The sequence below is a fragment of the Bufo bufo genome, chromosome 1 (genome assembly GCF_905171765.1).
Source record: "Bufo bufo chromosome 1, aBufBuf1.1, whole genome shotgun sequence".
NCBI classification, from domain to species: Eukaryota; Metazoa; Chordata; class Amphibia; order Anura; family Bufonidae; genus Bufo; species Bufo bufo.
The window spans coordinates 593,435,992-593,580,170 of NC_053389.1; the positions used below are offsets into that span (position 1 = coordinate 593,435,992).

Consider the following 144,179-nt stretch of genomic DNA (forward strand, 5'->3'; position numbering starts at 1 on the left):
CTGTTTCCTTATGGTAGCTTTCTGGGTTTGCGTTGCAACCCTTTTTGGCTCACTCAGGGATCCGTAGCTCCTTCTCCTCAGCTGTTCCTTGTCCAGCACTCCCAACCTCCTTATATTCCCCTCTCACACTTCTCTGGTTGCCAGATATAGAGCTTCCTGCCTGGACTTCTATTCTGACCCCCTGGAGCTGTGTTGCTGCGTTCTCTGGTAGTTGCTCCAGAACGTTACCCTCCGGATCCCTGTTGGACCTTTGTGGTCTGCTGTGGTCGCCCACCTGGGTGTATGTGTTTGTCTGTATTGTCTGTCCTCTCCCTGGTGTTTCCCTCTTAGTGTCAGTGGTGCGGACTAGCGATCCCACCGGCCCGTTCACTATCTAGGGCTCATTCTAGGGAAAGCCAGGGTTTAGGCACGTGATCGCCGCACGGGTGAGGAACCCGTCTAGGGACGTCAGGGCAGTCAGGTGCCAGCCGCAAGGTGAGTCAGGGGTCACCACCTTTCCCTCTCCCTTGGGCAGGGCTTTCCCTTTTCCCTCCCTGTGCGTGACGCCGGTCATTACACATGCATGGACTGGCAGTTCCTACACAAGTGCAATTTGTCACAGATCTCACAAATTTTATGGCTCCAGTTGGAGTGAACAGACTCGGTTGTCTCTAGAGCTATTATGTTCACACTGCATTTCACTAGCTGACTGTTGTTGCAAAATACCCATGAATAAGAAGGTGCAATATTAGAAGGTTTATGAGATGATGCTACCAGGGGGTGGTCCCTAATGTCAGACATAGTGCTGCACCTTTTTAGGCAGGTTGTCATACTCACACTACAAATGCTCCACAGATGTCCTCTGCAGGATATGAAAATTTACACAGGTGATCAATCTGCATCATGAGTGTGTCTGGGCACCATAAGACTTTCAAGTCCTTGACACAGGCCTATGGAAACTAGAGGTCCTGATCAGACAGCAATTCTCCAAAGACTTCATCACACATGACCTTGGCATCTGGAATATTTCTTTGCAATAGCACTAGAGATGTCCTCCACTTTGTTATCTACTGATTGACTCTCCCTGGTTAAATCCAGAGCAGAGCAGAGCAAGCTAATCCGAACAATCCTTACATCATGGGAAAAGAATAAACAACCCCATCTAGTGGGCTGGAGGTTACAGCATGTTTACTCCATTCTGGACTTTTATATGTGAATGCTGGAAAAGCAGGTTAGATAAAAAGAGAAATTCTTCTGGTACTTGGAAACACACTTCACAGATTGTGTGAGTATATTGCCCACATCCCACTGTGAAAGTGTGAATTTGCAACCTGTTCAAAAAGGTGCACAATATAGCCTGCCATTTACGGTCCGCCCTATTGGTTGCATTGCTTTAGAAGAAGTATTTCACCTCATGCCTGGATGCTGAAGTACAAGTCTGCTAGTGAAGAGTGAGAAAGGAGGAAGACAACTTTAAGAGCCACTCTGGCCTCTGAACTACCTGTGCAGCTGTGTAACCTTTAAAGGGAGTCTTTCACGTAAAATCATCATTATAGAACACTAACATCAGGATCTCATTATATTCCCCATATTAGAATGCTACCTTCCATATTGCTGTCCATCGCCGATTTTCTCAGAAAAGCACTTTTATTCAATATGTTATTTAGCTTCTGAAGGTGCCCAAGGGCGGCGTTCATGCGGCCGTTGCCCAGGCCCCTCGTCGCTTTTCATACGAAACCCCTCCCCTTTCACCTCTCTGGCCGTCCTAGGTTCTTCTGATTATGTCCTCCTCTTAGTGAGAAATCCAGCGCCAGCGCCGTTCAACAGATTCACTGCGCCTGTGCACTTCATTCCCCATTATGAGCAGAGGCACAAGGCCAGCTAGATCGGGATGTAGGGCTGGCACATGCGCATTATATGCTCTTGTGCGCAGGTGCGGCGAATCTGTTGAACGGCACTGGCACTGTATTTCTCACTAAGAAGAGGACATGGGAAGTGCATTTTGTGTACTAACTGCCAGTCCATGCATGCTAAAAGAACTGTCCTGATATGTTGGCATTTGAATTCTTCAATATAGAACTGTTCTGCCACACAAGTGCCCCATCATTGCTTCCTGCACTGCTACAATGCAAAATTTTGGCATGATGAACCCTGTTTTGTGCCTCAAAACCTTCAATATCAAGGGTTACTAAACTGTCATCAAGCAGGTAGAGTGTGTTCCGAAGGGAAGAAAGGTATGCCCTTCCCATCACTGCATGGCCTAGGGGAGCAACAGAGTGAGTGAGTACTACTGTACAACCACCATTATTGCTACTGTTCCTCCTTTCTTCTCCTGCAGCACACTACAGATGAAATGGTGCAAAAGCTTGCCACCACTGGACTCTGGAGCAGTGGAAACATGCTCTTTGGAAATTTGAATCACGCTTCTCTGTCTGGTGATGTGATAGATGGATCTGGGTTTAATGAATGCCAGGACAACGTTACCTGTGCCAACTCTAAAGTTTGGTCGAGGAGGGAGAATGCTATGGGTTTGTTTTTTCTGGGATAGGCCCCGTAGTTCACGGGATGGAAAACTTAATTCTTCAGTATACCAGTATATTTTGGACAATTGTATGCTTCCAACTTTGTGGGAATAGTTTGGTGAAGGTCCTTTTCTGCTCCAGCATGACTGTGCCCCAGGGCACAAAGCAAGGTCTATAGAAACATGGTTGGGTGAGTTTGGAAGAACTTGACTGGCACGCACATATTCCTAAACTCAACCCCATCAAACACCTTTGGGATGAACGAGAATGGAGATTGTGAGCCAGGTCCTCTCGTCCAACATCAGTGTCTGACCTCATAAATCTTCTTCTGCCCACAAACCGTCCAAAATCTTGGAGAAAACCTTCCCAGAAGACTGGAAGTGTTTAGCTGCAAAAGGGGGACCAACTTCTTATTAATGCCTATAGATTTAGAATGGGATGTCATAAAAGCTCCTGTAAGTGTAATATGTAGGTGACTATGCCTAATATATTAGTCAATGCCCCATGTCCCCAGACAGAAATAGCCTTCAACATTGTCTAGTAATTGTAAAAAAATAGGCTTGTGGAAATGATTACTGGGACTCCTACGGGGAAGTCCAGAGGACATCCCTATTCTGCTGATGGACAGTTAATGAGCATTCCCAAACAGTGACCTACCGTACATTAACATGTTCCATGCCTGCAGCTCTGTTTGACCATAGAAACATTTTGTGAGTCAGTAACCTCGCCTTTGACCCTTCACAAAGTGAAGTCACCAGTGGGTACCTCAGCAGCACTAAGTACATGACTGTCCTTCTATCTGGAGAATTCTTGCTAAGGAGAATATGCTGGAAGCACAGTAACTCATATGCCAAGACCATAGACTGGAAAGGTGACTAAACACACACCATTCACATCTAAAAAGTCAGAATGAGAGAATCGTTTGGTGTTTACTAGAATAATCCAGGCTAAGAGAATCCACGATACCCAGATTAGAACCAGGTTCCTTCATTATTCCAGCTGAGAGCTATTTCCATTCACATTCTGCTACTTTTTATTAAAACCGACATTAGAAAATAAACTCAGCCTGCGCAGTAAAGTTGCTCGCTTCATGCTGCTTTGAACCATGCATGTGTCTGTAAACTATCTTTCACTAAATTAGTGGAACTTTTCTGGTGGGATCGAAATCTGTATTCTGGACTTCTTTGTGTTGCCTGAGAAATCGGCACAAATTTGTCTCAGATGCACAGCTTCATGTGTCACAGCGTACATGAGGAATGTCCCATGTCGTACACGTCCAATATTCTGTATACTTCCAAATGACGCCAATATATTAGGCTTTACCGTATACTGCCTGACACTTTTTGCTGGTAGTGTCAGAGCAATGTCCAAAAGTGTCACCACGGTTTATAGTACATGAGCCGCTCTGCATCACTGCATGTGACCTGTATAATATTTTTAAAAGATTGAGTTGACGACAGCCTTTCCTAGTTATAAATATATTTCCCGTATACTGGCATAGGTAGCTGACATATTAATGGCAATATACTGAGGGAGGTGATTCATTTGGGGAGGTGGTGGTCTCCTTTGCATTACATCTGCTGCTTTTGTTAACTTGTGTTGTAAGATCATTTCCCTCTACCCCCTCTCCCTTCACAGACAGACCTCACTTACATGGGGTATCTAAAAATACTGAGATGTTACAAGCAGTTGGAGCATGGTCCATGAAAACCAATCACAAGTGCCGCTATCCATAGCACCCAATCCAGACCCTGCTCATTATCGCACTGGGGATTAGAAAATACTCATCTTAGTTGTATATGGTCATGGCTAAGGCATTCCTGGGAGTCCATGCCTCTGACGTTTGGGGGAGGGAAGTTGCTAGGGGGCTAAAGAGGGAGGGGGGATCAGTTTTCTTTAAAACCATCTCCATCCAGAACTCCACACTTTCAAACAAGTTGCTAAATCCCTCTGCTCTCAGCTGTCAGCTGTCTCTCCTGCTCTTTCTTCCTGTTTGCTGGGACATCTCCATCTCTTGGGTCAGCTTCTCTACAACATTATTTTACATTTGTCATCTTTATCGCAGTTCTGCTTTACTTATCTGTGCACCTCTGCTTTCCACAAAGAAAGGATTCCCTGAAAGGAAACAGAAGACAGGAAGGAGTGGAAAAGGTGGAAGCCTTTTGCATGGTGATAACTCTCACAGGCCTCCCAGCTCTGCCCTACTACTGAGAAGGCGTGAAAGGGTTAACCAGAACTTGCCAAGAAACATCTCACTGTTTCCAACAAGAGGACGAATAATAAGGGAACTAATTTGATTGTTGAGCTCGGTTTCAGCATTTTGAACTTGATTTCACAGTGTGGGTTTGGATCCAGCAATTTTTTACACCCTCTCTTTTTCTCCACCCTTGTTGATCCCCATATAAAAAAGCACAAAGCTCCAAATAAAAAGTCATCATGAGCACTAACGATTACTACGACCAACATCAGCTGCACCAGGGTGAGGAAGCAGAGGAGATGCCAGCTACAGAGAAAGACCTTGCAGAAGATGCCCCCTGGAAGAAGATCCAGCAGAACACCTTCACAAGGTGGTGCAATGAACATCTCAAATGTATGAACAAGCGCATAGGGGACCTTCAGAAAGACCTGACTGATGGCCTCAAGCTCATTGCCCTCCTAGAGGTACTGAGTCAGAAGAAAATGTACAGAAAGTACCACTCTAGACCAAACTTCAGGCAGATGAAGCTGGAGAATGTCTCTGTGGCACTGGAATTCCTGGACAGAGAACATATCAAGCTGGTGTCCATAGGTAAGGATGTGTAGTCATTCACTGATCCTTTACTAACACATTTTGACTCTTGATAACCATTTATTAGAGAAAATGAAATAGCAAGCAGCTTAGAAAAATGTGGGATGCATGTTTCACAGTGTCAGTGTTAGGTTATAATATTGAGATGTTGTAAGGAGGGCTCCAAAATTTTCTATCCAGTATGAGGAATTCTCCTCTTGTGTGTCATATGGATACTTTGGGGGAGATTTATCAAACTGGTGTAAAGCAGAACTGGCTTAGTTGCCCTTAGCAACCAATCAGATTCGACCTTTCATTTTCACAGCTCTGATTGGTTGCTATGGGCAACTAAGCCAGTTCTGCTTTACACCAGTTTGATAAATCTGTGCCTTTATTTATAACATGGTGGGCACCAATTTTCATAAACTAGGAGGCATCAATGTCACAGACTCTGCAGGGGAAGATTAGTAATGGTGTACCGCGTCAGGGTACGCCACCTGGAATTTGTGGGCTAACATGCACCAAATCCATTAAAGGGTATATTCGCATGTGGCATACTTGTTACAGTAATTCCTGAGATTGTTGAATGGGGTTTGCAGAAATCCATATGCTTGCCACAATAAAAATGAATGGAACTGACTTTCAATGCAACAAATTTGCTGTGTGTGAATATGCCATAACATTCCCATAAGTTGACATTATTTCATCAATTTCAATTTAATATAGTTTCCTAAAGGTTCTGTATCACAATGAAGCATGGGTTTCGTCAGCTAGCTTAGTCAGCTCATGGAGGCGTGTGGTAGCTAGCAGAAATCAACTGCAAGGGTTGTGTGTGATTACAGGAACGCCTGCAAGATCACACTCCAAAAGTCAGAGGTTCCTCGTGTAAAGTGGCTGATAACACAGGACAATAACTAGACCGTTATTAGCATGTATTACATAAAAAAAAAATTTATGATGTTGAGTTTTGCTATCAATGCCTATATAAAAATGCCTCAGAGTTTTTGAAATATCTATTCAGTCCCTTCTAAGGCTCTGATCACATCACTCTGACTTATATACCAGAATAACCTCCTGACATTTACCTCTGGCAGAGGTCTGTATTCTGCTGCTCAGGTTTACAGAAGTCACCTATCAGGTCTAATTGTAAGAATACATTTTTACTGTTTACCGTTGTAGCATAGTTTATACTTACAGTGTATAGATGGATACCACCAAGGTTGATACCAAAAAGACATTCTTTTGACCTTCTTTAGGGTAATAGAACCCTATTGTGTACGTCAGGAGCTTTTTCCGTCATACGCACTAGTAGAGGCCAATAACAAGTCCTATACGGGCCTTAGTGGCCTCTGCTTCTGTGAAAGCTGGGTGACAACCAATATGGCAACCTTTCCAACTTGTCTAGGGGATATCACCGATACACTTGAGAACTGTAGAAAAATGGGCGACAACTCTTTTGGGAGCTGTGATGGTGGCCTTGTTTGTGGTCACTGGGTTGAATAGATTAACAGAAGAGAACAACCCAAGCAGTTATGCCCATTGGGGGGGGGGGTTTTCTCTACTACAAAGAGCATGTGGACTACCTTTTTGAATCGAGATTCTTGATGGCTGGTACCACTTATAATGGACTGTAATGGACCTTCCAGTTTAATACTCTCTAGTGGAAGGTCCAGAGTTACACTTTGTTACAAAAATGATCCTATATTTCTATGTTGTAATGATTTGTACGTAGGATCTGTATACATGGGAATGGCCTACAATGACTAATTACATAAATAAGCCTTAATAAGACTCGACTAGGTGTCTTCACATGACATCACCATCTAAATCCAGCCAAAATACTGTTACTGCTTAAGCACAAATCCATTGTGTGACCTTCTTTAGTGAGTATACAATTATCAGGTGTACAGTGGGATATTTATGACAAAATCACTAATAAAATCCAGTTTATGGAGTATGTCATCTATCCGCCATCATAGGTATTGAACATCTTGCTGATTACCGACATACTGCGTAAATATTACACTGTTTAGGATTATAACCATGGTACTCTGTGATACAATGTAAATACCCGAAGGCATGTATTCAATGTGCAGAATTCTAAAGTAATGATGCCAGCAGACTCTTTAGCCGTGTGGCTGCAGGTATTATGTACGTTTCATAGATAATCCACCTGATAATAATGTGTATATATATATAGCGGTAACATAGTCCGTAGCGCTTTACTATTGAGAAAGTAAGAAATGAGCAAAATTAATCAAGATAAACAATGACAGAAAAGAAGAAAGGTCTTTGCCCATAAGAGCTTTAGTAGATGCTAGAAGCAAACTTCCAGCAGATGTGGTTGGAAGATCAACAGTAAGAGAATAGAAACTTGTCTGAATATATATATATTTCTATCCTAAGATAAAACATAATAGAAATGATATAAGGGCAGACTAGATGGGCTTATTCTGATATAATTTTTCTATGTTTCTATATGGAACTGCAGGTTGTGGACTACTGTAAGACAAAAACATGTCCAACAACAGCTGGACATTGGGTCACCAGGAATCCAATCCAGCCAGGGTTACATGGAGACTTAAAATACCTGCCTGGAAAGGTTTAATTGTCCGAAAATGCACATGTTGAGCAACTGCAATTTCTCTGAAGTCTCAAGTGACTTTAAAGGGGTTGTGCAGTTAGGCCTCTTGCACACGAACGTATGTATTTTGCGGTCCGCAAAAAAACGATCCCCCAAAAATACGGATGACATCCGTGTGCATTCCGTATTTTGCAGAACGGGACAGCTGGCCCCTAATAAAACAGTACTATCCTTGGCCGTTTGCGTGACGGAAATACGGAAACGGAATGCACACGGAGTTTCTTTCGTTTTTTTTTGCGGACCCATTGAAATGAATTGTTCCGTATACGGTTCACAAAAAAAACGGAACGGACATGGAAAGAAAATACGTTCATGTGCAAGAGGCCTTAATAAAACTCATTTTGATACAGGATGCCATATCAAGGAATAAAAGAGGAGGGTTTTCTATTGAGGATTCTCAACTCTTGGTCAGAGTGGAGAGCAGATACAAAGAGTATCTCTTGCTCAGGAGGACCTGTCCTGTATTACACAGAGAACCCATTGATATGAATCAGCACTATGTAATTTTTAATTCCTCCGGTGGTGGCGCTGCAGGGAAACTGAACACTTATGTCCAGGTTTTCAGTGCTGATTGTTAGTGATCATAAGTAGGAAGGCACTTTGTGATCCGCTTGTTGTCAAGGGACTCTACTAACTAGTAGAGATTGTGCAAAGTGGAGAACACCTTTAGGATATGGCTACAGGGGAACACTGTCGGGGGGCATCTCGGTGTAGCTGTGATCCCATAGAAATGAATGAGGTCGTAGAGTAAGTCCCACATGTGCCATGACTGCAGAGGTTTGGATTTTTTTGTGATTCAGCGGTCACCCTCGCGGCACACATGCCCCATTCATTTCTATGGGATCACTGCTGCATTGCGGTCAGTGTCATCATGTAGCCATACCCTTAAAGAGGTTATCCCATGAATAATGTAAAAAATTAAAATCAGACATCAGATAGTGCATAACAGTCTCTTTATAACAAAGCTAGAACCAGCGCTGTACCTCACATGGAACCATAGATATCCTCATTCATTGCTCTGCTAGATATATATCAAGCCGACAGATCAAGGGGAGGGTCTTTTCTGCTGCAGCTAAGGGGGTGTGTCTCAGCTCTCCCTATCACAGCTCAGGAGGCAGTTGAAGGATGAAACTGAGCATGTTCGGCCATCTCGCAGAACAGGTCAAAGAAATAAGAAAAAGAACAAACATCAGGTGGTGCTATACAGATAGATTTCATTGAATAACTCAGTGCCTTTACAAAAATTTTAATTACATGCAATTACAAAAGTATTCAGATCCAGGAGCTGGTTTTAAACCTGTAGAATATTTTTCGTGGGACAACCCCTTTAAAACTTCCTTCACACATTTTTGTGTTAATTTTTGGGGTTTGTAAAACAGACCATGCAATTCCTGTGTTTTTTAGGTCACACCTTTGATAAGTGCATTTTTCAGAGCCATTTTTCCCTATAGAAATGTCTATCTCAAAATGCCAGAAACAAAGAAAAAGCCATAACCACAGCATGCCAAGCAAAGAAAAACGCTACAAAAAAGAACAACAAATTGTAACAATTTCCTATTGACTTATATCTGGCTGCAGTGTGTTTTGCCAAAAAATGTGGTAAAACTCCTGCAGTGAGGTTAGTGAGATGGCCCCCTTAAATTAAATAGGCTGTAGCAACAGGCATATCCCAAGGATAGCAGAGGCTACTAATGCCATACAACCCCTTTAAATCATTGTGTAACACCATCCTAAGGCCTCTTGCACACAAACGTGTGCGCCTCGTGGCCATGCTGCGGCCCGCAAAAATGCCCAAAACCCACCGTGGGGCAGCCGCAGCGGATCGCGAACCCATTCACTTTAATGGGTCCGTGATCCGACTGTTCCGCAAAAAGATAGGACATGTTCTATCTTTTTGCGGAACGGAAGTACGGGACAAAACCCCACGGAAGTAGTGCTTCCGTAGAGTTCCGTGCTTCCGTTACGCACCATTCCGCATCTCCGGATTTGCGGACCCATTGAAGTGAATGGGTCTGCATCCGTGATGCGGAATGCACACGGAACGGTGCCCATGTATTGCAGATCCGGTCCGCAATACGGCCACGGAGCACACACGTTCGTGTGCAATAAGCCTAAAGGATAGTAAATAAAGGATGAAATAAAGTGCACTCGGCCAAATTGACACCACAATACACCACAACGTGTGATACGTAGTTCAGTGGTACATGAAATCATAGCCTATTAATTTGTGACCAGTTACAGCAAAAAAAGAGGATCAGCTAGTAAGCATTCACTTTACCTTTAGATTCATTAGATTTGATTGGAATTAAATGGGGTTTTCCGGGAGTAGAATACTGAAGATGTATCCTCAGGATAGGTCATCAGTATCTGATTGGTGGGAGTCTGATTCCCTGCACTCCCGCCGATCAACTATTACAAGAGGCCAATGATGTAATGTGCATCGGTCACATGGCCTATGTGCAGCTCAGTCCCATTTAAGTAATTGGGCCTGGGCTGTAATACCAATTGTGAGGAGGCCACGACTGTCCCCGAAGTGCCGCTGTCTCTTCAAACAGCTGATCTGTGGGGGTGCTGGGAGCCAGACCCCCAACTAATCAAATATCGATGACCTAGTAAACAAAGGGTGTCATTTATTAAGCTAAAATACACCGATATTAGGCATATTTCAGGCGCAGATTGCGTCACAACAGGTAGTTGCACCGCAATCTGCGAATTCTCCCCGCTCATGCCAGGTCTAAAAAAGTGGGCGTGGCGTGGGCGGAGAAGGGGACAGCTAGGACGCTGTCTTACATTTAGAACTGGTGGAGGACCTGCCGAAGTTATGAAGAGGCCGAACCACCGCCAGTTTAGGGGTTTATTAAGACTGCCGTCTAAAACTCTGCCCTTAATAAACGTGCCCCAAAATATGTACTTCTTTTTCAGTTCATTTTTGATTAACTGGATATTTTATTTCCTAACGTATTAGTGTACGACCACACAGCACGATCCTGAGCCGGTCGGGCTGCGGACAAAAACTGTGCGGCCAATTAGCCTGCAGCTGCCTTTCATTTAACTGATGAAGACGCAGTGTATAGGTGGTCTTTATTGTTAATGGCCGCACGGTATTGAAGTTGCAGCATGGCCATTAACAATGAAGACCAAGAATATAGCACGGTCTTCATTAGGCCTCTTGCACACGAACGGGCCACAATGCACTAACACCCACCGTGGGGCAGCCGCAGCGGATCGTGGACCCATTCACTCTAATGGGTCCGCGATCCGGCCGTTCCACAAAAAGATAGGACATGTTTTATCTTTTTGCGGAACAGAAGTACGGGACGAAACCCCGCGGAAGCACTCCGTAGTGCTTCCGTAGGGTTCCGTTCCGTGCTTCCGTTCCGCACCATTCCGCATCTTTGGATTTGCGGACCCATTCAAGTGAATTCGGTCTGCATCCGTGATGCGGAATGCACACGGAACGGTGCCCGTGTATTGCGGATCCACAAATGCAGTCCGCAATATGGCCACGGAGCACACACGTGGCGCACAGTTAAATGGAAGGCAGCTGCAAGCTAATTGGGCCACTTGATTCTTGACTGCAGCACGACCACAACCCGACCGGATCACGAACGTGCCATGTGGTCGTACCCTTAATTCAGTTTTATGCTACTCCCTTCTTCAGAGATATTTGCTGGCAGTCAAGAGACAGAAATGTTGGCAGCTCCTTTCATTATCAGTGGGGGGTGAGGAGAGGAGGATGAGGATGAATACTTCAGCATGCATCTCCTTTCAGTTTTTACACACACCTAGAACTCCTTATAAATGTACCGCTCCATCTGTCTTTATTTGGTGGCGCATTCTTATTAAATGTTGTCTGATGTGAAACACGCACCGCTCTATCCAAAATCTGTAACCTGGTGTCTCAACAGTTAAATGAATTTTTCTTCAAAGTCTTCAGGAGGTTTTTCCTTCTCCATAATATACAGATGTTATGGCAACAAATGAGAAAGTTTACACATTCAGCAACAAAATGTCAATGTTAATCTTCCTTGCAGTGGCGTACATAGAGAAGTAAGGGCCCCATAGCAAGGATCTAACCAGGCCCCCCACACAGGACAGAAGGCTTTCTGCCTAAACCCCTTTCAATGACCCTTGGGCCATTTTTTCACTGCTTCATTTGATAAAAGTTGTTCCTTTAGAGCAGAGATGCTCATCCTGCGGCCCTCCAGCTGTTGCAAAACTACAACTCCCACAATGCCCTGCTGTAGGCAGATACCTGTAGGCTGTTCGGGCATGCTGGGAGTTGTAGTTTTGCAATTGCTGGAGGGCCGCAGTTTGAGGATGCCTGCTTTAGAGGGTAGAGTCCTGACCAAGTTTTCACCTCCAGTAGAGGAGGAGATAATCCCAACTAAGACTGGGCCCCCTCTTGCCCTGGGCCCCATAGCAGTCACATGGTAGTTATGCCCCTGCTTCCTTATGACACTGGGGAGTGAGGTTCAGGTACTGAATGAGGGCGTATTCACATGGCAGTGTCGTTTTTTTATGGATTTTCGTGCGGTTTTTGCGGAGTTTCTATACCAGATTTGCACCAAAATTGACTCGTGTTACATGTGGGTTTTGTTGCGGATTTTGACTCAGATTTACACCAGATCTCACACTCTGCATTGCAAACGGAAAATCCACACAAACAATGGGCATGCTGCGCAGAAAATGTCCACATCATCTACTGGAGATTTTAAAAATCTCCTCTAAGTAACTACTTACTGTATTACGTGGAGGATTTTCTGCACGAAAATCCACATGGAAAATCTGCCCGTGGGCATGTGGCCTGAGGCAGCTTTTCTATTTTCATGGACCTCCTCCTAAATGAATGAACATACTGGTGGTACTTCTGAAAACGAGTCCTACTCTTACACAGGGAGATACAGCACCAACATATCGCTTGCTCAGTACAGCAGCCCTTCCCCCGGCGGGGATCACCACCACAGGCACACATGCACACTGGGGAGCGTGCCACATAAAAGCATGTGTAACGTATGTTACTTGCTTCTCCACAAACACCAGTTGTTGAAGGATTCCTTAAATTCCACCCACTTAGTTCTCTTCTACTGGAAGAATTCCACACACCCAGTACTTCACCCGCTGCTGCCAACATACGTTTTTGATATATAAATGGAGAATGCTTAAGGCTGGGTTCACACCTGAGCGTATTCGATAAGCGCTTTTTACAGGCGTTTTTATCGGGCGTTTTTGAGGCGTATTTTGGGGCGCTTTTGTATTTTGGAAACGCGCGTAGTACGCGCGTTTGTGTGATTAACCACAGAGGCATCCAATGAAAAACTGCCACAATACGCGCGACAATACGCCCCAAAGAAGCTCCTGCACTTCTTGGGGCGTAGGGCGTTTTAAAGCGCGTTCGTACACGCTGTAAAACGCTCAGGTGAGAACCATGCCCATAGGGAAACATTGGTTTTTGCCTGTTGAGCGTTTTACAGCGCGTAGGAACGCGCTGTAAAATGCTCAGGTGTGAACCTAGCCTAACAATTATGCCAATGAAGCTGACCATGCGTGGCAGGATGTGTGACAAGAGGATCAGTATAGGAATCAGTATTTAGAAAGTGTTATAGATGGAATTTCCCAGCCATGAGGTATCAGCCTGTATACAGTACGGCCACCTTAAATAGGTATCCCATCAGAATCTGGTCAGTGGAGGCCCATCGCCCCGATCAGCTGTTTCACAGTAGCCCCACAGTCAAAAGTTGGAGTCAGAACTAAACAGCTCCATCTGTTGTATAGTGGAGGGAGCTGGTAACTGCAGGGCTGCTTCCATTAAAGTGAACGGCCGTAGCTCTGCAGTTACCATCTCCATCCACTGGACCGAGCCGTGTAGCTAATTAGCGGGGGTACAGGGTGACCAGATCGTGATGGCCTCAAAATTAAAATCCTAGACAACGCCTTTAAGTTTTTTAGTTGGCTCACAGGCAACATTTATCACTGCTGGGAGTCTGACCGCTGATACCTCCAGAATGTCCGAATGGAGAAGTGGTCATGTATGCATGTTACAGCGTCATTCAGTGTTTAGGGGATTGACGGAGGTAGCCAAGGCCATGCATGGGGCAAGAGTTCACATGGGAGACCATCGCTCCATTCAAATGGCAGACACGCGACTCATGTTCTCATGATCAATGGAGGTCCCATGGGTTGGACTCCCAGCGACCATGCACTTATAGCCTATCTTGTGGATTGCTGATACATGTTGTTCGTTAAGATCTCCATACACCTCCCCACGGTGACACACTGTCAGTACCACAACCTCAAAAGGATTTTCAATGTAAACACGTGCAAGGAACGACTGGTCTACGTCTACGTTCGGTTGGAACACACATAACCATTTATCACCATGTGAGCAGAATATTGTAAAGATGATCCTCATTGGGATTACTGGCAATAACGGGCAATGTAAATGAATTCTAGAAATGTTGGATGTTGTCAGCGTGATTCCTCTGTAGGCATGGAGCGGGGAGAGATAAGCCCTTCCTGTGCCCCTATCCCCCACCGTGAGGAGATGTGACAGGTGTGTGTGACACAGAGCAGGGCTGCCACTACTGATATAGCTGACATTTTGTGTGAGAACGGAATGAGCAGGACAAAGGATTATAGAAACCCGGATTCATTTCTAGTAGATTACATTTTAGAAGGCTAATTTCACACATGTGTTTTGCATTCCGGTTTGGAGATCCGGTTTGGAGAACGTGATTTGTCCCCAAATCACGTTCCGTGGCTCCATTCAAGTCAATGAGTCTGCAAATAAAACCTAACACATATGGAAATGCATCCGTATGTCTTCCATATCCGTTCTGTTTTTGCGGAACCATCTATTGAAAATTTTATGCCCAGCCCAATTTTTTCTATGTAATTACTGTATACTGTATATGCCATACGGAAAAACGGAACAGAAACGGAAACACAACAGAAACAAAAAACAGAACAACGGATCCGTGAAAACGGTCCTCAAAACACTGAAAAAGCCATACGGTCGTGTGAACAAGCTTTAAAGGGACACTGACAGGCCCAAAAAGCATATTTAGGTATATATATGACAGTACAGGTCTTATAAAGTGTATTCGAATCATCTAAGTATCCCCCCTGTCCACCTTATAACTACAGTAAAATAAAGTTTTATAACCTGCTTGAATCGTCTTCAATCTGCCCAAGGGGCAGCGTTTCATCTCAACTTGCGCCCAGCCAGCCTCGCCCCAACTGCCGTTTGAAGCGCCGCCCAGCTCATCAATATTCACTTCGCTGGGCGGCTACTCTGAAGCGCTGCTCTGAACTGTGCCCGGCGCATGCGCATAAAGCAGAGGCTGCATCGGCCTCTGAGAATCAGACTGTGCGCAGGCGCGATGCGATCCCGGCCAGTGAGGGTGCCGGGCGCATGCGCTGAAGATGGCCGGGGACACTAGTAGCCGCCCAGCGAAGTGAATATTGATGAGCTGGGCGGCGCTTCAAACGGCAGTTGTGGCGAGGCTGGCTGGGCGCAAGTTAAGATGAAACGCCGCCCCTTGGGCAGATTGAAGACGATTCAAGCAGGTTATAAAACTTCATTTTACTGTATTTATAAGGTGGACAGGGGGGATACTTAGATGATTCTAATACACTTTATAAGACCTGTACTGTCATATATAGACCTAAATATGCTTTTTGGGCCTGTCAGTGTCCCTTTAAGTCAATGGTGACAGATTCATTCTTTTCAGTAAATGAAAAAAAAAAACAGATCCAGCACCTATTGACTTACAATGATTTTAATGCCGGATCTGGTTTGTTCAGTTGCTATTTAATACAACCGGACCCGGACTAAACGGATGCCTCCGGATGTATTACATGAAATGATCCTGAATAAAAAACGCTGATGTGAAAGTAGCCTAACTTTAACCTAATCTTCCAGCCCAACACTACATGCAGAGGCGGCTCTAGACTTTGTGAGGCCTTAGGCGAAACTCGAACATGAGGCCCCCACAAAGATTGTTGGGATGCTCGTGATCTCCTGTACGGCGCCCCGCCTCAATCCTCAAGAAATAAGCTGTGTCAACCACCGCACGGAGCGGTGGTGTGGTCAACACTCCCCCGTCCATGTATCTCTATGGAGGACTCGGAGATACACAAGTGTTGTTTCTGCGGCTCTCCCATAGATACATGGAGAGGGAGTGTTGACCACCGCTTTGGGCACAAGGAGATCCGGAGTACCATACAGGAGATCGTGGGGGATCCCAACGGCCAGACCCCCCTGATCAGACACTTGTCTTCTATCCTTTGGATAGGGGATTTATTTTCCTATCCCGGAGTACCCCTTTAATATGCAGTGACATCACAGTAAAGGGTTAATATGCACAGTGACAACACAGTACAGGGCTTATATTCACAGTGCATATTAACACTTTGCATTAACCCTGGCCCAGTTCTCTAAATCGACCCTCCCCCCACACACCGCATTGTGCTGTACTTGCTATACAGCAGCACATACCGGTCACATCCAGGGCCTCCAGGTGACGTCTCCTCCGGTGTAGATCTTCTCTGTCATCATCTTCTCCATTCGGTCCCGGACACTTCTCTCAGCCGCCTCGTCTCTGCAGAGTGTGACACACGGACATCTTAGCTTCCTCACATTTCTATCATCATCCCCCAACCTGGAGCCCCCACAGTGTTATCCTGCTGCTCGCTGTGCCCCCAAATACTATCCTGAAGAAATATTAGTGCCCCCCATAGTAATAGTACTCCTCATAGTCCCACCAATAGTAATTCCCTTCTAGAATGCTCTCATTAGTAATACTGTCCCCCACATTGCCCCATTAAGTAAATTGCCCCCCACACTGCCCACATTAAGTGATTTGCCCCCCACACAGCCCCCATTAAGTGATTTGCCCCCCACACAGCCCCCATTAAGTAATTTGTCACCCCACACTGCCCCCATTAAGTAATTTGTCCCCCCACACAGCCCACATTAAGTAATTTGCCCCCCACACAGCCCCCATTAAGTAATTTGTCCCCCCACACTGCCCCCATTAAGTAATTTGTCCCCCCACACTGCCCCCATTAAGTAATTTGTCCCCCCACACTGCCTCACAAATTTGCCCACACACTGCTTCATATTATGAAATTTCCCCCCCCCACCTTGTACTTGTCCGCTGATCTGCTAGGCTGCTGCGCGGGCATGAGTTCAACTTCAGTCACTTGACAGCGCAACCCCATACTGTGGCGCGTAATCCTGCGAGACCTGTGACCTCCCGCCGGTCTCGCGAGATTACGCACGTAACGCACCGCACGACTGGGTCGCCTTGTCAAGTGACTGAATTCATGACCGCGCAGCGCAGCAGCCTAGCATTAGCCATTAGTGGACAGACAAGTACAAGGGGCGTGGGGAATAGCATTCGGGGCCTGGAATGTTTTGACCTAAGGACGCTCCCACCCGACACTGCCGCAAGTACTTGTGGCGGTGTCGGGTGGGAGCCATGGAAGAGCCGCCTCTGACTACATGTCACCAGTTCTTAGACCATGTATCGATGACACTGACTGAGCCATTACATGGGATATCCCAGAATGCCATTCCAAATCAAGAACCAACATTGGTGTCCTAAAAGAGGAAAGAGAAAGTGCTTAGAACCTTTGTGTAGGCAGAGATTTTACATGGCTTCAGCATTCATGCCACCCCTACTCCTCCTCAATACAAATGTCCTGGATGCTTAGAACCCTGAGGATGCCCAACCCTGGTATGTGTGAAATATTACAGACATAGGCCTCATGAACACGACCGTTTCTTTTTTTTGCGGTCTGCAAACCGCGGATCTGCAAAAAACGGAAGCCGCCTGTGTGCCTTCCGCAATTTGCGGATCGGAACGGGCGGCCCATTGTAGAAATGCCTATTCTTGTCCGCAAAACGGGCAAGAATAGGACATGCTATATTTTTTTTGAGGGGCCACGGAACGGAGCAACGGATGCGGACAGCACACAGAGTGCTGTCCGCATCTTTTGCGGCCCCATTGAAGTGAATGGGTCCGCGGCTCGGATGCGGTCCACAACAACGGTCGTGTGCATGAGGCCATAGGGTGCATTTCATATGAATAGACACAGCACATAGAGATACTGCCATCCATATACAGTCACCAGCCATCCTAAAGGCACCAGCACTATGAGAAAAGAGAAAGGAGAAGTGCATCATGGGTTTGGTTGGATTCAGCAACAGGAAGTGCTACAGACAGGGTGGAAACAAACCAGAGGGATTAGTTCACATGGTAAAAATAGGTCAGGAGACCACATTGAAAAAAAAAAAAAAGCATGGGGAAGATGTGGATGAGGTAAGAAAGTACATGAGCATATCTGTTAGATCCACACTAAAACCCCTTTAAGGATGGTTTGCCATGTTCCCACAGGCTTTTCCTTTGGTCATTCCTGCCCTGAACGTGTGTGTAATGCACACTGCCGGCACTGATTTGCATGCATCATGTATTTCCATAGCAGTGATCATGTATAGATTGTACAGACAAGGGATTGAGGGCAGGAAATGGGTGGGATGATCAATGCATTGGAGTGAGATGATTCACTTCAGAGTATCAATACTGTACAGCCTAAGGCCTCATGCACACGACTGTATTTGTTTTGCGGTCCGCAAAAAAAAAAACGGATGACATCCGTATGGCATCCGTTTTTTTTGCAGATCCGTTATTTTTTGCAGATCCATTGTAATAATGCCTATCCCCTTGTCCGCAAACTAGAAAAAAATAGGACATGCACTATTTTTTTTGCGGGGCTGATATACTGATGCGGACAGCACATTGAAATGAATGGGTTCCCACCCTATCAGCAAAAAAAACGGAACGGACAAGGAAACAAAATACGGTTGTGTCCATGAGGCCTAAAGCTAAACACTGGACTTTTCAAATGGTGATAAAGTGTCCCATCTTATGAACGTTCATTTGTTAGGGCGATAGCATGCCCCGAAGCTTGCTGTGTCTTCACTGTGGTGGTCACAGGTAGTGTTGAGTGAATTGGAGCATCTGAAGTGGACTTTGATACCAATTTCAGGGAAAATTTGATTTGCCGTGAAGCCGGATCTCCTCCTTGCTTTGTGGTAACAAATCAATTTTCTCTGAAATGGCGGTAAAAAATAAATAAAATCAAACTTACCTGATCCATTTGAACACGAAGAGGCTGCCGCGGCCCTCTTGCTTGAAGTTCTCGCGCAGAATCTCATGTGTGATGACGCAAGATTTTATGCTGGATTTTCAAGCAAGATGGCCCTGGCGTTCTCTTTGCACCCAAATGGATAAGGTAAATACAATTTCATTTTTTTTTTACTGATCAACCCCTGAAAGGCCTTGATATTTATCTCAGATGCCGCAATCAGAGACGAATGCGGCATCTGAGGGGTTCAATGTAAAATTCGGCAAATCAAATTTTTAAGAACTTCGCTCGTCTCTAGTCACAGGCGTCAGTTCTGTATAGAGGTTTCCATTTGGTGCCCAGGTAGGATTAGTTTGACGCAAATGTCTTTTTAAAGAGCCTCCGCCAGCAGGATCAACCCTAATAAATCAGGCATACTGTCTGGTAAGGTTGATCATGCTGATTAAAACAATACATTTCTTTTGTCCGAATGATAAACAGCTGCAGAGATATCTGTGTTTCTATTCATATGGAAATGAGCAAGTTCAAGCACCAGGGGGTCAGCTGGAGCACTGCTGCTGTAACGCTCCTCTGCTCTGCAGGACTAGACATCAAGCATGGTGACTGCAGAAGCAGCAGATGTAATCATATCTCAATATGTACAATATATCAGATTGCTTCCTTCAGTTTCCAAAGGAGCTTTGAAAACTGAAAGGTGGAACCTGTTGCTATGGACAACTAAGCCAGTTCTACTTGACACCAGTTTACACAGTCTAGAGCTGCTCCAGTTTTATCACAGGGGCACAGGCTGTTTTTTTTTAACTCCAATATAATGAATAAAAATAATTGGGCCTATGCCGATAACACATCACTTGTTCCCTCAGGAGCTTTTTACTATGGGATAAAGCTGTGTCCAGGTGAAGCTTGACTTTAGCTATATTCCCATATGTTTTTTCCAGCATCTTGAAGTTATATTTTGACTGTTGATAAATTGACAAATAAATATCTGAAAAATCCACTGATTTCTATATAGGCGTTCCTCGGAGGATTCTATGTATAACAGCCATCTGTCTGCGCTGGATCGGCACGCATTCTAGATTTTATGGGTATAAATAACCCTTCAACTGAGCACGTGTCTATAAATGTACAAAATGATGTGTAGAAATACCAAGGGCTTACATATGTCTCTGACACGGAATATATCACTTGTACGTTTTATATATATATATAATCATTTTATGTAGACATTTTTGGGGTCATTTATTAAGAACGGCCAGTCTTAATACCCCTTGTGCTGGCCTTTGATGTGCCTAAGTTATGTAGAATCTAGTAGAAAATGATAAATGAGACCAGCCGGCCGTCCCACCCCCTCCCCCACACCACTCCCCCATTTTTAAACCTGGCGTGAGCATGGGAAAAGTTGCAGATTTGGTCACAAATCTCCTTTGCGACCGATTCTGTGACAGATATCCGCCAAAAAATGGAGTATATCTAATAATAAATGCCCCCCTTTGTCTGTCGCTACAGTCATGCTCCCCATAGAGAAGACAGGGACACTTTTCCGCTGTTCCTGCCTTACCCTTCACTCTATACACATAATATCCACGCTAAATCCGCATGAAAGAATGCACATAAATTAGTACTATTTATCACAGTTTTGATGCATTTTTATACCGTTTTTGTTGCAGATTTTCTGTTTCTGCTAACCACCCCATTGAGGCCTATCGGGAAAATCACTACGCATAAAGGGGGAGTCACACAAACAATAAAAAATCTACACAGCAGGTCAATTTCTGCACATAAAAAAATATGCAACATGTACATGAGATCTGGCAAATCTCATTTACTTTTCTAGTACTGTACTACGCTGTATTTATACTGTACCTTTATGTGCTGGTATACTGAGATATAATGACTGTATTTGGCTCTGATCTAATATCTACAGGTCTGTAGCAGATACAGTGTATCTTCATGGATGGATGCAAGCTGTATTGGGACTTTCCATGGAAATAACAGATACAAAGCACGTACATAATAAGTGTGAACAGGCTGACATAAAGGGGATGTCTGAGGTTATATACTGTAGCAGTGGGCATGATGTAGCAAGTGAACCAACTTTCTTCCTTATGTGTATTTTAAATGTTTGCTCCTTTATGACCCATGGATGAAATCTCAAGCCAAGGGCTTATGCACACGACCATGTGCCGGCCGGGCCTGTGCTGCAGACCGCAAATTGCGATCTGCATGCGGACCCGGACCCATACCCATTCACTTGAATGGGGTCCCCGATTCGCATCCGACAGTCCGCACCGCAAAAAAAGTAGTGCATGCACTTCTTTTTTGCTGTTCAGAGGCATGGACAGAAAACCCACGGAAGCACATAAAAAATTATTCAACGAAAAAACATCCTATGCAGACTCTTATATAAGGGATCCTTCACACGTGGCAGATTTTGTTGCAGAAATATTCTGCGACTGAATATCAATTTAATTCATCTGAATGGGACTTCCAAGTGCTTGCCTCCAAAACAACCTCAGGCTGCTTTCACACTAGCGTTAAAGTTTTCCGCTATTGAGATCCGTCACAGGGGCTCAATACCGGGGAAAAAAAACCGCTTCAGTTTTGTCCTAATGCATTCTGAATGGAAAGCAATCCGTTCAGTGTGCATCAGGATGTCTTCAGTTCAGTCCCTCTTACAGTATTTGGACGGAGAAAATACCGCAGCATGCTGCAGTATTTTCTCTGTCCAAAATTCCGGAACACTTGCATTATTTCCCATTGAAATGTATTAATGCCGGATCCGGGACCAAGTGTTCCGGAAAAAGGATCCGGTTTTCTGGTCTGCGCATGCAAAAAAAAATACCAGATCCATTTTTCCGGATGACACCGGAGAGACAGATCCGGTATTTCAATGCATTTGTCAAATGGATCCGCAAACAAATGGTATCTGTTTGCACACGGATTTCCGGATCCGGCAGGCAGTTATGGCAACAGGCATTTTCTTCTAGTGGCATTTTCTGACCCTTGAGGTGCTTTTTTTTAGGTCAATGGTGATTTGTTCCCCTCATTCCCTAGCATTTTTCTCCTATAGGGCTTTTTTGCTGCTTTTTCTGTTGACTTTTTTTAACAGTGCTTTTTTCCCAAACAGCTATACAGAGTAAGGCCTCTTGCACACGGCCGTGTATCCCCCGTGGTGGGGATTGCAGGCCCGCATACGGCGGGTCCGCAATACACGGGACACTGGCCGTATGCATTCCGCATCACTGATGCGGACCCATTCACTTGAATGGGTCCGCAAATCCAGAGATGCAGAACGGAAGCAGGGAATGGAACCCTACGGAAGCACTTTCGTGGGGTTCCGTTCCGCAAAAAGATAGAACTTGTCCTATCTTTTTGCGGGACAGACGGATCGCGGACCCCATTCAAGTGAATGGGGTCGCATTCCGCATCCCCATGGTCAGTGCCCGCGCATTGCGGACCGCAATTTGCGGTTTGCAGCACGGGCACGGTCAGCACACGTTCGTGTGCAACTGGCCTAGGGAACAGGGACATTACAGGGGGGAACAAATTCTAAAAAAAATGCTAGGCTTGCCAAAAATGCCATTAAAAACACCAGATGGTAAAACACACTATATGGGCACCTTAAAAATGCCTCAAAAACATTACAAAGACCAATGAGGAAGTCAGGCATTTTTTAGGTGTTTTTGGTAAAAAATGGACAAAACTGAGTGTGAAGAAGTCCTTACAAGTCTGTGTGAAGCAACTTGAAGCTGGTGAATAGTTTATACCATGTCTCCCCAGCAATAATGTGTTATATATAGCACGGCTGTTCTCTTATGAGGCATATGGGCAGTTCCTCCAGAACCAGGGTCCAAGTGCTGCTGCCCCCTCTGCACCCCTACAGTTACACCCCATAGTGTCAACCTCGAGCTTCAGTCTTAATTGTGACAACCAAAATAGATAGAGATCCTGTTACAACCACTGCCTTGTCAGTCAGTCACTGAATCCTGATATGTCATAGTACCGTATGTGTAATTAAAGGATAAATCCACCCATTGTGCTCTGCCTTCAGTATCCACCGACAAGGATAATATTACAGCAAGGTATTATAGGATCACCTCTCCATCCAGTCAGGCATGAAAACACATTTATCATACATATCTACCCTATAACACATATCCAACGCTAGTAATCTCTCTCACACACACACACCATATATATATATATTATTTTTTTTATTATTTTTTTTCCCCAGCATTGTTCTTGTAATAAAAATGCCATGAGTTTCAATAGGGTTAAGGTCATCCAGGTCATCCTCCTTGTGGTATTTAGGAATATATAGGGCAGTGGCACCTACATACCCCTAGAGCACCAACAATTCAATTTCAACTACTTCCCCCCCCCCCAAACAGTGGTGTGTCAAGTGGGGCAACCACACTGAAAAGAGTGATCCCAGATACCACACTGGAAACTAACCGTAGTCCTTGCACAATGTCCCTATAACAGGACTCAATACTCTCAATACTACATGTTTCACTAAGTATTTCACTGGCTCATCATAAAGCGATCAGAGCTGCATAGTGTCAGGACCATAAAAAGAAGCTGGCATTTTATACATGTGAGGTTTTTGCTGTGTTTTTAAAGCCTAAGGGAAAAAAAAGACACCTGACCACACAAACTTACAAAACATCATAAAACACCAAATAAAATAAAACATATGTAGACCTCTTAGTAATTTGCTATAGCATAAAAAAAAAAGAAAAAAAAAGCCAGACGCCTGGTGAAAGACACTGCAGGGTGACCCGGCCTAACATTGGTAGCTGACTGCTAAATAGAAATAAATAGAAATAGAAGAAATTTCCTTAAAAAAGAAAAAATCACTGAAAAAGCTTTTTAGATAATTAAAGGGGTTTTCTTTTTTTAACTAATCGGTGGGAAAGCAGCGCCACAGCCTCCTCTCTGCTTTTCCTAGGCCATGTGAAAGCACATTTATGTGTCACATGGCCTGGGAGCAGCTCAGCCCCAATACCAAGCATAGCCGCTATAAAATGTATACAATGTGAGCTGAGAGATGGCAGCTGTACTCGCAGGAGAAAACAGCTGATTGGCAGGGGTCCCAGGTGTCGGACCCCCACCGATCAGATACTGATCACCTATCATTAGTAAGAAACAAACTTGGAAGACTCTTTTAAGCATGCAGCTACATAGTGGTCATATGAAAGAACAGAGAAAAGTAAAGTAATAGAAATCCCTCATTTTGACTCTTGTTAGTACAGACCATTTTGCTTTGGATTTTGAAATGACTGTAGAAGCAGTACACAGTATATAAAATGTAAACCATATGTCACATTTTATCATTAATGTGTAAGGCCCCTTATATTTTATAATATACTGGACCCAGCATTTCCCGGTGTTCTATTCAGAAATAACTAATTATAATACATCTAACAGATTCTAGATGGCAGATTGTAAACTGGCGGTGAAAAGTATAATGGGCTGGTCTTGACATTGCTCCATTTTCCACCCTGGCATCCTGGGGGACAGCTGTCACTGGTCTCCTGTCCTCACATTCCAAAGGCTTCCAATGGGGATAAAAAAGTCTCAGCCAGTGACACAGCAAATAGCATAGAGCGTTCGAGAAAGTCAGGCTTGGAAAGGCCCCGCGTTCAAGTAACCCAAGAACAATTTAGAGAGTAAGGGTAATATATTACATTACAACCTGACATATAAAGCTTTGTATAGATGATGGAGGATTATTTCATGGTATACATAAGAATGAAGAACATGTGGTGTACATTACGAACCAAAGAAATGGTAAAAGGTAACCATGATGAAAACTGCTTATAGCATTAAAATTAATTATTAAGGAAAAAAGTAGACATCTTGTTTCATAAATCTCAGGAAAATTCATTAAACATCCATAACCCTTAAAATGTTAGGTGTTCTTCACCAAAGAAAAACTCTTTTTAGATAGTTTCAATTACGGTAATCAAATTGCAAAGATGCATGAACCCAAGTGTATCAAAGGCAATACCTACAAGAAAAATCCAGCACGAAGTGGACAACCCTGATTTGGGGCCCATAAACCATTATGCGGCTGAGGGTTAGAGTCCCAAACCTGCCCACAGCAGACTCATTCATCCCTGCAAAGAATAGTAAATGAAATGTATTGGAAAGAGTCCAGGACTCCACACTGCACCGATGAAGCTGAGAGCAGTACAGATTTCTTCACTGTGCATGTGCCCCATGTGCAGTGTAGTGAAGGGTACTGTCAGTGTGGAAGTGCCTGATACTGCTAAAGAAGAGTCCTGGACTCTTCTCCTGGTAAGTTTTATTTTCATTTAGACCTCATGCACATGGCCGTAGTGCGGCTGTTTTGTGTCTTGGGGACCGCAATTTGCTGCCAGTTGATGGTGATCGGTAGTTCTTTTTTCATCTGTGCAATCTATCAGCAGGAGAAGGGTGGGTTATAGGAGTGACATTCTCACCCTGCTGGAAGTTTCCTTCAAAAATATCATCTAATAGTATTATTGCTAGATTTAGAAGCCTGGAATGGTCTTAAGAGAAGCTACAAGCTGCCAGAACTATGCTGTGAGCACCGCTTCACATGAACATTTTATTAGGTGCCTGTTATTTGGGATCTCCTACATTGGTCTCCTTTCATTTAACCTCTCCTTGTAGCTGCTTCCTGAATTCTCCTTCTTCAGTTGTCTATTAGCTTTCAGCAGGCAACTCTAGCCTATGGATAGAGCTGCTTCACCTGTTGCTTTTGCACATAGATCACTCATCTTTTTTTAAATGAATGCTGTCATGGCGTTATATATATCCGTGCTTCAGAATTACTGGCATTATTTATGCCAAACCTGTCCCACATTTGAAATAATATTTAGGGGCAAGTTTACTAATGGAAACGTGCCAGTTTTTAGCGCAATTTGCACCAAACAAATTGGTATACATGCTTTGCACTGCTTTTATCAAGGGTTTTAAATTTAGACACTTTTCTAACCCTTTTTTGGCCTTTTGGCTTTGCAGGAAAGAGGCATGGCTTAAATGTACCTCCGTGCGCCAAACAAATGTGCCAAAAGTAAAGCTAAGCCAACTTATAGATGCCATAAACATACACTTTACAGTCTAAAGATGTATCAGATTTATTATGCAGCATCCGCCACTGGTTTACACAATTTTACATTGTCCTAATTGTAGTAAATCTGTCCCATAGAATTTGGAGATGAGTGAATCTCTCAACTCTACTAAAGTACTCACACTTCGGAGTAGAGGCATGGGAAGCACATTTATAAAGTTCTGAAATCCGTAAAAGGCACAAAATTTACTGGACATGTGCAAAACATACATGTATGATAATGAGGTGGTTCAGTATGTGGGAGCATGCTCACTACAATGAAATTGTTACCCAAATATTACAAAATGAGTCAAATGTTTCATCTACAATGTACATCTGGTAGGACATGAACAAATAAACCATATATGCATATTGAATACTGTCAGACATGAAGACACTATATAAGCGGGGAATCTGTATAGAGTGCGCAAAAGTGGAGTAGGGTTCCAGGCCACAGTACACACAAAGGACCTCTATCATAATGATAGCTTACTTACTGTACAAGTGAGACAGTCAAAATGTAGTGTTACGTTTCAGTCTACTAATTAGGGGCCTTCCTTAGACATTATAATAAATACAGAATGTAGAGACATAATGCAATACAAGCAGATACATAATAGCACAGTAATACCAGCATAGAACACAAGTATTCTTGTACACTTGTTGTACTCGTATATAATATTTTATATTTCTGATAGTGTCTGAAGAAGGTCTTTGAATTAAGGACTGAAATGTCTCTTGTAAGTTAAACTATCATTGTGAACTTCCCTGGGATGCAGTGTTCCCTCTACTTGTAGACATGGCATTCAAGCATGTGTTTCAGCCATTTTCAGCAGTATAACGACACCAAGCAATTGTCTGAAACTTTTTATACCTTAAAGTGATTTTGCAGTCTACAGCCATTTCTATGTGAACGAGGACGAAGACTACCTAGAAGGCCCAGCTGCTTGCAGTCAGCTGTCACTAGTGCCTAAGTGACAGGTGACATATCTAACAGCTGTGTAGCTCTCCTTAAAAGAGATCACCTGTGCCCTCACCCAACATGATTACTGTGCAAGTCAAAATGACTAATTTGTAGCCTACCATTTGGCATTCCAGAGATATGTCAAGTGTCCGCTGTTTGTTAAAACCATTGGATTCATCCTGCAACGTGGTCCATGTTTTAGATGGGCTTCATGGAAATAAAAAAAGTTGTCTATTATGATAAATCCCTCATTAGGGCTCATGCACACGCCTGTTCTTGGTCCAGTCAACATGGCCTGTGTGTTGGCCATGTCTCTAATGTTGGCAGTTAATTCCTATCTGACCGGGGATCTGTTGTACTGTCCTCACAGGAGTTGAGGCTAACACACAGGTCTTGTTTCCCAGACAAAGAACAGTCATGTGCATGAGCAGTTAATAGGCCTTCGAAGCTGAGTTTTGGAATATTTTGACTTGAGTTATTTCATTGAACATATAAGGAGAGATTTACTAAGCAAAGTGCGACATAATTTGGGCTCAATTTGTACCATATTTGTTATGTGTCCACATCCGTTTTTAAAAGTATTGACGATAAGGGCATTTCTTAGGAAAGGGAGGTGTGGCTTAAAATTGTGGCGCTAAATACCGTACTTTACATCGCTCATCGGAATCCAGCCTTAGGTAGTAGAAACTCTTCCCATGCATTCTTTGTCTAAATGAGGGATAAGGCAGGACTATGGGTGTGATGGGAGTGGGACTGTTGGGGCAGATGGTGTGGGCTTGCTGGCTCAGTGACAGGTGTCATCCACATGGTCCAGCCACTTCAACAGTTGGTCCTGATACTGCAGCACAAAACAGCTGAGAATACGAAAGTCGGTAGATCTGGAGTCACAACAGCATTCTTCTATTATGGCAGCTGTCTCCAGACAATCTTTTACCATCTAGTGTGAATGTGTTAAGTTTGTGCACTGCACGTACCCATGTACTACTTTCTCCTAAAATTACCTCTGTGGCACTAGTGATGGCTTAATACATTGGAATGCTGCAAACATGTTAGTTATGCATCGATGACGTCATTCATACAAATAAAACATCATGAAGTCCTAGAGTCTTTAGGAACTTCTAATGTTATATTAATATATTCTTCACACGTCTGACATATGTACACCATACCAATTATCGTTATGTTTCCACAGGGCAAAAGTATACCAAAGGATGGCATTTGCAATATTTTTGGCAGCTTTAAGTGTGGATACCACTTTTTTGAAGTATTAATCACTAGAAGATTAGTGCCACACTATAGGTGTCTACTTGCAGTAATCCTTGACTAGTAAACCAATTTGTTGGGTAACTAGATATGTCTATAGGAGGTTTCACAGAACATTTTTTTTTAGGAATAATGCTGTTGTGTTTTTCCTGGCAGCTGTAGAGAATGATGAATTGCACTATATACAGTGTTTTTTGTTGTATTTGTGCATTTTTACCTCTTTTTGGAGTTGTTTTTAAGTGCAGCATGTTCTACAGTATGTATGGTATTTTTCCAGGCATTTTTGCATAGACTTTTCTACAGGAAATAATTTTTTTTATTAAACAATTGCAAGTAAAACAAAACAAAATAAAACAAAACAATACAAAGCAATAAAACAATAAAACAAAAATATGAAATATGATTGGAAAGTGGTGGCTTTTACATGCAAAAAAAAGCCACAAAAACTGTCTTTCAATGTGTATTCAAACATAATAAAAAAATAAAACCTTATCGCTACTTCTCGTATACAGTATATGGTTATTTGAGCACACTGCAGATGGTCCTGTATTATGGGAAATAATTTTTAAAACCACTGCTGATTGAGTAGTCGAAGGACATTTTAAATGGAGCAAACATTGGGGAGAAGTTTCCTGTCAGCCTGGAGAGAGTGTTATCACCGTCTTGTGCCCAGATAACCAGAGCCTGCCAGGCAGGGGTAGTACAGTACATACCAATACCGACTATTTTAGGCATGCCTACTACATGTAGATCAATAGTTTTATTGTGTGGCCTTTTTTGTGTGCATAGTGCCCATACCCACATTACTAGCCCTGTGCCCAAACACATGACATTGCTCATGGATTCTGTCTATGAGCAATTTAAAGGAGCTTTCCATCCTGGTGATAATGATGATCCATCCTCAGGATAATGCCTTATTCACACGTCAGTGTTCGGTCAGTGATTTCCATCAGTTATTTTCAGCCAAAACCAGGTGCGTCTGTAAACACAGAACAGGAGCAGATCTTTCCCTTATACCTTATGTCTGTGGAGGCGCCAATGGTTTTGGCTCACAATCACTGATGGAAAGCACTGACGTGTGAATGAGGCCTACATCATCAATAGCAGATTGGTGGGCGTGCAATACCAGGCAACCCCACCGATCAGCTGTTTTTGCATCCGCTGGTGCTGGAAACTAAACAGTGAACGGACCCAGAAGCAGAAAGCTTCTCCACTGTGTGATGGCCGTGCCAGCACACCGCAGCTCAAGTGAGTAGGAGCTAAGGTGTACTATCCCCGCACGGCCACAGTATATGGAGCCTACTGCTTCTGGCTCCGTCCAGTGTTTAGTTTCCAAAAACAGCGGATTGGTAGGAGTGTGACAAAATCTCATGCCAGATTCTAGGTACAGCCACAATAATAAAGATGGGCCGTAGTTCCAAAAGGGATCTGGAAACGTAGTCAAGAGTCACGGGGCGGCCTTGCGGCTGCTTCTCCCCACCTGGCCAATTTTGAAACTATGTTGCAGGATTTAAGGGTAAAACATAGCAGTCTGTAATGAGGGAGGCGGCCGGGATTTCATAGCCAGCATGAAGCTTTCTGTGATACAAACAACAGTTCTGTCACTTCCCAACATATCCTGTCTTTTCCAGCTTCAGTAAGAGATGAGACGTTGTTACCCCACCCCTACACCCCCCACAGCCCACGTCCCCCGCTTCATATTCCTGGGCTTTCTCATTGCGTTTGTTCTGTTTAGTTGATGGAAATATTGAGAAGAGATTGGAATGGAGAGGATGCACGACTCAGTCCTTGCATCTGAATTATTGCACATGTGTTTGCCTTATTGCCTACTCATTGTTCGCTTGCTATGTACAGTATCTTGGTTTACTATGGAAGGGTGTAGCCATTGATTGCACATTTTCTTCCATCTTAAATGCTCAAAACCATCATGTCTTCATTATGTTTATGCAAAGGTATTACTTAATTCATAGGAAGGCAGTAATAATAATCTACCAAACGGATTTCTATAGTTTACAAACCACAGTATATTAATAATTAGATATAGTAGGTTTAGTATCTCATTGACTTACAGTATGACGGGTCCCTCCGGTTTCCTTTATTACTGGACAGAACAGCATGGCCTAAAATTAATCAGAACAGCAAGCTACAAAAACCTAAAAATCTATCTTGAACTACCGGAATAAACTACCTACCCAGTTCATATCTGTCTTTTCTTGTCAATAGGGTAGCCAGACATTCGGCTTTAGGTCGGACAGGCTCCCTGTCCAATGCATGGTCTGGACGGACGCTGGGGTGTCCCCCTGTTCAGACAGCACCATTGCGCTATCCGAGCGTGAGCTACAGCCACAAACTGACTTTGGCTTTCTTTCACCCCCATTTTTTGCTCACCGTGTTTGAGCACGCTTTTTTCGCTTGGCATGCCTTTTTATATAGGAAAGTATGTACCCCCTTCTGATGTCACTTCCTCTTTACAGCAGCATGGCAATAATACTGTACATTGATTTAAAAAAAAAAAAAACACACGCAAAAGAGCCATTCAAAGCCTAAATACACATTGACCCAAGAAACGCAACTTTTACCATAAAATGACACTACTAAAAGAATGCCTGTCTGTCCTGCCTTTAATATTTTTAATAGACTTCCATTCAGCATCTGGAGCTGGTGTTATTGCTTTAAAAAAAACATCAAAAATGGCAGTAAAAAAATACCAATACACCTAAAAACATGCAAAAAAAACCAAACCTATGCCTGAGACCAGCCTTATACATGCAGCTCAGTGATTTTCCTCCTGTTTTGTACTGCTTTCAGATCAGGCAGAACACCGGCTGATGACTCTGTCTAGACATAATACTTTAGCCTTTGCGTTAACAATCTTTGCAGGAACAGTGTGAAAATACACGAATGTTTTATTTGCACATTAAGGGATTACGTAGCACACAATGACGAGGTGGGTCAGACACCGTATAGGTTCACACAACCCTATGCATACATTAAGTCATTATATCATAATTCAAAAATGATTAAAGCAGATTAAAATCCAAGCTATCTGCACAGAGAATCTCTTCAGTGACAGTGACTCAATAGACAATATAGATAATACTGTAATCTAGTGATTTGGGTGTATGGTGGGGCAGGGTGTGTACTGAGGAATACTAGATGACAAGGATAGTCCTGGAGAATGTAAAGTTGATATTAACCTGTTGACTGCACAACATGAGGACCATGTGGCTGATTCATAGATGATAAACCTGATCACCCTGTGGAAACGGTGATGTCATCACACTTATGAATAAATGCCTTGCTGCCACTGAGTGAAAATATTGTAAACTGACCTAGATTAACCCAGAATTTAATATAAAATATATATAACATAAAAAGAATACAATAAAGCAATTATTACTACATTACGATGTACTTCCAAAATATCCAGCTACATGGTGTACTTCTTAAACTACTGCCAGCTTCTTATATTCTGCTCCATACTACACTATAAAGATTATGGTTAATAAAACATGCTGTACAGTATACATGAGCCTCATTATACCATCTGTAAAATGCTCCAGTCATATAACCAACTAAGAGTTATGTAGCATAGTCATCATATTAGCACGGTTATACAGTAGGGTTACACTCTATGCTGTACTTTTCAAGAAAGCACTATATTACAGTGAAATCATTAAAAGGGTTGTCTCATCTCAGACAATGGGGGCATATCGCTAGGATATGTCCCCATTGTCTGATAGGTGCAGGTCCCGCTGCTGGGACCCCCACCTAAATCTAGAACGGAGCCCAGCAAAGTGGTGGAGGGTGCACTGCGCATGCGCACACGCCCTCCATTCATTTCTATGGATCCGCTGAAAATAGCAGAGCGCTGGTTATTTCTGTCGGGCCCATAAAAGTGAATGGGAGCGGTAGCCGGTCATGCGCGGTGTGCTCCCCTCTATGGGGAGAGCGCTTGGTAGTGGCCGGACCAGAGTCCTCCAGCCACCGATTTGTGGGGCTCCGTTCCCGATATAGGAGCATATCCCAGCAGTGGGTCCCGCACCTATAAGACAATGGGGGCTTATCCTAGTGATATGCCCCCATTGTCTGAGATGAGACAACCCCTTTAAGGCCATGGATACCTTTGAGGGGACCATTTTTATCACTGTATTTACTCATTGTGGGCTAAAATAATTTTACAGTTCGTCTTTATAAACAAAAACCAACAATTTTTCCTTTACAGCTTTAAGGCTGGGTTCAGACCTGAGCGTATTCGATATGCGCTTTTTTCAGGCGTTTTTATCGGGCGTTTGTATCGGGCGTTTTTAATGGGCGGAAACAAGCAAACGCCCATTTAGGTGCGTTCCCGCTGAAGTCTATGGGCGGGAACGCGCGACAATACGCCCCAAAGAAGCTCCTGCACTTCTTGAGGCGTAGGGCGTAGGAACGCGCTGTAAAACGCTCAGGTCTGAACCCAGCCTAACTTTCACTACATCTACAGACTATTGCTCTGAATTCATCAAGGAGCTGCTCTGATGGTTGTATCCCTCATATCTGAACTGCTGATAGCTCATAAATACTCATTTAAGCCATATTCTTATCGGTTTGATGAGTTTGGCTACAGAGAGTGTTTATTAGCTGTCAGGAATTCGGAGATAAAAGCCACAGATCCAGGAGACAGAGCAGCTCCATGACACATTCACTGTGAGGCAGAGAGAAACTGCCTGTAGAGGAAAGACTGCTGAAATTTTTTAATAAAGACCAACTGAAAAAAAATGGTTTTAGCTCAAACTGAGTAAAATGCAATGATAAAAACTGTCCCCAATATGCCCATTGTCCATAGTAAAAAATCATATACTGTATATAATGAATATATTCAAAATACAAAAATTTACTAATCCTAAAAATAACTTTTTGTCAGCAATCTTGTTCAAGCTTTGTCATTTTCTTTTTATTTGCAGATTCAAAAGCTATTGTAGATGGAAACCTGAAGCTGATCCTGGGTCTTATCTGGACACTAATTCTACACTACTCTATCTCTATGCCTATGTGGGAAGATGAGGATGAGGAAGATATCAAGAAGCAAACACCAAAGCAAAGACTTCTGGGATGGATTCAGAACAAGATACCGCAGCTACCCATCACTAACTTCCACAGGGACTGGCAGGATGGAAAGGCACTGGGTGCACTGGTGGACAACTGTGCACCAGGTAAGTGAAGAATCCTTAGTCCATGTTGGGTATTTACTGGTAATGCAGATTAGATGATATCAAAGGAATATAGAAATTCAGCTGCCAGTTTAGGGAATTGTACCATCTTACAGATCTTGAGATGTCTTACCATCTAAAACTTAGCTTAAAACTAGACTATAAAGACAGAAGATATGCCAAATTTATTGCAGCGGCTCATGTTGTGTGATAGATTTGGTGCATCTTGCGAGACATTTAAAGGAAAAAAATAAAATCCAGAAACTTTATTAGATGATCTGGATAAGGACATGGCAGTACCCAAAAAGCCAACGCATTTCAGATCTTAAACAGTACCATCCTTCCTCATGGCATCTTACTTTTTGACCAATATTTTGCATCAAACCTCTTAATCCTAATGCAACTTGGTCAAGCCAAGCTCCTTTTTCTAAGTGACACGACTATTTCTAGACACCCTAGACAAACTGTCCAAGGAAGCGCAGAGAGTGCCTACAACACATAACAGATCTTGTGCCCGGAATGCACCGCCATTTTTTGTTACAAATTAGGCAAGAAATCTTGTGCATTTAGCTTAGTAAATAGCCCCCATTGGGGGTCATTTACCAAAGACTGACATATCACATGCCAATCTTAGTGAAAGATCCACTGGCAAAAGATTTAACCAATTTATTACGAGGTGCAGGCCGTGAGATCTGTGTGGCAGACACTGAAATCCACGCCAGCTAGGATCAAAATGGCGTTTGCACCGAATGGTGTGACTTTTTTTTACACTGAAGAAAGAATTTGGAATTTGGACGCCCATTGTCTTTTCAAATACTGTAACTCCAGACAGAGTCTCATCGATGCTTACACTTTAGGTTCTTTTGGTAATAAATAGGTTAACAAGTATAATTTAAAGATCACACTCCCTGCCATGGGTGATCTGGATCCTTGTGATCGGCATCCAAGTATGAGGTCATAGACAGAAATATTCCTAGATATCCCTGGAACATCTCCTCCCCCTGAATAGTTTGGGATGGGGAATTGCAGGCAGTGCTATGTGCGCTCCTGCTTTCTTTCAATATCTGCCTTATGGATATGCATACGCTAAATAAAATTGTTTCATAGGCAGCAGAGAAGATGAATGACCCTATCAGCATGACTACTACCAAAGTGAATGTGGTATTGCTTTAGTCTGTTGTGTTCTTTTGCAATATTAATTGTCAAAACCTAAAAAAATAAAAAGATAAATATTGCTAAACAATTATTTCATTGCATTCTGAAGTAATTATTCTAAAAACACAGTTTGCTATACAATAAATAGCATATTATATTGCCTATAAATCCTATATCATGTGATGTGTTCACCTATGGCCAGTGTGTTCATTTCTGGGGATGCCCAACCTGCGGCCCTGCAGCTGTTGCAAAACTACAGCTCCAAGCATGCCTGGACAGCCTACAGCTATTAGGGCATACTGGGAGTTGTAGTTTTGTAACAGCTGGAGGGCCACAGGTTGAGCATCCCTGCTCTAGGTGATGGCTGCATTTCCTGAACTGAACACTGCTCCTCTAATGCGAACTCTCAGCATCTTAATGAGCTGTGAGTTCCTGCTCGACCATGGGTCTACTGTACTGTACTCAAATAATGCAGTGAGTACAGTATAGTAGATCCATGATCATAAATCATTATGATGCTGTGAGATTGGGTTAGAGGAGCAATGTTCAGTTCGGGGAAATGTGGCCGTCACACACAGCATATTTCCCAGACCAAACAATCTCTTGTTACATTAGTCTATGGCACAGCTAGAGCTTTTGCAAGACAGATTTTGAAAGCATTAATAAGGTTTTACTGTTTGTAGTGGAAAGGTCATGTTAAATGTGCCTTTATGTGTAGGCATAGAGCAGTTTTCAGGGTATCCGTATGCTACTGCCTGTTCCTTTCCATGACAAGGGAGAAATGCTGTTGTAACATTATCCAGTTTAGCAGACTGTCCGCCTGCCAAATGGAGGGAGGGTGGAGGAGAGAAGTGTGTAATCTCATATAAGGCAAGAGGCAGAGAATATATCGCAGTTTACACAATCACTTACAAGTGGATAAAACAAGTCACATCATGCATACATATCAATTTTACATTCCCTTAATATGATTTTAGTCTTCATTACGTATTTTCTTATATCTCACAGCACCATTGTAATTTGCTATACTGTAAAATTGGCTCTTAGTCCCATCTCACTGTGGAAACAGTGACATGGGACGACCCCTTTAAGATTACCAGTGTGTCTACCATTGTACGGATAGTAACAATAATAATAATTGTAACACAGGCAGTAAAAATGCACATTTCTTTTCTTTCTAGGTCTCTGCCCAGACTGGGAAGCATGGGACCCCAACCAACCTGTGGAGAACGCAAGGGAGGCAATGCAGCAGGCAGACGACTGGCTAGGAGTACCACAGGTGAGAGATCAGGACTTTTTGTTGCCCTGGCACAATCCAAATGAATATTAAATATGAATAGTAAACTAAATAAAATATATTTTACACCATTTGTATACACCAGTGACTTATAAGTTGTATGCCTGCATACATTTTGGTCATACAAAGGGATCGATTACTGATAAAGGGTGCCCACTATGCATTACCTGTTTTTGTAGAGATTAGGCAGAACCCCATGTGATCAGCTACTATTGCCAGGACGCCAGAAACCACTTTTTTTAGCAGCATTATGAAATCAAAGGAAATCTGAGTAATCAACAATCACCAGTTACTGATACTTTGTTTAAAGTACTCATCACAATTATTACCATCGGGCATGGACATTTTTGAACTAACTTTTTAAATAGTGTTCTTTAGCCCATACTAACTGCACATATAACTGGGAGATATCATCGGATATGATTTCATCTCCTTGTGTGGGCACTTGATGGAAAATTAGATAAACACAGAAGATCAAAGATAATCCAGGACAAAGTGGGGAAAATCAGAGCAGATGAAGAAATATAAAATATAAAAACATTCAGCAAGAAATGAATGTATAACATTTGATGTAGGAGGAGACATAGAAGAAAATGTAGAAGTGAGTGGACTTCTGTGAGAAGTAAGCTTTGATTAGATCATTCCCATCATGTCTGTTACAGAAATGGGTAGATCCCTGCAGATGATCACCATTGAGCTGTATGTCTCTTCACATTCTAGTCCCAATTAACAGAAGTAGTCTAGATAAACCGCCTGCACGTCCACTGTCAGGACTTCATCCAATTTTGGTGTGTCTGGCCAAGTTGGCTGACAGTCTTACAAGCACCAACTGTACTCGTAGCACTGGGTCTATTTTTGGTATGAGCTTAATCCTTCTACACACATGAAACTAAACACAGGCCCAGATTTGCTAATGTGCCTAGAATCTGTCTAAAGAGTGGCACAAGTTGGTGAAATTTGCTGCAATGCGGCAGAACTAGTTATTTTTTTTTCAAATTTTTCCAAATTGTTTGTGGTTTTGTCAGAAAGGTGTATGAATTAAAATGTGCCATTTTGCACCAATATTGAACCACAATTCTGGCATAAAATTATTTCTCAAAGTAAGCCAACCGATACTAGGTATAAAGTCCTAGAAGAGTGTCTGTCCCTTCACCAGATTTATCATCCAGCCTGAGCCCCTGTCTAAGCTTACACCATCTATAGGGTTAGTAAATCTGCCCCACAGTGTTTTCAACAGAGACATATCATTATTAGTAACTACGTTTAAAAAGAACCAATTAATCACTGAAAATCCGTAGATTTTTTTAAATAAAATCTATTTTAATGTTTACTGTTTATTGTAGGTTATCGCCCCTGAAGAGATTGTGGATCCCAACGTAGATGAACACTCAGTCATGACCTATCTGTCCCAGTTCCCCAAAGCAAAGCTGAAGCCTGGAGCACCTCTTCGATCTAAGCAGCTGCATCCTAAGAAAGCCATTGCTTATGGTCCAGGTATGGGAATTATGTGTTATCGGTGCTTTTCTAAATTCTATATTAACCATTATTTTCACACAATATTGGAGACATTAAACTGTTTTCTTTAATTATTCATATTAGGGGTTGATTTTTTTAATTACTTTTTGAAATAGACCCTTTGTGTTAGTAGCTAAGGGTTAAAGTGGGAAATCAGGTAGCCCCCGCAGTTCTTCTTCTGCTGGCTCTCTTAGTGTAACACGATGTCTGGGTGAGCTCATGCTCGCGGTCCGCTCTGCTCCATCTCTACTTGGCAGCATCACGATTGTTACAATATGTTGATCTGTAGCAGTAAAACTGCCTGCTGCCAAAACTCCCAAATGTGGACAATTAGGAGACAGGCAAGACCAAAACACAAGCTCCGATGAGGCCTTATTGAGACCCAGCATCGCCATGCCTTTCTGCAGAGGAAGGGATGAGAACACAGCCAGATCAGTGCTACAGCTCCTGAAACATCCTTAAAATATAGTGGAATACAAAGATAACGTTCCACACAGAAGCTTACACATCACTACATGTACTTCTGTGTGTAAAGATTAACTAGCGTAAAGGAAAACTGGCTTAGCTGCTCATAGCAAACAACCAGATTCCACCTTTCAATTTCCAAAGGAGCCCTAAAAATGAAAGGTGGAATCTGATTGGTTGCTATGGGAAATTAAGCCAGTTCTACTTTACACCAGTTTTGATAAGTCTCTACACCAGTTTCCTCTATCTTGCCACAGTATTTCAATTTATATGTACTATTTAAGAACATTGATGTTTGCGGTACACATTTTACAGGACTATTGTTTTGCTGTCCAACAAAGCTGTTGCTCCTGTTAGGGCTCCTGGTCGTTGGAGAATGACACATATCCAATATACAGAGATTATAGAAATGTTACGACCATATTGTACGTCTGCGTGCCTACAATTTATGAGAAATAAATGGCGGCACCCTCTAATTTTGCCATATATACCCTATAGAAGCTTTATTTCTAGGATAGAACATGGAAGACACACATGAGGTCTCATGAGTGCAGTCCATGAACCACTAAGTGCTCTAAGTGATGAAATACTTGACTTTGTCTTTATGATCCACTGCTACAATGGTATATCTTTCCAGGTATTGAACCTCAAGGAAACATGGTTTTGAAGCCCGCCTTTTTCACAGTGGAGACCATTGAAGCTGGTCTTGGAGAAGTGCTGGTTTATGTAGAAGATCCTGAGGGGCACACTGAAGAGGTGAAGACTTAATACTTTCATTGTGGTCTACTCATGGACAAACTACTACTAATAATAATGATATTAATGACTTCACATCCGCCCATAGGATATAAACATCCTATGGGTGGATGTTTAACTCTGAATGGAATAATAAATAGACGTTCTGGAACGTCCATTCAGAGATCGCAGCTTCACGCTAATCGGCAACCCAGAGAGAAGGGCAACCCAAAGAGAAGGCAGGGACAGTTCCCAGGTGTCCCTGCCTTCTAGATCACTGCATACACAGTGCTCAACAAGCGCTGTGTATACAGATCAGGAAGCGCTATGCCGGGGTCGGGAGAGTGTAGAAGCTGTCAGCCCCAGTTACAGGAGAAATCAATAGTGAAAATAAATAAATAAATGAAGTCAAATATCCCACAGAGGTCTTGGGGACACAAAGTGTAAAAAAAATAAAATTAAAAAAGTGTTTTATTAAAACAAAATTTTAAAAAAGTTTTTAAGTATTTTAAGAAATATAAAAAAATAGGAAAAAATGAATAAAATATACATATTTGGTATTGCCGCGTCCGTGACGGCCGCCTCTATAAATATATGACATGATCGACCCTGTCCGATAAACACCATAAAAAATAACAAATAAAAACAGTGTCAAAAAAAGCAATTTTTGTCAACTTACATGACAAAAAGTGCAACACTAAGTGATCAAAAAGGCGTATGTCTCACAAAATGGTATCAATAAAGCAGTCACCTCATCCCGCAAAAAATGAGCCCCTACATAAGAAAATCGCTCAAAAAATAAAAAAATATATAGCTCTCAGAACATGGAGACATTAAAACATATTTTTGTGCTTCAAAAATGCTATTATTGTGTTAAAGTGAAATAAATAAAAAAAAGTAGACATATTAGGTATCACCGCGTCCGTAACAACCATCTCGATAAAAATATCACATGACCCAACCCCTCAGGTGAACGCCGTAAAATAAATAACATAGAAACAGTACCACAAAAAAGGCATTTTTGTCACCTTACATCACAAAAAGTGTAATAGCAAGCGATCAAAAGGTCATATGCACCCCAAAATAGTGCCAATCAAACAGTCATCTCATCCCTACCTGACAATCGCCCAAAAAATAAAAAAACTATGACTCTCAGAATATGGAGACACTAAAATATCATTTTTTTATATTATTATGTAAAACTTAAATAAATAAAAGAAAGTAGACATATTAGGTATTGCCACATCCATAACGACCGGCCCTATAAAAATATCACATGACCTAACCCCTCAGGTGAATACCGTAAAAAAAAAAAAAAAACTGTGCTGAAAAAAACTTTTTTTGTTACCTTACATCACTAAAAGTGCAACACCAAGCGATCAAAAAGGCGTATGCCCCCCAAAATAGTACAAATCTAACAGTCACCTCATCCCACAAAAAATGAGCCCCTACATAAGACAATCACCCAAAAAATAAAAAAAACTATGGCTCTCAGAATATGGAGACACTAAAATATATATTTTTTTGGTTAAAAAATGCTGTTATTGTGTAAAACTTAAGTAAATAAAAAAGTATACACATTAGGTATTGCCGCGTCTGTAAGAACCTGCTCTATAAAAATATCACATGACCTAACCTCTCAGATGAACACCGTAAAAAAAAAAAAACGGTGTCAAAAAAGCCATTTTTTGTCACCTTACATTACAGAAAGTGTAATAGCAAGCGATCAAAAAGTCATATGCACCCCAAAATAGTACCAATAAAAACCGTCATCTCATCCTGCAGAAATTATACCCTACCTAAGACAATCGCCCAGAAAATAAAAAAAAATATGGCTCTCAGACTATGGAGACAATAATTATTTGTTTCAAAAATGATATTATTGTGTAAAACTTAAATAAATAAAAAAAACTATAGATATTACGTATCACCGCGTCCGTAATAACCTGTTGTTTAAAAATATTACATTACCTAACCCCTCAGATGAACACCGTAAAAAAAAAAAAAAGTGTGTAAAAAAAGCTATTTTTTGTCACTTTACATCAGAAAAAGTGTAATACCAAGTGATCAAAAAGTCATATGCATCCTAAAATAGTACCAATAAAACCGTCATCTCATACCGAAAAAAATGAGCCCCTACATAAGACAATCGCCCAAAAAACTACAAAAAAACTATGGCTTTTAGAATATGGAGACACTAAAAAAAGTATTTTTTTCAAAAATGCTTTATTATGTAAAACTGAAACAAACAACCCAAAAAATTTGGTCATATTTGGTATTGTCGCGTCCGTAACAACCTGCTGTATATAAATGGCACAAAATCTAACCTGTCCGATGAAAATTGTAAAAAAAAATTGTACAAAAAATAAAAACCGTTCCAAAACAGCTATTTTTTGTTACCTTGCCTCACAAAAAGTGTAATATAGAGCAACCAAAAATCATATGTACCCTGAAATAGTACCAACAAAACTGCCACCTTATCCTGTAGTTTCCAAAATGGGGTCATTTTTTTGGAGTTTCTACTCTAGGGGTGCATCATGGGGTCTTCAAATGTGACATAGTGTCAACAAACCAGTCCTGCAAAATCTGCCTTCCAAAAACCACATGGCGCTCCTTTCATTTTGTGCCCTGCCGTGTGCCCGTACAGCAGTTTATGACCACGTATGGGGTGTTTCTGTAAACTACAGAATCAGGGCAATAAATATTCAGTTTTGTTAGGCTGTTAACCATTGCTTTGTTACTGGAAAAATAGATTTAAAATGGAAAATTTTCCAAAAAAGTGAAATTCTGAAATTTCATCTCAATTTTCTATTAATTCTTATGGAACACCTAAAGGGTTAACAAAGTTTGTAAAATCAGTTTTGAATACCTTGAGGGGTGTAGTTTCTTAAATGGGTTCACTTTTTTTGAGTTTCTACTCCAGGGGTGCATCAGTGGGTCTTCAAAATCTGCCTTCCAAAAACTATATGGCGTTCCTTTCCTTCTGCGGGCTACCGTGTGGCCATACAGCAGTTTACGAACACATATGGGGTGTTTCTGTAAACTACATAATCAGGGCAATAAATATTGAGTTTTGTTTGGCTGTTAACCCTTGCTTTGTTAGTGGAAAAAATGATTAAAATGGAAAATCTGCCAAAAAAGTGAAATTCTGAAATTTCATCTCCATTTTCCATTAATTCTTGTGGAACACATAAAGGGTTAACAACATTTGTAAAAATCAATTTTGAATACCTTGAGGGGTTTAGTTTCTAAAATGGGGTAATTTTTGGGTGGTTTCTATTATGTAAGCCTCACAAAGTGACTTCAGACCTGAACTGGTCCTTAAAAAGTGGGTTTTGGAAATTTTCTGAAAAATTTCAAGATTTGCTTCTAAACTTCTAAGCCTTCTAACGTCCCCAAAAAATAAAATGACATTCACAAAATGATCCAAACATGAAGTAGACATATGGGGAATGTAAAGTAATAACTATTTTTGGAGGTATTACTATCTATTATAAATGTAGAGAAATTGAAATTTGGAAATTTTTCAAAATTTTTGGTAAATTTGGTATTCTTTTTATAATTTAAACTTGAATTTTTTGACTCAATTTTACCACTGTCATGAAGTACAATATGTGAAGAGAAAACAATCTCAGAATGGCCTGGATAAGTAAAAGTGTTTTAAAGTTATTACCACATAAAGTTATACATGTCAGATTTGCCAAAAATGGCTCTGTCAGGAAGGGGGAAATGGCCCGGATGTAAAGTGGTTAAATAAAAATAATGTTAATCACAGCTGCTTTCTGAAAAATATCTCAAGAAATGATAAAGAGATGGCCTTGCTTAACCTGTAATCGTACTATCTTGTTTAAATGAGTGCTGCTGACATTCAGCAGATGTGTTTCCTTTCCTATCTCTTAATCTATATGTCTTTTCACAGGCCAAAGTTATCCCCAACAATGACAAGAAAAGAACATATTCAGTCAGCTATGTGCCAAAAGTGGCAGGCCTCCACAAGGTAGGACACAAATCTATGAGGGCTTCTTGTAAATGTAATAGTACTTCTCTGGGTATGAAGAATATTCTGAACCCTATATTAGGTTTCTTATATTCTGGCACTATATTGATTTTATTCTGTATCAGTTTATAATAAATATTTCTCAACCCTTGTACGATAAGGTATAAAAAATTCTACTACAGTATACCTCAATTTAGGGAAAGAAAAAAATTGTAATTCTCAAAATGTGTTAACTGCTTTATTTTACCTTATGCCAAGTGTCCTTAGGCAGGTTTAATTCAGTTTGCCATCCCTTCCAGTGCTTTTTTCCCAGGAGACTCAACGCTTCAAAGATCTCTAAAAACAATGTATAGGACATATCTTTTGATTATCTTTATTTTACACTTAAGTCTGTTAACTCAGATTGAATTTGACTTGGATTTCAGTGCCGAAATCCACATCAATTCTCATGACAATAAGTCCCCAATAATACGTGGGAATGGGGTTTACATGAATAATCCATGTGGATCCCCAAGGATTAGCCTATTAATGACAATTGGTCTTATCCTCTTGAAACTCTGCAGAATTCCATATCCATGGTAGAAATTGGAGGGTCAGCCTTAGACACAAATATACATTAGATTATTATCCCACAAGTGAACAGAGCCTAAATGTTCAGATAATCATCTATTGGAACTATGGTATGTGCACATTTATAAGCAGGTACCCTGATTTTGTCCTTTAATCTATAGGTCACGGTATTATTTGCTGGTCAGAACATCAACAAGAGTCCATTTGACGTCAATGTAGCCATGGCACTTGGAGACGCTAACAAGGTTACAGCACGAGGACCCGGTCTGGAACCTGTGGGAAATGTTGCGAACAAGCCTACGTATTTTGATATCTACACTGCAGGTTAATGTCACCAAAATGATAATTTTATTAGACAGTAATTAATGACAATAAATTTAACTTGTATAGTAAAGGAATAGTTTAACATATTGGGTAAATTATTATATGGATTTGTGATAGATACATTGTCTACCTTCTTTCCTTAGGTGCTGGGTCTGGTGATGTTGGTGTGGTCATCGTTGATCCCCAGAATCGCCAGGACACAGTGGAAGTTATTCTGGAAGATAAAGGTGATAATATCTATCGCTGCACTTACAGACCTAATATGGAGGGACCTCACAAGGTCTTCATTAACTTCGCTGGAGCTCAGATTCCCAAATGTCCATATGTTGTTAACATAGCAGAAGGTAAGCTGATATCATCTGAGAAATCATTGTGGAGAACAAATATTCATGTCCTGTGTCATCACACTTCATGTTTAAATTATTCTAATTGTTCTACATGATTCTTTTTATGTCATACATCATATTCCATGTCAAATCTTCTTTTTCTAACAGTATTCACTCTCCCTACTTAAAAACCAGCTTCTTTTTTCCAACCATTCATCAAAGACCTGTTGACTATGCATATAAGTAATATGATTATGAGCTCCATTTTACATGTTTTCGGTCATAATGTTAGATATTTTAGAGATGTGCAAGTATGACTTTAGATGCAGTTATCAGTGACACAATAACTTGCATTGTCTTACCTTGCTACTGAACTTATGGAGACAACTCCTTTTTAAATGCTTTCATCTATTACAAGGGAAATGTATGGCCAGTCATGGCTTCCCCCAGAGAAGACAGTTGACTGATGGGTGCTAGAAAAGTCAGACTTGAAGCAAATAGTTGAATAGGGTTTGTCCTTGGGCAGGGGCGTAGCTAAAGGCTCAGCTTGGGCCCTCCTTCCCTCAAAACTTCGTGCTGCATGAGGCAAAAATTTAAACTGCACCCCCCCTCCTCCATACCAAATTCTTAACCTAACCCCTTCTGTTCAGCCAGAGGTGTAACTTGCATACACTTTCTATAATACCAGTGTCTTCTTATGTGGCACAAGGGTCTTTGGGCTCCTGGGCCCGGTAGCGACTGCTACCTCTGCACCCCCTATAGCTACGCCCCTGTCCTTGGAAGAAATCCCATCAAGGCTAAGTTCACATGTTGTGAATTGTTTGCCAATTTGGGGTACAGATTCTGTACCAAATTAAAGAACAATACACAATACAATACAAGTCTAATGGATTTTCCAATCTCTGTCTACATGCTACAGATTTTTTACTCATTCAGATTGGACTTTCAAATCCACATGAAGGCCCATTTTCTTGTCTATTTTTCACAGGTTATTTACAGATTTTTAAAATTACCTTTAATAATGTTTAAATCAGCAATTAAATATGCAACTTACCAGTTTTACTTGCGGCTTTGGTGCAGATTTCATCTACAACAAATCAGTAACATGTAAACTGAAAGGGGTTATTCCATAATCCATATAAAAATCATATAGTATATGGAAGTCTCTTTCTAAGAAGCTAAGAACCAGAATCTTAGAACCAGCCTGACATGGATCCAGAGATCTCCCCGTTCACTGCTCCAATTGCTCTGCTAGATTCTCAGAGGCATACACTTTCTACTGCAGCTGTTGGCAGTTGGAGGTTGGAACTGAACATGTGAGCAGGACAGAGAAATTAGAAAAAGAGCAAACAGCAGGTGGCGCTATACAGATAGATTTCAGTGAATAACTCAGAATTTTTATTTTCTTGCATATACATAAGTATATATATATCCAGGTACTGGTTTGAAAAACATAGACTATTTTTTGTGGCACAACCCCTTTAACATTAAACATCCTTCCACTTTTAACCACAGTTCACCATATATGTATATCTGCATACACACTTGAAAAAGTTAGCAAATTCTATATTTTACAGGTCTATACCAATTCTGAGATTTTTCTTGTATTTTTTTTCCCTGTTAGATAAAAAGTTTATTTTAAGATTCAAAACAACAGCTTAGCTCTTAGGCTAGGGCAGGGATGGGCAAACTGCGGCTCTCCAGCTGTTGTAAAATGGGATTTGTAGTTTTACAACAGCTGGAGAGCCGCAGTTTGCCCATCCCAGGGCTAGGGCAACAAGGCGATCTTGGCCACGACACCTGTCACACAACCAAAAATCGCTGTGTAGCCATTGAACTGAATGGGGTTGCAGCGACCAAACCCCAGAATCACAATGAATCCAAGGCTGCTGGATTTTTCTGTGAGCTGTGCTGCATCTCCATTCAGTTCAATGGCTGAACTGCTACACAGCAATCTTTGATTGTGCAATGGGTGTCGTGGACAAGATCACCGTGTAGCCCCAACCTAATTGCAAAACTGTCTCTAATAAAAGGAAACCCCGAGAATTTAGATTTATAAATAATAGAGGAAAAACCTTCATGTAAGTCAAAATCACTACAAACTCAACAAAGTAAAATATCATACAAGTTATTCAGCTTTTTATGTAAATGTCCTGTAAGACACTGCAAATGGTGACCAATGGCACTGTTTTACTTCGCGGTCATTCAGAGATTTACTCTACCCAATATTTTGCATGAATCACTGCATGTGTGTACGGATGTAAAGCTGTCATTGTCTGCCATTGACTATGTGTGTACTTGTCCTTGTTTGCTTATATAATCGGTCACCATTTTGTATCAGTAAGTGCGCTGCATAATTCCGCCTTTGCTTTACATGACTTTCTCTCCCCTATGTTCTTTGCTCTTCCAATAGCTGCGGTTTTGCCCCTGGCTCTCAGCACCCCTCCCCTTCAGGTCACCCCTCAGGCTATTGCTATCCTGCCTCCTGAAAAAGCCAAGAAAGTGGCTCCCCCACCTCCACCCAAACCTAAACCACGCAAGTCAAGTTAGTATGGCCTGGCGAGAGTGAAAGGGCAAAAGCCTTAGCATGGCGTGCCCGGAGAGAGTAGTATAGCCTGTGCATGGGAGTCGTTTTGTGAACTTACATTAGAATTAGTGACAACTTTGTCCTTGCATGCTGTAAGCATGAGCTGCCCACAACAATGCCCACCTATTGCCTGTTAGGGCGTCAATGGGGTAGATACGGAAAAATTCCATTGACAGGGGGTTTGAGTAGGCTTCTGCATGTCCCAGAAATCATGCAGCTCTGCAGCGACCGAAATACGACACCAGCACGCCAACGGGTTCAGATCTGAAACATTGCTCTGAATTTACAGCAGATCTGAAATAATCAATGTTTTCAATATCACATCACTGGATGTCTGAGTCTCAGCACCCATGCTGATCAGCCGTTTGAAGGGGTCTTGGTGGTTGCGCAAGCACTGCAACCTCCTCATTGGTCCATTTATCTACAAGCCGTCTACTTAGGAGCCATGGTGCAGAGTTAAAGACTATTGCAGCTTCGTCTCATAAAGTGAACGGAATGAAGTTGCAGAACCCAATGTAAACAATGAAAAGACTGTGGGCTTTGTGGCCCCTTCAATCAGCTGATCGACAGTGGTACCAATGGTCAGACCCCTGCCAATCTGATATTGATATATATGCTAAACCCCAAAAAATGCCTTTAAATAGAACTTGTCACATTGTACCTGCAGTCCTATCTGCAGGCAGCATGTCATAGAGCAGGAGGAGATAAGCAGATTCCTATAATAGTTCTGTGGGAAAAGATTTGGGTATGACTTGTAATTTAGTGATCCAAGTCCCTGCTATTTCTATGCTTAGGAGTCTAGGGGGCAGTGCTGATTAGTGATTGACCGCTATCTCTGTGTTCAAACTTACTGCATACAAAGGAGGCTGTCAGTCATGGAGCAGGCCTGCTCACTGAACTAATCATAGAAAGAGCATACTGCCTGTAGCTTGGACTGTATTTTACATCTATGCTTAAATAGAGTAAAGTAGTGTATTTTTTTTTATTACGTTTGTGTTTGTGTCCCAATGGTAAGAGTCACTTGCTTTGGGAAATCCAACGTTTAAAGAGGTGATCCAGGATTTCAAAAAACATGGTTGCTTTGTTCTAGAACAGCTCCACACATATCCACAGGTTGTGTGCAGCACTGCAGGTCAGTCCCATTCACTTCAGTGGAGCTGAGATATAATACCGCACACAACCTGTGGACAGGTTTGGCAGTACTTTTGGAAATAAGCTGCCAGGTTTTCTAATGTAAGACAACCTCTTAAATGATTTGTATATGTAGTAATTGTTTTCTATCATAACCGCTAACTGAATATCATATAATAATAATTACAGTATTTAAAGTGGTTGTCCAACCCCAAGGCTATTTTAATTATGCCCCTGAAAATGATTAGCTTAAAGAAAAAAAAGCCACCCACGTATTCACCGCCACTCCATTCCAGTACCGAGAGAAAAGTGGGAAATCCCATCCATCGTCAAGTAAACTGCTGCAGCCATTCACTGGTCTCTTCGGTGAAAAGGTATCCCCAAGCGGCAAATGACCGCTGGATAAGTGAGTGGCTTTTTTGTTTACAGATGTAGTAGAGTTAACACACATGCTTAACTAGTTGTGTTAAGCTGACACCTTCAATTGCTTTTCAATGGCTTTTGTTTCGGGATATCACGATGAGTTAAGACATTTGAGTTAAGAATAACTCTGCTGCATCCGTATGCTGATCACTTTCAGCGCCATAATCAAAATGGCTTTGGGGTTGGGCAACTCCTTTAAGAAGATTTTCTCTGTGCTCTGTTTCCTCCCATGTCATAGAAGAGTTTGTCAGGGGAGTCAGATGCACCACTGGGGACCACAGTCTTCAAAAATTAAAACTGATACCTTGTATGTCTATTGTTTGCTTTTGCATGTGGCTTTGAGTTCTCATGTTATGCAAATACACAATATTAAGGAATGGGCACATGTTATATAATACGTGCATATTTGCTTGGGTTCAGTTTTACTGACTATCCCCAGGAGAAAAACTTTTTTGTTACATGAGTGTTGCAGTGTAAATTATAGTTACATGAGATTTTAAGTAGATGTGGTTTGTGGTAGTTTTGTCTTGGGAGGAACACGTTTTCTTTTTCTTGCAGCATGTAACCCTAATGCCTGCAGAGCTTCAGGTCGCGGACTTCAGCCAAAAGGTGTCCGTGTCAAGGAAATTGCTGATTTTAAAGTATTCACCAAAGGAGCTGGAAGTGGAGAACTCAAAGTATCAGTGAAAGGACCCAGTAAGTAAAGAGATTACAAACTGTATATCAAACCCCAGCCAACGATCATTCATAGTTTCACGATGATAATACTATGCTTGAAAGCTATTAAGTCACTTATTTCCTATTCAACAGAGGGCACAGAGGAGCCGGTGAAAGTCCGTGATGTCGGGGATGGTGTGTACGAGTGTGACTATTACCCAGTGGTGCCCGGAAAGTACACTGTAACAATCACATGGGGTGGATACGCAATTCCTAGAAGGTTAGGCTAAAAAGCTTTCTGTACCACAACAAACAGAACAATTCTATAAAAGGGGTATTCCTCCCTTTAAGCCAAATAGAACTTCCAATATTCAACATTTAAATTCCTTAGATTGCAAACAACTTTCTGGTAGTCTAGATTAATAATCAGGGATAAAAAAAAAAGACTCTGGCAGAGATTTACTAATGTGTCTGTACCTAAAATCTGTCTAAAAAGTGATGCAATTTTGATACAATGTGGCACAGCTAGGGCCTCTACTTTTTTCGGAGGTTTTGTGGGAAAGGGACATGGCCTAATATAGGCTTATGTAGCTATGAGAAGTCCCTGATTACCGTAAATATCCTCCAATGTTAGATCAATGTATTGGCAATGTATGTACATTGTGTAATATATGTATACAGTATATCTACACCTAAGATGCACCATTTCGTGCACAAATGGCACCATAATTCTGGTGTAAAATTCTTTACCAAAGTAAGTCAACCAATAGTTGGTCGAGAGTCACAAAAAAGTGTCTATCCCTGCACCAGATGTATGATCCAGCCTAAGCCCCTGTGATAAATCTGGTGCAGGTCTAGACAGCCTGACTAAAGTTACACCATCTACAGCATTAGTAAATCTGGGCCAGGATGTTAGTTTTTGGTTTCATTCATGTTTCTGTAGTGTTTTGCCCTTTTTGTTGTTTGCATTTCGGGCAAACGTATGGATTCAGCCTAAGAGAGTTCAGTTTACTGTTGAACATGTGCCGTATACCGTCTTCTAGTGCTATATTTCTCCAGCTTACATTCTCATTTTACCTCTTACATCGTACACAGCCCATTTGAGGTCTATGTAAGCCCTGAAGTAGGAATACAGAAAGTGCGAGCATGGGGTCCAGGCCTGGAAACTGGAATGGTGGGCAAATCAGCAGATTTTGTAGTGGAAGCCATCGGTACAGAAGTTGGAACACTTGGTAAGTGTCTTAAGAGTAAACATGATACAAAAAGCCAATGATATGAACGGCCAACTGAAAATTTGCTACAAAATTGGCTGAAATGCTGACGATCTGCTGCAGATTTCACCTTTTGCATGTCAGTGGAGAAAATCCTTAGCATAAATTAAAAAATGATGTAGATTTGAAATCTGCAGTGCATATTAATGTACTGTACGTGTAGATTTCATTGTGAAAAACATACAGCAGTGTGTGAATGAGATTCTTTTAAATTTCATCCATTTTGCTACTCTTGTAAATGTTGCAGATTTTCCCCAAGCAATTCCTCTACAGAGAATCCATGAACCTTTACTACTCCTGATCTCTATTCTCTAGGCTTTTCCATTGAGGGGCCCTCACAGGCAAAAATTGAATGTGATGACAAGGGAGATGGATCGTGTGATGTTCGCTACTGGCCAACTGAGCCTGGCGAGTATGCCGTGCATGTGATCTGTGATGATGAAGATATCAAGGATAGCCCCTTCATTGCTCACATTCTGCCAGCCAGCAACAAAGGCTTTCCGGAGAAGGTAATAGCTCGGTGATAATATAGACTGTGTAAAGTTTTAGATGACACATCACAGGTAGATGTATTAGTTACCTGTAATTTTTAGGCTGAGTTTGTCTTAAATAGCCACAGTGGGAACATCTACAGGTTTAATCTCTGCATTAGGGAATTGAATAGTGGAGCAAACAGATTTTTGGAATATTTTCTATGAAGAAAGTTGAGGTACAGTGGTTTTTCGTTAACGCGTCTATTTACCTTCACCATTCTGTTCACTTTACTTCCCTCTCCTATTTCACAGTTATCCCTGCTCTCACACCAGCTGCTGTGAGGGAGGGTGAGGAGGACACATTTGTCTAACTGGGCTCTGACCTTTGTAGGCTCATCTTATAATCCCTCGTTCCTTTCCAAACATAAATGATATGACTGCAAAACTATTACTACCATCAAAGGAACAGAGTATATATCCAACTCATGAACTGGAAGCTGACTAGGGGCTTGTGGGGCATTCTGCCAGGGAGACAGAGATAATCCTGCTTTGGATTTCTCAAAATATACATTGGACTCTTTCTCAAACGAGTCTGGAAGTATATAAATAGACAGGTTTACAAGATCAAAAAAGCTCCACACGTAGCGTTGCCAAGAAATTTATATTACTGCAGGTTCAAGTTCACAGTCTTTTCTATTTCCAGGTGAAGGCCTATGGTCCTGGTCTGGAACCCACAGGTTGCATTGTAGAACATCCTGCTGAATTCACCATTGATGCCCGTGCTGCTGGGACTGCTGAGCTGAAGATCTATGCTCAGGTAACTGACCACATGGAATATTGATGTACCCTAGATTTCACACATCTCACTTAACATGAATGAGTATTTGTGGGGGGGAAAACCTAAAAAATATATTAACGTTTCATCTTTTCTTTTAGGATGCAGAGGGAACACCCATTGACATCAAGATCAAAGACAACGGGGACAACACATATGTGTGTGTGTATGTACCAATCAAACCAATCAAACACACCATCATCATCTCATGGGGAGGAGTCAATATCCCTAACAGCCCATACCGGGTAAGGCATTAGTTGCTTAAAGTGAATCTGTCAGGTGATTTTTGGTGCCCTATCTGAAAGCAGGATATTAAAAAGGGAGAGAAACTCAGCAGGATTCCTATGTCGAAAAGCAGAGTAAATCCTGACAGGACTCCTAAGAGAGACAGTGAGAGTCCTGATTACATCCTCCCACACAGGATGATCGATATACATATGCCGATACTGGGAGAGCTGCCAATCATTGTGTGTGGGTGGGGCAACCAGGACTCTCACTGTCTCTTCTAGGAGTCCGGTCAGGATTTACTCTGCTTTTTATTAAGAAACCCTATTCCATATCCTGAGAGTTTAGACAGGGCTGCATGGAGAACCTAACAGGTTCCCTTTACAATATTTTGTGTACCCAATAAATATTTAGTACTGTCCCCTAACCCTATATATTAATAATCCAGGTGGCAGTGGGGGAAGGAAGTCACCCCAGCAAAGTTAAAGTTTATGGGCCTGGTGTTGAAAAGACGGGTCTGAAAGCCAATGAGCCAACTTATTTCACTGTGGACTGCAGTGAGGCAGGACAAGGTAAGGCAATATGGGGAAATATGTCATATACAGCATTCCAGAACAGTTCCAGAGTTAATACAGTACTACTAAGATTATTGCATTGCATTTATTTATCTGCAGGGGATGTCAGCATTGGAATCAAATGTGCCCCTGGTGTTGTGGGACCGGCAGAAGCAGATATTGACTTTGACATAATTAAAAATGATAATGATACTTTCACTGTGAAATACACTCCACCAGGAGCTGGGAGATATACCATTATGGTCTTATTCGCTGACCAGGTAAGAGTAAATTAGTGCGGAAATAATTTGTATTAATAAAGTAAGACTTTATGTTACATTTGAAATGAGTATTCCTATATTAGGCATTCACAGCAGAGATCAGAATACCTCTCGTATGTGGCAGCCAGAGATAGTAAACAGCCGAGCGGACACTGTATCTGTAGACTGCAATATAAGTGAATGAGAGCTACTGTATGGAAATAGTGTAGCCCCAGAAGCTATGCTGGATCTGTAGGTCCTGAGTTATAGAAACAGTGTAGCCTGCTGTACTATGCTGTTTCTATAGCTTCTATTCACTTCAACTGGAGTAATAGAAATAGAATAGCGTGTTTCTGTAATCTCAGCCACTTCTGGTCACTGCATATGACAGATAGGTATGGCTGAGATAGAAATATTCCTTTAAAACAGCATATAACTCTGTACCTATTTCAAGACCTTTTTATAATTAAAAAAACATACAAAAGTGACAATATTTTAAGTTGTATCATCTCTTTACATAAAAGTACCTGTACATGTACTGTATACCTCTATCTCCTATAGGAAATACCAATTAGCCCCTTCCGAGTCAAGGTAGACCCATCACATGATGCTAACAAAGTAAGAGCAGAAGGTCCAGGGCTCAACCGCACAGGTAAGAGATATTGTCAGCTTTTATTAGATGGTTAGCTTATACAAAGTATTAAGGGAAGAGATACATTGTAATAAAAGCATTGATTAGATACTGATATTAATGCAAAAATGCTCCAAAATCGTAGCAAGAAAGTGTGTTGCAGTAGTTACGTATTGTACATAGATATATTTTTACATAATTGCCTGTTTTATCATAGTTTTATTGTTCTGTATCATGCATGGGATGAAGGAAAAGATAAGTTTCCTTAATACCTCTTTTTTCCCATACAGGAGTGGAGGTCGGTAAGCCCACTCATTTCACAGTGTACACCAAGGGTGCTGGAAAGGCCCGGCTGGACGTTCAATTTACTGGGACCGTGAAGGGTGAAGTTGTTCAAGACTTTGAAATCATTGACAACCATGACTACTCATACACTGTGAAGTACACAGCTATCCAGGAGGTGTGCTTGATGTTTATGATCAACCTCAACATAGTACACCAATTAGTTGATAGTAATTGCTTCCTTGTAGAAGTAGCAGGTAGCAAATGCAAAGATCTCTATACACATGATCAATCATGTCCCTTTGCTTTAACAGGGTAATATAAGCATCTCAGTAACATATGGAGGGGACCCCATCCCTAAGAGTCCTTTTATTGTGAATGTAGCACCACCTCTTGATCTTGGCAAGGTGAAAGTGCAAGGCCTTAACAATAGTAAGTAACATCTCAATACAATTCCTTTCTTTTAGTATCTTTATTATATGGTATGAATAAATGTGTGCGCCCAAATATGTAGGCTCTGTTCGTGCCATTCCTTTGCAATTGAATCTGATGTTTTCCTTTCATTTATACAGAGGTGGATGTTGGAAAGGATCAAGAGTTCTCCATAAATACAAGTGGAGCCGGTGGTCAGGGCAAGGTAGATGTGAAGATCACATCTCCATCACGTCGTCCTATTCCCTGCAAAGTGGAAACTGGTGTCACCAGTGAAATTCACACTGTAAAATATATGCCTCCTGAGGAGGGACCATATAAGGTGGAGATCAGCTATGATGGCCACCCTGTGCCTGGAAGCCCATTCTCTGTAGAGGCCGTCATGCCACCTGATCCTTCTAAGGTAATAATATGAAATACTTCATATGTAATGCTAATGTGTAGCTCTTAGTTCAGCTTTTTTCTGTACTTTACCTATTTTATTTGTCACATCGCTGCTCCACCTATATCATTCAAATGTGGTCTGTATTCTTCTTTCCTGATGGTTTTTTCTTTTTTTTTTCATTTCTGGCACGTACATGGTTTTTAGCCATATGTTTCTCATTATTGTGTGTGCAAGATGCAGGGTGAGAGTCAGGCTGGAGCAGCCAGAAAGGAGGGGGAGACATATCTATGTTTAAATAAATCCTTGAAGAAACATCAGATTCAGGGGTGGAGAATGTATACCCCAAACATCTCCCATTTACAACATTTCCTATACAATATTACTCTGGCCAGCTTGTTATGACAGGTCATCTGAAGATAAATAAGTGTAAGTTTAGACAAGACAAAGTAAAGGAACTGTCCTTTGACACTGATACTCTGGGGTCATTTGATTCAAAGATAATTAGGTAATAGGTTAGATAAATTTTCTTCTCTATAAATGTACATCATTCTAAATGGATTTGAAGCAACAATGAATGCTCTGTCCTAAAAATGGCTGAATACTGACATCTGGGACTACTACACACTGTAGGATGGATGTATTGTTCTTACTTCCTTACCATAAGTGTTCCTGTTTGGCCGAGAATCATCATTGCCTTGTATAGGTTGTTGTACCGGTAACACGTTTCCACAATCACTATTTCTATAAAGCATTAATGCAGCTTGTACAAAAATGTGGGCTTGGATTTTGGCAGACATACTGTAGGTACTTAGTCTGTGCCTGGATCCTGTAATTCCTTTCAAGCATGTGTAAAACATCAGGCATTATTGGTTAAAGGAAATGACCAAATTGACTGCAACTTAAGGAAATAGAGAACATAATAGAACAGCAATAAGTAAAGGCATCTCCTATACTAAGCAGTTCAATCTGGATGTGTTATCAAGCGTTCACACGGATAAATGTGTCCCATATTTCCTGTCTAGGTCCGTGCCTATGGACCAGGACTGAAAGGAGGCTTTGTGGGTAAGCCTGCTCCATTTGCAATTGACACCAAAGGAGCTGGTACAGGAGGACTTGGCTTGACGGTAGAAGGACCATGTGAAGCCAAGATTGAATGCCAGGATAACGGAGATGGTTCTTGTTCAGTTTCATACCTCCCCACCGAGCCAGGAGAATATTCTATCAACATCTTGTTTGCTGAAGCCCATATCCCTGGTTCACCATTCAAGGCTGACATCAGGCCTTTGTTTGATCCAAGCAAAGTGACCGCAAGTGGACCTGGCCTAGAAAGAGGAAAGGCTGGCGAGGTAGCCACCTTTACTGTGGATTGCTCCAAAGCTGGTGATGCTGAGCTCACTATTGAGATCCTATCCGATTCGGGAGCTAAAGCTGAGGTTCTCATTCAAAATAACAGTGATGGTACCTATAGTATTACATACATCCCATCGTGCCCTGGGGCTTACACCATCACAATCAAATATGGAGGACATGCAGTGCCAAAATTCCCAGTCCAGGTTAATGTGGAACCAGCTGTGGACACCAGCGGAGTGAAGGTTTATGGCCCAGGGGTAGAGCCCAGAGGTAGGTAAACTGGGTACAATATCAAAATATACTTTGCATGTCTAACGCAAAACATATGCACTAATCATAAATGATCTCTATCATGGCTGTAGCTTATTATACAGTAGACTGCAGGATTACCTTTTATCTATGATTTTAAAAAATGAGGTAGTGTCTTAGGGTACTTTCACACTAGTGTTTTTACTGGATTTGGCAGGATTCAGCAAAAACACTTCCGTTACTGATAATACAACCGTCTGCATCTGTTATGAACGGATCTGGTTGTATTATCTTTAACATATCCAAGACGGATCCGTCATGAACTCCTTTGAAAGTCAATAGGGAACGGATCCGTTTTCTATTGTTCCAGATTGTGTGAGAGAAAACGGATCCGTCCCCATTGACTTGCATTGGGGGTCACGAAGGATCCGTCTTGATCAGTTTCCCAGGACAGAAAGCAAACTACAACATGTTGCGATTTGCTCTCCGGTCTGGGAACGCAACTAAACGGAACGGAATGCATTTTGGAGCATTCGGTTCTGTTCAGTTCAGTTTTGTCCACATTGACAATGAATGGGGACAAAACGGAAGCGTTTTTTTCCAGTATTGAGCCCCTATGACAGATCTCAATACCGGGAAAACTAAAACAATAGGTTGAAAGTAGCCTTAAAAAGGTTACATCTACTCTGAAAATAAGCAATTTATAGCCTATGCTTGGATGTAATCTAGAAAAAAGTTGAATAGCTTTGTAAATGCATTGCTTCACGTCTTTTATTCTAAGTTACATGCTATACTATAATATAAGGTCTTCAAGATTGTCATAAGACAGACCCCAGACAGCTTGGCTGAGCTTCTACATTGCAGTGGGATGGTTAGCTGCTTCTACATTACAGTGCCTAGTAGAAAGAACTCACTTTACTGGATGCAAATCTCCAGAATATAGTCTGTCGCTTACGGGGTGGTATAAGTACTTGCTTGAACATGCTTGTAGGAGGATAGCAGTCTTATCTTATTAATATCTCCATTGAATATTGGGTCCCTATTTTAGTCCTGTGTATTTTATCGCCTATGTCTATGTTATTATATGTATTAATAAAGGAGGTACTTATTTTCATACTACCATGTTTGTCGTGCACAATTAATTGGTGAGGCTCATAGTACAGCATTGTGCATGGCACTTTAGCTTTATAAACTATATCTTATAGGTGTAGAATAAAGTCTGTGTAGACACTGAAGCAGCAAGGGATACTGGGAAATTTCAGCTCAGAAGCTTAAAGTGTGTGATTGCAGACTTGAAATAATTTTAAAGAACACCAGTCAACCCCATTAAACTAGACATGTTGCCTAGTAGGGTTGATTCTGCTTATTACAACGATACATGTGAAAATCAGTTGTGGTGTTCCTAAGAAAAAATATATACTTTTATTCACTATGCAATTGAGGGCTTCACTGCACCTCAGCTCCCCAGCTTTCCAGTGCTGGCCACGCCCCACAGTACAAAGAGTATCTAGTTTACATAAAGAATCTTAAAGAAGTCTTTTTTTCCCCTCAGGAACGCCACTGTAACGTTACATTACCCTACTTTTGTAACGTTACATTACCCTAGTTTGTGAGATTTCCCTACCTCGTAACATCGTATATATTTATTTAACAGAAAAAATGCCCATCAGATCTCCCTACCCCCACACTGCGCAGGCGCGGATATCGGATGGATGTTCTGTAGTTAGCCGCTCTTGCGCACTGGGCCGTAATTTTTCCCTACCCTAAGGCTGGTGAGGCTCTCCGGCGCATGCGCAGTGTCCAGCTGAACTCCGCTGTGAGATTTCCCTAAACCGTTGTTTTGCGCATGCGCAGATCGGCACAACTCCGGCACGCCTCCTCACGTCATTTCCGGTGCGACCGGAAGTTACGAGGTAGGGAAATCTCACGAAGTAGGGTAATGTAACGTTACACCACAACCAATTTTCACAAGAAAAATCTGCAGGATCAACCCTACCCGTAAGTATGCCAGGGTAAAAAGTGTTGATCCTGTAGACAGGTGTCCTTTAAATATTTTAGCCTAAATTACCATATGGGAATACATTTTTCCTGTAAGCACTAATATAGAAAATTTTAATAGTACATAAGGAACACTTCATTAATTCTTTTCCTTCCACCAGGTGTATTACGTGAGGTTCTGACAGAATTTACTGTGGATGCCCGTTCATTAACTAAAACTGGTGGAAGTCATGTGACCACCCGTGTCATCAGCCCTTCTGGTGCCGTCACTGAAAGCTTTATATCGGATAGTGGGGATGGAACATATCATGTGCAGTATACAGCCTATGAGGATGGTAAGATGCAAGTCTAAACTATGGCATGAAATCACACAATACCATTTTATTTCCAACTGATCATTTTTGATGTTATCATTTTAACTATGTTGATATATTTAAGTATAAAGAGAGGTGGACAGAAGAATCCGGTAATAAACATGCAACATGCAGATTATTGGCATATGTCTAAAATCGACACTGACTTTGAGGTTCTTTAAAGAGGACCTGTCCCCACTCCTGACATGCCTGTTTTAATAGCTTCATGCATTCCCCATGTAATAACAATTCTGGAGCCTATATTCTTATGTCTGTATGTTGTGCCGTTCCTTTATTATTTCTACTAGAAGTTATGAATGAATTGCTAGCAGTCTGCAGTAAGGGTACAGAGAGGTGGTAACCAGTTGGGGGTGTGTACCTGCACAGTCTGAAAATGGCAGCACTGATTGGATAGAGTGAGACTGTGCAGGTGCACACCCCCAACCGGTTACCTCCCCTCTGTACCCTTACTGCAGACTGCTAGCAATTCATTCATAACCTCTAATAGAAATAATAAAGGAATGGCACAACATACAGACATAAGAATAGATGCTCCAGAATTGTTATTACATGGGGGATGCATGAAGCAATAAAAACAGGCATGTCAGGAGCGGTGACAGGTCTTTTTTAATCCAACTAATGTGCTAAATTCCAAATAAGCAGAAAGCATTCATTTTTGTCTGTTATGCCCATCATAAGCAAAACTCTATCGGGGAGATTTATCAACACTGGTGTAAAGGGAAACTAGCTTACTGAATCTTTTCATTTTCCAAAGTAGCTCTGAAAAATAGAAGTTGGAATCTAATTGTTTGCTATGGGCAACTAAGCCAGTTTCCTGTTACTCCAGTTTTGTTAAATCTCCCCCTATGTTATAGCTTCTGCTATTGCTGTATGCTCTCTTCAGGATACATTTGTTCACCACTATCTTCTAAACCCACAGGCATTCATTTAGTAGAGGTACTATACGATGACGTTCCAGTGCCTAAGAGCCCGTTCCGTGTCTCCGTCACCGAAGGCTGTGATCCAACCCGTGTACGAGCATATGGCCCTGGACTGGAAGGTGGATTTCTTAACAAGTCTAATCGCTTCACTGTGGAAACAAGGTGAGAGCATTGTGTAGACATTCAGATATATTAAAATGCCATTGTCGTAATATACAGTTGTTCTGGGTGTGTGCTTGTAGTCAGTGAATGAAAACATTCAGAGATCAAAAGCTGTCACACAGTTCCAAGACATATTACAAGGTACTAGTTTTATATTATGTGGTTTTATATTCTAATTAGGTACCTGTTTGTGTCAGCAGCACATGATCTGGACAGGTTCTGAGACCCTTAATGTACGAATGGATGTTTCCAACTGCAAGTAATGGATATCCAAAGTATTTCATAAACATGGGAATAACTTCCATGGTAGCAGCCATAGCTGCCGGTATGGGATCCAGGAATTAGGGGGGTTCACCATCTCTCAGTGATGAGGTGCAGATTATTAGAGATTATGGAAGAGAGGAGAAGAAACTTCAATTGAGAACCTGGTTGATCGAGGAATAAAGGAAGAACAAATTTGCCCATGCAGTTAAGGTCAAGATTGACCAAAATGTGGCCGGTCAGTTGTAAACTGGAACATTGATAATCTGGAAAATCAGAGACATAGTTTAAAGGGTCACTGAGTTTTTGTAAAACTTTTGATATGTCATTAAGACATATACAAAAGTTTTGATTGGTGGGGTCTGAGTGCTGAGACCCCCACCGATCGCTCACATATTACACTCCTTCTTCACTGCAGGAGACGGGAATGAGACAGGCCCATAGACTTTCTACTGAGTCTATCTCACTTCCTCTCTCACAGAGAGTAAAGAGAGTGCAATATGCCGCGCACTTCTCTCTTCTCGTTCTAGCCATCAATGGGGTTCTCAGACCAATTGACCGATCAAAACTTTTGATATGTCTCTATGACATATCAAAACATTTTTAAAAACTCAGTGACTTTTTAAAAATGTCTATAACATCAGAATGGGTTTGCAAAAAATACATGTTTAGATTTTGCTGACAATGCTCAAAAATATCCATTATGACAGATACGTTTTTCAGCAGGAAGCATTCTGGCATTGGTTATCACAAATTTATCTTAAAGGGAACCTGTCACCGGGATTTTGTGTATAGAGCTGAGGACATGGGTTGCTAGATGGCTGCTGGCACATCCACAGTATCCAGTCCCCATAGCTCTGTGTGCTTTTATTGTGTAAAAAAACAATTTGATACATATGCAAATTAACCTGAGATGAGTCCTGTACGTGAGATGAGTCAGGAACAGGACTCATCTCAGGTTAATTTGCATATGTATCAAATCTTTTTTTTTTACACAATAAAAGCACACAGAGCTATGGGGACTGGGTATTGTGGATGTGCTAGCGGCCATCTAGCAACCCATGTCCTCAGCTCTATACACAAAATCCCGGTGACAGGTTCCCTTTAATTTTAAAACAGTGGTAAGCCACTAGAGATGAGCATATTGATTCTAAAATGAATTGGATTTAAGATTGATTTTGTAAAAATTTGAGTTCCATCTGAATAGCTGGTGATTTGATTCAGGCAAATTTTGGGGAGTGAGAGAAAAAGAGACAAATCAAATCCAAATAGAATTTTGACACAATTAGCCACTAGAGTCAAAATCGGCCATTTTGCCTAACTTACATCTTATGTATATAACCAGCAATAGGCATATGACACAGAGTAGAGACCTAACTATCTGAATCTTTTCACACTCTGAGCTCACTTGCTGCTATAGATGGTGATGACAGCCTTTGAAGTCTTGATATGATGCTCTCTGGTTACTTGTCACATTCTTGAAATCGATAAGCTTTAGTTACGTAACCCAAAAATCTCTATAACGTTACTTTTCAGCTAACTACAAAAACTTGCTTCTCTTACTACAGGGGTGCTGGCACTGGTGGTCTTGGACTTGCAATTGAAGGTCCTTCTGAAGCAAAAATGTCATGTAAAGATAATAAAGATGGCAGCTGTAGTGTGGAATATATTCCTTTCACACCAGGAGAGTATGATGTCAATATCACCTTTGGTGGGCGACCAATCCCAGGTATATTAAATGTAACTTTCATGTTTTGCTACAAAAGAAAGCAAAGTTTGAACTGATACGGGACTACAAAGTTATTATTTCTTGCAGGAAGTCCTTTCCGTGTGCCAGTAAAGGAGGTGGTGGACCCCAGCAAAGTGAAATGTTCAGGTCCTGGGTTGGGGACTGGTGTTAGGGCACATGTCCCTCAGACCTTCACTGTCGACTGCAGCAAGGCTGGCCTGGCACCTCTAGAGGTGTTGGTGCATGGACCGTCAGGTACTTAAGAGCAGTAAAAGTAGAAGTACACAAATGAAGAGATTGACTCCAGAAAAATATGACGTGCCTCTTTTGTTGAATCCTATAGGTTTGGCAGAGCCAGTTGATGTACGAGATAATGGTGATGGGACTCACACAGCAAATTATACTCCTGCCACAGATGGTCCATACACTGTGTCTGTAAGATATGCAGACCAGGAAGTTCCACGCAGGTAAGAAGGTCAACTAAGAGCCTGTAAGCCTTATGAAATATTGTATCGACAGACTTTAAGATGAGATATATTTTTATACAGCCCTTTCAAGATCAAGGTACTGCCAACACATGATGCAAGCAAAGTGCGTGCCAGTGGCCCAGGACTCAACACAGCAGGCATCCCAGCCAGCTTACCTGTTGAGTTTACCATTGATGCCCGTGATGCCGGCGAGGGGCTCCTGACTGTTCAGATTCTAGTGAGTACAATGCTACTGATTTATTCCTTGTAGATTTTATAGTGTTTCATGTAATCAACCTATTTTTATATTAATGGTCAGTATAGCAATAATCTACAAACCATAGCACTGTAGTTGCTTTTAAACCATACTGCTAATAGTTTTCTATCCACATTTACCTTTGTGAAAGCCATAAAACAGTTAACTGAATCACTGCTTATCTAGGAACACAATCCCTGTCCATATGGTATATTTATAAAAAAAAAACACGTGACCCCTTTGAAGACTTCTCGAGCAGCTGGGAGATTTGTACATCCCGTTAGGATGAGCTCATTCATATTTAAGCACTGCTGAGAGCCACGCTAAATCTCCACCTAGTGGACACAAGGGGAGATACTTCAGCCTAAATTACAAAGGAAAATATAGAAAATTATAAAAAAGACACAAAAGCAGAAATACCCTCAATTGAGATATCACTTAAACTTCTAGTATGCTGCCATTTAAAGGAAGTGGGCATGTGATAATAATATATGTGTCATTTCACAGCTTTCCTTCAATATGAACTCATTATCTTTATGGATATTACACATGTATATATAATATATCATATGATCTCACAGTCTGAGTGTTAGAATTTCATAAAAGTTAGTATTTGAACATATATCATAGTGTCCAATCCCATTACTCATATACTCCACTGATGGTTTACATTAAATAGGTGGGAATGTGATAGAGAAGTTGGAGCTCAGTCAATACCAGAATTAATCCTCAGCTAACAGTAACCATCTGGCAGGGGTGAAATATTCGCACAGGCATTAGTGAGTCACACAACTCTGGATACATGATATTCTGCAGACAGAAAGGGTACCTTGCCATCTTTAGGACATGATTAAGGCTGGGGCTACTCTGAGACTTTTTGTACCGCTACTGATTAACTTTAACTATCAAGCCGCAGCTGCAGTCCAATGGAATACATCAGGCTGGGTTTCCATGTTCAAGTTTTTTTATGCATTTTTTTTTAAGCCAAAGCTAGGAATGGATTCAAAAAGAACTTTTATTTATGTGTCCCTCATTTAGGATCCATTCCTAGCTTTGACTTTAAAAACTGCATAAAAAAAAGTTTAAAGTAGAAACCCAGCCTCATTGAAAAGCTAAAATCAATCCACCGAGCTACAAAAAGTGGCACTGTAGGTGAGGTCATAAGAAGCTGAAGACCCCTGTTAGTTTGTGGTAGTAGGATCTAAACTGGTAATGACCAAAAATGGTGTTTGCATGGAATGGAAATGATGGAATACTAGAAGTGGAGTTGTAATATTTATTGTTGCAAGACATTGGCATCAAATGGGTTAAGAAGGCATATATCTGTATAATATAGTTTTTTCAGTATAATTAACTGCATATATAAGCAAATACTTTATTACGTTTCCTCTATCCATAGGACCCTGAAGGAAAGCCAAAGAAAGCTAATATTCGGGGAAATGGTGATGGTACATACACAGTGTCTTATGTGCCGGACATGGCAGGAAGATACACTATTACCATTAAGTACGGGGGAGATGAAATTCCCTATTCTCCTTTCCGTATTCATGCAGTGCCCACTGGTGATGCCAGCAAGTGCTTAGTGACAGGTGAGCTCCAATATGAACGATCTCTGAAATAAAATAATCTAATATGTAATGCAGAATATATTATTTACATTTAGACATTTTCTCCAATCTTTTTCAGTGTCCCTTGGAGGACATGGATTAGGTAAGTTTTTATGTATTTGTTCTTAAAAATATGTCTGATGAATAAATGTGTTGGCACAAACGTCTTTTAGTATTTCAATAACTGCTATCTAGAAAATAATTTTGTTTCTTGGGTTGTTCAGGAGCTTGCCTCGGACCCACCATTCAAATTGGAGAGGAGACAGTCATCACAGTTGATGCTAAAGCTGCAGGGAAGGGAAAGGTTACCTGCAAGGTTTCTACACCCGATGGAGCAGAACTCGATGTAGATGTGGTAGAAAACCAGGATGGTACTTTTGATATTTACTACACAGCACCTGAACCAGGGAAATACATCATCACCATTCGTTTTGGTGGAGAACACATTCCCAACAGTCCCTTCCATGTGGTGGTAAGTTTCCAGTGGCCATTGATTCATGTCCAGTATTCCCCATTTACTTTGTGCCCTTACCATGGTTTAACTATTCACTTGCCTCCCTCCTGCCAGGCTTGTGATACCATCCCAATCATAGAGGAGCCATGTGACACTGTGCAGCTACATCAGCCCTATGCTGCACACCTCCCCGGCTATCCAACTCACTGGGTATAACAGAGAGAACGCTCTGCTCTTTTGCTGTATCCCTATCAATCTAGAACTCTGATCTTCATCCATTACTTTCCTATATACAGCCTATACTATTTGCTTCTATCCTGTGCTTACACCGTTCAGTCCATTTCATTCATAAGAGATGCTTAAAGCTATGATGGGCTGGATGATCATATAGTTAGGATAGTGTCTGATTGGTGTTAAAGGTATGACCACTGACCACCATGAGAACGGGGGCCTGTGCATGAATAGAGCCAGCAATAACTGAATGCTTGTACTCGGCTATCTCCGGCAATCCCCTAGAAATGAATGGAGAAGCGGACTGGCATGCGTGTCTACAGCACCATTCAAATGGGGAGCACGCAACCCCATTCTCTTAATCAGCCGGGGTCCCACCAGTAGGACCCCAGCCTATCAGATACTTTGTCTAAATGGTATCAGAAAGGTTGTCTAAATGGGATATCCCTTTTAAAATACTGACACCATTAAGTACACTAGAAGAAGCTTGAGTGGGCAACACTAAATGAAGATATATTTGGTTGTAGTATAGGACCAGACAGTAGATGCCAAACAAGCAACAGTGTAAACTTATGGTTTATCAATGATAGGTTCAAAAACAGCAAAGCACCGGCCCCTGGTGGAGGCTCCTCTTATAAAGCCTGGGAATTACAGGAACAGACATCACTGAACTCAACAAAGGGGGCTTGGTTGCTGCAACATTTAGTAAATTGGTAGCTCACAGACTCCTCTACTGTTATCTGTTTACTTGTTCCTTCCATCTACCAGGAGATCCCTTTCGGGTGGATTTCCCCTTTAAGCTTCACATTTGTTCTGCGGACTATATAATGATGTCTTCTTGTATCCACCTCTATCTTCTCATCCTCTATACCTTGCTTCCCTTAAATGGAATCTGTCACATTGTACATGCAGTATGTTATAGAGCAGGAGGAGCTGAGCAGATTGATATGTATAGTTGTGGGAAAGGATTCATTTATCTAAATCCCTACTCTTTCAGTGACGGAAACTGTATGACAGCCTGCCCTGTATAACTGTGCATGCAGAGGTAACTGTCAATCATTGATTAGGACCACCCACAGGACTCCTAAGCATAGAAAGAGCAGGGGTTTAACTAAATGCCAAGCTATACTGGAACTTTTCTAACAAAACTGTATATCAATCCTCTCAGCTCCTTCTGCTCTGTAACATGCTGCCCGTCGATAAACTGCATCTACAACTTGACAGGTTCTCTTTAAAGTATTCATTTTTTTCTCTTTTATTGTATTTCACAAATTTAATATTTGATGCTGTCAATTTTGGTGCTGACTATGATGGCATATTGCTCTGCTTGACTCCTTGCAGGCTACTGAAGAACCTGTTGTTCCCGTTGATAATCTGGACACCATGCTCAGGCCATTTAATCTAGTGATTCCTTTCACTGTGCAGAAAGGAGAGATTACAGGTATGGTAATCCAGCCAGGACCCCGAATAATATTAGATTACTATACAGTGATGCCAGTAACATGAGCCAGCCTATGACAACCTTTTGTTGATTTCATAAATTAGTGACACTTCAAATAGTTGAAATTTAAAACAAGTCAGGGCAGTATATACCTATACATGAGCTACAAAATTTAGGTAATGGATACTATGAATAAAATAATTTGCTACATTATGACAATCTATGTTTAAAGAGTTTTCTCTGCTGATTTGCATTCTGTGAACTAACATACACTGTGCTGTAATCTCAGGTAGGAAAACCAAATGACACAAATGCATAATATGATCTCAGCGAAGCTGTTTGGACAATGTCTACAAGCTTGTTTACACTTTCCAAAATCAACCCTGGACTGCTATAACTCAGAATAAGAGATTGTGCTACTATGTATATGTCTGTCTGTCTAGCCATCTACTGTAAAATATCCACCCATTTTCATAGCTTATATTTTGACTCAAATTATAGGATATCCTTTACAGAAAAATGATATACATGTTCCTATATTTGTATCTAGGTGAGGTCCGCATGCCATCTGGCAAGACTGCTAGACCCAACATCACTGACAACAAAGACGGCACAGTTACTGTGAAATTTGCTCCAGTGGAAAAGGGATTGCATGAAATGGACATTAAATATGATGGAAATCACATTCCAGGTAACTCATTTATGATGAACAGTGACATGGTTTAGAAGAACTGAACATGAGAAGGACATGTGTGGTGGAATATTTAGGCCATAAAAGCTTAGGGTAGAAAACAATATAAATAAGGCCACAGCCTGACTTGTCCAACTTCTGGTGGACTCAAGTTCTGAAGTGCTACATTCCAGGGCCTGGAAGGTCCTGCAGAAAACAACCCTATTGGGATCCAGTCACTTCTCACTATTGTCTATTTCTTATAGGTTGATCCACAAGTAAGATATTAGACATGTTTGATTAATAAAAAAATAAATAGAAGCTGTCCACTTGTATAGTATAGCTGGAGGGTAGGTCCTCAGAATAATTCCCTTTTCCTGCACTTAGGCCTGTAATGTTCCTAACGTAATTCATTGCTTTATGAAATATAATTTTGTCAAGTTTACAAGCCTACATTAATGTTGTTATTAATGCTTTACTTTTAGGGAGCCCACTGCAGTTTTACGTAGATGCCATTAACAGCCGACATGTGAGCGCATATGGACCAGGGCTTAGCCACGGCATGGTAAACAAGCCTGCCACGTTTACTATTATTACAAAGGACGCTGGAGAAGGTATGTGGCTGATTTGAAACCACAGTTTTCCAACACAAAAGTCCATTCTTTTGTGAAAAATAAAGGTTGAACTCGCTGTTTTATTGTTAGTTTATATTTGATCTTAAAAGATTCATTTTTACACATAAGAACCAAATATCTCCTAAACTGTCTGTCCTCCGACAGGTGGCTTATCACTGGCTGTAGAAGGTCCATCCAAAGCAGAAATCACATGCAAGGACAATAAAGATGGTACATGCACTGTGTCTTATCTGCCCACGGCTCCTGGAGACTACAACATCATTGTGCGATTTGATGACAAGCACATTGCTGGCAGTCCTTTCACAGCAAAGATTACAGGTGATTTTAATGGAATGCAGCTCCTATGGTCTGTCATTCTCTTAAGGTGCCATATACTTTGTCTATACATATGTCCTTTCTATAGATTTCTAAAATATTTTATATCAATAGGTGATGACTCCATGAGAACTTCCCAACTCAACGTGGGAACCTCAACCGATGTGTCCCTCAAGATCACAGAGACAGATTTAAGCATGTTAACTGCCAGTATCAGAGCCCCATCTGGCAATGAGGAACCTTGCCTACTAAAGAGACTGCCTAATAGGCATATTGGTAAGAAAATGTATTATACATTTATATGGACACCTCTGATGACGTTATTTATGAACAATTAAGAAAAAGACATCTAGGAAGTTGGGAAAAGAGAGGATCCATTAGAAATAATATTTCTGTATACAAATATTGTATCATTTTTTAAGTCTACCAAAGAGCGAATGGTCAAACAAAGTTCCATTACTATTCAGAACTGAAAATGAAAGAGCAAAGTGTATAACACAGCCCATACATTCCATAGGCCACATAAAAATGTTGGCAACTTCACTTCTACACTACTACCCAACTAAACGTTGATTTTTGATTACTGTCTATCATGAACCGCAGGAATCTCATTCACGCCTAAAGAGGTGGGAGAGCATGTGGTAAGTGTAAAGAAGAACGGAAAACATGTTACAAACAGCCCATTCAAGATCCTGGTTGGACAGTCTGAGATTGGTGATGCAAGCAGAGTGAAAGTTTCAGGGAAGGGACTGCTGGAAGGCATTACATTTGAGGTGTCTGAATTCATAGTTGACACCAGAAATGCAGGTATGTCTCATATTTTCTTCTGAACCTATTTGATATGTGTTTCATCTGCTTCTGTGAATAACAGTTTATTTGTTTCTTTCTTTTTAAGGCTACGGAGGTTTAGGTTTGTCTATTGAAGGCCCAAGCAAAGTAGATATAAATTGTGAGGATGTAGAAGATGGAACATGTAAAGTATCTTATTGTCCTACTGAGCCAGGAACATACATCATAAACATCAAGTTTGCAGATAAACACGTACCAGGTGTGTAGCTATATACATACAGTACATATGACACTCAAAGTGCCTTATCTTTTATGTACTTATATAACATGAACTATTTTACATAATAAGTGTGTGAAATACCTAGATTTTTAGTTCACAAATGCTGAATGGCACTGTACTTTCACTCAGATATATAAAGACTTGCTTAAATGTAATCTGTCTGTGAAAAGCAAATGCTAATCAATGCTCCCAATGAACCCCCATGTATCCTGCAGGAAGTCCTTTTATGGTGAAGGTGACAGGTGAAGGACGTATGAAAGAAAGTATAACCAGAAAACGTCAAGCTTCTTCTATTGCCAGTATCGGTAGCACATGTGATCTCAACCTCAAGATTCCAGGTATGGCGCCTGAATAAACTGTGATGCAAATAAGCTTGGTACAATGGTACTGAAAACTGAATTGTTTGAGCCTTAGTCAAAACTGATCTCTGAACTATGTGCTGTGTTTTCCCCTTGTTTTCTTTTAGGCAACTGGTTCCAGATGGTCTCAGCCCAGGAGCGCCTCACACGCACATTCACACGTAGCAGTCATACATATACACGCACTGAACGCACCGAGATCAGCAAGACACGTGGAGGTGAAACAAAGCGTGAAGTGCGGGTTGAAGAATCTACACAGGTTGGAGGTGACCCCTTTCACAATGTTTTTGGAGACTTCCTTGGCCGGGAGAGTCTAGGTTCATTTGGCAGCATTGCACGACAGGAAGGTAAGTACTGCAGATTAATGCGGCACTCACTGATGCAAACTGTTCCTAAAGCGATGCATGTAAATTAAATGATTAATGATGCAAATGTATTTGAATATATTCAATATCCTTTCCAGGTGAAGTAGGCTCTCAAGATATGACAGCTCAAGTCACCAGCCCTTCTGGAAAAACAGCAGATGCAGAGATTATTGATGGAGAAGACACCACATACAGTGTGCGTTTTGTTCCACAAGAGATGGGATCTCATACTGTCAGTGTAAAGTACAGAGGTCAACATGTTCCTGGAAGTCCTTTCCAGTTCACAGTAGGGCCTATGGGTGAAGGAGGAGCCCACAAAGTGAGAGCAGGAGGCACTGGATTGGAGCGTGGAGTTGCTGGTGTCCCTGGTGAGCAGTCATGAAAGAATAAACATGAATGTACAAAGTTTTTTTTGTGAAAATGATATCTAAAAGTTTTCTGTATGTCTGTAATTCAATCTTACAGCTGAATTCAGCATATGGACTCGAGAGGCTGGAGCTGGTGGTCTGTCCATTGCAGTTGAAGGTCCTAGTAAAGCAGAGATCTCTTTTGAAGATCGCAAAGATGGGTCCTGTGGAGTCTCCTACATTGTACAGGAAGCTGGTGAGCTCATGCATTTTGAAATCAAACATGAATGAGTGTACTTTGCAGCATTGTTCTCGGCCAACCTCAGTATATATTGTAATGTTTGTAGTACACTGATTCCATTTAAGTAACCATATCTGTAATTCAGGTGACTATGAAGTGTCAATCAAATTTAATGATGAGCACATCCCTGACAGCCCTTTTGTGGTGCCAGTAGCCTCCCATTCAGATGATGCATGCAGACTGAATGTCACTAGTCTACAGGTAAAATATTACTTATGTTTTTATTTTTTTAGAATATATTTAAACACTATTTTACTCAATTGGTGTTTCAAAACAATTCTATACCTTCAACACTATTCAAAATTCTCAATATATCATTCTAGGAGACTGGATTGAAGGTCAGTCAGCCAGCCACTTTTGCAGTTCAGTTAAATGGAGCTCGTGGGATCATAGATGCTAAAGTACACACCCCATCTGGGATTGTAGAAGAATGCTATGTGTCAGAAGTGGACAGTGGTAAGAGAAGTTATCATTGATGACTCTTAAAGAGACTGACATAACCTAGTATAATGTTTATGTGGTTTATGACCATCATTTTTTATTGTAACTTTAGATAAATACTCAATACGTTTCATTCCTCGTGAAAATGGAGTTCATTCAATTGACATCAAATTTAATGGACGCCATATCCCAGGAAGCCCTTTCAAAATTCGTGTGGGTGAGCAAAGTCAAGCCGGTGATCCTGGGTTGGTTACGGCATATGGAGCTGGGCTTGAGGGTGGAGTCACTGGTAAGCGTTTTTACACATTGTATAAAACTGTATTTCATGATGAATATAAAATATTCTATGTGTGTAAATATTTGTGGTTCACAAAATAATAGATTTACATAATTGATAGAATATTCAAGTTTTATGTTATTTTTCATTTCTACATCAAGCAGCCATTGATTGTTACACCTTTGTTCACGTATTCAGCCACTTAGATGTAGTTATATTTTTAAGAGTTGAGTGGTGCTATAGTATTATTTTTCTTCGTATGAACTTGAGGATTGATACAGTTGGTCTTGCCCTTCCTAATGTTCATCTGTCTTCTCTGTTATGTTCTTGATATAGGGAGACCTTCTGAATTTGTAGTGAATACTTTGAATGCTGGGTCTGGATCTTTATCTGTGACAATTGATGGACCTTCAAAGGTGAAGCTGGACTGTCAAGATTGTCCTGATGGTTATAAATTATCTTATACTCCAATGGCTCCTGGGAATTATCTAATCTCAATCAAATATGGAGGACCCCAACACATAGTTAGAAGTCCATTCAAGGCCCGTGTGACAGGTAACGTATAATGAATTAAGACCACAACCTAAACATGTTATTCTTATTTCTCTCTTTAAGCCAACATTTCTGTCTTCTTCTAAACAGGAGTGAGGCTCTCTGGTGGTCACAGCCTGCATGAAACCTCTACAGTGCTGGTAGAGACAGTTACAAAATCCTCTGCCTCTGTAGGAGGCTATGGAATGGCAGTGCCTAAATTTACATCTGATGCTTCCAAAGTAGTCTCTAGAGGCCCTGGTCTTTCAAAAGCCTTTGTTGGACAGAAAAACACTTTTACTGTAGACTGCAGCAAAGCAGGTGAGAGTGTTAGTTATATATGTAAGTTCAGTTACATGTGTACATATGTTCATATTCAGTAATTAATGTAAAAACTGCAAGAGATGGACGAGACCCTTATTCAAAGCATGTAGAAAAGACGACAGCAAAGAGAATTCTTTGTAAATTGCTTCTTCCATTTATTCACCACATGAATTTATGCAATGCCTCGGCTCAAATTAGAGACTTTCTCAAGCCTCTACATGCATATATTCTCGATCATCTCACATATTTTCTATTTTAAGTAGTTTAAAGTAGAAAAAAAACATTTCAATCTGACCTGGACGTGCTGTATAGATGTCATGGGTGGGGGAACCAATTAAACCATATATTATACAGTTGACCATGCCTAGATGTAATGGATGCCATGTAGTACTACATTTCCCCTAGTGCAGCTTCCACCAGTGAAAACAACTGATCACTAGGGGTTTCAGGAGCCATGTCCATGGCTCATTAAGTCTTCCCTTTAATTATAACACATGCTTTTATTAACTAAGTATTAAACCTATGTCACCATTTTCAATGTATATGGCAGTATATAAAAACACATATCATTTGTATACTGTAATGTAGCCATAGACTTCTCTTTTGCTGACATGCCAAAAGTGTGTCCTTTTGATGTGTGTTTGTTAGGTTTATGTCTTCTATTTTTACAGTACTTACAAGCATAGGCTACTATGCCCTTCTGTAAAAATATACATTTATTTACAATGTAAGTCAGTTGCAGATGTACTGTATTTAATCGTAAAGGGCATACAGATGCACACAATGACATTCCTATTTACTGCACATCTCTGAACTGTATTACTATGGTGTGGGATTTGCCTAATTAAAAAGTTTCGTAAAATTGCATTTTGATGGATAAAGCTAAGACTAAACAGAAACATTGAGGGACATTTTCAAGACTGGCGTTCCCATACTCCAGTCTTAATCCCTGTGAGTGAGATGTGCCTAATTTTATAAGCGGCAGATGCCTCTTAATAAATTGGGGCTCATCTCTGCCACTCCGTGTGACAGAAACTGAAGTATACGCCCGACTTCAGGTCTTAAATTGCAGTCAATCCATCGGGCCGTGTGAAGGCCAGCCCCTCATGCTAAGCCTGCCCCCATTTCCTATCATTATAAAAAGTGTCAAGAAGCAGAAAAAGTCGCAAATTATGGCATGCACCATAATGTATGACTTTTTGTGTCACAATAGTGCTGTAAACACTTTAGTAAATGCTAGACTGCTAAAAAATCACTGTCCATAACAATATTGTGCCAAGAGAATGTTTGGCGGCTAGGAAGGCAACTAAATGCCTGTATATAGCTACGGTCAATGGCTAAAACTAGATTAACTTACAGTTGACTTCAATTTTATTCCACAGGCACCAACATGCTGATGGTAGGAGTCCATGGGCCAAAGACACCATGCGAGGAAGTATATGTGAAGCACGTGGGGAATCGATTGTACAATGTGACCTACACTGTAAAAGACAAAGGGGATTATATCCTCATTGTCAAGTGGGGTGACCAGAATGTTCCTGGAAGTCCCTTCCAAGTCTCAGTGCCTTGAAAAATGATTCATAACCCAAGAGGCTCTGCAAGAAGCCTACTACCTTGCCAGTGAGGGACAAGTTCTTATCTTTTTTATGCAAATGCACTGATTTAAAAAAAACAAAAAACTGTCATAGCTATAATTCACAAAGTGCTTTTGTTCATCCAACCTAAGGACTTTGATGGCATGGTGATGGAAAACAAGTGTGCACATCACCCACAATGTCCATGTCCTTTCTGCTTTTTACAAAATCTTCCTTTATATTATGGTTGGTGTTTTATTTTCTATTGAGCTACCTGTGTTGTTTTATATGCGCTTTGTTTTCTATTTTTATTTGTGGGGAGGGTACTTTTTGGGCAAATGGGTGAGGGGAGGCGATAGAGGTCATGGAGTCATAATATGGTCCCTGTTGGTTTATTGGGAAGGTACAATGATGTTTCCATATTAATATTTTCTTAAAGGCTCTTTTATATTTTAGTTTGTTCTATGTCCTCAATCACAAGGGTATCACTGATAGTGAAGCACAACAATAACCAACTAGCTTTAGAAAAACCACACAGAAAAATCGAGCTCAGAGATTTCTATTAGCCATACATTTTGTATGAGAACATGTGGTCTGGAGAAAATCTTGCAGCTTTCGAAAATGTTTTTTTTTATTTTACTCCTCATGATAAAGTGATGCACGTTTCTGTTAACTTGAAGTTTAGCTCTTTTAATGTCCATATCCATGTTTAGCTCTATGACCTCTATCAGGACAGTCTCTAAATAATATAATTGGTTGTCGTAGCACTGTTATAAGGGCGGAGCCAATATCACATGGTGCTTACTATGTGACTGCATTTTATAGGAAGATATTTTCTATGCATCAATGACAATGATAACAATGTGTCATTTGTTACTGATAATATGATTGGTGCATACTGAACAAAATAAAAATGCATTGCTAATGTGCCCGATGTCTACAGTGATTTCTTTATTGCGTCATCCATTATGTCTACAAAAATGATCGGTCATCTACTGTATGTAGCACAGACGGCCAAAGTCAAGAAAACAGATGACGAACATTTCATTCAACAATTAATGCATTACTGGATTTACCAAAATGGCACCAGCCTTGTGATTAGACTTAGAGAAAATGAACCCTGGACAACAGTGCCACTCTGTGCACTCTTACTCCTCCTGCTTTTTCTGCCAGCCCCTCCTGATTGACAGGTTCTTTTAGAGTCATCTCACCTGTCTCTTTCACTCAAGAAAGAGAGGGACGGGCTGGCAGAGGAAGCAGGAGGAGAAAGGGTGCACAGAGGGACTTGGGTCTGCCCTCGGTGCACTTAGGCTACTTTCACATTAGCGTTAATATTTTCCGGTATTGAGATCCGTCATACCAGAAAAAAAGCTTCTGTTTTGTCCCCATTCATTGTCAATGGGGACAAAACGTAACTAAACAGAACAGAATGCGCCAAAATGCATTCCGTTCTGTTCTCAAACCGGAGAGCAAAGGATAGGTGATCAATATCAGATCTGCTGGGTGCTGGTAGTTACGGGGGTGCCAGGAGTTAAAGGGGTTATCCAATATCATAAGCAGCCCTCTCATCGGTAATATACTTACCCTACGCCCGGCGCCGCTCCTGGTCTCCGCATCGCCGCTGCTGCTTTTTGTATGAGGATGAAAACATCCGGTGTCGGGGGGATCAGCCAATGGCAAGTGGGGACGTGGATGAGCCTCCCTAAGTAAGTATTCCTAGGAACGGAACTGCTGGACATAAAATAGTGGGGCATAGTCATTAGTTGTGATGTCAGACAGGATCCTATATTGTTATTTTGGCAGTGTCTTGTTCCATGGTCCTGTGCTGTGAAGGTGCTCAATGTGCACTATATCAGTCATTTACCTTATCTGTAGGAGTACTACATGAGCACTATATGGAGGCATTGGCAGGGCCGATCCTACACGGGGTGCAGTGGGTGCCCCGCACCCCAGCGCTGCGGCCCTGGTGACAAGTGGGGGCGGCCGCGGCCGGCGGCAGGGCAGAGCAGGAGATGAGCACCTCCATTGCGGAAGCGCTCATCTCCATAGTCATCTGTATTGCCGTCCTCAGGACGGCAATACAGATGCCTGTGCTGCGGCAGAGGAGGGAGAGGTGTGTCCCCTCCTGTTCCTCTGATAGGCTGCCGGCTTAGTGCTGGCAGCCTATCAGAGGCCGGTGATGGCGCGATGACGTCATCGCGTCGCCTGAGCCGTATAGCGAGGGACACAGACGGAAGAGGCGGCCTGCATCGCATCGCATTGCTGGAGGTAAGTATAAGTGTATTATTTTTTTTTATTTTTTTATATAGGTACAATACTGGGCTGGCACATGATAAGGGGGGCTACTGGGCTGGCACATAAGGGGGGCTACTGGGCTGGCACATAAGGGGGGACTACTGGGCTGGGCTGGCACATGATAAGGGGGGCTACTGGGCTGGCACATGATAAGGGGGGACTACTGGGCTGGCACATGATAAGGGGGGCTACTGGGCTGGCACATAAGGGGGGCTACTGGGCTGGCACATAAGGGGGGACTACTGGGCTGGCACATGATAAGGGGGGCTACTGGGCTGGCACATGATAAGGGGGGACTACTGGGCTGGCACATGATAAGGGGGGACTACTGGGCTGGCACATGATAAGGGGGGACTACTGGGCTGGCACATGATAAGGGGGGCTACTGGCACATGATATGGGGGGCTACTGGCACATGATATGGGGGCACTCTGGCTACTGGCACATGATATGGGGGCACTCTGGCTACTGGCACATGATAATGGGGGGGATATGGCTACTGGCACATGATATGGGGGGGGGGCTCTGGCTACTGGCACATGATATGGGAGGCTACTGGCACATGATAAGGGGGGCTACTGGCACATGATAAGGGGGCTACTGGCACATGATAAGGGGGGCTACTGGCACATGATAAGGAGGGCTACTGGCACATAGGGGGGCTACTGGCACATGATATGGGGGGGCTCTGGCTACTGGCATATGATATGGGGGGCTCTGGCTACTGGCACATGATGGTGGGGGGCTCTTATTTCTGGCACATGATTGGGGGCACTCTGGCTACTGGCACATGATATGGGGGGCTCTGGCTACTGACACATGATATGGGGGGGCTCTGGCTACTGACATGATATGGGGGGGCTCTGGCTACTGGCACATGATGGTGGGGGGGCTCTTATTACTGGCACATGATTGGGAGCATCTATGGGGGCACATCTTACTGCAGATTATTGGGGGGCACTATAGGGGCATCTACTGAGGCTAAAAAAGAAGATATTTTATATGGGGGCTCTGTATAGGGGCATTTTATACTGGGACACATTATGGTGGGTACTATGGGGAAGGGGGGGGCACTATGGGGGTCATCTACGGGGGCACTGAGAAGGGGTATTTTATATTGGCACATTATGGGAACATTAGCTCAACTGGGGGCATTACAAATGTTTTGCATATTATAAGGAGAATTATTACTACTGGGGGGGCATTATGGTGGGCTTTATTACTCCCCCATGGTATGACCCCCTAGTAGCAGCACCAGCCTCTCCCTGCTCTGCTATCCCTCTGCCCTTTCTCCAAATCCTTATTATGAAATCTTTCTCATTAGGTTAAAGCACAACATCAGCTCTGCCGAGCCCCCGGCCAAAGTGTTGAAGTGGCGTCCGAGATCCCCAAGGGCCAAGTCAAGTAACTGTAAGTTTTTATGGGGGTTCTACAAAAGAGCTATCGTGGGGCAAAGTTCATATTCGTGTTTACACACGTGTTTTAAAATGAATGCTTTCTCCTATTATAAACAAGTAAATAATGACGCAATGCTGTGGGGCTGGTGTGCAACTTTTTCCAGGGCTGGTTTTTATCCCCAGTCCGGCCCTGGCCGAGCGAGCCGCCGGGACTTTTTTTTTTTTGACTTTTTTTTTTTTTTTAAGCCGAGCAGCCGAGCCGCCGATTCGTGGGGCTGAAGTTGGGGGCTGAAGTTGTTGCCATAGAAACATTGTAAAGGGGAGGAGTTAGTAAGATAACCACGCCCATGTGGGGGCGCCAGAAATATTTCTGCACCCAGGTGCCTGTGACCCTAGGATCGGCCCTGGGCATTGGCATGCCAAAGGGACCATACATGACATTCCGATTCCATTTTGTATGCAACCATAAAAGGGCTTCCATAGAGGTTAAATATAATATCACCAAAATATAATAGTTAAAGTGAGCGAGGTCTAGTAGGATTGAGGCCCACATTTCTGACCAGTCTGATCAATGGCATGCTCTGTATGCTGTTAAATTTAACCGGCAATAGGGTCCATGCGCACCACAAAGTCCCATAGGGAGCAGGTAGTGAAGTCACTGATTACGGGGTAAAAGAAATATTGGAAATGATATTTGCTGGGGTGTCCGGTTAATAAGGGGTGTGCATCTGCTTTTTTCTTTCTGGCTTATCACTATGATGTTTCGCAATAGATGATTATCATCTGGAAATACTGCACTTTTCTGGGAAAGGTCTGCTATGCTTGGTGCATTTGCTACAGCAAAGTTGAATTAAACAACATGTCATATCCAATTGCAATGAAAATAAACTTGGTATAACATGGTTATAAATCATACGAGGAAAGTAAAATATACAACATCCTTCGGCAGGGGGTCCATGTCCTTCCAGAAGCACTGTCTACACACGGGAGAGGGTACTAGTGCGATACCTTACCGGCTGCTTTACTGCATGAGAAAAGACCTCAGATGGTGCCACAACATGTGCCTACTGGACTTCTACAGCGTCTGCGGTGTCACCGGGAAGTAGGATTCTCTATGCAAGTCTATGAGACTCCCAGGCTCTCATAGATCTGTTTGTGACTCATAGGGAGCCACTTCCACAAGGTGGCACTAGCGAGATGGTTCTCTATATTCAATAGATACCTCTTTGCACACAGATTTGCACAGAAAGGCTTACTTCCAGCTGACGCGGCAGAAGTCCTGCGGTCACATGATGCAGCAAGGGCTGGCAACTGAGTTCATGTCCCTTGTAATAAAGTAGCGGATAAGGGATTGCACTTTAGTACACTGTCCCTGGTGTAAGTTGCAAAAGGGGGACACAATAAAAAATACAAAAGTGTTTCTTTAACTAAACCAGGCAAGGCCAACCTGCGGCTCTCCAGCTGTTGTAAAACTACAACTCCCACCATGCCCTGCTGTAGGCTGATAGCTATAGGCAGTCTGGGCATGCTGGGAGTTGTAGTTTTGCAGCAGCTGGAGAGCCTCAGGTTGGCCATCCCTGAACTAAACCATAAACACTAAAGGGAAATTTCCTGATGGGCCGATGCCCATGGGGCTGCCCAAGCGCTCTGCCACATATTGAGCTCTCAGCGGTAATTAACACTGTGAGAATCAGATACTTATGTACCCAGCCAGCGACTGCTCTCCTGAATTCAACTGCTGTGGCCCGCGTCACACCTCCTAAGCCCCCTGCACCACATCTTAATCAGAGAGAACTGGAGGAGGAGGAGGAAAGAAAACGGCACACAGAGGGGCTGCTTTTGGGGCAATATATTGTGCTGCACTGTGGTATATGGTTCTGCTGGAATGGTATTTTGTGCTATGGTATTGCTGACCCCGCCTACTTGTGTTGCCCCGCCTTGTGTCAATTTGGACCCCTCCCCCTACAACATGGGGCCACTTTTATAAATTTTCCAGGGTCACTTTAGGTTCCCAGTCCTCCCCTCTCAGACTCCATATATATATACAGAGGCATTCTCTACTAGAAGCATTGGCCCACATTTACTAATGTTATTGCACTTAGACCTTGTTGTATCTGGCGCAGTTTGGCATATTTTTGGTGAATCTAGCTTTAGAAAAATCCACTGCACCTAGCTCACCTCGAAGGCATGACTTAGCAGGAAATGACTGTGGCCTAAAATGCACCATTTTGCACCAAAAGGTTGGCACAACATTTTGTTTAATAGTAAGCAAACTAATCGGTGTAAAAATATTAGAGAAATGTGTCTAGCCGTGCGCCAGATTTATCATCCAGCCTGAGCCACTGTCATAAATCTGGTGCACCTTTAGAGTCTCTAATGTTCTGTTCACATTTCCATCCAGAGCCTCAGTCAGAGGATTTTGCCAAGAAGAATAGTGCAAAATGCAGCACTATTCTCCTGTTAAAGGCAGACACCATGGCAGAACCCGGTGGACCCCATGTCTCTATCATATGATGGATCTGGCATTATGTGTTTTCCTTGTTTCTGCTCCTCTGATGGAACAGAAATAAAAAAATGATAGAAATGTGAACAGAGCCTAAATCTACGCCAGAGATGACCAACCTGCGGCCCTCCAGCTGTTGTAAAACTATAACTCCCACCATGCCCTGCTGTAGGCTGACAGCAGTAGGCTCTCTGGGCATGCTGGGAGTTGGAGGGACGCCGGTTGAGCATCCCTGGTCTTCGCCATCTACAGGCTCCATGCACAGCGCTGTGCCTTATGCATCTGTCACCTCTCCTAAGCACTATAAAAAGGGTTTTCCAGGACTTCATATTGATGACCTATCCTTAGGATAGGCCATCAGCACCAGATCAGTGTGGATGTGCTACCTGGCACCCTAACCAAACAGCAGCTAGCAGGACCCGCGGCCACCAGAGCTAACATTGTTTGGAGTTGGAAGCATGGTTGCACACATCTCCATACACTGTGTAGTGGTCGTACTGGATTCCTGTAACTACTGCTCAAACTGACTCCAGATCAGTAATTTATATGTCCATATTCACCCCCATTCCCCACTGAGTGCCCACAAACCAGTGCTGGAATACATTGGGAGGACTCATGAGGAAGCTCACATAATGGAGAGGACTCAATGAGAAGTCCTCTCACGGTATTCTGGCTGGAGCACAGTGGAGACATGGGGGGTGAGTATGGACATATAAATTAGTGATCTGAAGTCAGTAGGAGCAGTACTAGGCATATGGCTTGGAGAAGCTATAGACCCCCTTACAGACTGCTTTTCTTGCTGTCTAAAATACTGGAAGGGGTGATGGAAGACCCCACAGGGTAATTAGGGCCTTACATGCAGTCCATGTTATTCAGCATATGACAGTATATCACAATTTGTTACTTGTCCATGAGGAAAGAATCCTCTTTGTGCTTCCATGTAATAAGACATGGAGATACAGTATGGTCCACACTAATCAAACCCATAGGACAGTTTATTGGAATAAAAAAGTCCAGAACATTTTGATAGGTTTGCGTTCCATTTGCCACTTTTTCAAAAACTGGGTGGTGCAGGGACAGGCCTAACTGGGGTAAATTATACCTGATCTACACAAGCTGCAATGTGGCATTATTAAGCCACAGCCTAATGGTGCATCTGACGCCAGCAGGGAAAGGAGTAAGACCAGCGTATAACTCTACCCCTATGAAGCCAGTATCGGACCATACACATTTATGGCCACCATACAATAGATCTGTACCACACAGTTGCATTATCCCTTCCTGACTGCCACTAAGGATTGGGTACTGTGTCTGGCATAAGGATGGTGGGAATATCTCATGGGGACAGTGACATCCACATTTTTATGGGAGTCAACCTGTCAGCATTTTCAGTTGACAGGTGGATGCGCTTATCAGTTATTATGCCCCCAGCAGCACTAAATGCACGCTGTGACAAAACGCTGGCGGCAGGGCAGGCCATCACCTCCAAGGCGTAGAGCGCCAGTTCGTGCCACGTATCCAGCTTGGACACCCAATAGTTGTAAGGCACAGACGGATCACTGAGGACGCTGACACGGTCTGCTACGTACTCCTTCACCATCTTCTGAAACTTCTCCCTCCTTTTGACATTAGGCCATGCATCAGGGTGAGGGTGCTGGCGGGGTGTCATGAAACTGTCCCAGGCCTTGGAGAGTGTTGCCCTGCTTCTGTTGGAACTGCTGTGTGTTCCCTTCGTCTCCCCTCCTCGGTTGCCCAAGGAACTACGTACTCTGCCACCATCGATGTCAGCTGGAAATTTTTGGAGCTATTTTTCCACAAGGACCTTCTGCTATTGCACCATTTTGCTCGTCTTCTCCACCAAAGGAATGAAAGATGAGAAGTTCTCTTTGTAGCGGGGGTCGAGAAGGATGAACAACCAGTAATCGGTGTTGGCCAAAATGCGTATAACGTGAGGGTTACGGGAAAGGCAGCATAACATAAAGTCAGCCATGTGTGCCAGAGTCCCAACAGACAAGACTTTGCTATCCTCATCAGGAGGATGACTCTCTATCTCCTCATCCTCTTCCTCCTCTTCGGCCCATCCATGCTGAACAGATGGAATAAATCTGCTATGGGTAGTACCCTCTGTAACGGAGAAAACTGTCTCCTGCTCATCCTCCTCATCATTCAATTCGCGCTGAGATGAACTGAGGGTAGTCTGGCTATCACCCTGTGTATTGTCTTCCCCCATTTCCACCTCTTCCACATGCAAAGCGTTCGCCTTCATTGTGAGCAGCGAGCGTTTCAGTAGACACAGAAGTGGGATGGTCACGCTGATAATAGCGGCATCGCCACTTACCATCTGTGTTGATTCCTCAAAGTTGCGTAAAACCTCACAGAGGACAGATATCCATGCCCACTCGTCGCTTGTGAAGAGCAGAAGCTGACTGGAAAGGCGACGACCATGTTGCAGATGGTTTTCCACTACTTCCCTCTGCTGCTCACAAAGCCTGGCCAATATGTGGAACGTGGAGTTCCAGCGTGTGCTCACGTCGCACAACAGTCGGTGAGCTGGCAGCGTTGCCAGACCGGCAGGCAGCTGTAGATGACTTTCGGAAATGGGCACACACGCGGGGCACCTTCACCAGTAGCTCAGGCAAATTGGGGTAGGTTTTGAGAAACCGCTGAACCACTAAGTTGAACACGTGGGCTAGGCATGGGATGTGTGTGATCTTGCTGAGCTCCAAAGCCGCCACCAAGTTACGGCCATTATCAGACACAACCATGCCTGGTTCTGGGTTGAGTGGCGAGAGCCACAGCTCAGTCTGGTCCCTTATCCCCTGCCACAGCTCTGCGGCAGTGTGCTGTTTGTCACCTAAGCAGATTAGTTTCAGCATGGCCTGTTGATGCTTCCCCACTGCAGTCCCACCAATAAATTTGTGCACTACAAACATGGTAGTATGAAAATAAGTAACTCCTTTATTAATACATATAATAACATAGACATAGGCGATAAAATACACAGGACAAAAATAGAGACCCAATATTCAATGGAGATATTGATAAGATAAGACTGCTATCCTCCTACAAGCATGTTCAAGCAAATTCTTATACCACCCCATAAGCGACAGCCCTCATATCCCCTTGAGGAAGCTAACGCGAAACGTGCGTCGGGGTGTCTGGGACCTTCTCTGGTTAGTATACTACAACCTGCTTTTATCCTCTTGCCTCCACATGTTGGATATGCACTTGGCACTTTATATAGCATGCTGCTGATGTTTGTTATACCCTATCACTGTGAAGCTGTCGCTTATGAGGTGGTATAAGTATTTGCTTGAACATGCTTGTAGGAGGATAGCAGTCTTATCTTATCAATATTTCCCTTGAATATTGGGTCCCTATTTTTGTCCTGTGTATTTTATCGCCTATGTCTATGTTATTATAATTAATAAAGGAGTTGCTTATTTTCATACTACCATGTTTGTCGTGCACAATTAATTGGTGAGGCTTATAGTACAGCATTGTGCATGGCACTTTAGCGTTATAAACTATATCTTATAGGTGTAGTATTCCCCACTGCAGTGCTACACTGCTTCCAGCTACTGATGGCTGACTGGTGCTGCAAGATGAGAATTCAGAGGTGGAAGTGGAGGAGGAGGAAGAGAAGGTGGGGAAGGGGGGGTTGCAGCCACTAATGTTGGTGGTGGAAATCCTGATTGAAGTAGGGCCTGCAATCCTTAACGTCGGAAGCACCTGTGCCATCCCAGGGTACGACTAGCTCCCGGCCTCCACAACGTTCACCCAGTGTGCCGTCAGGGAAATGTAGCGTCCCTGGCCAAAAGTGTTCACGCCCCTGCTCATTTTGGTATGGCACAGGTTACAAATTACAATTCTTTTATCGTCCGCACTTTCCTCAAAAAAGCGCAGGACTCCGGAACACCTACCCCTTGGCAAGGGAGATTGCCACAAGGGTCTTCTCCGTGGAACAGTTGCGGGCCTGTTTGGTGTGGCCCACCTTCTCCCTTTTGCCACCCCACTGCCTCTTCCAGCCTGTTGCGGTGCTGCAGATCCCTCCCCCGCTGTACTGCTGTCCTCGCTCGGCTTGCCCCCTTCCCAGGTTGGGTCAGTAATTTCATTGTCCACCACCTCCTCACTCTGGTCATCCTCCTGACTTGTTGACCTAACAAGAACCTCACTTTTTGTTAACTGTGTCTCATCCTCAAACTCTTGAGACACTAATTGCCGTTGACTTATTGGCAACTGTCTCATCATCATCATTCACCTCGTGAAACACTAATTCCCGTTCCCCACGTCATCTTCTTCTGACTGTGGATGCTCAAGAGTTTGGGAATCAGTGCACAAGATCTCCTCATGTCCCTCTTGAAGCGGGCTTGGTGAGAGGTCCAAATCAAGGAATGGCGATGAAAAGAGCTCCTCGCAATATCCGAGTGTGGGATCACTTGTTTGCCAAGACTCTCCATGGCAGGAGGAAGGAGGATCAGAGTGAGGATTCTGTTGAGCAGACTCTTGGCTACTGAGACTGGACTTTGTGGAAGACAGGGTGGTGCTTATGCAGCGTACTCAAGTTGTGTTAATAGTGTTCCTGGGTGTTGTAGTGCAATAGACACTAACCTGAGACGGCTGACTCTCTGCAAAGGCAGGTGATGGTAGAAAATGTTCGTGACGCCAGTGCCAATTAAACGGTGGCACGCCGTTTGCTGATAGCAGGAATAACTGAGGAACACCGGGATGTTAAAACAGAACTCCAACTTTAGTAGTTTTCATGTAGAGACAATAACGGAAGCGCAGTTCCTTTGCATACAGTTGATTTTTCAATACGGTTGATGCAGGCAATACAGATTAGGCAAGGTGACTTCAGAGGGTGACACACAGGACTTACAGTACAGGAGCTTGCACTCTATCTCTGACTGATCCTGGAACATAGCAAATCTTCTCCAAGGCCCAATACCTTAACTCTGGCTTATATCCTTGGTTTTCTCTTCATAAAGTACCTCCTCTGTTATCTTGAGTACCTCTTGCTTTTCTTGAGCTTTGCCTCTGTCTCTCACTCTGCTTCCTCAGACTCTAGAAACTTCTGCACTGAACTCCCAGGCTGTTTAACAGTGGTCTTCCTGCTTCTGCATATATAAATTCAGGAGGGGAACCTTCTCTTTAGATTTGGAACCCGGTTACAGGGACTGCACTACCCTCTCCTGGTCCGCAGGCTTCAGGCCTGGACTTGTCTCTGACATAGTCTAAGCTCCAGCTTCAGACTACAGGCTGCAGCTTTAGACAGACACTTAGACTAGACTGACTTTCCCTTCCCTGACTGGGCCTTATATAAACTAGGGCTCCCTAGCTCCCTCTAGTGACTAAGAGCTGGAATGACACCCCTAGCAGGCCTGTACATGCAAGTTTCACAGTAACAGGGAAATACATAACATTACATTACATGACATTTTATAAAACTGACATATACCAACTTCCCCATAATTAAGGAGGGACGACAGCACACCAAGTGACCCTTTTGTAGTGACGGGTATTACAGTCCCCGTACACTACACTTAACCGACTGGAAGCATTATCTGCTGCAATCCAACCGACCACCTGGTCGCACTGGTCTGACTTCGAGAGTGGTGTCCTGTGCCTCCCTGCAAACTGGGACATGAAGCTAGGTATCGTGGATGAGATTGTTTCTTGTGCTTTGGCAGCAGACACAGTTTCACTGCGCACAGGGCCGCGGCCTCTGCGTGCACCATCAGCAGCACGGCCACTTCTCCGTCCCTTACTGCTCGCCTTGAGCATATTAAATGGTATATATGCTTGCAAGTATGTCACATGTACAGGAGTGCAGGTTCTGTAAGTGTATGCGCAATTAAATTACACTGAATGTCACAGATATTTAGGATGCACAAACGTTATACAGGAGATGTAGCGCAGGTAATGTCGCTGTCACCAGCGGTGAAAAAATTAAACTGAATGTCACTGATATTTAGGATGGGCAAACGTTATACAGGAGATGTAGCGCAGGTAATATAACTGTCAGCAGCAGCCAAACAATTGCGATGAATGTCACAGATATTTAGGATGCGCAATTGTAACACAACAGATGTAGCAGAGGTTGTGTCACTGTCAGCAGCGACCAAACAATTGCACGCAATTTAGCGCAGGTTGCGCTAATAATATATATTGCAGCCAGATAAAACAATAGTCCTTAAAGGGACACTGACAGGCCCAATATGCATATTTAGGTATATATATGACAGTACAGGTCTTATAAAGTGTATTAGAATCATCTAAGTATCCCCCCTGTCCACCTTATAAATACAGTAAAATGAAGTTTTATAACCTGCTTGAATCGTCTTCAATCTGCCCAAGGGGCAGCGTTTCATCTCAACTTCTGCCCAGCCAGCCTCGCCACAACTGCCGTTTGAAGCGCCGCCCAGCTCATCAATATTCACTTCGCTGGGCGGCTACTAGTGTCCCCGGTGCAAGATCCTGTGCATGCCCAATACAATCCTATGGGCATCGGCCTCCGGCTCATCTTCAGCGCATGCGCCCGGCACCCTCACTGGCCGGGATCACATCGCGCCTGCGCACAGTCTGCATCTCAGAGGCCTCTGCTTTATGCGCATGCGCCGGGCACAGTTCAGAGCAGCGCTTCAGAGTAGCCGCCCAGCGAAGTGAATATTGATGAGCTGGGCGGCGCTTCAAACGACAGTTGTGGCGAGGCTGGCTGGGCGCAAGTTGAGATGAAACGCCGCCCCTTGGGCAGATTGAACACGATTGAAGCAGGTTATAAAACTTCAGATTACTGTATTTATAAGGTGGACAGGGGGGATACTTAGATGATTCGAATACACTTTATAAGACCTGTACTGTCATATATATATATACCTAAATATGCATATTGGGCCTGTCAGTGTCCCTTTAAAAGGACTTTTGGGTCTCTAACACCTTTCAAGACTAAACCCTGCCTAAAAAACTAAAACTAAATTCCTGTCACTACACTGTCTGTCCCTTCTGCTGCTGGGTGCTGGATGCGTTTCGGCCAGCCAATCACTGTAATGCCAGTAACCAACATGGCTACGGCATTACAGTGAGTGCCAGTACTTCCCCGCACGTTTATGGGCTGCGTAGCATGTGGGGAGGAGACTCAAGCATCGTGCTTGAGCACACGCGATGTTCGGCCGAACACCGCGATGTGCCGAGCATTGCGATGCTCGAGTCAAAACTGAGTTCGGCCGATCATGCTCGCCCAACACCTGTCCAGAGCTCCTGCACTCTAGAGGAGGGAAGGAAGCTGCCTAATGCAACACAAGGCAAGACCCTGGAATCCTGGGTGGGCAGTGTGCAGGGGGAATCTGTCATAGCACTGACCCTTTTATACTCTATGGGGGAGATTTATGAAAACCAGTGTAAAATAGAACTGGCTTAAATGAATGTGAACAAGGTGGAATCTGATTGGTTGCTATAGGCAACTAAGCCAGTTCTATTTTACACCGGTTTTCATGAATCTCTTGCTCTGTACCTTAATATCTGTGGTACTATATAATTATATGGTACATCGCCCACCTCTGTAGTGGATTGTACTTGTATTGTTTCCTCCCACTATCAGAAATAACCTATGCATTGTACACATGACTTGTAATACAGGGGTATATAATAGAAGACAGGTAGTCAGAGGTATATAATAGAAGGCAGGTAGTCAGAGGTATATAATAGAAGGCAGGTAGTCAGAGGTATATAATAGAAGGCAGGTAGTCAGAGGTATATAATAGAAGGCAGGTAGTCAGAGGTATATAATGGAGGGCAGGTAGTCAGAGGTATATAATAGAAGGCAGGTAGTCAGAGGTATATAATGGAGGACTGGTAGTCAGAGGTATATAATAGAGGATAGGTAGTCAGAGGTATATAAAGGAGGGCAGGTAGTCAGAGGTATATAATGGAGGACTGGTAGTCAGAGGTATATAAAGGAGGGCAGGTAGTCAGAGGTATATAATGGAGGGCAGGTAGTCAGAGGTATATAATGGAGGGCAGGTAGTCAGAGGTATATAATAGAGTGCAGGTAGTCAGAGGTATATAATGGAGGACTGGTAGTCAGAGGTATATAATGGAGGACTGGTAGTCAGAGGTATATAATGGAGGACTGGTAGTCAGAGGTATATAATAGAGGACTGGTAGTCAGAGGTATATAATGGAGGACTGGTAGTCAGAGGTATATAATAGAGGACAGGTAGTCAGAGGTATATAATAGAGGACTGGTAGTCAGAGGTATATAATGGAGGACTGGTAGTCAGAGGTATATAATGGAGGACTGGTAGTCAGAGGTATATAATGGAGGACTGGTAGTCAGAGGTATATAATAGAGGACTGGTAGTCAGAGGTATATAATGGAGGACTGGTAGTCAGAGGTATATAATAGAGGATAGGTAGTCAGAGGTATATAATGGAGGACTGGTAGTCAGAGGTATATAAAAGAGGGCAGGTAGTCAGAGGTATATAATGGAGGACTGGTAGTCAGAGGTATATAATAGAGGGAAGGTAGTCAGAGGTATATAATGGAGGACTGGTAGTCAGAGGTATATAATAGAAGGCAGGTAGTCAGAGGTATATAATAGAAGGCAGGTAGTCAGAGGTATATAATAGAAGGCAGGTAGTCAGAGGTATATAATAGAAGGCAGGTAGTCAGAGGTATATAATAGAAGGCAGGTAGTCAGAGGTATATAATAGAAGGCAGGTAGTCAGAGGTATATAATAGAAGGCAGGTAGTCAGAGGTATATAATAGAAGGCAGGTAGTCAGAGGTATATAATAGAAGGCAGGTAGTCAGAGGTATATAATGGAGGACTGGTAGTCAGAGGTATATAATAGAGGATAGGTAGTCAGAGGTATATAAAGGAGGGCAGGTAGTCAGAGGTATATAATGGAGGACTGGTAGTCAGAGGTATATAAAGGAGGGCAGGTAGTCAGAGGTATATAATGGAGGGCAGGTAGTCAGAGGTATATAATGGAGGGCAGGTAGTCAGAGGTATATAATAGAGTGCAGGTAGTCAGAGGTATATAATGGAGGACTGGTAGTCAGAGGTATATAATGGAGGACTGGTAGTCAGAGGTATATAATGGAGGACTGGTAGTCAGAGGTATATAATAGAGGACTGGTAGTCAGAGGTATATAATGGAGGACTGGTAGTCAGAGGTATATAATAGAGGACAGGTAGTCAGAGGTATATAATAGAGGACTGGTAGTCAGAGGTATATAATGGAGGACTGGTAGTCAGAGGTATATAATGGAGGACTGGTAGTCAGAGGTATATAATGGAGGACTGGTAGTCAGAGGTATATAATAGAGGACTGGTAGTCAGAGGTATATAATGGAGGACTGGTAGTCAGAGGTATATAATAGAGGATAGGTAGTCAGAGGTATATAATGGAGGACTGGTAGTCAGAGGTATATAAAAGAGGGCAGGTAGTCAGAGGTATATAATGGAGGACTGGTAGTCAGAGGTATATAATAGAGGGAAGGTAGTCAGAGGTATATAATGGAGGACTGGTAGTCAGAGGTATATAATAGAAGGCAGGTAGTCAGAGGTATATAATAGAAGGCAGGTAGTCAGAGGTATATAATAGAAGGCAGGTAGTCAGAGGTATATAATAGAAGGCAGGTAGTCAGAGGTATATAATGGAGGACTGGTAGTCAGAGGTATATAATAGAGGATAGGTAGTCAGAGGTATATAAAGGAGGGCAGGTAGTCAGAGGTATATAATGGAGGACTGGTAGTCAGAGGTATATAAAGGAGGGCAGGTAGGCAGAGGTATATAATGGAGGACTGGTAGTCAGAGGTATATAATGGAGGACTGGTAGTCAGAGGTATATAATGGAGGGCAGGTAGTCAGAGGTATATAATGGAGGGCAGGTAGTCAGAGGTATATAATAGAGAGCAGGTAGTCAGAGGTATATAATGGAGGACTGGTAGTCAGAGGTATATAATGGAGGACTGGTAGTCAGAGGTATATAATGGAGGACTGGTAGTCAGAGGTATATAATGGAGGACTGGTAGTCAGAGGTATATAATGGAGGACTGGTAGTCAGAGGTATATAATGGAGGACTGGTAGTCAGAGGTATATAATAGAGGGAAGGTAGTCAGAGGTATATAATGGAGGACTGGTAGTCAGAGGTATATAATAGAGGACTGGTAGTGGTAGTCAGAGGTATATAATGGTGGACTGGTAGTCAGAGGTATATAATGGAGGACTGGTAGTCAGAGGTATATAATGGAGGACTGGTAGTCAGAGGTATATAATGGAGGACTGGTAGTCAGAGGTATATAATAGAGGACAGGTAGTCAGAGGTATATAATGGAGGACTGGTAGTCAGAGGTATATAATAGAGAACAGGTAGTCAGAGGTATATAATGGAGGACTGGTAGTCAGAGGTATATAATGGAGGACTGGTAGTCAGAGGTATATAATGGAGGACTGGTAGTCAGAGGTATATAATGGAGGACTGGTAGTCAGAGGTATATAATAGAGGACTGGTAGTCAGAGGTATATAATGGAGGACTGGTAGTCAGAGGTATATAATGGAGGACTGGTAGTCAGAGGTATATAATAGAGGACTGGTAGTCAGAGGTATATAATGGAGGACTGGTAGTCAGAGGTATATAATGGAGGACTGGTAGTCAGAGGTATATAATGGAGGACTGGTAGTCAGAGGTATATAATAGAGGGCAGGTAGTCAGAGGTATATAATGGAGGACTGGTAGTCAGAGGTATATAATGGAGGACAGGTAGTCAGAGGTATATAATGGAGGACTGGTAGTCAGAGGTATATAATGGAGGACTGGTAGTCAGAGGTATATAATGGAGGACTGGTAGTCAGAGGTATATAATAGAGGACAGGTAGTCAGAGGTATATAATGGAGGACAGGTAGTCAGAGGTATATAATAGAGGATAGGTAGTCAGAGGTATATAATGGAGGACTGGTAGTCAGAGGTATATAATAGAGGATAGGTAGTCAGAGGTATATAATGGAGGACTGGTAGTCAGAGGTATATAAAAGAGGGCAGGTAGTCAGAGGTATATAATGGAGGACTGGTAGTCAGAGGTATATAATAGAGGGAAGGTAGTCAGAGGTATATAATGGAGGACTGGTAGTCAGAGGTATATAATAGAGGACAGGTAGTCAGAGGTATATAATGGAGGACTGGTAGTCAGAGGTATATAATAGAGGACAGGTAGTCAGAGGTATATAATAGAGGACTGGTAGTCAGAGGTATATAATGGAGGACTGGTAGTCAGAGGTATATAATAGAGGACAGGTAGTCAGAGGTATATAATAGAGGACTGGTAGTCAGAGGTATATAATAGAGGACAGGTAGTCAGAGGTATATAATAGAGGGAAGGTAGTCAGATGTATATAATAGAGGACAGGTAGTCAGAGGTATATAATAGAGGACAGGTAGTCAGAGGTATATAATGGAGGACAGGTAGTCAGAGGTATATAATAGAGGACTGGTAGTCAGAGGTATATAATAGAGGACAGGTAGTCAGAGGTATATAATAGAGGGAAGGTAGTCAGATGTATATAATAGAGGACAGGTAGTCAGAGGTATATAATAGAGGACAGGTAGTCAGAGGTATATAATGGAGGACAGGTAGTCAGAGGTATATAATAGAGGACAGGTAGTCAGAGGTATATAATAGAGTGCAGGTAGTCAGGTCTGGTTATAACAATACCAGTTACATATATTACATATGACAGGACAGCTCTGCTCCTCACAAACATTTGACCTTCACATCTAACACTCGGCTCCGCCTAATCAGAACGAAGCGCTGCACATAGCCCCGCCCCTCCGTGTCAGCTGACGTGCGGCCGGCGTCACGTGACACCAAGAGCTCGGCAGTAGGAAGCTGTGTGTGTGCTGTCAGCTGATAGAACCGGAGAGAGAAGATGGCGGGCGGCATGTTACGTGGTAAGCTGATCGCGGTGATCGGTGATGAGGACACCTGCACCGGCTTCTTGCTCGGAGGGATCGGGGAGCTTAACAAGAACCGGAAGCCGAATTTCCTGGTGGTGGAGAAGGAGACGAGCGTAACGGAGATTGAGGAGACGTTCAGGTGAGAGGCGCTACACATACCGTGCTGGAGGTGTTATATTCTGTCAGTGCGACCAGGGGACGATAGCAGCAGCCTGGCGTGTTATCAGTTCAGGCCCCGATCAGCAGAGCTGTGAGGCATCAGGTGCACTGACCGCCACTGACAGGGGTGCTCCCCCGATACACTATATGAGGGGGAACGGTCCTGTCAGGGCGTCTGATCATTTAAAGAGCAATTAAGGGGGTGATCTCCAGTGACCAGAGCTTGTCCATGATGAGCGGAGATGTACAGAGGTTTGGCGGGTGGGGGACACAGGATCAGTGGGGTCTCCGCTCACTATTTTACATTTCCTGTTTGGCTGTAAATGGACAACTAACTACTAGCAAACAGGATCCATGCAGTTTACATAATGGTCTATGCTGGGGAAGCTGCCTGTGATCAGTGACCCCCATTGACAGTCATTAGATGCGGTATTGTCTCCTTCATGTGACCCATTCTTGTGAAATGGATTAGTTTTTAAAAGAATGGCGTACTTTCCCTGGTGAGCCCCTCCATCCCAGCATCATCACTGCTGGGGCATAAGGGGTCATTTATCAAACTGGTGTAGAGTAGAACTGGCTTAGTTTTAGTTTTTAATTAGAAACCAATCGGATTCCACCTTTCATCTTTGACAGCTCCTTAGGAGAATGAAAGGTGGAATCTGATTGGTTGCTATGGGCAACTAAGGCAGTTCTACTTTACACCAGTTTGATAAATGACCCCAAAAGTGTTCTAGCTGCAGCAATGACATATATCAGGGATCAGCAATCTCCAGCACTCCAGCTGTCCTGAAACTACAACTGTGGGAATTAGAAGACCAGCCAAGTATGTTTGCATGCTGGGAGTTGTAGTTTTTACAGCAGCTGGAGTGCCAGAGGTTGCTGATCACTGCTGCAGCCAGTCACTGGCCTCTGCTGTATGCAGCACAATACCGCTTAGGACAGTGATTGGTGTCAGTGGTCATGTACGGTATGCAGCATATTACCACTACGTTCAGGACTAATAAAGCCAGTGGGGATGAGGGGTTCGGAAGGTAAGTTTACCACTTGTTATAACCTATGTTCCCTGCTGCAGCCATTGTTGTAGGCACGGTGCCATCAGACCTCCGGACTGCGGTGTTTCTGCTCTTCCCCTTTCTGATGGGTCACATGAGTTGTAACCACAGCCTGCAAGTCTGATTTTCTACCCTGACAAGGATCCTGTGTTTCTACTCATAGCAGAAAGCATGTTTACTGAAAACAGAGTCCTCCTTGTTCAGGACATGTCTGCCCTGATCTGGACTGGGGTGTCCTTTACTTCATGACTTCCTCCATTGCTGGGACATCGAACCTTTCTCTCTGAACGCACACTGCTTTACTAATTTACATCGTATCATGACTGCCACGTGTACCAGCGGAGTACAGGCTGCCAGGCATTGTAGTGTAGATTCTGCTCACTGGTTCTTACTGGATCACACCACAGCTGGCATAGAAGGGCATTCATAAATGCTGCAATACCAGTTAAAACTGGTTTCTGGGATGTGGTGGTCGGCTGTATACCCCATAGGCTTGCATTGTGGTAGGTAATGTAGCAGATGTCCACTCCCTCTGTCTGGCCTTCCCCCCCTCAGCCAGCCCCCCAATCTTCATCATGTCTGGAAGCTCCTCCTATGTATTTAATTCCCCCTTGTTACTTAAAGGGGTATTCCCATCTCAGACGATGGGGGAATATCGCTAGGGTATGCCCCCATTGTCTGATAGGTGCGGGTCCCACCGTTAGGACGAAGTGGGGAGCGCTGTGGCTGGAGGACCCCGGATTTCCCGGGGTCCGTCCACCACCAAGCACTGCTCCCATAGAAGTGAATAGGAGGGCGGCCATAGAAATGAATGGAGGGCGGCTGCGTATGCGCAGTGCGCCCTCCTTTCATTTCCCAGCTCCGTTCTCATTGTAGGTGCGGGACCTGCACCTATCAGACAGGGGGGGGGGGGGGGGGGGGGGGGCATATCCTAGTGATATGCCCCCATTGTCTGAGATGGGAAAACACCTTAAAGGTAACCTGTCACTGGGATTTTGTGTATAGAGCTGAGGACATGGGTTGCTAGATGTCCGCTAGCACATCCGCAATACCCAGTCCCCATAGCTCTGTGCGCTTTTATTGTGTAAAAAAACCCGATTTGATACATATGCAAATTAACCTGAGATGAGTCCTGTCCCGGACTCATCTCAGGTTAATTTGCATATGTATCAAATCGGGTTTTTTTACACAATAAAAGCGCACAGAGCTATGGGGACTGGGTATTGCGGATGTGCTAGCGGCCATCTAGCAGCCCATGTCCTCAGCTCTATGCACAAAATCCAGGTGACAGGTTCCCTTTAAAGGCTATGTATTTTATTTTTTTTTTTGTCTAAAAGTCATATTTTTAATTGGCCTTTATTAAAAATATTGAGCTGTTCTGAGGCCATAATCACTTATTTAAACCACATTCTTATCAGTAGAGCAGAGATAACGACCCCTCAGCTCCCCAACTGACAGAAAAGAGAGAAAATTCAAAGGGTGCTACTAGAGCATGTCGGCTCTGTACAGAAAAAAGGGTCCCATATTTTTAATAAAGACCAAAATGAGTACAGTGCAATAATAAAAAAAAAATATTGGCACACCTTGCCGATCATCTTTTGTGCAGTAGTGAATGGTGTTGCTTACCGCTGAGGTGAATAGGAGCAGCGCTGCACTAACCAGCTCCATCCACAGCACAGTGTACAGCGCTGTGTATTTCCTGCGCTGGAGCTACTCCTGAACAGATACTCGTTGGGGGGTGCACAATCTTGGTGATCAGATATCCATGGCCTATTTGTATAACGTAGTGGACGGCCCCTTTAAAGTGGCAGTAGCCCACCCTTTCCAGACCCCACAGTGCCATTCCAGTACTGCAGCATGCTGATATTTCCTCCAGTCATAGGACTAGTATTATCGACTTAATTCACCTAATAACCGGTTTCATGTTCCTCCCCTCTGTCCAGGAGTTTCCTACAGCGTGATGACATTGGAATTATACTGATTAACCAATTCATTGCTGAGATGATCCGGCATGCCATTGATGCGCACAACCTCTCCATCCCAGCCGTGCTTGAAATCCCATCGAAGGAGCACCCCTATGATGCCAACAAGGACTCTATACTGCGCCGCGCCAAGGGCATGTTCACATCGGATGACTTGCGATAATTTGCCGATCCCCGTCTGGATCCTTCCTATCATGGTGTTGTGTAACTCCCTATATGATTTTGTAGCCCGATAGGAAAATGTAATTTCCCATTTTATTTACCTTTTTTTTGTGTTTTATTTATTCCTGCTGTCCACTCCTGTATGTTACTTACTGTGTGACCAAATTATCTAACGCTTGTTCAGCAGCCGTCTAGTCTTGTTCCAATGGTGAATGTGATACTCGGGTCATGATGGTAAAGATTGGTGGAGGAGATGCTCGTGTCGGTCCCATCACTGCGTCCATGTACTAAACCACACAGAGTGAAAGTGATGAGACCGATGGGCAGCACTTCACGTCTTGTCTAGTTTTTTTAGGTTACACCCATTTGTCAAGGCTTTGATATCCATGGCCTTCATTCTAAGAGATGTTCATACTATGGAATTACCATATCAGTCAGATGTGTCCCAGGATTAGATTGTGAAGACCCGGGACTCTTCCAATCCAGGCAGTTCCTGAGGCTTGTTCTCGGTGTGCTTCAGTAACCACCTCACCCCAAAAACCCTATTGGGTCTCTGCTTTGGCCTAGGGCTACATGACTAAAATGATTGCAATGTCACATTGTGACATCCCAAGTGATGGTTGGGAATGAGAACCAAATAGAACTGGAATGCAAAAACTCCAAACCTGATGGATTTCTGGTCACAAGTTGCACACATTTCACTTGCGGCATGTCTGGATTTTATGTATGCATTAGGTAAAGGGGACCTAAACCTTTGGTGAAACCACGACTGTTCGGCAGCGCTCCTCAGAGGTCTCAGCAGCACCATTGGGATTCATCTGCTTACAGAATATGGATCCATACTCTGGACACTGGAAAAGCAGTGCAGAGCGCTCTGAGAAGTGCTGCTGCCCAATCGTGGGTTAACCAAAGGTTTACATCCCCTTTATGTGATGCCCGTCTCACAGCCGCACCTTAAATAAAATAATAGCTGAGTGACACCACACACATTCCTGTGCCATGATTAAAGGGATTATCCTGGAAAGGATATTTATGACCTATCCGCAGGAAAGCTTATCATCATATTGGCAGGTGTCCAAGTCTTGTCACCCACGGCGATCAGTTGTTTCAGGAAGCCGTGGTGCTCATTGGAGATCCGGTGAGCTCTGTGGCCTGCCGGCGGCTCACCAAGCTAAGAGTGCAACTCAGCCCCATTGAATTGGCTGTAACTAGGCCATGTGACTGATGTACGGTGATGCCACTGGCCTAGGAGTAGGCCGCCACGCTCACATGGCCTCTTCTAACAGCTGATTGATGGGGGTCCTTGAGGATAGGTCGTGAATATCTTTTCCCTAATAACCCCCTCAAGAGCACTTCAGTGTTCGAAACCTGTAGGCCGTAATTCTTGTGCTTGTTCATGTGAATTCTACCTAGGATATTTAATAAAGCTTCAGAACTTCAATTTCCCAGACGCTGGGTTCCTTTTGCCACTATTTACATATCACACACATGGTTTGGTTTTACGCTCAGAGTTATCGTGTAGACCTTGGCTTAGGACTGTGGTGGGAGATGCCACTGCTAGACCCATGTCCTCTTCTGGTACGTCCGATTGACCGCTCGGAGGATCTCGACATTGGAGTATCTTTCTTAAGTACATTGTGTCAGATGTTTCACTGCGTATGACTGTATAGCTGTTTCCATTGTTCAGAAAATAGTGTGAGGGACCACGCTGCATATTTCTATAGAAGTATATAACGGGAACTGGGGTATCGTGACCGACCTGGTGTGCGGCGGCTCGTCTGAACGGGCTTTGACATTTCCTGCATACCTTCCTCAGGATTTTGTGATCTTGAGTCTCCTTGTGAACATTTTCTTATTGTATAGTTTCAATAAAGACACCACCACTAAGAATGACTTTAGCCTGGTTCTTACTGGTTTGAACTTTACCAGAAGCTGCTGTTTGCCAGCAGGTTGGTTTCCACTGAAAACAAAGCTTGTGTATGAAATGTCCATTGCTGGCTTATTGCACCTTCTCCAGTCTTGTCCACTCAGATATACTGGAGGTTTATTGTCATTTATGAAGTACTTAAATTCTAGGATCATTTTTATCAGATTCACTACTTCAACTACAACTCCGTGTATAAGGCTGAGTTCACACGTCAGTGTTTGGTCAGAGATTTCCAGCAGTGATTTTGAGCCAAAACCAGAATCGGCTCTAAACACACAAAATGAGCAGATCTTTCCCTTATAACCTTATGTCTGTGGAGGCTCCCAATCGCTGATGGAAATCACTGAAGTGTAAACTAGGCCTAAGGCCACATGCACACGTCCGTTGTGTGTTTTGCAGTCCGCAAAACACGGATGGCGTCTGTGTGCGTTCCACAACTTGCCGAACGGCACGGACAGCCTTTAATATAACTGCCCATTCTTGTCCGAAAGGCGCGGACAAGAATGGGACAGGTTGTATTTTTTGGGCGGACCACGGAACGGAGCAACGCATGCGGCATCTTTTGCGGCCCCAATGAAGTGAATATGTCCGCATCCGAGCCGCCAAAACTGCGGCTCGGATGCGGACCAAAACAACGGCCGTGTGCATGAGGCCTGAAGCAGACATTTTGACACAAATTAGTGGCATATGTGTAGTGAGAACAGCCTACACGGTTACTGAACATAGGCAGGTAGAGTGGGTAGAAAACAGAGGTTTTGGGGACTAGGAATAAGATGAGTCATGCAGGGAACCAAGACCTAGAGGGGTACTATGCTAGGGACCAAGTAGGAGGATAAGGGACTGAGAAAGAAAGGGACCACCTATGGTTATGTGTGGGCTGGGGCAACTTGTGTACAGTACTACAGCTGTGATGTCAAGCATAAAGTACATGATTTGGGACACTTTCATCATTGGGTGCCATACGTGTTTGCTGACTCCATTAGACACATTAACCTCCATTAAAGAGGCTGAATTAAAAAAGGGTTGTCCTGCAGCAAACATTTCTCCCCTATGCACAGGATAACTGCCAATCTCGAGAATGAGAGTCTACATCAGGGGTAGGCAACCTCCGGCACTCCAGCTGTTGTGAAACTACAACTCCCAGCATGCATACTTGCTCTGCTCTTCTAAGAACTTACAAAGAAATGAATGGAGCATGCTGGGAATTGTAGTTTTGCAACAGCTGGAGTGCCGAAGGTTGCTGATCCCTGGTCTACATAGTCTCCTGTGGAGCGGCGCCCCTACAGGAAAGGTAAGTACTGTCGCTGGGGACATGGCTAGGAGGGGGAGATGGTGGCCATGAGGGGGGCAAGCTGATGGCACTGGGGGAGCCTGATGGCACTAGGGGGAAGTTGATGGCACTGGATTGCCAGCGGGTGGCACGGTGGAGCAGCTGATGGCACTGAGGGGGTAGCTAATGGCACCGGGGGGAACTGATGCACTTGGGCTGATCGCACAGAGGGGAACAAAGGGTGTTGGGGGTCTGACGAGTTTTTATAAAGGAAAACAGTCTATTAATTCATTTTTCTTATTAGATTACTCGATTAATGGTAAAAAATAATCTATAGAATACTTGATTTCTAAAATAATCGTTTACTGCAGCCCTAGCATGCATGACCACTGCTACTCATATTGGGGGCACAAAGGGTCCCCATTCTTGTGAATGATGAGAGCCCCAGCTGTCGGAACCCCCCATGATATAGTTATTCTATTTTCTGTGGATAGAGGATAATTGTCCCAGGACAACTCCTTTAAGGTTGACCACCAATTTATTTTTATTTTTTTAGAACAGGGTTCTGATGACAAGCTGATCACAAGGTGTCCCGTTGCTAGGACCACTAGTGACCCAGTGATCTGCTGTAAACTGTGGAGGAATCTAGCAGCAAGCTTTTAATTCCCTGCAGTGCCACAACTGGGGAAAATGAAAGATTACCCAGTTCCTATTGAAATCAAGGGGCTGTCCATGAAGAAGCTCTTTATAACTTTCTGCTCTGGCTAATAAGTCAGGGTTATGATTGGGACACCTCCACCTTCTATTAATAATGCATTTTGAGTGCTCCTTTAACTGTCCCTTTAATTCCCCTTTTTTCAGATGGGAGTTTTGCCAGTCATGTAATTAGCTGCAGCTAATATAATATGCACTGATGTGGAGCAGGGTCATGGATAACTCATGTCCAGGCCTGTCCTTTACAGGTTGTCACAAATACCCAAATCTAGAAGTAATTGAAGCATGCAGTATCCACAGCGGCTAACAATGCAGCCGGATGAATCAGAGGCAGCCCCACGTAACTGGCGTATTCATACCGTGTATTTAGAAGCTCATGTGTCTCCAGCAGCCCTACACGACCGCTTATTGGCATCCCCTTATCGGATCATGTCTCGCCAGGCATAATCTGTTTTGTATAGAAATAGGTTCTTGGAATTTCAAACATCAATTTGGAAAGTGTGATTGAACGATATCATTTGTCTTTTGTTGCAATCATTTATGCAAATTTCCACAGCTTCACATGGTAAATTTGACTTTCTGTTCAGCCTAAACCCCTGAATGGTGTATAGGGAACGCAAAAAACGGAATGGACTTATATTGTGTGCCAGGACGGATCCGTCTCGCTCCGCATCCCAAGACGGACAGAAAAATGCTGCAGAGCGGAATGGTGACTGAACGGAGGCAAACTGATGTATTCTGAGCGGATCTTCTTCCATTCAGAATGCAAAACTGATCCGTTTTGGACCGCTTGTGAGAGCCCTGAACGGATCTTGGAAACGGAAGGCCAAAATGCCAGTGTGAAAGTAGCCTTAGTTATATGTATGCCCCATAATGCATAAACAGGGTTCTCATTAAAGGGGTCTTTCTACAAACAGCATAGGTCAGTGATGGCTAACCTCCAGCACTCCAGCTATGCTGAAACTATGACTCCCAGCATGCTCCATTTATTTCTATGAAGTTCTGAGAACTGCCAAGCAAGTGTGTATCTTGGGAGTTGTAGTTTTACCACAGCTGGAGTGCCGGAGGTTAGCCATCACAGGCCTAGGGGATCCAAACACTGGGACCCCACTGATTACCAGAATAAGGGTCCTTTGTAAATGGAGCAGCGCAGTGGCGTAGCTAGAAATGACTGGGCCCCACAGCAAATTTTTGAATGGGGCCCTCCTCCCCCATTAATTTTTTCGCAACCCTGTAATACTGTTGAGGGGGCCCTGACAAAATCTTTTAGTCCTCCTCCTCCTGGATAGGCCCCTTTTGGGTCAGGGCCCCCCTATAGCTACACCCCTGGAGCAGCGATCTTTTCAACTCCATGAGACTGCTGGAAATATCTGAGCGCTTTGCTCCACAAACTCACAGGGGGGGGGGGGGGGCAAGAGTCTTTACAATTGTAGACGTTAGGTTGCCATAGAGATGTAATTACAACATGCATAATATCTTAGCACATTATAACTTAAAGGGGTTTTCCCATGATTAATGTAAAATTGAAAATCAGCCATCTTATAGTACATGACAACCTATTTCCAACAAAGCTAGAACAGAGAACTCCCCATTCATTGCTCTACTAGATTTATATGAAGCTGACAGCTCAAGGGGAGGGTCTTTTCTGCTGCAGATAAGGGGGCGTGTCTCAGCTCTCCCTATCACAGCTCAGGAGGCGTGTCTCAGCTCTCCCTATCACAGCTCAAGAGGCAGTTGAGGGATCAAACTGAGCATGTGCGGCCTTCACAGTGCGCAGGTCAAGTAAAAAAAGATAACTCAGTGGCTTTGCAAAAATTTTTATTACATGCAATTACAAGAGTACTCAGATGCAGGTGCTGGTTTGAAAACTGTAGAATATTTTTTGTGGGATAACCCCTTAAAAGCGGACCTGTCACTCTGTACGTGCAGTCCAATCTGTAGGCAGCATGTTATGGAGCAGGGGGAGCTGAAAAGATTGATATATAGTTTTATAAGAAGAGATCCAAGATTAATTTTATTCATTTTTTTCAATCAATACATTTTTTATTGACTATTTGATAGGCAAAAAAAAAAAGAAAAAAAGACAGATATACATTGTCTTGATGAAGATGCAATAATAAACAATAAATACATAGTTCCATGCAAACACTTACCACATTGACAAGTTATCTACATAGACAGACATAGTGCACCTCACACTTTCTCCGCTCAAAAGAGGTGAAATGGTAGTGGATCGGCATAAGAGCTAGACAGCCACAAAAGCCAATTATTATGTGTTGCCACCCTATGCTTTAGCGAACACAAACTCGCACTGCATATGAAAATTCACCAGTCTAACTACATCTTTAATTGAGGGGGAATGTACCTCCTTCCATTGACGTGCTATCACCTTTTTTGAAGCATTAAGGATATGAGCTACAATTCCCCTAACGTTGTGTGGTATCTCAGCTAATCCGATGCTTAAGATAGCCAATTCAGGGTTTAGAATCCGCTGTATCCCCGTTACCTCCTCAAGAACAGTAGATACAGATGCCCAGAAGTGTGTAAGTGAAGGGCAAAGCCACCACATATGGTACAGGGTGCCTACTTGATCACAGCCCCTCCAACATAGGGGTGAATAGTTCGGGATGATATGAGACAATCTGTTCGGTGTTAAATACCACCGAAGTTGAATCTTTTATTCTGCTCTGCGTGATTGATACATCTTGAACTTTTCATGGAGCAGTACATAGCCTCCGTCCAGGAGTCTAGAGTAAATACTTTTGCCATTTCAGCCTCCCATTTAGTCATGAAAGGTTTTTTATTGCTCTTATCAGCTGACGTAAGAAAGGAATACAAGACTGATAGACTGGAGCGAGAGGTAGTACCTTCTTTAAGTAGGCCGCAGAGTGTGTCATTATCGCCTCTTTTCGCCTGAGACGGGAGGCTTACTGATTCTGGGTCGGGAGTTACCCCAGATGAAGCACAGCATATCCTCCTGTAATTGCTCGATGAGCTTTTTCGGTATTTTAAGCGGAATACATCTAAACATATACAGGATTCCTGGGAGTATTAACATCTTAACCGTGTTAATTTTTGCTATCCATGAAAGTTGCACTTTGGAGCATTTAGAATAGTCCCTTTGTAATTTAATCCTCAAACTCAAAAATTAAAGGTGACCATCTCAGATACTGAGCTGGTTAATTCCACACCCAGATACTTTATTGACTTAACCCAGTTAAATTGAAGCCGAGCACAGATTTCAAGCTTCAAAATATCCGGGACATTAATGGGCAATACATTCGTTTTATTGATGTTAAGTTTGTAATATGATATTGAAGAATATTGATGGAGTATCTTAGTTGCCGCATCAAGGGATCTAAGAGGGTCCGACAGGGTTAGGATAACATCATCGGCATATAGCCCTATGCAATGGGAGCGCCTTCCTACCAAAATCCCTGAGACTTCGTTACAAGTGCAGAGCTTTTCCACCAATGGTTCCATAACCAACGCAAATATCACGGGTGAGAGTGGGCAGCCCTGCCTAGTGCCATTTGTGATCAGGAACAATTCTGATAAAAAAACCGAGGCCAGGACTTTTGCGGATGGTGCTGAGTATAATCCTAGGATAGCTTGTAGAATGTACCCATGGAAACCAAATTTCTTAAGGACTTGATCCAGGAACCCCCAATGAACTCTATCAAATGCTTTTTCAGCATCTAGGGAGACAAAGACAGAGGGGGTCCTGGACCACTCCGCAATCTGGATTAAGTTTATCATTCTCCTAGTGCCGTCCCTACATTGCCTACCTGGCACAAAACCAACCTGGTCAGGGGCAACCAAGGAGGGCAACACAGCGTTGATGCGAGTGGCAAAAATTTTTGCAAATATTTTGAGGTCTGAATTGAGTAGGGAAGTTGGTCTAAAATTATCGGGGGCAGTAGGGGATTTCCAAGGTTTGGGTAGTGTAACCACTGTGGCTGCTAGCATGTCAGGAGGAATATTTCCAGATGACATAAAACCATTATATAGCTTACCCAAGTAGGGAAGTAACGTGGAATGAAAGGTTTAGTAATATTCCACTGGATAGCCATCCGGGCCGGGTGCTTTATTAGATGGGGTGGCTTTGATAGTTGTAAAGATTTCATTAGTAGTAATTGGTCTATTCAGGATGCTTATATCATCTGAAGACAGTTTGGGTAGAGTTATAGAGCCTAAGAATGACGAGATGGCGTCTGAAGAGGGCTGAGAGGTGTTGCAGTCAAGGCGCAGATTATATAGGGAGGAATAATATGATGCAAAAACGTTAGCTAGATCTTGTGGGTGAGTGAACATAATGTAGTCTATTCTAGCTTCAGCCCTTCTACGGTTCAGTCTGCGAGCCAAGAGTGCACCTGCTCTATCGCCTGTGTGATAGAAATTAGACTGTAAGCGCTTCATTCCCAATTCTTGGCGGGATAAAAGTAAGGTTCTATGATCAGATCTGCACTCTTGGAGGGAGACTAAGGTCTGGGAGTTATTGAGAAGTTTGTGGTTCTTCTCTGCCTCTTGTAATTGAGTGAGGGCAGCCTGCATTGCCTTATTCCTGCTCTTATTTAATTTTGCGGCTGACTGCAATAGGATCCCTCGTAGAAAAGCTTTGTGTGTGAGCCACAAAGTATTAACGTTTATATCAGGTGAGTCATTAAAGTGTAGAAACTCTTGTAGCGTGGCAGAAAACCCCTCAACCCTTTCAGGGCATTTGAGAAGATAGGGGTTCATTCTCCATTGTGGGCGAGGGGGGCTAGCGAGGTCATCTTCAATAATTATACTCACAGGTGCGTGGTCGGACCACGTCGCTCAGCCTATGTCGGACCTCAGGACCCTATGCAGCAGACTTCTCGATACTAATATATAGTCGATACGTGACTGGGACAGATGCGCCGTTGATATGAACGTGAAGTCTCGTTCATCACTATGCTGATAACTATGCTATAACTATTCATCACTATGCTGATAACGCCAAAAAAAGAGTCATTTAAAGATCTACACGGTGACTTTGATGCGAAGACTTATAATCTAAGTCTGAATTAACCGGGACATTAAAGTCATCCCCCCCTATAATCACATCACCCATAGCTACTTTTTGCACTTTGTTAAACAATCTTCTGCAAAAGGCCACCTGTCCGACATTGGGGGCGTACACAGACACTAATGGAAATGGTTTACCATCTAGTGTACATATCAGAATAACATACCTCCCTACCGAATCTACTATCCAATCTTTTAAGGAGAACACAAGTGTAGACTTTATACCAATAAATACCCCTGCCTTCCTTTTTTGCTTTGTGTGAGAGTGATATATTTCAGGGAATCTCCTATGCAAACATCTGTGAGCATCCTTTTCTAATAAGTGTGATTCTTGTATAAAGACCACATCACATTTAGATTTGAGGACCTCCGACCATAATTCGTTTCGTCTATATGGAGAATTTAACCCACGAACGTTAAGTGAAAAAAACTTTTATCCCCATGACCTATAGTTGTAAGTTCACTGAAAGATGCACTGCCAAACTACAGTGAAACAGCAGTGTGAGACCAGGCGGTGCACCCTAAAGAGCACATTAACAGCATTTGCAGAAACAAACTTAAAAGCATAACATAAAACATGTAAAGGAAACATGACTGTTACGGTACATGTTAAGGCCTACATGGCAGAAAAGCCTGAACAGGCTTAGGGCCTGAACGGCCAAGGTGTTAGAGAGTGAGGAATCCGGGTTGGGACAGAGAAACAAAAGCTCCCTACCTCGGACCAACACTATAATCTACATTTAACTACTCCCGATCATTGGGAGACTCACATATCAGACAGTGTCCCAGTCCGGGGGGATCTTGTCTGGACGCGATGTATTATCCTTCACCAACTGGGAGTCTTCAGTGATGAGGCCCCATTCAAGTAGCCGACGAGATGCCTCTTGTGGTGAGTTGAGGACCTGCAGGGCTCCTTTGTAGGTAACAAGCACTTTTACCGGGAATCCCCAGCAGTATTTGATTTGGCGCTGTCTCAGCACTGTAGTAATCGGAGCAAACTCTTTCCTTTTGGCGAGCGTTGCTGCGGAGAGATCTGTGAAGATAGAGATGCCCTTGAAAGCATCAGAGGGGGTAGGATCTTGTCTCAGGACCCTCAGGAATGCTTCTTTGACTGTGTAAAAGTGGATCCTCGCGATGACATCTCGGGGCAGGGATGCGTCTAGCACCTTTGGCTTAGGCACTCTATGAATGCGATCAATTATCAAGTCCCTTTCTGTGGACTCTGGTAATGCTGCTTTAATAAGCTGTTGGAGGAGAGGTTCAAGCTCGCCTGACTCCACTGACTCTGGAATCCCCCGGATTCTGACATTGTTACGGAGGTGTCTATCCTCCAAGTCATGTAGTTTGGCCGACAGTTTAGCAAAGTCTTCCTCCATAGCCTCATGGGCGTCAGTGAGAGTATTATGTGAAGTGGCGAACTCCGCCATATTAACCTCTAGATGGGACATGCGCTCTCCTATGCTCTGTATATCTTTTTTAAGATCTTTCAGTAGGACCAGCATGTCTTCCTTCATAGAAGATCTTAGGTTATCCAGCAGGGACCGCATAACATCTGCAGTGAGATGAGAATTATCATGGGCTTCCCGCTCTAATCCGCATCTGTCTACGGCGATGTGGGGCGACAATGCCGGCGTTCCCGCAAGGGAGGCCAGCAAACACACCGGCGGCGAGGCTCCCCTCTGGCCTGTTTCTATCGGGCCTGACTTACCGAAGAATTCGGTTAACTTCGCCGGGGCAGGACGCCTTTTCACTTTCCCAATGAGTAGTAATCAGTGTGGGTCTTCTGAATGCTGACAGGGTCGTCGGGAGTTAATGCTGTGAGCCGCTGAGAAGTGTTTTAGTCTGGAGCAGAAGCGCTATGAGACCGGCGCCATCAGCGTGCAGGCCACGCCTCCCAAGATTCATTTTATTCATGTAAGTGTCTGCTCTCTCTGCTTAGGAGTCCAGTGGGCAGTCCTATCATTGACAGAAAAACCAGCTCTCTATGCACAGTTAATCAGTGATAGAAATGCCCACTGGACTCCTAAGCATAGAAAGAGAAAAGATTGAAATGTATAAATTACAGATGATACAGGATTTCCCACAAAAATATATCTCATCTACTCAGGTCCTCCTGCTGAATAACACACAGGTGCCCTTTAAAAGGGTTTCTCCACACAATAGGGTATCAGTGTCGGATCTGTGGAGGTCATAGGACCACTGTTCTGGTGACTGGTGGGAGTTGCAGTGATTAAACTCCCACCAATAAGACACATCCTCTGTCCCGTGAATAAAAGATAAGAATCATTTATGGACTAAACCACTTTAAAAGGGTTGTCTACCCTCAAACATTGGTGGCATATCACTAGGATATTCCACCAATGTCAGATAGGGGTGGACTGGCCATAGACCCTACAGGGAAAATTTCCGGTGGGCGAATGCCCAGGGGGCCACCTAAGCCCTCCTCACGGCCGGCCAGTAGAAGTTTTTGGAGATGTATTTTGTGATAGACTGTGGTATTTGGCTCTGTTGGGGTGGTATAATGTGCCACAATATGGTATTGCTGGTCCTGCCTTCTGTCAGTTTGGACCCAACTACAAAATGAGGCCTCTTTTAGTTTTTTCCAGGGCCACTTTAAGTTCCCAGTCCGTCCTTGGGTGCGCTACAATGGGGCCCCCAAAGTGAACAAGACCACACTGCGTATGCGTGGTCGCCCTCCATTCATTTCTATTAAAGTTCCCGAAAATGGCTGAGCACTGGCTCAACTATTTCCGTCCGTCCAGTAGAGGTGACTGATGCGGTGGCTGCTCTTGCACAATGTACTCTCCATTAATTTCTATGGGTCTTCCAAAAATAGCAAAGCGCGCTCGCTCCCATAGAAGTGAATGGATAGCTTGCTGCTCATGGGCATCACTTTGGGAGTACCTGTTCTACAGACAGTTGCGTATCCCAGAGGTTTGACCTGCAGCTATCTGACATTGGTGACCTATCCTAGTGATACGCCACCAAGATGAGACAACCCCTTTAAGGTATAATGAGCTAAGATACCCTGCATTCTGTGATTACATCTTATCTCTATGACAACCTATTGTCAACAATAGCAAACTCTCCACAAGTATGCAGTTACAAATCAGCCAGCTGTGACACAAGAGAAGGCATTACCAAGGTGCCCAGTGAACACACACTTAAAAGGAAGGTGAATGAGGCTGCCTAATCCACAACTACAGGTCTAACATCCAGCAGTCTGATTTATATCTCTGAAGACCTCATCTCCACAAGGAAGACCAGTCAAGTAACAAAAGCCATGAAGTAAACAGGTAAGCACTGATTTTTATACGAGTTTAATAAAATGTCACACTGATTGCATCTTATGTCATTTGTCATTTTTATTTTGACCTTGCAGGGTCCTGCTTTCCTTCCATCCCACACCTTTAATACGACATGTAAGACTTCACCAGTATTTCCACCTATGAGATCTATAGTCATAAGACACTGTAATGGCTCGTGAGCTAAATTTGACCACTCAGAAACAAGAATTTATTAAAGAGTCTTACCTCAAAGAGATGCATACGCGAATCAACTGGTGGCGGCATTATAGAAAGAACTTGCAGCCTGCCCCACGGTTAAAACCAGAAGCCAATGTGAGAGATGATATCAAGCTGCCAACTATTACTGGTCCAAGCATTCAAGCGAAGGTAGACAATAAAAACGGCTTGAACATCCACAGTGTCCAAAATCTGAGGGACGGTAAATGGAGTGATCAAATAGAAACTAGCCCTACAGAATCCGAGATGAAACCAGTCAGTCCTGGAACACGAAGTCTTCTCTACCACGGCACATCTAAGGAGGGAAAAGGGAGGTACCACTACTTGAAGATAAGGAATAGCTTTGGACCAGATGAGAAATACTGCTATCCTATAGCAACAAGTTGGATCTACGGGTGGCATTTCGGTAAGTCTTCTCCTCGCAGCCAGCATGTAGCCCATAAGATCCAGTAGAGTTCTATGCACGATTCTGGGCCACAGCTATAAGCCGCAGTATTTTGTGTCCTCCCATGATTACTGATATTATGTTGCCCCTACAAGCCACTTATTGAATCTTTCATGGCACATTCTTATTACTTTTTGACAACTTACTATTAATATTTAATGGTTTAAACAGAAAAGTTAAAGCTCAACATAGCCAGTAACATCTTTCACAACCTGTTCCTTTTTTTTTTTTTTAGCCTTACTTTTTATTATCAGGGAATTTAAAACTACATTGACATAATATTTAACTCGGCAATGATCATAATAGAATATTGTTTGCATTTTAGTGCATAGAATCAGAAACAGCAGATTTGGGCCAGATTCATATTGTCCATAACAACTAATCATAGAGCAGCTTTTATTTTTCAGGAGTTGGCGGTCATACGTATTGTCAGGTGTGAGCATTCATTCCCAACATAGCCGCTCCGGCAGACAAGCGGAGAATCGGCCGGACACAAACTGCAGCATGCAGTGGTTTGAGTCCGACAGGTTCTCCGCTTGTCTTTTGGAATCTGTACAGCTCATTATTAATAGAGCCGGCGGACATTCCTCCCACATATGGCAGTGCCGGATCTGGAGAATTCTGGCAGGCTGTCCTCTGCCGGAATTCAAAGTGGAGATGTGTAAGCAGCCTTATTCTCTGCATTGAGCTCTATATAATTCCGTTCTGGTCTATTTCTTATTAACAGTATGGGATTATCAGTTTTGTACTGTGTTACTAACTTGTGATCTTTCTTTAGCAGGTAATCTCATAGACAACAGCTGCCCCCAATACCGACGTTGCCGTATTGTGAGTGACACCTTCTACAGGAAGAATGGTATACTCGCTCAGCCAAACCATACAGACATGGCCTTGTAACCTTAGAGAGGTTTTCAGTATTTCCTAAGTTGTCATTTGTTGCTTTGTAAGATGGCAGTATCACCGGGGACAGTCTTATCCTCATTTTGATGTGTAATTAGCTGGCAATAACATATTAGAAACAGCAAATGGCTTCAGTTTTGTGTAATAATTATAAGTTAATGATGCTCTGTGTTCAAATCTTACTTTATGTAAAATGTGACTATAAACCACCAAATGTTATATACAATCTTCAGAGGGCACAAGTGGAACACCCCAATAGCTGCAGCCATCAGTGTTGGCACCAGAATTTTTGTATTTGAAGAATGTCCCATAGCCATCTGGACGGTGGTTCTCTGAGACCTTCAACTCTGCAGTGTTATAATTGGAATATCAAGTCTTCAGATCTTGTTTGGAACATATAGAAGACATACTACCATGAAAACTAGCATATATTTTAGTATACAGTAGATATTATTGTTTTCTGAGCATGACCCAAGTGTGCATGTCCATATATATATGGTTAGGACACTATTTTGTACATTTTCTTAAACAGGTATGTGATAAATACTAATCAAAATGCGCCAGAAGTCTAGAGTAATCCGTGCCAACAAAACTGGTATACACGCTTTGCACCACATTTATTGTTTTAGAGACTTTTTCATCCCCATCTGACAAGGGTGTGTAGTCTACCAGAAAGGGGATGTGACTTAAAATGCAACAAAGTTCGCCAAACAAAAGTGCAACGTTTTTGCCGCACAATTCTGGGGTAAGATAAGCCAACTATTAGATGGTATAACCTTAGACTAGAGGTGTAGCAGATGTATCATCGAGCGTCAGCCACTTTCAATAAAGGGGTTGCCCAGCCGTTAATATTGATGATCTATTGTCAGGATAGGTCATCAATATCAGATCAGAGGTGGTCCGTCACCCGACACACTGCAGATTAGCTGTTTGAAGAAGAGGTGGAGCTCCATGTGAGCACGGCTTCCTCTTCATTACACTGCACTTCGTCTTGGAAGTGAGGTGTAATACCAGTGCCCACTGCATTCAAGTGAATGGAGCGACTGCTTGTAATCACACTACACCACCGCTCCACAGGAGACGAGGTGTAGTGTGAAGACCACATGGAGGCGCTCACATGGAGTCCCGATCTGATATTGATGACCTGGCCTCAGTGGTCACATATGCTTGAATAGCACATCACTGTTAGTGACTTACTAGTGACATGCCATTTAAGCACATGTGACTGCTGAGACCAGTGGTTGGGTGCAGTAGTCATGGGACTAAGTCACTTCCGGTCCTGTGAGGACTGAAGGCAGCTGGTATCAGGGAAGTGGCGTGGGCATGAGGGGGCAGCAGCCTGGTATTTATTTTTTTAATGGGGCACAGGTTAGAAGCATTGGGGTTGTTGGCTTCTAGGCCGAACAACCCTTTTAATTCTGGAGCTCTTTTAGACTGTCTGCTTTTACACTGTCTAAGGGGCTATTCACACAACCGTATTTTCAGTTCACATCCAATCTGCATTTTTTGTGGATTGCACTTGTACCAATTCATTTCAAAGGGGTTGCAAAAAATGCCAACAGGACACTGTGTGCTGACCGCATCCGTATGTCCATTCCAAGGCACGCGCAAAAAAGATACAGCAGGTCCTATCCTTGTTCATTTGGAGGACCACAAAACAGATATGGTCATGTGTTTAGCACCTAAATCTTAGACACCTAGTAAATCTGCCACAGTATCATAATCATCATTTGGAAATAACTATATACCTATATACCATGAATAAAGATTACTATATACATGTGTGCGGGAGCCATATTCGTCGCGTTCCTCAGCATTGTACTGGATGTGCCATCACTACAGACCACCACAGGTCCAGAACTGACTAGTTCACATTACGCTGGCTACATACACTGTATATTTGCATTAAAATTAAAAGCTCGATAAGCAGTGTCAAATATAGATGAGGAAATTGATTCTAAAAGAATCAAATGCGTCTCAAATTTTCCAAAAATTTAGCTGTCGTTTATGATTCGATTCAAACTATTCACTCAAAATGGTGGCCACCGTCTTACAGGTCAGAAGTAAGAGAAGAAGACATCTGCCACCAAAATGGAATAATTTGTGAACCAAGTTTTAATCAAAAAATCAGACAGTGCAGTGTGTTATTAAGCAGGCTGTTTATTACCACCGACTAATATCCAAATTGAAACAGCACTACTGTTAGGTCCTAATCGGACAGTCCATGGGGTGGCGGTGCCAGCAGTGTCAGGCCCTAGCCCAACGGGCCCCTGGTAGTCAGGAAATATGGAGAGAATACTGCAGCACTCGATGTCTTCAATGCAAGTTCTGAGTTTATTCACCAAAGGTGCAACGTTTCGACTACAATGAGTCTTAGTTAGGCCTCATGCACACGGCTGTTGTGCGGCTGTTCCGTGCATTGAGGACTGCAATTTGCAGTCCCCAATGCACGGGCAACGTCCGTGCAGCGGCCGGGACGGATTGATACCCATTCAACTTGAATGAGTCCGTGATCTGTCCGCACCACAAAAAAAATAGAACATGTTTTTTTTTTTTGCGGTGCGGAGGCATAGACAGAAACACCATGGAAGCACTCTGTAGTGCTTCTGTGGGGTTCTGTGCCTCTGTTCCGCACCGTGGGTCCGCATCCGTGATGTGGGGAGCACACGGCCGGTGCCTTCATATTGCTGACTCGCTGTTTGCGGGCTGCAATACGGCCACCGCCGGGCAACGACTGTATGCATGAGGCCTTACTCAGAGGGTTACTCTGCTTGAAAAAGACTCATTGTAGTCGAAACATTGCACTTTTGGTGAATAAACTCAGAACTTTGTAGCATTGTAACCACCGGCTGCCATCTACAGTGGATATAAAAAGTCTACACACCCCTGTTAAAATGTCAGGTTTCTGTGATGTGAAATAATTTCAGAACTTTTTCCACCTTTAATGTGACCTATAAACTGTACAACTCAATTGAAAACCAAACTGAAATCTTTTAGGTAGAGGGAAGAAAACAAACTTTTGGTGAATAAACTCAGAACTTGCATTGTAACCACCGGCTGCCATCTACAGTGGATATAAAAAGTCTACACACCCCTGTTAAAATGTCAGGTTTCTGTGATGTGAAATAATTTCAGAACTTTTTCCACCTTTAATGTGACCTATAAACTGTACCACTCAATTGAAAACCAAACTGAAATCTTTTAGGTAGAGGGAAGAAAACAAAAAAAACTAAAATAATGTGGTTGCATAAGTGTGCACACCCTCTTATAACTGGGGATGTAGCTGTGTTCAGAATTAAGCAATCACATTCAAAATCATGTTAAATAGGAGTCAGCATACACCTGCCATCATCTAAAGTGCCTCTGATTAACCCCAAATAAAGTTCAGCTGCTCTAGTTGGTCTTTCCTGAAATTTTCTTAGTCACATCCCACAGCAAAAGCCATGGTCCACAGAGAGCTTCCAAAGCATCAGAGGGATGTCATTGTTAAAAGGTATCAGTCAGGAGAAGGGTACACAAGAATTTCCAAGGCATTAGATATACCATGGAACACAGTGAAGACAGTCATCAAGTGCAGAAAATATGGCACAACAGTGACATTACCAAGAACTGGACGTCCCTCTAAAATTGATGAAAAGACGAGAAGAAAACCGGTCTGGGAGGCTACCAAGAGGCCTACAGCAACATTACAGGAGCTGCAGGAATATCTGGCAAGTACTGGCTGTGTGGTACATGTGACAACAATCTCCCGTATTCTTCATATGTCTGGGCTATGGGGTAGAGTGGCAAGACGAAATTCTTTTCTTATGAAGAAAAACATCCAAGCCAGGCTACATTTTGCAAAAACACATCTGAAGTCTCCCAAAAGCATGTGGGAAAAGGTGTTATGGTCTGATGAAACCAAGGTTGAACTTTTTGGCCATAATTCCAAAAGATATGTTTGGCGCAAAAACAACACTGCACATCACCAAAAGAACACCATACCCACAGTGAAGCATGGTGGTGGCAGCATCATGCCAAGGGGCTGTTTTTCTTCAGCTGGAACTGGGGCCTTAGTTAAGCTAGAAGGAATTATAAACAGTTCCAAATACCAGTCAATATTGGCACAAAACCTTCAGGCTTCTGCTAGAAAGCTGATCATGAAGAGGAACTTCATCTTTCAGCATGACAATGACCCAAAGCATACATGCAAATCAACAAAGGAATGGCTTCACCAGAAGAAGATTAAAGTTTTGGAATGGCCCAGCCAGAGCCCAGACCTAAATCTGATTGAAAATCTGTGGGGTGATCTGAAGAGGGCTGTGCACAGGAGATGCCCTCGCAATCTGACAGATTTAAAGAAGAGTGGGCAAATCTTGCCAAGTCAAAATGTGCCATGCTGATAGACTCATACCCAAACCATATTATCTTCCCTCTACCTAAAAGATTTCAGTTTGTTTTTCAATTGAGTGGTACAGTTTATAGGTCACATTAAAGGTGGAAAAAGTTTTACATCACAGAAACCTGACATTTTAACAGGGGTGTGTAGACTTTTTATATCCACTGTATGTCACTGTCACATTGAAATTACTAATGCTGTCTTGGCATTAAAGAGCTTGGAAGGAGTTGGATACAATCCTAGGAGACCTCAGAGTGTCCTACCCAATTTTCTGGGCAAACTGAACACTTTCAATTTGGGTCAAATTTTATTCAGATCTGAATTAAATCTGCCATCTAATTCATTAGAATCGGACCCAAAATGAACTTCAAGAAATTTGCTCATCTACTAGCGTTGCAGAGATTAAACAAATGCATAAGTAAGCAATTACATAGTGACCATCAGAACTGCACGCACTGCGGGCTCCATCACCGAGGACTACTGTACGTATTTCACTCTACAGCTGGAATTTCAGCAGAAGCAATGGAAAGCCTTTTAGGCATGAAAACTGGGTGTTAAAGGGAATGCCTCATATAGATGTAAACCAATGTCTTGATTTACTGACAGATACATTTAGATACACAGTAAGTAAAAGTGAAAAATACAGCAATCATGATAATGTACTGCTTACAGGCCAGGCAGCGCTGAATTTCCATTGTCTATGGTGTGATATTTTCAATATCTCATTTCATGCATCATATTTCTACAGTATATTGAGTGCTAAGAATTTTTTAAACTTGTTTCACATATATTTTTTCCACTGACATATTTATCTTATTAACCACTCAAAAAAATCTCATTCCATGTTACAGTCTAACCATAATACTAAACAGCTTGTTTCACACTGAATGTAGCATTTCACATTGCCTTGACGTGTCCAAAGAAGCAAGTCCTTTTCAAATATACTGTATGTAATCAGCAGGTAGGTCAAGATCCAAAAACAGGTCAGACCGGCACCTCATAGCCCCTCTACTCCTTTCAGCTCTGATCCACTGTCCTCTCGCTTTTTCCCAGTAAGTACAGGATCCAGCAACTCTCTGAAACTGGTTATGTTTCTGTTATTGGAGAAAAGATTGCACAAGTTCATTATTAAATTACTGTTATATGTGATATTTCATAGTAGAAATATGGCTTACTATGGGGTATGGCTAGGGTGGGGCTTGTTCCTCGGGGGTTGGGGGCTGGAACAAGCCTCTCTGCCTTGGCAGAGGTATTTAGATAGAGGGTAAGGGCAGTAAACTGAAGCTTGGCCCTAGATGAAGAAAAGCTACAGTAGTTAAGACTGTCTCTTTAATACCATGGCACATACAGATGTAGCAGAGTAAAAAAAAATTAGATGGGAAGTGGTTATAACTATTTGTTATATACTGTAAATCTTAAAGTTTAGATTAGATTAGTTGTAGGGTAAAAATAAATTTGAGTAGATTTCATTAGGCATTAGAAGACTAGACAGAAGCATGTATGTGCCTTTACCTGTCTCTTTTAGTTTGCATGATGTATGTGCGTTCACGTTTCACCTTCTCCAGATGCTCCTTCACTGCTGACTTTTGTCGCTCTACATCTCCCTGTGCATGTTAAGGTTAGACATTAATATATGAGGCATATACTGAGATGTTGAAAAGAACAGATGGATGCGAGACCTACCTCTGTTGGCTAGAATGAAGACCCTCTACGAGGAGTGCAATTTAATACTAGAGATGTTTTTTGTGGCGAAATTTGCGCGTTTCCGATTCGCCGAACATGCGAACATATGGCGATGTCCGCCGGCGCCATATTCTTTTGCATTGCGCCGAACTTTGACCCATTACACATCCATCAGGTGAGACAGGACAGCCAATTGAGACGTTTCAGCACATGGACACCCCCCCACCCTATAAAAGAACCCGATCTGGCAGTCATTTTACATTCTGTGTTTTGCCAGTGTAGGGAGAGGTTACTGTGTGGAGCAGGGACAGGCTGTTAGGGACACAAAACACTAGCTAATAGGGCCACAAAAGTCCCTTTAAGGACTGGTATAGGTGTGTTATCCATAAGTGTGATATACTGAGGGGTGTGATATACTTAGAATATACTTTCTAACATAGAAAGTATATTATAGTTGTATTGTGGAGCAGTTGCTCTGAGATAAGGAGGCTCGCCTCCTCAGCACTCCCTCAGTGCGCCGGTGACGCCACCAAAAGAGAAGACGTCATCGGCGCAGGCGCACTAAGGTAAAGCTGAGGAGGCGAGCATCCTTATCTCAGAGCGCCTGCGCTGAATCAACACAGGCGCGCGATTTTTGAAATGCTGACAGGGCTGGCCGGAGGAGGAGATCCCGGCTGGCCCTGTCAATCAACAGAAGGAGGGGGCGGATTTCTGCGGCTGCTACCAGCAAGTAGACGCCCTACTTGCTGGTAGAAAGGTAATTAGCATATCATAAAAGTACATTTTTTGCTAAATCTACTGAACGAAAATTATTAATAACATAATGTATAGCAATATGGCAGGATAGGGATTATAAGTACACAAAAAAAAAAAAGAGTTTAGTGGGGTGACAGAAGCCCTTTAATAAAGTATATTAGAGTTAGTTTTATTAGAGCATTAGGGAAAACATATTAAAAGTTTAGATAAAGGTTTAGTTACCCTTTAAGTGTTATTTTTTTAAGCAGATTTACATTTTTGCCAACTTTTCTCCTAACGTGCAATATAAACAAACAAAGCAATTTTGAAATAGACGGGCTATTGAAATATCGCTGACCAGGTTTGCCAACTAGAATTTTTCTTTTTCCTGGTCAATTTATCTAAAAATCACAAACAGCCAAGATTTTTTCTGACAAATTGGAAAGCCATAATGATGATAAATATTATAAGTAATACCTGTCTATAGCTCAATATACTTATAATATTTGCATGACCAGCTTATTAGTGTGAGCTGTTGTTACCTGCTGATTATTGCAATCACAATGGCCTATTCAAGCACTCTTAGCACCCCACAAAAATCACAGACACGTCTTTTTTTTTTTTTTTATCGCAGATCCTGGAAAGAAAACCCCTATTGTTTGGACTGACAGGTGGCAAATGTGTGGTGACTGCAGAAAACTGCTGAAGCCAGCTAGAAGGAAGGGAACAATTAATAAATTATTGCTGGTCACTGCAAGGTGTTTTGGGGTATGTAACACCTCCACACCAGCACTAGTACAACGCTGGTGATGCTAGTGACTCTCCTGTGCCCCAATGTAAACATTTTCTTTCTTAAAAATATTAAAAGGGAATCCATCACCATGAACATACAGTGCAATCTGCAGGCAGCATCTTATACAGCAGGAGAACTGGGCAGACCAATATATAGTGTTGTGGGAAAAGTTTTATTCATTCAATTAAATCCTGCTCCTTCTGTGCTTCTGAGTCATGTGGGCTATGTTACCCAGTGATTGACAGCCTTCCCTGTCTGATTAGTCCTGCACTGTTAGCTGCCCATCACAGGGCAGAACCACCCACATGACTCCTACACAAAGAGCAGAGAATAAATGAAGACATTTTTGTAGAATCTTTTCCCACAACACTATACATGAATCTGTTACGTGACATTTTTATGCCAGAAAAGTGGGGTGGGGGAATGAGAAATACCCCCTTATGTGTATTGTTACTGTACTTTGGTCACACACCTCTGCTGAAGGCTCTGGAGACATCAATGGAGATCCTATTTGTGTAATGTTCATAAGATCCAACTCAGATTTTCGGTTCCGGGCTATGGAAAGCCGTTCTTGAAACTAGGCAGGACAGGGAAGTAATCATTAATGAAGCCATTTATATACCTTCTGTCTGATAATGTAATATTAGGCAATTGAAGGCAAACTGGATTAAAAAGAGCTGGTAGGTTTGATGAGAACATGGGAACTATGATAACAAAATACTTTACAACGATACATTCTGAGAGAAGAAAATATTTTTCCCAGTAAATAGTTTCATAGCATAACTGTTTTATCATTTATTGTTTACTTAAAGAAACACTCCAGGACATCTAATGATAACCAGCAATTTGTTTCATTACAGCTCAGTTGCATCTACAGGGTGGGCCATTTATATGGATACACCTTAATAAAATGGGAATGGTTGGTGATATTAACTTCCTGTTTGTGGCACATTAGTATATGTGAGGGGGGAAACTTTTCAAGATGGGTGGTGACCATGGCGGCCATTTTGAAGTCGGCCATTTTGAATCCAACTTTAGTTTTTTCCATAGGAAGAGGGTCATGTGACACATCAAACTTATTGGGAATTTCACACGAAAAACAATGGTGTGCTTGGTTTTAACGTAACTTTATTCTTTCATGAGTTATTTACAAGTTTCTCTTTGTTTACAGCCATTGACATGTCGCCGGGGTTAACACGTGAGGAGCGGATAGAAATTGTGTTGATGTCTGGTGAACGCAGTAACCGGGTCATTGCAGCAGATTTCAATGCAAGACACCCTACGAGACCACCCATCTCCCATGCTACAGTTAGCAAACTGCTTGCTAAGTTTCGTGAAACTGGTTCAGTGTTGGATTTGCCAAAATGTGGACGCATGAAATCTGTCTCTAATGAAGAAACATCAGTGGCTGTCCTAGCTTCATTAAGCAAGAGCCCACAGCGTAGCACTCGCTGCATGTCACTGGAGAGTGGCATTAGTCGAACATCCCTTCGGCGGATATTAGCTACTCACAAATGGCACCCTTACAAACTCCAGCTACTGCAGCATCTCAACGAGGATGACCCAGATCGGTGCACTCCATTTGCAGAATGGGCAAAACAAAAATTGGAACAGAACCCTCAGTTTACGCAGAAGATTTTGTTCAGTGATGAGGCAAACTTTTATGTGAATGGTGAAGTTAACAAACAAAACCACCGCTATTGGTCTGACAATAACCCACATTGGATAGATCCCTCCAAGACTGTTGGAACAAAACAATTGATGGTATGGTGTGGTATATGGGGTACAAAGATAGTGTGGCCATTCTTCATCAATGGAAACCTCAAGGCCACTGGATATGCGAAATTGCTACATGATGATGTGTTTCCCTCTTTATGCACTGAAGCTGGCACGTTCCCTGAGTTTTTCCAGCAAGATGGTGCACCACCACATTATGGGTGTCAGGTCTGAGCATTCCTAGATGAACAGTTTCCTGAAAAGTGGATTGGTCGTCGTGGGCCAGTTGAATGGCCCCCAAGGTCTCCCGATCTGACCCCCTTAGACTTTTATCTTTGGGGTCATCTGAAGGCAATTGTCTATGCTGTGAAGATACGAGATGTGCAGCACCTGAAACTACGGATACTGGAAGCCTGTGCTAGCATTTCTCCTGCGGTGTTTGTATCAGTGTGAAAAGAGGGTTGCATTGACAATCCAACACAATGGGCAGCACATTGAACACATTTTATAAGTGATCAGAAACTTGTAAATAACTCATGAAAGAATAAAGTTACGTTAAAACCAAGCACACCATTGTTTTTCTTGTGAAATTCCCAATAAGTTTGATGTGTCACATGACCCTCTTCCTATTGAAAAAAACAAAAGTTGGATTCAAAATGGCCGACTTCAAAATGGCCGCCATGGTCACCACCCATCTTGAAAAGTTTCCCCCCTCACATATACTAATGTGCCACAAACAGGAAGTTAATATCACCAACCATTTCCATTTTATTAAGGTGTATCCATATAAATGGCCCACCCTGTATACCCTTTTAACCCTTTTATTATGGGCACCTGGGTAATATGATCCCCAGTCTGACCACCAGTCCAGAGTTTGCTATCCATTGTAGACAGGGGTTCACTCTTCCCTGTGTGTGGGAACGATTACATTATCATATCACTTATCAAATTCCTCCTGCCCACCTAACTCCATGATTCTCTGTATGTTACCCTGCACAGTGCTGCTAAGGATATCATTTACACCTTATACAATGCCCTCAGAAAGTCTTCAGACCCTTTCACTTTTTCACATTTTGTTATGTTGCAGCCTTGTGCTTAAATAAAATAAAAAAATCAGTTGAATAAAGTATCACAGCTGATGATGCATATCAGAGCAAAAAAATAAAAAGCCATGAGGAGTAAAGAACTGTAGAGCTTAGAGACAAAACTGTGTGGAGGCACAGATCTGGAGAAGGGTACGAAAAAAATTTCTGCTGCCCTAAAAGTTCTCAAGGACACAGTGGCCTCCATAATTCTTAATCCTAGAGCTGGCCACTCCATGCCCATGGTAGAAGGGCCTGTCACGTGGGGAGTGGGGGAAACCCCCCACCATACAATGTAAAAGGATAAGAGATAACTGCTAGGCCAAAAAGTCAGGAAAAGGGAAGCAGGTCACCTCCTATAGCGTCCCTAATCCTCTCCCTCACTCCTCACCATTTGAGCGGACCCCGATGGTGGGGCGGCTCATACCCTGGAAACCTGGGACCCTGAGTCGCCCTGATAATCCCTCAGATAGGAGCAGGGGGGAGACGTCCTGTTCATCCAAGACACGGAATAACAAGAGTCTCTAAAGACCTAATAGCAGGGAAAAGGAGAGACCATACACAGCAAGAGGATCAGCAGGTAAGAACACAAGAGAGCACACCTGCCGAATTCTCAATGACTGGAACCCGTGCATACGTACAGGAGCCCTAACACCAAACAGGACGCCGTACCAACAACTCACACAGGTATCCAGCACACCAGACTCCGCCAGGACCCGCATGCCGCAAGGTGCATGGCAGCCCCAAGCAGCGCTGCATACAGGCTAGTGGTTCACCCCTCCGGGAAACCAACCCCCTTCCGGAGGACACAACACACAGGGAAAACTTCTTACATACATGCAGGGACAAACACCAACAACAGCCCAGACATGTAACAACAATAAAGACGTACAACACACCCTGAACATAAACCCACACCTAACATACAACAAGTGAGGTAGGGTATAAGGAGCATACAAAAGGAAGACAATTTATGTCCAACAAGGTGGCCCTCAAGGACTGGGCAGAATCACCCAGGAAAGGAGCAGAGCTCCATCACCAAACAAGGCTGGAGTACCACTGCACCCAGCCAGTAAGCCACAGATAAAGTCAAGCTAGTGGCCACACCCAGGACACACCTAAACCCACTAGCTAGAGGATTAACCCCTTGCTCACCAAACCGCAGGGAGACACACCTAAAATGGGAAATGCACGTGCAAACCGACAACAACAAGTTGCCACCGGCAACTAGTCTGCACGGCAACCGCGTCACGGTCAAACAACAATATGACCGTGACAGGGCCTTGGTAAGAGTGGTGCCCAGGAATCCAATAGTCACTCAGGCTGAGCTCCAAAGATCCTATGTACAGATAGTAGAAACTTCCAGAAGGTCAACAATCACTGCAGCACTCCCCTAATCTGGAATTCTTAACAGTGGCCAGAATGAAGCCTCTCTTCAGTAAAAAAAAAACAACAACATACAAAAGCACGCCTGGGATTTGCAAAAAAGCATCTAGAGGAGTCTCAGACTGTGAGAAACAAGATCTATTGGTCTGATGAAACCAAGACTGAACTTTTTGAACATAATTTAATTCTCTAAAACAAAACTGATAATAATATTTACATGTCCACATATCATAGGAATGGTTAGGCTAGGTTCATATTGCATTTTTGCCTTCTGGAGGGCTTCTTTTTGGGATTACGCATCTGAATACCTGAAAACAGTATGGGTACATTCATCTTTGTAAATTGCACTATCCTGCCTAACAAAAAAGCTGAAAACTATTGGAAAGCAGGCCAAACAGAGTCCAAAGATTAATCTTTTGAAGTCAAGGTATATGTTTGTATACTGTTTTCCATTGTTCGAACGTATACCCCTGATGAAAGCCTCAGCATGGTGGTCCATCCATCTGCAATTTTTGATTCATTTTATTATTGAAAGCATCATCTGTTCTCCTCACTCTTGGATGACTATACTTTTAGTAACAGAAATGAAAGTTCAGCCATTCAGTTTTTTTTACTTGCCCTTAGCATCTGTCTTCTCCTGTCACTGGCGCATTTTAACTCCGCCTCTCTCTGCAAATTCGTCAGTCTCTGGATGGCTTCCTGCTGCTCCCTGAGAGACAGGCGGATGAACACTTTCTCCCTCTGAAGTATTGCCTGACCAGGCGGCAGAGAGCAGATCTGTGGGAAGTAACTGCTCACTGCATATTCCTGCAGATGTAGGGAAGAAGTATTATCATTTTGACTCTTCTGTTATACAGTATTTGGATTTCTCCTACAACTATCATTATGTAAGGGCATTAACATTCTATAATAGTGTTGTATTTCATGTTCACCATGTGACCATCAAGCAAAATATAGTATTGCTCTATGGTTAACTATTCTTGGAAAACTAGACCTATTTATATGAATGTCACCCAGACCTGGGGTATTACAATTGTATATAGTTTTATATTGTATTATATTGTTGTGTATTTTTCACGTATTTGGCCGTATCTACCAGTAAGGTATGGATGGAAAGGGTTAACCAGGAACAGGGCTAACCACCCTTTTTCTCCCCTCTTGGTAGCAGTGGGCTGGTCCTGCTTCCTGCCAGGAGGGGAAAGAAGGCACAAGCCTGAACTCCTCCTTCTAAAGAAGTTTTTCATTGAAGATTTATTTTTCTCAAGCCTCAAGTGAATCCTCGAGAAGAAAGGCAGCAGAGTGAGCCACTACATCAGCATTTACAGACACTGCTGTGAGGTGAGGGACTATGGCTAAGACACCCGTCTCCAGACTACCACTAGGCCAGTAGTATATCAGTGCTAATGTTGCAGCCATATAACCTGCCTCTATATCATTACTAGTGCCAGAGAAGATTGCAATGCTATTAGATGTATTTGAAGCTCTATGTTGCACTTAAAAAAGACACTTTTATACAGTCCTGATCAAAAGTTTAAGACCACTTGAAAAATGGCAAAAAAACATATTTTACATTGTTGGATCTTAACAAGGTTCCAAGTAGAGCTTCAACATGCAACAAGAATAAATGAGAGTGAGACAAAACATTTTTTGAGCATTCAATTAATTGAAAATAACGATTAAACTGAAACAGGCTGTTTTTCAGCTGATCTAAATTTTAGGACCACAAGCCTTTAAAAGGCCAAATCTGTGCAAAGATGTGGATTCATTGTCATTTTCTGTCAGGTAGTCACACGTTGTGATGGCAAAGGCAAAAAAACTCTCCCTTTTTGAACGTGGTCGGGTTGTTGAACTGCATAAGCAGGGTCTCTCACAGCGCGCCATCGCTGCTGAGGTGGGATGCAGTAAGACAGTCATTTGGAATTTCTTAAATGATCCTGAGGATTATGGAACAAAAAAGTCAAGTGGAAGACCCAAAAAAAAAATTCATCAGCACTGAGCCGGAGGATCCAATTGGCTCTCCGTCAAGACCCAAATTAAGCCTTACTGGTGCTGAGTGCAGCCCCATAACCATCAGACGGCATCTGAGACTGAAGGGCTTCAAAAACAAAAAACGTCTTCAAAGACCTCGTCTCCTTGAACGCCACAGAACTGCTCGTTTGGACTTTGCAAGAGAGCACCAAACATGAGACATTCAAAGGTGGAAGAAAGTTTTATTCTCTGATGAGAATTTTTTTTACCTTGATGGTCCTGATGGTTTCCAACGTTACTGGCATGACAAGCAGATCCCTCCTGAGATGTTTTCTACGCGCCACAGTGGAGGGGGCGCCATAATGGTCTGGGGTGCTTTTTCCTTCAGTGGAACAATGGAGCTTCAGGAAGTGCAGGGGCGTCAAACGGCCGCTGGCTATGTCCAGATGTTGCAGAGAGCATTCCTCATGACTGAGGGCCCTCGTCTGTGTGGTAACGACTGGGTTTTTCAACAGGACAACGCTACAGTACACAATGCCCGCAGGACAAGGGACTTCTTCCAGGAGAATAACATCACTCTTTTGGCCCATCCTGCGTGTTCCCCTGATCTAAATCCAATTGAGAACCTATGTGGATGGGTGGCAAGGGAAGTTTACAAAAATGGACAACAGTTCCAGACAGTAGATGGCCTTCGTGCGGCCGTCTTCACCACTTGGAGAAATGTTCCCACTCACCTCATGGAAACGCTTGCATCAAGCATGCCGAAACTAATTTTTGAAGTGAGAAACAATAAAGGCGGAGCTACTCATTACTGAGTTCATGTTTGGAAGTTGGATTTCTGTTTTGGGGGGGTTTAATTTTTTTTTGAGGTGTGGTCCTAAACTTTTGATCAGCTGAAAAACAGCCTGTTTCTGTTTATTTGTTGTTTTCATTAAATTGAATGCTCAAAAAATGTTTTGTCTCACTCCCATTTCTTCTTGTTGCATGTTGAAGCTCTACTTGGAACCTTGTTAAGATCCAGCCATGCTAAATATGATTTTTTGCCATTTTTCAAGTGGTCTTAAACTTTTGATCAGGACTGTATGTTTAATTCTGGCCTAATTCTTCAATATTACATGTCCACTGCACCTATCCCCAGGGAGCAAAGCCTAAGGGAGTACAATGTGACACAACACTTCATCAAGGCCACTACCACTCCCATCTTCTGCATAGGCTCCTCATTGTGTGATTTGCCTCTTAACATGAACATTTGCCTCTTAACATGAACACACCTCACCACACACCATCGCTCCTTTAACGATCAGGCAGAGCACATCTGAACTGCTCTATCCAATCACAGAGAGAACCGTGCAACCACACAGTTACAACTGTAAAGTCCTCTCTTTTCCCTAACCAGGAAGGATAAATAAAATTGCAGGCAGTGCTGGATGCTGGAGAGGTGAGCAACTCCTGGAACCAAAGTATGCAGCATAAATTCTGCCAACGCCCTCCACTTAGAATTGACCCCCGGCTGTCCTAAATCACCAGTTATGCCTCATTCACACTTCAGTGTTTTGGTCAGTGATTTCCATCAGTGATTGTGAGCCAAAACCAGGTGTGTCTCTAAACACAGAACAGGAGCAGAGCTTTCCCTTATACCTTATGTCTGTGGAGGCTCCAATCCTGATTTTGGCTCACAATCACTGATGGAAATCACTGACCAAAACACTGATGTGTGAATAAGGCTTATTGCACACGACAGTATATTTTCACGGTCCGCAAAACGGGGTCCCGTTTTTCCGTGATCCGTGACCGTTTTTTCGTCCGTGGGTCTGCCTTGATTTTTGGAGGATCCACGGACATGAAAAAAAAGTCGTTTTGGTGTCCGCCTGGCCGTGCGGAGCCAAACGGATCCGTCCTGAATTACAATGCAAGTCAATGGGGACGGATCCGTTTGACGTTGACACAATATGGTGCCATTTCAAACGGATCCGTCCCTATTGACTTTCAATGTAAAGTCTGGAGTCCCTTTTATACCATCGGATCGGAGTTTTCTCCAATCAGATGGTATATTTTAACTTGAAGCGTCCCCATCACCATGGGAACGCCTCTATGTTAGAATATACTGTCGGATATGAGTTAGATCGTGAAACCTCATTTCCGACAGTATATTCTAACACCCTCCCCAGTTTGAATATCATTGGTGGCCAGTGCGGCCCCCCCCCTCTATTGTAATAATAGGTTGGTGGCCAGTGCGGCCCCCCCCCTCCCTCTATTGTAATTATTCGTTGGTGGCACAGTGTGCGCCCCCCCCTCCCTCCCTCTATTGTAATAATTCGTTGGTGGCACAGTGTGCGCCCCCCATCGGCCCCCCCTCCCTCTATAGCATTAACAACATTGGTGGCCAGTGTGCGGCCTCCCATCTCCCCCCCCCCATCATTGGTGGCAGCGGAGTTCCGATCGGAGTCCCAGTTTAATCGCTGGGGCTCTGATCGGTAACCATGGCAACCAGGACGCTACTACAGTCCTGGTTGCCATGGTTACTTAGCAATAGTACAATAGTAGAAGATTCATACTTACCTGCTGGTGGCTGCTGCGATGTTCGTGTCCTGCCACCAACGATTTATTTCAATAGAGGGAGGAAGGGGGGGGGGGGGACGCACACTGTGCCACCAACGAATTATTACAATAGAGGGAGGAAGGGGGGGGGCCGCACTGGCCACCAATGATATTCAAACTGGGGAGGGGGGGGGGGGTCTGCCCCCTGCTGCCTGGCAGCCCTGATCTCTTACAGGGGGATATGATAGTACAATTAACCCCCTTCAGGTGCGGCACCTGAGGGGTTAATTGTGCTGATCACGGCCCCCTGTAAGAGATCGGATGCTGCTAGGCAGCAGGGGGCAGTCATGTACACAGTTTGTAGTATATTCTAACTTGAAGCGTCCCCATCACCATGGGAACGCCTCTGTGTTAGAATATACTGTCGGTTCTGAGTTTTCACGAAGTGAAAACTCAGCTATGAAAAAGCTTTTATGCAGACGGATCTTCGGATCCGTCTGTATAAAAAGTAACCTACGGCCACGGATCACGGACACGGATGCCAATCTTGTGTGCATCCGTGTTCTTTCACGGACTCATTGACTTGAATGGGTCAGTGAACCGTTGGCCGTGAAAAAAATAGGACAGGTCATATTTTTTTCACGGCCAGGAAACACGGATCTCGGATGCGGCTGCAAAACGGTGCATTTTCAGTTTTTTCCACGGACCCATTGAAAGTCATGGGGTCCGCGAAAAAAAACGGAAAACGGCACAACGGCCACGGGGGCACACAACGGTCGTGTGAAAGAGGCCTTAGGCTTTTATACTGATAATTACCCCTTCACTGCTATAGACCCCAGGGATCCTAAGATTAACCCCTTTACTGCCCAAGAATATTAGATATCCTTACATTAACCACCTCCCTGTCTTAGAACATTTGGTATTCTCATTAACCCCTCCACTGCCCTAGACCAGAAGGGATTCTGACTAACCCATTCACTGTTCTAGACCACAATATTTTATTGCAAAGGTTAGGTTACTCTAGTCTAAAATGAAATTTAAAAAAAGTCACCTGCTTCTTTGTCCCATGACTTGTCTCTGAGATATTCTTCAGAGTGGATGATTTCACTTTTGCATCATCAAAGGGATGTGACGGACATGACAGCTGTTTCTAGTAAGTAATTGAATAAATAAATACAATTTGTAAAAAAAAATTGGAAAGTTATGACAGACACCGTACTGTCGAAAAGCTTTGTATTAATCATCAGTGCAAGCGAATATAGAAAACTTTGTAATATATCTTATGCACTGAGCTCAGTGTACAAAGGAAGCTGCAGACATAGAGATGAACAGGGAGATTTATCAATGTATTTACGTCAGTTGTGTGGTATAAATGAGTGCAGAAATACAGTGTCAGAATGATCATTACATTTATGAAGCACCTGGTCCATTTTTTCCGACAAAGAATTCAGATTAAATGGGTGAGGCAGAGGACAATTTTTTTTTATTACAATTTTTTTTATTTTATTAAAATGTCTTCCACCTAGATAAAATTAATAGGGTTAATTTACTAATCTGTGGTCAGGTGTGCCGCTATCTGCGACTTTTTTCTGCTCACGCCAGGGTAGGGAAGGGGACGGGCCAGCAGGCCCATCTCATTCATCATTTTCTACTCCTGTTTTAGGGCTCATGCACATGAACGTATTTTCATTCTGTGTCTGTTCTGTTTTTTTTGCGGACCATATACAGAACCATTCATTTCAATGGGTCTGCAAAAAAACCGGAAGGTACTCCGTGTGCATTACATTTCCGTATGTCCTTATTTCCGTTCCGCAAAATACTAGAACATATCCTTATATTGTCCGCATTACGGACAAGGATAGTACTGTTCTATTAAGGGCCAGCTGTTCCATTCTGCAAAATTCAGAATGCATATCCATATTTTTTGCGGATTCGTTTTTTGCAGACTGCAAAATACATATGGTCGTGTGCATGAGGCCTTAGTCTGTCAATGATTGTCAAAAGATCTGTAATTACCTTATAATAACAGCTTTCATTAATGTCCTCTGTCCCTTTCCATTGCTCCCTTAAAAGACCGTTGCTAGGGCTTGTCTGTCTCCCAACTTAATGTAAACAGAAGACAGAGGGGCGGTCCTTCACACTGCATGCCTGCATTAGGCTTCAGAGTGAGGAGGCGTGTCTCTCAGTAATCCAATCTGATTGGCTGGCAGGGAGCTGTTGGCTACAGAAAGTGTGTATGGGAAGTGAGGGAAGGCAGTTTTGGCCTCTGGCAGAGGAGCCATTTTGAGAAGGTCCTCATATTGTAAATGTTTAAACAGCCGTAACTAAGGAAAAAAACTCAAGGAAAACAGTGGTATGTGAAGAAACTAAAGATTGCTTTATGCATAATGCTGCTGCAGCAGTAACATATGCTAAAATAGATTTTTTTTTGGGCAGTGTACGGCATATGCCTGGAACGTAGCGGCCCTGGGCTGGCTTAGAGTGAAAACATGGGAGGAGAGATAACAGCAGTATCTGGAGGGCATGGGCGCTTGCATTTGGAGAGGAACGCCCCTGGGCACTTGCATTTGGAGAGGAATGCCCCTGGGCACTTGCATATGGAGAGAAACGCCCCTGGGCACTTGCATATGGAGAGAAACGCCCCTGGGCACTTGCATTTGGAGAGGAACGCCCTTGGGCACCTGCAACTAATTTGCATACATCTTCAAAAAACATTTATTCAACACCAAATACATTCCCATATTATATGATGTACCATGATATCTGTTCGCCATAGATCTGCAGGTACAGCTACAAAATTTTCAAGGTTTCAAAAAGTGATGCATTCTATATAAGTATTCCTTTTTACACAAACACTATAGACTAGTAATATTTCGTTAGAAGACATATCTATTTTAAGCAGTCGCTGAAGTATTACAATACAGACCTCATTCCTCACCAGAACACCATTTGCCGGCACTTGAGCCACGTGACCTAAAAAGTTGCTGCTCTGGGTGGCACTCACTGCGGCTTCTTCTATAGCTTGGTTGGCCACCTCCCAGAACTTTACCCAAGGACTTTGTTTCTGTAGGATATTAAGAGTATACTGAATGTTAGGTGAGTACTAGCCAAAAGTAGCAACTTCATTTGAGGTTGGACAGATGAGGTTGTCATAAGGTCACCTCGACATCAACTCCTAATCCAAAGACTGTCAATTCCCAATAGTACAAAGAAGAAAACTGAGATCTCAAAGAGAATAAAAGTTAATGGCTACTACATATACTTCATGACTGCCAAGTGGTAGTAGGGCCGCATCACACAACTCGGCATTCCGATAAACCTGGGACATGATCAGCCCTGGGGGGCTGCACGTTGCAGTAGTGTTCAGTATAACTTGCCTATAAAAGGACACCTGACTTGTCAGCTTATAGTACTGATTTAATATGTCCTTTTTGTGTGGCACAAGAACTTGAACCAGGAGCAACAACAACCTCTGACTGTATAAATGCACATCATGACATCACAGAACATGAATAATGTGCACAATGATATCCCACCACAGGAATAATAAACCCAGTGAAGTCACAGAACAGGGATAATGCACGTGTTGATGTCACACGATAAGGATGATAACATATTGACATGACAGGAATAATAGTCACAGCGATGCCACAGTGTGAAGATGATAAACAGTGATATATCTGCCCAGGGATAGTAACTACAGTGATGTCACATCGGTAACCATACAGGAATAATAGTCACAATGATGTCACAGTGCAGGGATAATAAAGAGTGTTGAGTCAAAGAAGGGTTTACATACAGTGATGTCACAGTATGGGGATAATGTAAGCAGTGGTGTCACAGTATGCGGATAATGTAAGCAGTGATGTCACAGTATGCGGATAATGTAAGCAGTGATGTCACAGTATGCGGATAATGTAAGCAGTGATGTCACAAATAAGGAAAATAAACACTTTCAATTTATAGGAGTTTTACAGTGATGTCATAGTATAGGAATAATGTGTGCAGATGTCACGTAGAAAGGTAATAAACACTGTCATAGGAGGGTTTACATGCAGTGATATCACATTTACCTATATTTTTATATATTTATATATTTATATTTACTTATATAAAAGGCTATATGGCACTCCAATTATTTGGAATGGAAAGGAAAGTCTCTAACCCTTCAATAGAAAAGAGACTTAAAGGGAGTCTGTCACCAGATTGTGATCTTATAGACCGCTTACATAGCGCTCTAGCATAGCAGTCTATGATTCTAATGGTACCTTTGATGTTTTCTTGTGAAGTTCCCCCAAGGCAAAAACGGACTTTTATTCATATGTAAATTAGGGCTCGCAAGTGCCCAGGGCGGCGTTCACCTCGTTGGTGCCCAGGCTGTTCTGCCTCTTTTCGTCATATCCCCGCCCCAGCCTCTTCCTCTGCCCGCCCCGCTCTTCCTTTGAGTCCTCCTTCTCTGCAGCGAGATCCCGCGCCTGCACTATCCATTGCTTGGCCGGGGCATGCGCACTGCCATGCCCATTGTGGGCACGGCATCGCAGTAGCTACTGCGCATGCGCCGGCCAACGCGAGAAACAGCGGCGAGGAGGCGGACCAGAGACAATGGGCATCGCAGTGCGCATGCCCCGGCTAAGCAATGGATAGTGCAGGCGCGGGATCTCGCTGCAGAGAAGGAGGACGCAAAGGAAGAGCGGGGCGGGCAGAGGAAGAGGCTGGGGCGGGGATATGACGAAAAGAGGCAGAACAGCCTGGGCACCAACGAGGTGAACGCCGCCCTGGGCACTTGCGAGCCCTAATTAACATATAAATAAAAGTCAGTTTTTGCCTTGGGGGAACTTCACAAGAAAACATCAAAGGTACCATTATAATCATAGACTGCTATGCTAGAGCGCTATGTAAGCGGTCTATAAGGTCACAATCTGGTGACAGACTCCCTTTAATGAGATGTGGCAGAGATTCTCCCAAAGAGGATATCCGCCCCGGGTACTAACCATGCACCTATCAGGAATCGGATATCTGAACCCGATGCAACCAAATCGACTACCCATAAATGAGTTCTGTGCATCACGACTAGGGATGAGCGAATCGAGTTTGGATGAAACATCCAAAGTCAATTCGCATAAAACTTCGTTAGAATACTGTACGGAATGAACGCTCCGTACAGTATTATAATGTATTGGCTCCGATGAGACGAAGTTATTACTTTGTGAAGTCTCGCGAGACTTCGGGTAATAACTTTAGAAATGAATTTCTACTTCAAAAAACCTTTTACCGAACTCGGGTTCGGTTCCAAGTGGTACCTTCGTAAGACTTTGCGAAGTAATAACTTTGGCTTATCGGAGCCAATACATTCTAATACTCTGTATTCTAATGAAGTTTTATGCAAATTGACTTACGATGTTTCATCCGAAGTCGATTCGCTCATCTCTAATCGCGACTTGTCACCCCCTCATACCTAAGATTCATCACATGATCCGACAACACTGGCGCATCTTACAACAAGCCTATCCCGAAGTAGAGGAGTTTCAGGCTCCGACCCTAACATGCAGGGGTGCACCTATTCTTTCTGCTGCCTGAGGCGAAAACTGAAACAGCACCCAACCCTTAACCTAACCCCTTCCTTTCAGCTCATGGCCCTACCGCTGCCCCCCTGGTACACCCCTGCTAACATGAATGAACAAATATTATCAGGGATAAACTGGTCCAGGCAGATATAGGGCCCCTCTCCACTATTCCCTGCCAACGTTTTCTTCAAAACCTTAAATTTGGCAAATTTCCCTGTCTCCATTGTGCCCAATGTTCCAATGTCATCAGAGGCAACCTAGTTGCTCATCCCTACACAGAACAAAAGTTTCCCATCAAAGGGTACTACATCTGTGAATCCTCCTTTGTAATTAAATGTCCCTCTGGATTGATATATGTAGGCGAGATGACCCAACACATACGTGATTGTATATCCAAAGACAAGTCCACAAATAGAGAATGTGAGTTTTATTGTAATATTTGAGAATAATGGTATTTGTTCTGTCCTCAGCTGTGAATCTAGTTATCTGTGTGTGTACACCAGTTCAGATATTGCAGCTGCCTGTGTTTGAATCCCATCTGTACTATTCTGTATGGTAATAGCTCCATCTACTGGTGGTTTAGTGTATTTCTTCTAGCCTGAAGTTTCTTTGCATTGTGGTCCCGTTCCTGGTGCATTGTGGTCGTGTTCCTGGTGCATTGTGGACCTGTTCCTGGTGCATTGTGGCCCTGTTCCTAGTGCATTGTGGTCCTGTTCCTGGTGCATTGTGGCCCTGTTCCTAGTGCATTGTGGTCCTGTTCCTGGTGCATTGTGGTCCTGTTCCTGGTGCATTCTGCTCCTGTTCCTGGTCAGTAGCAGCAGCCATCTTGTGTCAGTGTGAGGAGCCGCACTCTGTCTTGTATTCAGTCGGCAAGGGCCCTATCCATGTGTCATTATATTGTCAGCCTGCATTATCACCTGATGTTACTGTATGCACAGCAGATATCTGTATCCTATGTACTGTATATAGGGTGGCCAGACATCTGATTTTCAGACTCCTGGTCCTCCGTCCGGCGCAAGGCCAGGACGGCCGGCCAGAAGTATTCTTTTTTTGTTATTATTGGCGGGTACGGCTCAGGGATGGTCACTTTGATTATCCCCCAACCAATCGGCAGGCCTGGAAGCACATCCAGATCACTCACACAGCGTGCTGCCGCTGTGACGTCACATGTCCAGCGCTGCCTGCATATCGCCGGCTAATTCTGTTTTGTGCAGGTGGGAACAGACTCTGAGGAGCGCGCAACCGCTCAGGTGCCATTGCTACTGAAGTGCCTAGAAAGCCCAGAGTCTCGCAAATACCCATCCAAGTCCACTCCAATCCTGTCCGACCGGAGTCGAAACCACCTCTCTCTCCTGGCCCTCGCCTCACTCTCTCTCTCTCTGATTGTCTGTGACTGCCGTCGTCTGCCAGACAGGCCAAGCAGCAGCCAGCAGCTCTCAGCCTCGACTCAGCCAGCCCAGTAGCTCACACTGAGCCCAGCCACATCCAGCCAAGTTCCAAGTACTTTTCCAAGTTGATTCAGTGGCTTTTTGAATTCAGCCTGAGCCAGCCAGCCCACCCAGCGCAGGTACTAGTTAGTTACCATCTGGCCTTGCTAGCTTCTGTATATTATTATATATTTATTATACATCTTCTGGTATATAATATTATATACCAGAAGATGTATAACTTATACGAGCTGTTATATATATAATTATATACAGGAGATGCCCAGGTTATACCAGCATGGTCCATATTACTATATTTAAGAAGATGTATAACTTATACCAGCTGTACATATATAATTATATACAGGTGATACCCAGGTTATACCAGCATGGTCCATATTACTATACACAGGAAGATGTATAACTTATACCAGCTTTACATAGATAATTATATACAGGAGATGCCCAAGTTATACCAGCATGGACCATATCACTATATACAAAAAGATGTATAACTTATGCCAGCTGTACATATATAGTTATATACATGAAAAACCCAGGTTATACCAGCATGGTCCATATTACTATATATAAGAAGATGTATAACTTACACCAGCTGTACATATATAATTATATACAGGAGATACCCAGGTTATACCAGCATGCTCCATATCACTATATACAAGAAGATGTATAACTTATGTTCTTACCAGCAGAGTTTCAGAATCATCATAGATCACGTCTGCCTCAGTTTTGGTATTTCTGTAGTGATTAGTGTAGTTATAGCACCATCTAGAGGTGTTAAGTTGTATTACATTTTGTTTTTCCTCTTACATAGACTACTGCATTGTGGATGGTGCAAAGCATTGTGGGAGTGCAAAGCATCCTGAGAAAGAAAAGTCTCCAGTCACCAGGACACATCATCAGAGCTGTCCTTCTGCATATCTCCTTCTTAAACTCCACCATTCTTGTAAAAGCATATCTGGTGAGAGATCTACCTTTATTTCAAGGATATTATGTTATGCAGAGCTGTTCAGTCAGTTGTTACTACTGTTAGTTAGACATGTAGTCCTATGTTAGGCAGCCATTTTACCATGTGCTTCGGTGTTATGCAAATGTTACAGTACATGCTATGCTATACGTTATACTTCTACATGTTATTTGTATTCTCGTAGTTTTACCAAACAATCCTGTTTTGCCAATAAATCGCACACTTGTACAATATCTCACTGACGCGCATCGCGCAGAGAGTACAACCTGTTGACTAATAAACAAGTTAACAATATCAAGCCGCCTCGGTGGTGTATTAGCATAAGGGGGAGTATATACTAGAACCAAACTTGAAACACCTTCCCACTAATCTAAAAAAAGCTCAAATCAAGCTTAGACCCTGTGGGTCATAAATGCAGATACATATGGCACACTTATTATCTGAGAACAGTATACTCATTAGTTTATCTGAGATTACTCATGGTTTGTTGATATAGCCCAACATTGTTGCTGCTTGAAGTTTGCAGAAGGGGGTCTTCTACAGGTAGATACTTCAGGATGTAGATGGAAGTCTCTGTAGGTAAATATTCCAAAATCCAAATAGGGGTCCAGGAAGAAAAAGATATGAACACCTATATTCTCCCTACGTGTCCCTCCCTAGACCTCAGCCCAGGGAAACCCCGCCTAGTCAGGACTGCTTGGATCTTTGGGGGCAGGTAGTTTGGGGGTGGGCCCTGAAACAGATTGTACAAATATGGAGGGCTCGCCACTTATTGTAGTTGCAAGCCGCCAGATTGTAATTATTGCATATCTGATTCCTGCCCAGCAGGACTATGGGTCTACCCAGCTTATCTAAATTTGGTACCTGTCTGGGGAGGCCAGACGGGCCAAGAACAGGAGTGGCCGAGAAGGTGGAGGCTAAATTGGGACACCAGTCAGATGTATGCAGTATAGACTGGCAGGAAGCGCAGGAAAGGGCTTTAAGACCTGCGAAATGCCGGCAAAAGAGTTCCATGTCTAGCACAGCCCAGTTGGTGACATGATTGAACTGTGCGATTGCTGCGGCGGCTTTGGTTGAGAAGGAGCGATGGTAATCGTAAAAGGCGAAGCCGCCATACTTGTAGCCCAGGTCGGTGACCCTATAGAGGTACGTGTCCAGCTCCTCCGGTCTCCCCGGCTGGCCGGAACAGATGATGTCCCGGAAAAGGCTAAAAGCCAGGACAAATTCTGGGATGGAAAGCTTCCTGTTGAGACGGGCGTCCTCAGATTTAAGGACTACGGACACGTCGCCGCAGGCGATGGTCTTGTTCTCCGTAGTATCATGAGTGGTGATAAGTATGGAGGCCAGATTTACGTCTTTCCCTGCCAAAATGTCCTTCCTGATGTTCTCAGGAACGAAGTGGGCGGGGGAAATATAGGGGGTGCTGAGAACCCGACCTGGAGAGAGGCAGCGGGAAGTAGATGGGACTGGCGCGGGAGGGGCTGGCGGCTCGGCAGCCGGAGCCCGGTTCTCGACAGTGAGGAGTCTAGATTGCATGTCGAAGACCGCGCTAGAGATACCGTTGATTGAGGCATGTAGTTGCTGGAGGGAGATCTGAATGGTGGACATGGACACCTGCTCTTCGGCGGAAGCTGAAGTGCCGGTGACCAAAAGTTTGTATAGCTCGGCCTTCCTGGCGGAGGCTGGGTGGCGAATGCCTCGGCGATTCAGCTCAGCAATTATCTTTGGCATGGTCCAATTGCGCAGTGACGTGCAACTAGGATGCTCGGAGACTTGGGACTCTGGCATGGAGATGGTGTCTTCAATGTCGGACACGTGAGACATGACTCGGCTGTCTGAAATACTGAAGACCTGGAGAAGAAAAACATGGATACAACAATTGATGGTGATGGAGAATAAGGCAGATGAATATTAGTGAGACAGACAAGGCAACGGAGAAGTGCTACCGGCGAGGCCCGGAAGAGATGAGAGCCGAACGACCTGGGGTGAACCAGAATCACAATAGAGAGAGTGCGATGAGTGGACCCTAGCGGAATTTGAACTACGTGGCCTGAAAACGTGCAGGCGGTGGAGGTGTGAACGTGAAATCTGGCCGACGTGGCAGGATGATCCTATGGGAATTGGGGCAGCAAGACCTGGTTAGTGAGACAGGCAGTGACATTGACTACGAGGCCTGATCTGGGAGGCTGCTTTATCCTGAAATTTGAACTACGTGGCCTGGGACGTAACAGGCGAGAAATTAATAAAACATAAACCTACCGACGTGGCAGGTTGTCCCTATGCGAATTGACTATGAGACCTGGGTGGAGAGGCCGGCGGCAACAGAGGCACGGCCTGGGTGGCTGGTCGATCCTAAAACTTTTAGATACGTGGCCTGGGTCGTAACAGGCGAGAAATAAAAAAAACGTAAACCTACCGACGAGGCAGGTTGTCCTTATGCAAATTGACTACGAGGTCTGATTGTTGTGACAGGCGGTGGCCTGGCTTGGTTGGGCGGGATTATCCTGAAGATAAGGACTACGAGGCCTGTGACGAACCAGGCGAGATACCAATAAACGTAAACCTGGGCTACGTGGCAGGTTGGCCCTAGAACGAATTAGACTGTATGGACTGAGTGGAGTAGCGAATAGATAGAGAACACGGGACCTGGTGGCGTGGCAGGCTGATGTAGAGGGAGCAGAAGAGATTTGTTGGTGTGACCAAATACCACTAAAAGCGTGAAGCTGTGCAGAGGCGACATGTGGAGCCGCAGAGGAAACCGTACCTTGAACCAAAGGGAGGAGGTAAATAGAGGAGATTCGCTGAACCTGGCGTGGAGGACAATGGGCCGCGAGGCTGGAAGCAATAGGTAACGTATAAAAGAGTAAGTAGGGGGGGGGCGTGGCCTGGACGTCTTCAGGAATGGCCGCGTGAAGACAGAGCTCCGCCGCCATTAGCTTCTAAAGGAGACTTTCCTACCGCGCCACTGCAGCACATGGGGAAAAAATTGCTGGGCAAGCCCTCCACCTCGTCCCGACCATCCGCCTGGGGGAATAAGACGCTTGATTCCTACCTCAGCCGTCCACTCCGCGCGGCTCCGTCCGGTTGCGGCCTGCTTCCATCTCAGGCCTCCGGCGCGTGTGAGGGTGAAGTGAAGAGCGCACAGCCGCCGACAGGTACGAGCAGCAATCCAGCCTTACGGCTTCCTACCTCCTCCCTGTCCCCACTAGCAAGGACTTTCCTACCCACTAGCGCTGTGGGGACGCAACTAAAGCGCACAGGGGCAGGAGAGGGGCTACACCTAACAGGAGGCATAGCCGCCATTATGGCGCCAAAATCGGCAGCTAAACAAGCCAAACCAGTGGCCACTCCGTCCCAGAGACGGCGAGATTGGGCCGAATCCTCTGAGGATCCCCCCAGTCAGCAGCATCATAGAAGGAGAGAGGGAGGAGAAGCTGTTACTTGGGAGCAGGGAAGTGAATATGAGGACGAGGGAGAGGGAGATCTTCTGCAACCCTCCCAGGGCCCTACAATACTTCAGCAGACATTACAACATTTGCCTACTAAGGATGATTTTAAAATGCTGGTCTCAGAAGTCAGAAATGCCTGTAAATCGGAAATCTCAACTTTAAGGCAGGATCTGAAGCACTTAGCAGACCGCATGGACACTATTGAAATAGACCATGATGACACCCGTAGAAGTGTGGCACATTTACAATCTGTTATTGCTTCTCAATCCCAAGTTATCAGGGACAATGCACGTCATCTGGAAGACCTAGATAACAGAGGGCGCAGAAATAACATCCGTGTACGGGGTTTGCCAGAAGCTAATGCGGAAGAAAATCTGCAGGAAATATTATCTGAACTTTTTAATGCTTTACTAGGCACACAGCCACCCCAGCTTATTAAGCTTGATCGAGCTCACAGAGCGCTGCGGCCTAAGTCCTCATCCATGCAGCCCAGAGACGTAATTTGTTGCGTGCACGATTTTCAGGTGAAGGAAAGCATTATGTCCAAAGCCAGGGAAGCACGCTCCATTGATTTTCATGGCGCTCCTGTTCATTTATATCAGGACTTATCATGGTGCACACTCCAAAAAAGAAGAGTATTACAGCCTTTATTGCAACTGCTGAAGGAAAAGAAGATCCCTTATAGATGGGGGTTCCCGTTTGCATTAATAGTCACGAAAAATGGCAGATCCTCCATCTTGCGTCAGCATTCAGACCTCCCTGATTTTTGTGCTGCTTTGGACATTGAGATTCCACCCATCACAGACTGGGAACTACCGGATCCACAACCTGCCCTGGGTCCAATTTGGCAACCTGCCAGACAGAAGAGAAGAAGATCTTCCCCCACTGGAGGGACCCCTCTACGTGAACCACAAGATGAACCCCCATGATTGCTGCATGGACTTCATTAGCTTAAATTGTATCTCCTACTGTTCTTATTCGCCAGGAGGCGACGGCCTTATGGTTCTCTGTTTAAGGTCCTATGTTAGTAGAATTGGTTTATTGTTCAATTCTCTGGTTACTTCATGCTCTAATAAGCTTTGAAACCTGGCCCATCCTGTGCCGGTCCAGTCATGCTTCCATTAAGCAGACCAGTAGTTTCGCCCTCCCCCCCCCAGCTTCTGTTGGTTGGGCTGGAAGGACGGCAGTTTGCTGATAGTAATATCACTAGTTGTTGCTCACTGATCTGTATCTGGGTGGCAACACCCAAGGTTCGGATACTAAATGGTGTATTCTTTATGTTTGTATGGTCCTGTGTCTCCCCCCCTTCCCTTTTGTGTCTCTTCTTATTGTTTTTTATACTCAGGTCTCCAGATTCCAAATCACAATCGACTGAATGCCTTAAGGTGTTTTCATCTATGACAGTGTCCTTGAAAAGGATCCATTGCAACCACATAGCAAGTACATATATTCCATGCTTTGAAAATGATTAAGTATGTATCGCTTAATGTAAAAGGTCTTAACTCTAATGTGAAGAGACGCCTGGCACTTACTGAGTGCAAGTCTCAGAAAGCTGACATAGTCTTTCTTCAGGAGACCCACTTTGATCACCAGGGCTCTTTCAAGTTTGCGCAATATTTATTCCCTCGTATATATTCTGCTTCCTCTGGGAGAAAGAGAGCAGGTGTTGCCATTCTCATGTCTGCTGATTGCCCTTTACAGGTGGAAGATGCTATTATTGATCCAGCTGGCAGGTATATCATACTAAAAGCCACACTCAATGGTAGCCCACACGTACTGTGCAATTTATACGCTCCGAATACTGCCCAAATCCCTTTCCTTAATAAGGTGTTTTTAAAACTATCGAAGTTGCTCCCAGCTGCATTGCTAGTAGGAGGAGACTTTAATCTCTCCTTCTCCGAGCGTCTAGATAGATTAACCCTTCAGAATAGACCGCCTACTAAGGATCAGTGTCGAAACTCACGTCTTTTTAGACGTCTTGTTAGAAAATTCGAATTATATGACCTCTGGAGAATTAACTATCCCACTGCAAAAACATTTTCTTTCTTCTCACATCCACATAATACACATTCCCGTATAGACTACTTTTTTGGTAATATCCCAATCTTAAGGATGCTTGCGGATGCCGACATAGGACCATTTTCCTGGTCGGACCATGCTCCGGTGTCAATTAACATTAAAACATCAGGTTACTACCCTAGAGTATGTCATTGGCGCCTTAATGAATCCTTCCTGCACCAGTTGCCGCTTAGGCAGGAGTTACGTGAGGGCCTTACAGAATACTTCACCTTAAATCAGTCCTCAGGACCCCCTATATCTATGATATGGGAAGCCCACAAGGCAGTCTTTAGAGGCGCATGTATAGCGATGGGGTCTCGACTGAAAAAAGACCGTACTATGCAACAACACAATATCACCTCACAGCTGAAGGATTTAGAAAAGATGCTAGAGTCCCGTTGCTCGCGGCCTTTGCTTAGGCGCATTATAACCCTGCGTGCTAGATTGAAGGAATTGTTGTTTTATAAAACTGAGAAAAAATTACTATATTCGCGTCAAAGATTTTATATGTGGGGAAACAAACCGCATACCCTCCTGGCTCGACAGCTTCGGGACTCTGGCACTATAAACACTCCGACTGCAATGAGGCGAGGGGATGGGGCAATAGTGTATGACCCAGAGGTCATTTCCAACTTATTTCAGGATTATTATAAGGCACTTTACTCTATCCCTCAACAACTCCCATCTGACCCAGGGCGCAGTAGACTCCTCCTAGATTCCTTTCTTTCTAAGTGTGATCTTCCTCAGTTGTCAGGAGAAGCTCTTGCCTCATTAAACGCTCCCATTACTGTGGAGGAAATGCAGGAAGTACTGAAGCAGCTACCTAATAATAAAGCCCCTGGGCCAGATGGTCTACCATACATCTATTACGCAACATTTTCTGATATTCTTTTGCCACATATGACGCTGTTGTTTAATTCTTTCCTACAAGGATCACCAATACCCACTTCAATGTCGCACTCCTATATAACTTTAATACCTAAACCAGGTAAAGATCCCCTAGAATGTGGAAATTATAGGCCCATTGCACTTCTTAACTCAGATCTGAAAATTTTCACGAAAACTCTGGCTAACCGACTTTCAGACTGGCTACCCCAGCTGATCCATAAAGATCAAGTGGGCTTCGTTCGAAACCGACAGGGCGGAGATAATACAAGGCGCACTATTGACTTAATTGATATCACAAATAAACGCAGAGACTCGGCGTTGTTGCTAAGTCTTGACGCAGAGAAAGCGTTTGATCGCTTAGGGTGGCCTTTTATGTTCTCTACCATGGAGGCCTTCGGTCTGAAAGGCCCTTTCCTTACAGCCCTTCATGTTCTATATGCCCAACCTACAGCGATAGTGAAAATGAAACATGCTCATTCTTTGCCTTTCCCTATAAAAAATGGTACGCGACAGGGATGTCCACTGTCCCCTCTGCTCTTCGTTCTATGCATAGAACCCCTAGCGGCGGCCATTAGGTCTCATCCTGATATTCATGGGATTAAAGTGAATGCAGTAGAATTCAAACTTTCACTATTCGCAGATGATATCCTGCTAACATTAACTGACTTGCATATTTCGCTTCCCAACCTCTTTAAACTACTAGAGACTTATGGTAGATTATCCGGTTATAAAATTAATACCACAAAAACTGAGGCTCTCCCTCTTAACCTAGCCCCTGATATTTTGACCACCTTAAAATCTAACTTTAATTTTCAATGGACGGAAATGTCCTTGAGGTATTTGGGAGTCAACTTAACCCCTACTTATCCCTCGTTGTACGCTCAAAACTTTCCATCTATGTTCCGAGAACTCAAGGCCTTAATGATTAAATGGATGCCTTTTCCCATCTCCCTTTTGGGCCGTATAGCATCAGTCAAGATGAATGTTTTGCCTAAATTACTGTATTTGTTTGAGACTCTCCCAATTCCTGTCCCTGAGAAGGAGCTGCGGGATTTTCAATCATCCATATTCAGGTTCATCTGGAATGGAAAGAGACATCGCATAGCTTGCTCAATTTTAATGTCACCCAAAACTCAAGGTGGTTTAGCAGTTCCAAATATTAAAAAATATTACTGGGCTACACACCTTAGAAGACTGCCAGCCTGGTCCAATATGTACGCGTACTCCAGATGGATGGAAATAGAGAAGTTGTGGATAGCCCCTGTACATCCGAACTCACTTATTTGGTACTCCCTACAACCCTCACTTAGACCTGAACTATTGGGCCCTATGTCTTTTACATGTAACATATGGTCGAGGTGTAACAGACTGTTTTCACTTGCATCAGAAAAATCTTCTATGGTCTCCTTTCTGTATAACCCACTATTTAAGTTGGGAATGAGCACAGTTTTTCTTAAAACATGGTTTCCCAAGAAGTTGTTCAGATTTGCGGATGTTGTAAACTATAGGACTCTGGGCTTGTTCTCATTTGACGAGGTACGTTCCTTGCATCAATTACCAGAGTCTTGTAGGTATCAATATGTGCAGATTAGCCATTTTTTTTCAGACCTCTTTCACTCAACGAAGGTGTCAACCCCCACGCCGTTTGAGAAACTTTGTAAATTGACTGTTACAACGAAAGGTCTCATCTCAGGCATCTATCTTATCCTATCATCCTCCTCTGTCACTCACTCCTACATGTCTAAATGGGAAGCAATTCTAGGCCAACCTATAACGTATGCAGAGTGGAAACAGATATGGGAACGGGCAGCGAAGTCGTCCTCATGTGTCACATATAGGGAAAACACATATAAAGTGCTTATGTTTTGGTATCATACCCCACAGCTATTAAAACACTTTAGCCAAGATATCTCTGATAGATGTTGGAGGTGTACGACAGGTGAGGGGACCCACCTTCACATTTTCTGGGAATGTCCTGTGATTGTGCCCTTCTGGAGAATGGTGGAGTCTGTCTTTTTTCAACTCCTCGCAATTCGTTTTCCTTTTACACCTTTTTTTAACTTACTGAATATGCCAAAAATGTCATTAAAAAAACAATTCCTCCTATTAGTCCTTCAGGTGTTAACGGCGGCCAGACGCCTAGTTGCGAGGTTTTGGTTGAGGGCAGACGCACCTACCCGAATGGACCTCATGCATAGTGTAAGAGAAGTTAGAAAAATGGAATACTTAACTGCATGTATTACTAACTCAGTCGATAGATTTACAAAGATCTGGCAAACATGGGATGACGCTTTTGATCACTTACAATAAAAGACCTTTGATTACCAGTCAGACTGTTATTTTTCCCCCTTCCTTTAATTTCCCCTATGTGTCGTGTCATTGTGATTGTCTTATGTCCTTTTGTGGTTTCAGCCCTTGGTGCATTTATGGGCCTCAGATGCAAAATGTATGTTTTGTATACTAAAGTACATTTGTTGATACTGACGTTATGCAACATAGTATTGTACCTGTATTGCCTCTTACGATTGTGCTATGAGACAATGTACCTGTATTATTTTTTCATTGATAAAAAAATCAATAAAATAAACAATTTATAAAAAAAAAAGAGTAAGTAGGAAGAGTAGGCGTGAGCAGGAAGTAACGTGTAGCGAGGAGTGGAAGGGGATCCGGCGGGCTTAAGCGGAGCGGAACCGCGAGACTCACCCTCCACCCTCCGCCAGACAGGTAAATTTTTAGGAAGTTTAGTACTTTTTTATTTTTTTTACATGGATACATATATACATACATACACAAACAAATTGTTTAGTTCTTTTTTTTTATTTTTATACATATATATATACACATATACCCATATATATCTTTATTTAAATTTTATTTATTTTTTTGACGGTCAAGAAATGCAAGGTAAGTAACCATTAAATAATTTAATGTGGTAAGTGTGGATACATGCTCATAGTGACTTCTTTAATACAACATCCCCAGACATGGAGATGACATGCTGCTTGTGGTTTCTGCTGTGCCTGCTTGTCTGATAGACATCGTGTGCTGTGACTGGCAGAAGGAACCATCACTGACGGCCCCACCTAACCGGAAAGCAGCCCCATGCCCAGGGGGGGGGGGGCAGCTGGAGACTAACAGGCACAGCCGCCGAAACCGCAAGGCAACAGCGGCTCCGTCCCCCACCCCGCAAGCGTTGGGGCCAGTTGGTCACGTGTGCGCAGGCCGGGGACGCAAACCCTGTTGCTGGGGAATCAGGACGCCAAGCGGCCAGCCCCGGACCTAGCGTCCCACGTTACCCTGCAGCGCCGGCAATCAGGAAGTGCGGTGGAGGCCTGCCGGGAACGTGGGCAGGCAAACGATGGAACACTGCGGCCGAGGGTTAAGGAACGAGGAACCGGAGAAGGGGCGTACTTCCCCTGCAAGCCAGATGGATGCGGCGGTGGACGCGAGGGACCCCGACGGGCCCTGTTTACCTGGAATGGCGCGCTGTGATGGGGGGCGTGACGGTCGTAGTGGGAGTTTGGCACCAGAAGCGCACGCAGGGTGTGAAACACCCCGTGCGAGTTATAAGCGCTTCTGCGCCCCTCCCACAAATGCGGGCTGATTAATTCAGCCCTCTAATATATACTTAACTAGAGTCTCACGATAAAGACTCTCACATTGGTGCCCATCAATCAGGACCCACTTGGAGACTTGAGCAAGGGTGCAGGCTTCTGGGATGTCAGGTGTCTCAATGCTCACTTCAACATTGGCGCCTTATATCTCATCTCTTTCCACTTAGTCACTCCCCCTACTTCCTCTTTTGGTATTGCCAGAATATTATCCCAAAAAATCCTTCCTCTCATCCCCACAGCACCACCAGAGGCCCCATACTCTGATCTCTATTCTCACACTACTGCATGCTTTGGTTTCCCCTAATTCGGCGCTCCAAAGCGCCATGCAGATTGCAGAATGCCGCTGTGGAAAGCATATGCGTTCCACAGACCGGAAGTTCAGTCACCTCCGTGCTCTCCAAACCAAGGACTGGAAGTTCCAATATCGGAAATGCCCCTGGAACGCACCTGCATTTCACAGGCAGGAAACTCATACCCTGTAAAGGAATTAGATGCCAGACATGCGTTTTGGAACGCATATGCGTTTCACAGGTGAATCGCCACTATATTCCTAACCTAGACAAAGAGATATGTCTTTGTCAGACGATTATAATACACACCTGTATAGATACATATAGACCAGAGGTGAATGGTTATAGGGGCCATTTAGATAGGGGAGTCTGTTTGAAGAAAGAGGGGATGGGGGGGGGGACAGACAAAGTGCATGGGAAGGGGTAAATAAAAGGCTATCAACACCTTTATATTAGATATCGCCCACATTATTATCCCAGAACGGGGGCATCCATTTCTGATATGGGTCACCCCGTAATGGGTTAAACGATACATAGCATTGGATCTATTCCGATCCGATAAACAAAAATACGGCAATCATTTCCAATATCTAGTCCTATATATGACAGATGCATGGAGATGAAATCAAGGTAAAAAAGGAGCAGTCATGCACAGTGAAGTAGGGGGGGGCAGATTATCAAGGATTCTGATCATGTGACACTAATTAAAGAAAGCATCCAAATGATAGTTGTTCATTCAAACCCTCTGTAATATCCTCCTATCCCAATCACCCTTTCGTGGTGATAACCTCAATGGATTGAAATCTTAGGGAGTTTGGATTCCCCTCATGGAATTCATGAACATGGTTGGCCACCGGTGTATGCCTTTTATGTTTAATATCTCCTATATGTTCACCGATCCTCCTTCTAAGCTCTCTAATGAACATGTTTTTACAAAGAACAGTCCTCTTATTTGGAAGACAGGAATGGTTTATGCTGAATGTCAGACTGCTCACTGTGTGAACGTGTATGAAGACAGAACAACCTATACCAGGTTATACTAGCATGGTCCATATCCCTATATACAAGAAGATGTATAACTTATACCAGCTGTACATATATAATTATGTACAAGAGATCCCCAGGTTATACTAGCATGGTCCATATCACTATATACAAGAAGATGTATAACTTCTACCAGCTGTACATATATAATTATATACAGGAGATACCCAGGTTATACCACCATGGTCCATATCACTATATACAAGAAGATCTATAACTTACACCAGCTGTACATATATAATTATATACAGGAGATGCCCAGGTTATACCAGCCTGCTCTATATCATTATATACAAGAAGATGTATAACTTATACCAGCTGTACATATATAATTATATACAGGAGATACCCAGGTTATACCAGCATGGTCCATATCACTATATACAAGAAGATGTATAACTTACACCAGCTCTACAT

General features: G+C 43.1%; 3 protein-coding genes across 5 annotated transcripts; all 3 read left to right on the top strand.

Moving 5' to 3' along the window:
* The first annotated feature begins 4,421 nt into the window (after positions 1-4,421).
* FLNC (filamin C) lies at positions 4,422-73,747 on the top strand. 2 transcript variants are annotated; one of them, XM_040413495.1, is made up of 48 exons: positions 4,422-5,289; positions 33,336-33,584; positions 35,918-36,015; positions 37,377-37,527; positions 38,651-38,769; positions 42,668-42,745; positions 43,477-43,639; positions 43,783-43,983; positions 48,665-48,802; positions 48,917-49,043; positions 49,859-49,995; positions 50,350-50,543; positions 51,211-51,324; positions 51,444-51,587; positions 52,016-52,139; positions 52,242-52,402; positions 52,943-53,033; positions 53,303-53,472; positions 53,609-53,726; positions 53,867-54,129; positions 55,134-55,731; positions 57,870-58,043; positions 59,002-59,164; positions 60,994-61,154; positions 61,242-61,409; positions 61,498-61,621; positions 61,703-61,859; positions 63,277-63,466; positions 63,564-63,587; positions 63,709-63,956; positions 64,053-64,148; positions 65,511-65,610; positions 66,161-66,301; positions 66,766-66,894; positions 67,060-67,233; positions 67,345-67,506; positions 67,834-68,037; positions 68,126-68,278; positions 68,515-68,637; positions 68,766-69,005; positions 69,122-69,391; positions 69,489-69,626; positions 69,757-69,872; positions 69,995-70,127; positions 70,225-70,401; positions 70,726-70,944; positions 71,032-71,241; positions 72,627-73,747. In XM_040413495.1, exons 1-48 carry the CDS (start codon positions 4,938-4,940, stop codon positions 72,812-72,814), a joined length of 8,172 nt encoding a protein of 2,723 aa, XP_040269429.1. In that variant the 5' UTR covers positions 4,422-4,937; the 3' UTR covers positions 72,815-73,747. The 2 variants fall into 2 exon arrangements, with proteins under 2 accessions (XP_040269429.1, XP_040269430.1); XM_040413496.1 differs by lacking the exon at positions 64,053-64,148 and having other exon boundaries at positions 4,423-5,289.
* Positions 73,748-90,920: 17,173 nt separating this feature from the next.
* ATP6V1F (ATPase H+ transporting V1 subunit F) lies at positions 90,921-95,048 on the top strand. The gene is made up of 2 exons (XM_040413497.1): positions 90,921-91,113; positions 94,129-95,048. The coding sequence occupies exons 1-2, from the start codon at positions 90,947-90,949 to the stop codon at positions 94,328-94,330; spliced, it is 369 nt and encodes a 122-aa protein (XP_040269431.1). The 5' UTR covers positions 90,921-90,946; the 3' UTR covers positions 94,331-95,048.
* Positions 95,049-106,430: 11,382 nt separating this feature from the next.
* Positions 106,431-109,339, top strand: ATP6V1FNB (ATP6V1F neighbor). Of its 2 annotated transcripts, none has more exons than XM_040415751.1 (3): positions 106,431-106,585; positions 106,672-107,219; positions 108,037-109,339. In XM_040415751.1, the coding sequence occupies exons 2-3, from the start codon at positions 106,766-106,768 to the stop codon at positions 108,153-108,155; spliced, it is 573 nt and encodes a 190-aa protein (XP_040271685.1). In that variant the 5' UTR covers positions 106,431-106,585; positions 106,672-106,765; the 3' UTR covers positions 108,156-109,339. The 2 variants fall into 2 exon arrangements, with proteins under 2 accessions (XP_040271685.1, XP_040271686.1); XM_040415752.1 differs by having other exon boundaries at positions 108,040-109,339.
* The last annotated feature ends 34,840 nt before the right edge of the window (positions 109,340-144,179 follow it).

Excerpts from the sequence above, each read along its gene's own strand:
- ATP6V1FNB (XM_040415751.1), top strand. The coding sequence starts at position 106,766 with ATGGCTCGTGAGCTAAATTTGACCACTCAGAAACAAGAATTTATTAAA. Across the intron at positions 107,220-108,036 it reads GATCTACGGGTGGCATTTCG|CAGGTAATCTCATAGACAAC; the intron begins GTAAGTCTTCTC and ends ATCTTTCTTTAG.
- FLNC (XM_040413495.1), top strand. The coding sequence starts at position 4,938 with ATGAGCACTAACGATTACTACGACCAACATCAGCTGCACCAGGGTGAG. Across the intron at positions 48,803-48,916 it reads AGTATCAGTGAAAGGACCCA|AGGGCACAGAGGAGCCGGTG; the intron begins GTAAGTAAAGAG and ends CCTATTCAACAG. Across the intron at positions 61,155-61,241 it reads TGGTGGGCGACCAATCCCAG|GAAGTCCTTTCCGTGTGCCA; the intron begins GTATATTAAATG and ends TATTTCTTGCAG.
- ATP6V1F (XM_040413497.1), top strand. The coding sequence starts at position 90,947 with ATGGCGGGCGGCATGTTACGTGGTAAGCTGATCGCGGTGATCGGTGAT. Across the intron at positions 91,114-94,128 it reads GAGATTGAGGAGACGTTCAG|GAGTTTCCTACAGCGTGATG; the intron begins GTGAGAGGCGCT and ends CCCTCTGTCCAG.